Raw genomic sequence first — 121,441 nt, forward strand, 5'->3', positions numbered from 1 at the left:
TTAGCGATCCTAACAAACCAGCAAAAGATATATAATTTTTGACTAACCTTCATATACTTCATCAGATGTCAGTCCTGTAACATCATATTACACAATGCATATAGGATTTGTTCGAAAATGTGCATATTTAACGGCACAAATCGTGGTTATACAATGTGATTAGTAGTCAAACTTCAAGCAATCTGTCCGGCGCCATCTTGGAGAGGCACCTAATCTAATCGATAACTAATCATAAACTTGACTAAAAAATACAGGTTGGACAGCAAATGAAAGATACATTAGTTCTTAATGCAATCGCTGTGTTAGATTTTTAAAATTAACGTTACTACGATATACAGCGTGCGCTAAAGCGAGACCGCACCGCAATTCATGGCGGAATTATTGTTTCACATTTTTCAACATAAATACGAATTAATAGCATAAAGACCTCTTACTATTTGTTGAGCTTCCATCAGAATCTTGGGCAAGGTGTCCTTTGTCCAGAACAATCGTATTTTGGTTGAAAGATGTCCTCTTCAACCGTGTAATTAGCAGCTAACGTTAGCCATATGCCGGAGAGGTGTCCAACTCGCGACGACGCATGACAAAGAAATTCCAGAAAATCGCAATAAACTGCTATAAACTGCTATAAGTCGGTTTAAATTAACTACCCTATGAAGTTTTTAAGACAAAAATCTAATTAAATCAGAGCCGGAGATATAGAGCTGCTAAAACGAAAGCTTTTCAGGACGCCATGCTGCTGTCCCTCCTGCGTCAGGCCCCCCGTTGAAAAGGTCGGACCTTCCGTTCCAAAAGCTTTTATAGTGCCCCAGATGGTGCAATCCACTCCATTCAAATTCTCACCGCTTACTGACATCTAGGGGAAGGCGTATGCAGTGCATGTAGCCTCATAGCTTACATGGGAATTTATAAACTGACCCTGGAACAGAGACCTCGATTTCAGAAATCTCACTTCTTGACAGGAAGTGTGCAGCAGAATGAGTTCTGTTTCACTCAGAGAAATAATTCAAACGGTTTTAGAAACTAGAGAGTGTTTTCTATCCAATAGTAATAATAATATGCATATTGTACGAGCAAGAATTGAGTACGAGGCAGTTTAATTTGGGAACACATTTTTTACAAAGTGCCAACAGCACCCCCTATAAGGTATGGGCATGGTGGCATCTTGCCCGGGGCGCACGGGATGTCGGCACAATTTTTTTTTGTCGAATGATGACATTTGCGCGATCGGTTTTCTATCGCTCATTTGCACGTCACGTCAATGATATCATGTCACCGTGTGGGACTGTGGGTCAATTAACCTTGTCGGAGTGGGCTCCCTGATTCTAGTTAGTGAGCTTGGCATGCTACTGTCTGGGAAGGTCTCCCACTCAGAAGTACGAGATGGGGAGGGGGGCGGGGGTAGGTTGACCTGAGGTCTCCCCACTGGAAGCCCGAGGTAGGGGGAGCCATCAGCCATCAGGTGCCCAGTTTAGGAAAAAGAGGAAAGAAGAAGAGGAGAAACGTGTAAAAGATAAAGGTATGCAGCTATGTCATCTCTTTATGAGTATAATAATATGCATGTAATGAAATAGGCTAGTATAACACTTATGTTTTTTAGCCTATGTTGCTTGCTTTGCTATTACACATAGGGTGACAATATTCTGTTTTCTGTCCAACTAACTTACATAACATTGGATATCATTTCACACAGTTTCATCATGTGTGTAGCCTGCAGCAAAACGATTACAACCTAACTAGCACATTATTGATTTGGTTAACTTTCATTGAGGTGACATCATAAAGGTTTTCTGTGATTGTATTAACTAGGTCCTGAGCTCAGTAAGGAGAATTTCCAATGCTGTAGGCTAACTTAAAATATGTCTATATTATGCAGATATTTTGTGATATATTGAGTCTTTTGGGGTCTTATGCCTAGAATTAGCCAAGGAGGTTGTATGGTTCATTTTTTTTATTTTTTTTTATTTCACCTTTATTTAACCAGGTAGGCTAGTTGAGAACAAGTTCTCATTTGCAACTGCGACCTGGCCAAGATAAAGCATAGCAGTGTGAACAGACAACACAGAGTTACACATGGAGTAAACAATAAACAAGTCAATAACATGGTAGAAAAAAAAGAGAATCTATATACAATGTGTGCAAAAGGCATGAGGTAGGCAATAAATCGAATAATTACAATTTAGCAGATTAACACTGGAGTGATAAATCATCAGATGATCATGTGCAAGAAGAGATACTGGTGTGCAAAAGAGCAGAAAAGTAAATAAATAAAAGCAGTATGGGGGGTGAGGTAGGTAAATTGGGTGGGTAGTTTACAGATGGACTATGTACAGCTGCAGCGATCGGTTAGCTGCTCGGATAGCAGATTTTTAAAGTTGTTGAGGGAGATAAAAGTCTCCAACTTCAGAGATTTTTGCAATTCGTTCCAGTCGCAGGCAGCAGAGAACTGGAAGGAAAGGCGTCCAAATGAGGTTTTGGCTTTAGGGATGATCAGTGAGATACACCTGCTGGAGCGCGTGCTGCGGGTGGGTGTAGCCATCGTGACCAGTGAACTGAGATAAGGCGGCACTTTACCTAGCATAGCCTTGTAGATGACCTGGAGCCAGTGGGTCTGACGACGAACATGTAGCGAGGGCCAGCCGACTAGGGCATACAGGTCGCAGTGGTGGGTCGTATAAGGTGCTTTAGTAACAAAACGAATGGCACTGTGATAAACTGCATCCAGTTTGCTGAGTAGAGTATTGGAAGCTATTTTGTAGATGACATCGCCGAAGTCGAGGATCGGTAGGATAGTCAGTTTTACTAGGGTAAGTTTGGCGGCGTGAGTGAAGGAGGCTTTGTTGCGGAATAGAAAGCCGATTCTTGATATGATTTTGGATTGGAGATGTTTGATATGAGTCTGAAAGGAGAGTTTGCAGTCTAGCCAGACACCTAGGTACTTATAGATGTCCACATATTCTAGGTCGGAACCGTCCAGGGTGGTGATGCTAGTCGGGCGTGCGGGTGCAGGCAGCGAACGGTTGAAAAGCATGCATTTGGTTTTACTAGCGTTTAAGAGCAGTTGGAGGCCACGGAAGGAGTGTTGTATGGCATTGAAGCTCGTTTGGAGGTTAGATAGCACAGTGTCCAAGGAAGGGCCGGAAGTATATAGAATGGTGTCGTCTGCGTAGAGGTGGATCAGGGAATCGCCCGCAGCAAGAGCAACATCATTGATGTATACAGAGAAAAGAGTCGGCCCGAGAATTGAACCCTGTGGTACCCCCATAGAGACTGCCAGAGGACCGGACAACATGCCCTCCGATTTGACACACTGAACTCTGTCTGCAAAGTAGTTGGTGAACCAGGCAAGGCAGTCATTAGAAAAACCGAGGCTACTGAGTCTGCCGATAAGAATATGGTGATTGACAGAGTCGAAAGCCTTGGCCAGGTCGATGAAGACGGCTGCACAGTAATGTCTTTTATCGATGGCGGTTATGATATCGTTTAGTACCTTGAGCGTGGCTGAGGTGCACCCGTGACCGGCTCGGAAACCGGATTGCACAGCGGAGAAGGTACGGTGGGATTCGAGATGGTCAGTGATCTGTTTGTTGACTTGGCTTTCGAAGACCTTAGATAGGCAGGGCAGGATGGATATAGGTCTGTAACAGTTTGGGTCCAGGGTGTCTCCCCCTTTGAAGAGGGGGATGACCGCGGCAGCTTTCCAATCCTTGGGGATCTCAGATGATACGAAGGAGAGGTTGAACAGGCTGGTAATAGGGGGTGCGACAATGGCGGCGGACAGTTTCAGAAATAGGGGGTCCAGATTGTCAAGCCCAGCTGATTTGTATGGGTCCAGGTTTTCCAGCTCTTTCAGAACATCTGCTATCTGGATATGGGTAAAGGAGAAGCTGGGGAGGCTTGGGCGAGTAGCAGCGGGGGGGGGGCGGGGCTGTTGGCCAAGGTTGGAGTCGCCAGGAGGAAGGCATGGCCAGCCATTGAGAAATGTTTGTTGAAGTTTTCGATTATCACGGACTTATCAGTGGTGACCGTGTTACCTAGCCTCAGTGCAGTGGGCAGCTGGGAGGAGGTGCTCTTGTTTTCCATGGACTTTACAGTATCCCAGAACTTTTTGGAGTTAGAGCTACAGGATGCAAATCTTTGCTTTCCTGACTGACTGCGTGTATTGGTTCCTGACTTCCCTGAACAGTTGCATATCGCGGGGGCTCTTCGATGCTATTGCAGTTCGCCACAGGATGTTTTTGTGCTGGTCGAGGGCAGTCAGGTCTGGAGTGAACCAAGGGCTATATCTGTTCTTGGTTCTGCATTTTTTGAACGGAGCATGCTTGTCTAATATGGTGAGGAAGTAACTTTTAAAGAATGACCAGGCATCCTCAACTGACGGGATGAGGTCAATATCCTTCCAGGGTACCCGGGCCAGGTCGATTAGAAAGGCCTGCTCGCAGAAGTGTTTTAGGGAGCGTTTGACAGTGATGAGGGGTGGTCGTTTGACCGCGGACCCGTGGCGGATACAGGCAATGAGGCAGTGATCGCTGAGATCTTGATTGAAGACAGCAGAGGTGTATTTGGAGGGCAGGTTGGTCAGGATAATGTCTAATAGGGTGCCCATGTTTACGGATTTAGGGTTGTACCTGGTGGGTTCCTTGATGATTTGTGTGAGATTGAGGGCATCAAGCTTGGATTGTAGGACTGCCGGGGTGTTAAGCATATCCCAGTTTAGGTCACCTAACAGAACAAACTCTGAAGCTAGATGGGGAGCGATCAATTCACAGATGGTGTCCAGGGCACAGCTGGGAGCTGAGGGGGGTCGGTAGCAGGCGGCAACAGTGAGAGACTTATTTCTGGAGAGATTAATTTTTAAAATTAGAAGTTCGAACTGTTTGGGCATAGACCTGGAAAGTATGACAGAACTTTGCAGGCTATCTCTGCAGTAGATTGCAACTCCTCCCCCTTTGGCAGTTCTATCTTGACGGAAAGTGTTATAGTTGGGTATGGAAATCCCAGAATTTTTGGTGGCCTTCCTAAGCCAGGATTCGGACACGGCAAGGACATCAGGGTTGGCAGAGTGTGCTAAAGCGGTGAGTAAGGCAAACTTAGGGAGGAGGCTTCTGATGTTGACATGCATGAGGCCAAGGCTTTTTCGATCACAGAAGTCAACAAATGAGGGTGACTGGGGACATGCAGGGCCTGGGTTTACCTCCACATCACCCGAGGAACAGAGGAGTAGTAGGATGAGGGTGCGGCTAAAGGCTATCAAAACTGGTCGCCTAGAGCGTTGGGGACAAAGAATAAAAGGAGCAGATTTATGGGCGTGGTAGAATAGATTCTGGGCATAATGTGCAGACAGGGGTATGGTGGGGCACGGGTACAGCGGAGGCAAGCCCAGGCACTGGGTGATGATAAGAGAGGTTGTATCTCTGGACATGCTGGTCTCAATGGGTGAGGTCACCGCATGTGTGGGGGGTGGGACAAAGGAGGTATCAGAGTTACGGAGAGTGGAACTACGGGGTCCATTGCAAACCAAAACAATGATAATGATAACTAGCCTGAACAACAGTATGCAAGGCATATTGATATTTGAGAGAGACATACAATAAGGCATAAAGTGATTGCAGGTCTTGATTGGGAGAGCTAGCTAAAACAACAGGTAAGATAACAGCAGCAATAACAGGGTGCTAGTCTAACACAGCAACAACAGGTAAAAATGGCGACGACTAGGCAGAGAGGGTCGGATTAACTACACACAGATCCTGAGTTAAAGCACAGAGCCGACAGATAAAACACAAATAAACAGAATGGAGTACCGTGAATTAATGGACAGTCAAGCAGGCATCAGCTATGTAGCCAAGTGATCATAGTGTCCAGGGGGCAGCCGTAGATGGAGCAGGGAGGCCTCCACTAAGCTAGCACGCGGCGTTTAAAGTTAGTAGCCCGGGGGGTGGTCTGCTCAGACGGAGGGGGTCTGCTCAGACGGAGGCCGGTTGAGGGCACAGCGGGTGGGGTATTCGTCTGCAGACCAGACGTGGTCGTGTCGACAGAGAATCCAAGCCGGATGGCGATGGCGAAAGAGAGGTTGTGAATTGTAGAATTGTGTTTGCTAACTGGTGCTAGCTTCGTGGCAGTGGCGCTAGCTGCGCTAGCTGCAAGCTAGCTGTGAGGATCAGAAGTAGTGGCTCAGGGATTACGGCAGGAATCCGGCGTTGTTGTCGAGAGACAGTCCGATGCTGGTAAATTGGTGAGTAATATCCAGGCTAATAACAGGGCTGGTGTCTGTGCAGAAGGTAAAAGCTGCTAGCAGCGGCAAAAAATGGCTAAATTAGCTTGTAGCTGATTAGCTGGTTAGCTACTGGGGGTTCTTGAAAGTGTTCCAAAGTTAAAAAATAATAGCGATTCCGTATCACATTGGGTGAGGTAGGTTACCGGAAGGTATAATCGAATTAAAAATCGAAAAGAGATAGAAAAAAAATGTTAAAATATATACAAGAAATACGAAAAAATACGAACGTACACGAGAGGACTAAAGAAACACGTCTAAAGAAACACGTCTACACTTCTGAAATATTTTGGAGCACCCTCTGGCACTGGCCAGGATGAGGAGCCATCTACCTCCTCAGCCACACAGGCCTCTTCAGAAATGATCTCAGAGCCTCAGGATGAGGAGGAATCCACCTCCTCAGCCACACAGGTGTCTTCACAAATGTTGTCTGAGCCTGAGGATGAAGACCCATTTGCTTAAACTTCTCTCCAGCAGGATTCTTCAGGTGTGTGTGTGTACACGCACATGTGTTTGTGTGCATCCCTGCATAACATAAACAAAATAAATAATTTCTCTTTTGAAAAGTTTTAAGTTTCCATATTGTAGGTAACAATGATGATTTTATTATTACTGGGTATGTATGTGGGATGTTCCACCCCTATACATGCTGTGAATAACGTGTGTAAACTAATGCCCATGTGCTCTCCATTAGAAATGCCTGTAGCAGCATCCCCACCAAATCCTGCTGCTGAGGTTGAACCATTGTCTACAGACCCTGCTGACTGGCCTTCAGTTCTGACTGACAGAATTCGGACACAACTAGTTTGCAGAGGACCAAGTGTGGTACCACCTGACTTTGTTTTCCCAAGGAATGAGAGTGATGGAAGAAGTTGCCACCACCAGTATTTCAGGAAGACCTTGGTGAGTGGTGAAAAAATCCCTAAGAAGTTGGTTGGTGTATTCTGAAAGAAACAACAGCCTCTTCTGCTTCTGCAGCAAACTCTTTTCTAAGAAGAAAATTAATTTAGAAAACTCAGGACTGACAGATTGGAAACATGCAAGTTCTTTGCTGACTTCACACGACAGCAGCCCAGAACACCAAAACTGCATGAAAACATGGAAAGAACTGGCAATAAGGATCTAAAAGGGGGAAATAATTGATAAGCATGAGATGGCACTTATGGAGGCTGAGAGGATAAGATGGAGAGAGGTGTTGACACGTCTGACTGCTATTGTGCAGTCTCTGGCAATTAGAAATCTGGCAATAAGGGGACATACTGAAACACAGTACTCTCCATCAAATTGACATTTCCTCAGAGGTTGAACTGATGTTACAATTGGATCCAGTCATGAAAGAGCACCTGGGAGAGAAGTCTGTCAACCTTCCAAAGTCTCTCAAATGAGGAGCTGACAGAACAATGTGAGGCCCTTAGTATGACACTGCACTATAAAGAACACTCAGACTTGGATGGCAGAGAGCTTGCACAGGTACTGAAGAACTTGCCTGACTTGCTATCGAAGACCATGACCCTGCCTGAGCTGCTGATATTTATACACGAAAGCTGAAGCAGAGGATCTTTTCAAAGCTGAAGCTCATCAAATCCTATCTGAGGTCCACCATGTCACAGGAACGCCTTAGTGGCCTTGCTGTCATCAGTATTAACCATGCAATTGCTGGGCAGATTTCTTATGATGATGTAATTGATGACTTTGCGTCAATGAAGACAAGAAAGGTCAGGGTTCAGATGGCAGTTGTGCAATTTAGTTTGTGTGTTTCATGTTAGAAGTTGCAGTAGTGCAATAATCAGGTTATCTTCTTTATAAGTGTGCTATTCTATTTGTGTAACATAGATTTGTGCAATTTAGATTTATTTGTGTGTTTTTTGTTAGCAATAGGGTAATAGTGTAATAATTTGATTCTCTTTCTTATTTGTATTTATATACTACAATTTGTTTCTATTTGTCTTTGTTACTTTTTTTGATATTTATGAGTTATTTTTGTATATAATTTTATATTTATATAGTTTAAAATATTATGATTATTTATTTGTGTTGTTCCAAATGTCTGAATAAAATTTACAGTTAGTGCAGAATGGTGTTTTTTGGGGAGGGCGGAGGGGGAGGGGGGGGGGGGGTTCGTCCAGGGAGCCATACAAGCTAGAACCGCCACTGCCTGGAGGGGTATAAAAAAAGGGGGATGAATACAAAAATGAAAGACTTCTTTATTCTCCAAAGGCCACCACTGTGCTAATTTCAACCAAAAACTGTGATCTTTACATAACAAAGGCTTCAGTAGAGCCTCATGACGAATGACACATTCTTCCTGTAAAAGTAGGCTGACATGTTTAGTCAAAGCAACATTAGAGGGAGGTAGAAGTGAGAAATGGGCATAGATTTTTTTAAACTGATATTACTTAATATTTATATTTATATACATAATATTTCATATTAAATGTTGTGTCATGTATTTGGACACACTGGTTCACACTGCTTTAATGCTTCACTATATGGCGTTCTGTAGCTTTGTGTAGCAGAACGACTAGCCTGTGTGCTAGTACCAAGTCTACCAACAGACTTACTGCCCTTCACATCAGTGTGCAAATGATGAGCCCAATTTCTTTACTTTGCTCATTTTTGCTGCCTTGTAAAATACACTTTTCAGATAGCTTATAAAGGATGATGCTTGTTCCCAAGCTAAAAAGGGCCATGCTCCATGATAAGTGAATCATTAGTTATTTGACCAGGTATTGATTGTGAAAGAGAAGAACGTTTGAGAAGATGCCTCTGCTGCAATATCACACTGGGCCACGCATCACTGAGTCTACAGCAATGGTAATAAATGGACACAAACACTCTGTCCCTCATGTACACACACACACACACACACACACACACACACACACACACACACACACACACACACACACACACACACACACACACACACACACACACACACACACACACACACACACACACACACACACACACACACACACACACACAGACAGACAGACAGTCACTAATGGGCCTGTATTGAGCAGAAACCTGGTAATGATCATTCTAATCAATGGTGCCAGCGCACATCTTTCAATCAAATGCAATGTGCTACGCAGTGGCGATTTTAGCATGTAAATCTTGGTGGGGCAAACTCAACAACAACAAAAAATCGATGCATGCCAGCAAGCCACTATACAACACAACACTAAACAATACATTAATTGGACTATAACGGTGACAAACAGTGCCCTAAAACTGTTAGGGCCTACATAAAGCTGTCCCAACAGCAGAGTCCCAACAGCAGTCCCAAGGCCTTACCACTGCTACACCTGGCTATCAGTGGAGCCTTGTCTAGCAGTGAAACAGTTCATTCAGGCTTTACTAGCTTTAAAAAACAAAAACATAGCTGATATGGCTGACTTGCTTCAACAAATGTGGTTTCTACTGACAATTGAGATGTACAAACTATGGTATAAGGGGACGGCGAGCAGATAAGAGGCAATCCGTAATTTTGATTAAGACATTAATGAGCCCCTTAAAAAAAAGACTTTAATGAGCGAGCTCGGTTGGACGTAGTCAATATAACAATTTATTCAGCACTTCTGAGCTGTACAGCGACAAAATTCAGAACACCAAGTCAGAACCGTAGGATAAATACAGGGGGCATATAAGCAGACAATGAAAACTCTTACAATATTCAATGATGACATTTCTCTAAAACAGGCTATAGGCTACATGTGCACCACCAAGTCAGAACAGTCGGCTAAATTAAGAGGTGAAAATAGACCAAATTATTAGGGTGAGGCACATGGGCTGCTAACATCGTAGACAACATACACTTAGTATTACTTTTTTAGCTAGAGTATACATATCTCCCTGGCATATTACATCATTTATGTAAGAGATTGGTATTTTGCCAACATCTATTTAGGCATATTAAAACACTTCCGTCTTTTCCGATTACGAGTATGATCCGATCCTACTATGAACTGTCAATTACGGATACGATTACGAATACGAGTATGGTCAGGTCGGCACAGCCCTACTTGTGTGGTGTGTGTGTCTTTCTGTGTGTGTGTGTGTGTAACTGAGTTAAACCTCTGTGGACAGTCCAGTGGAAGATAAACACACAGAGAGAGATCATCTCTAATCCTGGATTGAAGCAGGATCCTTTAGCTCAATTAAACTTCTCTACACACACACACACACACACATGCAGGATCCTCACATTCACATACACCACACAGACAAAATTACTAAAATATCTTTGTCATCTATATATTTGTGTCTGTGTTTTATTTCACGTGATGCTACACAATGTTAAGTCTGTTTCCAGTCTGTGTTTTATTCTTTAATATTCTTTAATTCCACTGCAAACACTGCTGGATGGACAAAAAAAAAAATTCCACTCAGGAACAATGACAGCAAGTTACACACTCAAAATGTCAACACAAATACACAAACACGTGCACGCACGCACGCACACTGTGTGTTTAAGTAAGAGCAACAGTTAAAGTGTTGTCTCCACTGGGGCCTGAAATTTACTTTCCTTCCTGCTGCACACCCAGAGAAACAATGAGCCAGATTTAATCTGGGGTCTTTATGTGTGTGCGTGTGTGTGTGTGCATCCCAAGATTATTATAGTAAACTGAAACTAAAATGAAAACTAATCATGAAAAAAAAAGTTCAGTAAACTGACATGAAATAATTAACAAACCTGTTTGAAAAACTAAAACTATACTGAAACTATTATCTTTCACTCCAAAACAAATAAAAATAAAAACCATCATGAAATATCTTCCGTTTTAGTTATTTTCTACACTTTAGACAAAAATCTATTGGTGTTTTCCATTGGGTTCTCAAGACTTTGGGGGGTTTACAAGCTACTTAATCTGGGCCCGGTTTCCCAAAAGCATTTTAAGGCTAAATTCAATGTTAGAACCATAGGATCCTGGCAGGTAAATGAGGCCAAACGATGTTTCAAATAGGCCTAGCTTTGTGTGTCACTATCACTAGCTAATAGAGAAAGAAGCTAGGTAGCTAACTTGATTCTAACTTGATGTATTACTAAAGTAAAAAAGCATTGGATTGGTGTAAACATTGAGCGACAGAGAGTTTCGTTTCCCCATATTTTTACACCAGTCTCTGCGATATTCCTTTTAAATCCAGGTCACATGCAGATTGACTTCATAATTTTAACAATCTAACCATCACTTTATGTATTACTATCCTCCATGTGCAGGAAGTGACATCCCAAAAAACAAACACAAACTATAAACCCAAGTGGCTCTTAGCCTCCCACACATGCTTTCTATCCTGAACACAGAAACAAAAAAAGTGTTACATATGGTAATAGTTAAATCATATATACAAAGATTTGTATCAATATTTGAAGAAAAACTAGCAAATCAGGTCTGAAAAATGCGTATTTGTCTAAACTTCATCATCCCCCCCCCCCCTCCCTCCCTCCCTCCCTCCCTCCCATTTCTCATTACTAAATGAACCACAGTGAGTAAGGCTGGTCCATTAGTCCTGGCTGGCTGTATGTGAAATCCCTCCCATCAAAATTATAGAAATGTAATCCTCGAGCAGCTCACCCACACAGATGTCATCCAGCCAGCCAGCCAGGCTAAGAGAGCTTTAGTAAACTTTACTAGGGTCAAATCAAACCAAATGAAATTTTGTTGGTCACGTACACATATTTTGCAGACGTTATCACAGGTACAACAAAATGCTTATGTTTCCAGCTCCAACAGTTCAGTATTACTGAACAATACAAAACAATGCACACAAATCCCAAAAAATTTAAAGAAATACATCAAGAAATATTAGCACTGGAATATAAATCTATATGTATATGATGGTGTGTATAGACCGTATGGACAGTATATGAATATAAAAGTTGTGTACAGCAGTAATTGAGATGAGCCTTGACGAAAATACAGTATATTCATATGAAGTGGGTAAAACAGGGTGTAAACATTATTAAAGTGATCAGTGTTCATGCATGCAATTCACTCGGAAAATAGTCAGGCCCCTTGACTTTTTCCACATTTTGCTTTGTTACAACCTTATTCTAAAATTGATTAAATAGTGTATTTCCGTTATCAATCTACACACAATACCCCATAATGACAAAGCAAAAACTGGTTTTTATATAAAAAAAATAAAAATGGAAATATCACATTTACATAAGTATTCAGCCCCATTACTCAGTACTTTGTTGAAGCGCCTTTGGCAGCGATTACAGCCTAGTGTCTTCTTATGTATGAAGCTACAAGCTTGGCACACCTGGATGTAATAAATGTAAATGTGGCACACCTGGATGTAATAAATGTATCACTAGTCACTTTAAACAATGCCACTTGATATAATGTTTACATACCCTACATTATCCATCTCATATGTATATACTGTACTCTATACCATCTACTGCAACTTGCCTATGACGCACGGCCATCGCTCATCCATATATTTATATGTCCATACTCTTATTCTTCCCTTTAGATTTGTGTATTAGGTAGTTGTTGTGAAATTGTTAGATTACTTGTTAGATATTACTGCACTGTCTGAACTAGAAGCACAAGCATTTCACTACACTAGCATTAACATCTGCTAACCATGTGTAGGTGACCAATGAAAAAATATATACACTGCTCAAAAAAATAAAGGGAACACTTAAACAACACAATGTAACTCCAAGTCAATCACACTTCTGTGAAATCAAACTGTCCACTTAGGAAGCAACACTGATTGACAATACATTTCACATGCTGTTGTGCAAATGGAATAGACAACAGGTGGAAATTATAGGCAATTATCAAGACACCCCCAATAAAGGAGTGGTTCTGCAGGTGGTGACCACAGACCACTTCTCAGTTCCTATGCTTCCTGGCTGATGTTTTGGTCACTTTTGAATGCTGGCGGTGATTTCACTCTAGTGGTAGCATGAGACGGAGTCAACAACCCACACAAGTGGCTCAGGTAGTGCAGCTCATCCAGGATGGCACATCAATGCGAGCTGTGGCAAGAAGGTTTGCTGTGTCTGTCAGCGTAGTGTCCAGAGCATGGAGGCGCTACCAGGAGACAGGCCAGTACATCAGGAGACGTGGAGGAGGCCGTAGGAGGGCAACAACCCAGCAGCAGGACCGTTACCTCTACCTTTGTGGAAGGAGGAGCAGGAGGAGCACTGCCAGAGCCCTGCAAAATGACCTCCAGCAGGCCACAAATGTGCATGTGTCTGCTCAAACGGTCAGAAACAGACTCCATGAGGGGGGTATGAGGGCCCGACGTCCACAGGTGGGGGTTGTGCTTACAGCCCAACACCGTGCAGGACGTTTGGCATTTGCCAGAGAACACCAAGATTGGCAAATTCGCCACTGGCGCCCTGTGCTCTTCACAGATGAAAGCAGGTTCACACTGAGCACATGTGACAGACGTGACAGAGTCTGGAGACGCCGTGGAGAACGTTCTGCTGCCTGCAACATCCTCCAGCATGACCGGTTTGGCGGTGGGTCAGCCATGGTGTGGGGTGGCATTTCTTTGGGGGCCGCACAGCCATCCATGTGCTCGCCAGAGGTAGCCTGACTGCCATTAGGTAGGTACCGAGATGAGATCCTCAGACCCCTTGTGAGACCATATGCTGGTGCGGTTGGCCCTGGGTTCCTCCTAATGCAAGACAATGCTAGACCTCATGTGGCTGGAGTGTGTCAGCAGTTCCTGCAAGAGGAAGGCATTGATGCTATGGACTGGCCCGACCGTTCCCCAGACCCGAATCCAATTGAGCACATCTGGGACATCATGTCTCGCTCCATCCACCAACGCCACGTTGCACCACAGACTGTCCAGGAGTTGGCGGATGCTTTAGTCCAGGTCTGGGAGGAGATCCCTCAGGAGACCATCCGCCACCTCATCAAGAGCATGCCCAGGCATTGTAGGGAGGTCATACAGGCACGTGGAGGCCACACACACTACTGAGCCTCATTTTGACTTGTTTAAAGGACATTACATCAAAGTTGGATCAGCCTGTAGTGTGGTTTTCCACTATAATTTTGAGTGTGACTCCAAATCCAGACCTCCATGGGTTGATAAATTTGATTCCCATTGATAATTTTTGTGTGATTTTGTTGTTAGCACATTCAACTATGTAAAGAAAAAAGTATTTAATAAGAATATTTCATTCATTCAGATCTACTGTTCTGCCTGCGGCTATGGAACCCTGACCTGTCCCAGACCTGCTGTTTTCAACTCTCTAGAGACCGCAGGAGCGGTAGAGATACTCTTAATGATCGGCTATGAAAAGCCAACTGACATTTACTCCTGAGGTGCTGACTTCCTACACCCTCGATAACTTCTGTGATTATTATTATTTGACCATGCTGGTCATTTATGAACATTTGAACATCTTGGCCATGTTCTGTTATAATCTCCACCCGGCACAGCCAGAAGAGGACTGGCCACCCCTCATAGCCTGGTTCCTCTCTAGGTTTCTTCCTAGGTTTTGGCCTTTCTAGGAAGTTTTTCCTAGCCACCGTGCTTCTATAGCTGCATTGCTTGCTGTTTGGGGTTTTAGGCTGGGTTTCTGTACAGCACTTCGAGATATTAGCTGATGTACGAAGGGCTATATAAATAAAATAAAATTGTGTCTACCAGTCCCTGCCGCTAAAAAACATCCCCACAACATGATGCTGCCACCACCCTGCGTCACCGCCAGGTTTCTTCCAGACTTGACGTGTGGCATTCAGGCCAAAGAGTTCAATCTTGGTTTCATCAGACCAGTTAATCTTGTTCTTCATGGTCTGAGAGTCCTTTAGGTGCCTTTTGGCAAACTCCAAGCGGGCTGTCATGTGCCTTTTATTGAGGAGTGCCTTCTGTCTGGCAACTCTACCATAAAGGCCTGATTGGTGGAGTGTTGCAGAGATGGTTGTCCTTCTAGAAGGTTCTCCCATCTCCACAGAGGTACGCTTTGTCAGAGTTACCATCGGGTACTTGGTCACCTCCCTGACCAAGGCCCTTCTCCCCCGATTGCTCTACGAAGAGTCTTGGTGGTTCCAAACTTCTTCCATTTAAGAATGACAGAGGCCACTGTATTCTTGGAGACCTTCAATGCTGCAGACATTTTTTGGTACCCTTCCCCAGATCTGTGTCTCGACACAATCCTGTCTCGGAGCTCTACAGACAATTCCTTTGACCTCATAGCTTAGTTTTTGCTCTGACATGCACTGTCAACTGTGGGACCTTATATAGACGGGTGTGTGCCCTTCCAAATCATGTCCAATCAATTTAATTTACCACAGGTGGACTCCAATCAAGTTGTAGAAACATCTCAAGGATGACCAATGGAAACAGGATGCACCTGAGCTTAATTTCGAGTCTCATAGCAAAGGGTCTGAATACTTATGTAAATAAGGTGTTTATGTTTTTTTGTTTTTTTAAAATACATTTATAAACATTCCTAAAAACTTGTTTCACTTTGTCATTGTGGGATAGTGTGTGTAGATTGATGAGGATTTTTTTCTCTCTATCCATTTTGGACTAAGGCTGTAACATAACAAAATGTGGAATAAGTCAAGGAGTCTGAATACTTTACAAATGTGCTGTACATAGGGCAGCAGTCTCTAAGTTACAGGGTAGAGTACCAGGTGGTAGCCGGCTAGTTCAGGGTAGGGTACTGGGAGGAGGCCGGCTAGTGGTGACTATTTAACAGTCTGTTGGTCTGGAGATACAAGCTGCTTTTCAGGCTCTCGGTCCCAGCTTTGATGCACCTACAGTATACTGTCTCCACCTTCTAGATGGTAGCAGGGTGAACAAGCCGTGGCTCGGGTGGCTGAGGTCATTGATGATCTTCTTGGCCTTCCTGACACAGGGTGAATACAATACTGAAAGAAGAGAAACTATATAAGCGACTGTTCTACAGGCAGTGAGGGCGTCATACCATACTGAATACAAAAAATATACATACTATGTTCTAGGGACTGACAACCTGTCATTGGGATTTGGGAGTAGGGTGGATATGGTACTATAACTATAGGCAGACTATGGACAAGTGATTTGAAACATATACTGAACAAAAATATAAACACAACATATAAAGTGTTGGTCCCAGGTTTCAGGAGCTGAAATTGAAGATCCCATACATTTTTCATACGCACAAAAAGCTTATTTCTCTCAAATTTTGTGCACAAATTTGTTTACATCCCTGAGCATTTCTTCTTTGCCAAGATAATCCATCCACCTGACAGGTGCGGCATATCAAGAAGCTGATTAAACAGCATGATCTTTACTCAGGTGCACATTGTGCTGGGGACTCCTCTAATAAACCACAGCAAGATTGTTGACCTGGTGTCTCAATAGTATTCTGAAGTGGCTTCTCTCCATTTTTCTCCCCCATCTGGTTTTTGACTACTCTCTAGAATAGCCAAGCCACATATGAACTCTAGTGGAGAAATTGTAGAACTGCAGCCAAGTGTGATTCTAATGGAAATTCAATAGATGGCGCAATTATCAAACAAATATATTGAGTAGACAAAGTTTATGGGGCTGGACTGTGACTGCACCCACCTACACACACAGCCAGTGTAACAGGCTGTAGGGTCAGAGGTGGCAGGCATCAAAGATAGACTCAGTAGGTGCGCTGGAGGCCGGGTTATTGACTCACAGTCAATATTTGAAGTGCAAAGGTCTCTGATTCACCCCTCTCTCTGTCTCTAACACCCTGTCTGCATCCAAAATGGCACCCTATTCAGTGCACCACTTTTGACCAAGGCCCATAGGGCTATGGTCAAAAGTAGTGCACTATACTGTATAGGAAATAGTATAGGGAAAATTAGATAGGGAATAGGGAATTCTGGGAAGATCTCAACTGTAATATCTGAAACCAATCATCAATATCTCAACATAGACCATTATGTCCCCATATTAAAACACGTAACATTTTAGAGAACTTGAGATACATTTCTCCATATTCAATGAATGACCATTGTGGGGAGAAAACTTCCATATTATTACTATTTATGATCCAGCTAGCTATCACAGTCTCACGTCAGAATTAGATGTTCATCCATATTTCTCAAACGTCAAATTTCAAAGTTGTTCCAAACATCACATGTCGAGGTGTTTAAGGTTACGTTTAGCCAGTAACTCAGAAATCTTAAGGTTAGGTATTAACTCCGAATGGTTAAGGTTTAAGGTTTGGGATAGGCTTAAAACAAAAATCTCAAAAACATTTTTATGTCGCTGGATTCAAACAGGCAACCTTTGGCACCACAGGCAGATGCCCTCCACCATCGCCGTCTACAACGCCCTAGCAGAAATGTCACTTATTTGAAATTAAGAGTGCTCCTGGTTGCCCCTAGTGGCCGGTTTCTATGTCATCTCCCGAAGTCCTCAGACATGGATGGACATTGAATACTGACTTGTATCACGGGTGAACTGGCTGTATGACATAGAAGTCTACACACTACACAGCCATATCTCAGTGCAACTGATCAGCATAACAAACGCCATTCTCTTGACACAGTGTTGCCTCTAGCCAAATCTCTGTTGAAACTATGTGGTAGGACTAGACTACAATCAAATGCCCATCTAGATTGATGTGTTGTTATCTCAAAAGAAGATGACAGTAAAAAGTGTGAGTGGGTGTGATGTCATGACACTTAAGTCGACAGGTGTGGATGTGTAAAGTGACGTGTCGCTAAGAGACCTAGCCATGGGTGTGACCTAATAGTCTAAATCAGGGGTGTCAATTATTTTTGCCCTGGGGGCCGATTTCGGTCTTCAACGAGGTCTGGAAGATCGCACTGAAAATTGGTTATATTTCCTCGCAGTCAAAATTGACAAAAAGTAGTCCTCTATCGTTTTGGGAATTTTTTATGCTCTCTGACTGTCTAGCTTAAATTCCGGTGATTATCAGCAAGCTGGACACAGTTAAGAAACGATATGAATGTAGGTCCATTATCACTTCTACACAGTTCCGAGTTCCCCTTTATTTTTACTCAAACGTGGGCCAGATTGGACTCCCTCACGCCCCAATCTAGTCTGTGCATTCACCTAGCCTGTGTTTTCAGATCAGTAAAAAAATGAAGAATAAACAAGGAGAGGAGAGACGAGGAGAGCAAGCCACTTTAGACTTGCGATGCAGCCAAGTATTTCCAGTTTCTCTAGGTTCAAGAGTGATTAGTTGTCTGGCTGAGAGACTGTGACCTGTTTGTCTAGAGAATTTGTGTCACTCAGACTGGTGGTAAGCCTCCAACTGTATAATTTGACAGACAGATACGTGTTGTAACATTTTCAGTTTTTAGGACATCACCATCAGTGTTCTAATCCGGGGAGTTTTTGTTCTTAAAAAAAAAATCTGGAAAAGTTCCGGAATGGTCTAATTTTCCCAAAAATTAAGATAAAGGCTTGATTGACAGGAATGTGTGTGCATGTGTGTGACAACTGAAGCGTGTATGTGTGTGTGTGTGACAGTGCATGCATGAGTGCGTGCCTGCATAAGCTTGTGTGCGCATACGTACTTGTGTGCGTACGTGTGTGTATGCGTGCATACATGCCTGCGTGTGTGTGTGGGTGACAGCTGATCTAACAACAGAAGCACGTGGCTGTCTAGGAGTTAAACCGGTCATGGAGGGAACAGGGAGGCGTCTCTTGGCATGGCGTGCTACAGCCACAGTGACTGTTTGTTTTGGAAGAGTCCATCGTCACACACTAGTCTTTGTCCAACCCACACAAGAACAGTCACACCATAATTTCCAAGCCACTTCTAAACAAGTAACAACATTATAACAAATGTCACTTTTTATAAAGGAACTATAATCAATACTACAATGACATGCCCTATAGCTACACAGACCCCCTATGATTCCCTTCACACTATAAGGGCACAAGGCAAGACCCAGATGCAGACACGGGAGGTAGATGGTTTGAGTCTCTGATATTTGTTATAATTCAAGAGGTAGGCAAGAGAATGGTCGTGGACAGGCAAAAGATCAAAACCAGGTCAGAGTCCAGGAGGTACAGAGTGACAGGCAGGCTCGAGGTCAGGGCAGGCAGGCGGGTTCAGAGTCCAGACATGCAAGCGTCACAAGAAAGTCTATATACAGTGTGTGCAAAAGGCATGAGGAGGTAGGCAATAAATAGGCCATAGGAGCGAATAATTATAATTTAGCAGATTAACACTGGAGTGATAAATGAGCAGATGATGATGTGCAAGTAGAGATACTGGTGTGCAAAAGAGCAGAAAAGTAAATAAAATAAAAACAGTATGGGGATGAGGTAGGTAGATTGGGTGGGCTATTTACAGATGGACTATGTACAGCTGCAGCGATCGGTTAGCTGCTCAGATAGTTGATGTTTAAAGTTGGTGAGGGAAATAAAAGTCTCCAACTTCAGCGATTTTTGCAATTCGTTCCAGTCACTGGCAGCAGAGAACTGGAAGGAAAGGCGGTCAAATGAGTTGTTGGCTTTGGGGATGATCAGTGAGATATACCTGCTGGAACGTGTGCTACGGGTGGGTGTTGTTATCGTGACCAGTGAACTGAGATAAGGCGGAGCTTTACCTAGCATAGACTTATAGATGACCTGGAGCCAGTGGGTCTGGCGACGAATATGTAGCGAGGGCCAGCCGACTAGAGCATACAGGTCGCAGTGGTGGGTGGTATAAGGTGATTTGGTAACAAAACGGATAGCACTGTGATAGACTGCATCCAGTTTGCTGAGTAGAGTGTTGGAAGCTATTTTGTAGATGACATCGATTACATAATGAGAAAAACAGGTGACACCTGGAGATGGGTGTAGACAATCACATAAGACAGGTGAAACAGATCAGGGCGTGACACACACACACAGAAAACATTAGATACAAAATGTAGATACAGAAAGTCTTGTTCCTCATTGACTTGTGTGTCACAGACAGGTTGTTGCCTGGGCTATATCTATGAAGGGGGGTGCAGCCATGGGTGGGCCTGGGAGGGCATAGCTCCACCAACTTGGAAGCCAGGCACACCCCCCGGGGAGCCAGGCCCAGCAAATCAGAAGAGTTTTTCCCCACAAAAGGGCTCTATTACAGACAGAAATACTCCAGGTAGATGAATTATCTTGGCAAATGACAAATGCTCACCAATAGGGATGTGAACAAATTTGTGCACAAAAGTTGAGAGAAATAAGCTTTTTGTGCATATGGAACATTTCTGGGATTTCTTATTTCAGCTCATGAAACATGGAACCAACACTTTACATGTATATTTTTGTTCAGTATAGGATCCCCACTGGTCACAGGTGCAGCTCGTCACCTGTGGTCAGGAATAGAGGGAGGAGAGGGAACAAAGAGAGAACAAATGATAACATTAGAGGGTGAAATTATGAAAGTAGGAATATTATTCAAAATTCATGAAATATGGATTATAATACTGATGAGTAGAATAAAGGATAAACATGAACATTCATACATACATACACTTTCTCATACTCAGCCCCCCCTTCTAGATAGAGATGGCAGGCACCCGGTGAAGGCTTCCCTTTGTGCACATTGTGCATACATATATTTCTGTGATAGCTCTGTATGCTACTTGCAGATGAAATGTTCTGCTTGTTTCAGCAATGTTGTGCTTTCGTAGAGCAGAATCTGTTAAGTTTGTCCCCTGCTGTTGGAATTATCATCACGTTAATGTGAAATTAGTCACGGATACCTGAGGTGCACTGCATGAGTGTCAGTGTGTGTGTGTGTATGAGAGAGAGCGAGAGAGAGATGGTGAATGCTTGGTATTGTAGTCAGGTTAAACGTCGATGGTTCATTCACACACAGACCCAGCTAGTACATTTTATTATTGACACTGACCCATCATATACAGGTAACTTCCCATATAAAGGAAATACCAACATAAAGTGGAGTGGTAACAGGTGCGCTATCTCGCTTTATTAGCTGGCTGCTCTGCCATATATGACAATGACTTCAAACGAAATCCCAAGAACACTGGGAAATGGCAGCACTCCAAAATGTTTTCAAAAAAATACAAAGAAACGCATAGTGGTATTCAAAACATTAGTCAACAAACAGTTTTTACAAAGGAAACACCAACAGAAAGTGGAGTGTGTAACAGGTGCCCAACCTCACTTTATTGCTGCCATACAGTGCCTTCAGAAAGTATTCACACCCCTTGACTTTTTTCTCATTTTGTTGTGTTACAGCCTGAATTTAAAATTGATTATATTGAGATTTTGTGTCACTGATCTACACACAATACCCCATAATGTCAAAGAGAAAGTATGTTTTTATAAGAGTTTTCAAATTGATAAAAAATGTAAAGCTGAATTGTCTTGAGCCAATAAGTAGTCAACCCTTTTGTTATGGCAAGCCTAAATAAGTTCAGGAGTAAAATTGTCACATTATAAGTCGCAATGACTCACTATGTGTGCAATAATAGTGTTTAACATTCTTTTTTTTATTTTGGGGGTTGAAATACGTGGAAACAATGTTGATTGAACCAGTATTTGCCCAGTCAGTTTGTAGAATAGGCTATTGTTTTGGGATTTTTGATTTTGTTTGAACAATGACTGAAGTCATGTTACAATGCACTGCCCTGCCATGCTGTTCTTTTGGGGCTTCTGAGCTAGAAGTGACGGTCTGGGCATGTCCTGAGCCTGGAGGTGGGCGCGCTGGAGGATTGGACTAGAATATCCTCTGAAGCCTGTGTGTCAGCTCTTTGAGTGTAGAGCAGTTGCGACTCAGGCGTAGAAACTGGCCAGTCAGGATATCTGTTTTGAGATGTCACGGATGATTACTATTGAAGTGGAGGACAGTATTCTCTTGGTTTCCGATAGATGGTAGTGTGGATTTTGATCATCCTTGAATATTTTGAGATCTAGGAAGTTGATGCTGTTGGGGTCACATTCAACAGTGAATTTGAGGAAAGTCCTTGTGTTGTTCAGATAAAAAAGTAATCAAGATTCTCTTTAGATAAACACCAAAATACAATTATGTCGTCAATTTAGCGCTTCCAAAACGTAATATGAGTAAAGGGTTATTGTCTTCATTGTGAACAAGAGTAATGAGTAGTACATCTGAATCAATTTGACAGTCATTTAAGCAGTTGAGTAGATATTGTGTCTTAAAAAGGATGGCAACTTAAAAAACATATTTTTCTGAAAATAATCTATGAATTTCGAAAGGGGGTCTGTGACTGATTCTATGCCGTTGATAATACGTCTGGGTGGAGGGTGAGCAGGGTTCTTATGCACTTTCAGAATAGCATAAAGGACTGGGGTGACTGGATAGGTGACTTTTAGGGATTTGTGCTCACACTTGGTGATCCAGTTTTGGTCAAATGCATGTTGTAACAAGCTATCAATTTCTGATTTTATAGAGGCAATAGGGTTCAACATAAAGTGTCTTAATAAGGCGTTGGGCCACCACTACCCACCAGAACAGCTTCAATGTGCTTTGGCATAGATTCTAAATGTGTCTGGAACTCTATTGGAGGGATGCGAAATCATTATTCCATTATTTGGTGTTTTGTTGATGGTGGTGGAAAACACTGTCTCGGGCGCCGCTCCAGAATTTTCCATAAGTGTTTAATTGGGTTGAGATCTGGTGACTGAGACACACATGCTAGCGCACACGCACGCACGCACACACACACACCCTTTAAACCTTTGCGACCCCTCTTTCAAAGTCACTAGCCATGGTAGCCAAAATAAGGGGCAACTGGGCATTTTGCATGATGGGATGTTAATTGTTTAATTAACTCAGGAACCACACCAGTGTGGAAGCACCTGCTTTCAACATACTTTGTATTCCTCATTCACTCAAGTGTTTCCTTTATTTTGGCAGTTACCTGTCCATCTCTAATGGTAACTCTTTGCAGATTGGAAATAACACACGTCTGTGCTGTGCTTGCTTACGACAATATGACTCACACACAGCCTTAGAACCTGATTAACAAGCAGTGTTTGGGTTTTCAATGGAATGATGTGGCAGTACTGGAAGACAATGATAGATCCAGTGTATGTAAGTGTCAGAATAATGAGAATGTATTATGATTATGAAACCAGAGTGTGTGTCCTCGCCTAGGTTGAGATGAGTCACAATGTCATCCTGGCTTTGTTTTTTGACCCTGTCTTTGTGGCAGAGCCATCAGGCTAAACTACCTGAAGATGCCGGAACGTCTGTGCATAAATTATTTGTTTATTCGTTTGTGTGCATGTGTAGGGTAGGCTACTTTCTAAATGTAATCCATTATAGTTACTACTTACCTGTACAGCATTTGTATCAGTAACATCACTTTTGGATTACCCAAACTCAGTAATGTAATCTGATTACTTTCCATTACTTTTGGATAATTTTCCCTTAAAGAGGCATTAGAAGAAGACAAACATGACCCATCAAAAGCATTTGGTGTGTCATCATAGTGGTCTCTGACTTGTGGCCAGACTTGCCCAGGAGGAACAAATTTAAAGCTGCACTATGTAACTTTTTGGGGCGACCTGACCAAATTCACATAGAAAAGTGAGTTATAGACCTGTCATTTTGGTAGATCTGTTCGGTGCACTATTACTATGCTTCCCAATCTAAAGTTTAGTTTTTGTGTCTTTTACTTTTAGTTTTCTACACCAGCTTCAAACAGTTGAAAATATAATATTTTTGGCTATGGAAAAGATATTTCACAGCGGTTTAGATGGTACAATGATTCACTACAATATACTTGCTTATTTTGTCATATAAAAACTGAAATTTGCGATTTCTGCAAAGTGCACCTTTAAACTTCCGCCTTTTTTCAAAGCCAAATTGAATGTCTTTGAGAACAGAAAGGTGTCTGTATTTTTTCACAAAAATCATTTCTGGATTTAAAAGCAATCCAAGAAGTAATCTAGTTTTCCAAAAGTATCTGTAATCTGATTACAATATTTTAGATGTAATCAGTTACTCCCCAACCCTGTGTGTGTGCATCTCTTTGTATGTGTGTGTGACAGGTGAAGCGTGTGTGCGTGTGTGTGTATTGTTTAACCAGCTCTCTCAAGAGACGGCTATGCAACCGCCCAAGGCCCTAGCCTTAGGAGAAGCATAGAGAACAGGGAAAAATGAGGGATGTGAAGGATAAAAGAGATGGAATATTATACTAATTATTCTGAATCACTTTTATGACTTTTCACCTGTTCAACCCCTCTCTCTCTGATCTTCTCTGACTCTAGGAAAGGGACTTAAAATAGTCTCTCAATCCATTCCTTAGTGATTCCTAGGTGGTGAATTTTTTTGTTATAGACTAGCACTTATACACCTGGTTCAACAAAAAAAAATCTTACCAATAATTTAATTAGCTGAATCAGTTGTGGAGGGTCGGATTAAACCTTTCAAATATTTCAGACTAGGACTCAATATAACTGATGTCTAATCACTCTGAACTACTTTCTGTTATCAGTCTTAGTGAATAAATGTGTCGTATCCAAGTTCACAAGAAGAATGATATTTCCCCACTTCTCTGAAACATGGATTGTGCTTCTGGTAAGAATCTTATCAAACGTGCAGGTAGAATCTTATCCTTGAAACCTGGAGGTGAAGAAACCCTGTTTAGAAGGTAACTAAGAATCTCTCCCTCACAATCTCTCCCTGACTGTCCTGTGAGAACTCCATGACAAATTAAAGACTGGTATTGGATCTTGATCAGTAGGCACGAAACATAAGAAAACAGTCCAAAATGGTACTATCTGAACTTGTTCGGCTCACCCTGATGTTGCGAAATATTTTTCTACAGTGTGCCCTAATGAACACGGCCCTCATGTGTCAGAGTTTTGGGCAACATCAGGGTGAGCCGAGTGTCGGTACAGCTTCTCTCTGACTAAGGAGGAATATACGGTGAGCCACCGGATAGGGTGTGCTTTACTACATAACAGTGGAACACTGAGGTTTTCAAGATGGGTTCAAGGTCCAAGGCATGTAACTTAATGGTTATGTGTGACTGTGCGTGCATGCCTGCATCTATGTGCATGTATGTGTGTGTGCATTATCTCAACAAGAGTTCATACGGTCATACTGCCCTTGTTCGATCCAGGTCTTCTCCATACCTTTCAGTGACTCCCTCTACCAGTGTGATCCCGCAACAAGCAGAACAAGTCGATCCTGTTGGTCTTAGAAAAACAAAACGTTAATTATTACATCAGAATTGGTATGGTTCTGTTGCTGCTTGTGGTACTATAATTAACCAGTAGACTACCTGACAGTATCATAATGTAAATCCTCTTAGGAGACATATCGGTCTCTGGGTGACAGGCACACATGGTTGCACGTCTATGGGTGACCGATTTATCTGTCCTGTGGTTTTGACACATGTACAGTACATTCTATGACCTATTTCCACAACTGAGTTATTGTCTTACAGGTGCTGTACAGCTGACTTCAAATTAACTATCCCCTTTAAACTCCACCAGAGTGGAACATTGGTACAGTACTTTTGGAACCCCACTGATCTGGGGAATCTATTCTAGATGTACAAATGTAGTCCGTTTCAATCGCTGTGCTTTCTCTTAGCCGCTGCCTTTGGCAATGTCTCTAGAACACCGAATAGGCCGACAGAAAGACACTATTCACTGAGTTCCTAAATGTCCTCTAAACAAGACTAATGAGACACACGGTTATGCTTTCAACCGTGATGTTTATGCTTCCCAGAACACAAACAGAACCACCTTGAGACAGCAGCCCTGCTAGCTGAGTATGTGTATGTATAACACAATGTAGCCAGAGATTTGTGGGAGACGAGGCTGGATGCTAACCAAGTCATTTATTAGGAAATGGGCCTAGATGACTGCCTCTTCATTACCACTCTGTAAACATCTGTCAGTGTTGGTCCACCCCAGGCAGACAACACTCCAGAGACCTGTGCCTCACTCTAATACTTTACTCATGATGTACCCCTCCCTCACACTGAGTGTTTGGCAATGTTAACTGGCTGGCTTGTTGAGCCAAGCTGATGTAAATCCTCAGGCCATGTTTCAATACCTCCCTTCCTATCTCCCTCCCTTCCTTCCTTCCTCACTCCTTCAATGCTTCACTACCTCGAAGTTCACTGATTCACTCTGAACTGCAATACAGGTCTAAAGAGAGATGAATATGGGCTGACCAGAGCACCGTGTCAGTTATATACACACAAGCAATGATAAACAACAGAAGAGGTTGAAACATATTGTTTATTAGAATTTCAGCTCATCAAAATGAAATGTAAACGAACCAGAAGTCAGTGAGCTGCTACTCAATGTGTTAGTGAAGCAGGAGGACTTGTTGTGTCTGCACTGGACATATTACTCATGTGACAGAAAAATATGGAGAGGGAGGGAGAAAAATAAGGAGAGAGAGACAGACAGAGAAAGGGGTAGAGATACTGCATAAAGCAAGAGAGTGTGTGAGACAAAGCGAGAGAGATAGAAAGACAGACAGAAACCATTGGTAGATATAGTATATGGAGCGAGAGAGAGAAAGACAGACAGAAACCATTGGTAGATATAGTATATGGAGCGAGAGAGAGAAAGACAGACAGAAACCATTGGTAGATATAGTATATGGAGCGAGAGAGAGAAATACAGAATGCTGTGGATGGTGCTTAACAACCTGTGAGAAACTATCTAAACAAACCCACATGAATGGGCAAGACTGAGAACAGTCTCATCATCGGTCACATTTTATTATTTTGGAATTTAAGCCTTATAGCTATGGTGGTATATTCTGTTCATCATGCTGTTGGCTAACCTACCATGCTTCTACAACAGGTTTCCCCAAACCCTGGCCCTGGAGAGCATCTGGATGTGCAGGGTTTTGCTTCAATCCATCACGAACATACCTACTAAACAAAATCAATTCATCATAGTTTTCAGGCTGACTCTGGACCATAATAAGTTGCATCAGCTGTGTTGGCGCTGGGCTGGAACAAAAGCCTGCACCACTCATAGATCTCCAGGACCAGAGTTGGAGACCCCTGTTCAACAGTGTTATTAGACTACTTGTGCAACACTAATGGACTGAGACCCACATCAGAGCCTCTTACGAATGGCTTTAAAACAACAACGGCAATAGAAGAGCAACTTGGTACAAAATCACAATATAAATGCTTTTTTTCCCTTCTAAATGTTTTTCTTCAAAGAACATAGTGGCACTAATAGTGCAGTCCTTTTAAAATCTGACAACAGTTTATGATGGTCCCCCATCCTATTAGTAAGCATCCATGTTGTGATGGTTTGTCATCTTTACAGAGAGGGCTATAGAGAGGGCAGAGTAGTTTGAGGTGAAGACCAGGACCATTAAATGCCACTTTCCCCAGTTTGCTCCTGTATCTTGTGGTGAACAGCACAGGTTAGGTTGCAGAGAGTAGTTGTACTGTACCATGACCTATATTACTTACTGAGGTATCCATGTCAACTCCAGTTCTCAGGTTAAGATGGGATAGAGCAGTGAACTGGTTGTAGAAGGGAGGATTTGACTTTTTCCTCACTCACTCTGGATTATAATTGCTGTCTTCCAATTGCACTGGAGCTGTTTTTGATTCCAAACGGTGACGTTATCCTGACATTTTGAAGCTACACTATTCCCAGTTGGCAAGATCTTCATGTCCCGGTACCAGACATCACACCATATTTGAGAATTGCTGGAGCAAGATCTATTTGAAACAGACAGGCCCCAAACTAGATAGCATCTCTCAGGTCTGTGGAAGAAAGAGACACATCTGTGAGTCAGAAACAGAGATCTACATTCTGGGTTCATTTACTGGTGTTGTTTTGATGCGTCACCACCCACAGGGCACAAACTGGTTGAATCAACGTTGTTTCAACGTAATTTGTCAACATATTATTATGTGAAATCTACGTGGAAAATACATTGGATGTGATAAAAGTATTTAACTGTTGTTTTGAGGGTGAAATTTCAACCACAGGATTATATAATAATAGTAACAAAATTTCAACATATACAAACCTTGTATAAAATATGTTGAATTTGTACCGTCAAACCAACATCAAAACTACAGGCTGGGCAGCACATCCAACTGGAGAATGGGTCTATCTACAGCTACCCTTTGGTCTCCCATCAAGGGCGGTGCACAATTGGCCCAGCGTCGTCCGGGCTAGGGTTTGGCCGGGGTAGGCCGTCATTGTAAAGAAGAATTTGTTCTTAACTGACTTGCCTAGTTAAATAAAGGTAAAAATAATATATTACCGTTCAAAAGTTTGGGGTCACTTAGAAATGTCCTTGTTTTTGAAAGAAAATGATTTTTTTTGTCCAATAAAATAACATCAAATTGATCAGAAATTCAGTGGAGACATTGTTAATGTTGTAAATGACTATTGTAGCTGATGTGAATCCAACATAGTATTTGTTAACAAGTTAATAGCCTATTTATTGTATTTCAAAAGTGAACTGTGTTTGGTTGTCAACGCAAAAAAATATCAACAGGAGATCTATCTTCTGCTTGGATAGTTCCATCTGTGCGCCAGTGACAAATTATTAATTGATATGTTGGATTCACGTCTCCATCTCAACCAAAAATCTATGTTAAAGAATAGGACAAAATCAAACCATTTTTTAAGTTTAATTTGATTCCTTCAATTTAGATTTTTGTTTTTTGTATGGTATACATTTTAAAGTGAAAAATCTGCGTCTCAGTGTAAATCCGTTACCATTGAATTGCCCTAACACATCCATGGCCACAGGTTACTGTAACTAAACATCTCTTCCTATGTAATTCTATAAAGTGTGCATGTTCAAAACAGCATGCATAGGTCATCGCAAGTCTGTGGAGATCTTCACAATTGCTATAATAATCTGTGCAGAATCACAAACAGCATTGATCACTTGCACTATGTACTTTTAATGTAATCTCAACCTGCAATGCAGGTTATTTGACCTTAACCTGTTGTATAAAACAAAAGATCTGACATTGTTATTCCCATTTGAACTTTGCTGTGCTCTTAAACGGTTGAAAGCGCAGTGATAGACATTTGGGTGACAAATCTAATTGTTTTTCCATTGGAATTTGGTTGTGCTTTTAGATGGTTGAAAGCATAGTGATAACACATTGGAAATTCAACTAACTTTTGGCTGTCTTATTGAATGGGTGAATATACAATAGGTTGTAATCTCATTGATCAACGTAAACCAAATATTACCCAATTATCCACGTTAAAATGACGTGGTGTCCCCAGTGGGCAGTAGCCACGGGAAACCAAAATAACTTGCACAAAAAAAGGATGAAAAAGGTAAAAAAAAAATTGATGAAAGCTAGCACAGTGCTATAGATAGCATCACAGCTGTCCCTGTGTGTATGAAGCGGGCCGTAACTCTTCAAACGTATCCTCACGTCATTTGTAGATCCCAAATCTTCATTTAAAATAACCCCGTTGGGAGTATAGTTTACCTACCTAACTAAATAACTGTCACTTTGTCTCATCACTCCTGGGTATATTTAGAGACTAGCTGAATAGGGCTTAATGACGGCTTCTCTAATGGCTTGTGTTGCTTTTTCTTTCTTTCCTCTTTCATCTCCTCCATCAATGCCACGGTCATGTGACGTTTGGTCTCCAACCAGCTATAGCCTTTTAGAATTTACTGCAGCATTCAATTCACTGCTTCTCCAGCCCACATCACTGACTCACTGCCACCTGTCCTGGCTTGTTAGATTCAATCATACGTGGTGTGTGTGTGTGTGCGCGCATGTGAGTGAGTGAGAGCAAGAGAGAGAGTGCGTGTGTCTGCATGTGTGTGCTACTTTCCGTTTTCAGGGTCTAGAGGTATAAGAAGATAATTGAGAACTGAGCGTGCATCTGAAATAAATCTATTCAGGAATTCTCTGGTGGAACTCTCTCTCCCCTCTTTCTCTCTTCAATCTCTCTACAGAGAGGTCAGGCGCTCTTGCCAGGTTCACCTGCTCCAATTAACTAGTGCGTCTCACAGAGGAGAGACAGAACTCTGGAGATCAGCGGTGACATGGAGAAAATAGATGAGAAGAAGAGAAAGCAAAGGAGAAAGGACAAGATGAGGGAGGAAAAAAAGATAAAGAAAAATGTGTGAGAGAAAGTGAGAAAGGAGATGGTGAAAAAGGGAAAAGACGGCAAGTGGAGAAAGAGAGAGTGAGAAATGGAGAGCATCCGATTCAGAGAATGGTGAACAGTTTCATCTCATGTCCTCTCCGCATCCTTCACCTGGAGCCGCGAGATTTTTTTACTCTGCTTCACTAAAATCGACCCTCTCTACTCTACCCTCTGTATCCTAACAACCAACACTAAAAGAAAAGAGGAGAACTGACTAGAGCAGAGCTCCCCTGGATGTCACTATCTGGCCACCATATCTGTTTTGCTGTAACACAGGCTGCAAATATAACTAATCCTAGTTTGTTCTTACCTTAGTTTCCTCCCTTTTAGTAGGCCTATACTGCTCTTCCATTTAACACCAGTGCTTTTATGGGAGATTGCAATTTGTCTGAGTAACTGTATATAATTGTTTAAATGCCAGTGTTGCCCAACCCTGGTCCTCGTGTACCCCCAACAGTACACATTGTTGTTGTAGCCCTGGACAAACACACCTCATTCAGCTCATTGAGGGCTTGGTGATTAGTTGACAAGTTGAATCAGGTGTGCTTGTCCAGGGTTACAATAAAAATGATTACTGTTAGGGGTTCTCGAGGACCAGGGTTGGGAAACACTGGTTTAAGCAGCTAGCTGGCAGAGTGCCTGTCTTGCTCTATCTATCTATCTATCTATCTATCTATCTATCTATCTATCTGTCTGTCTGTCTGTCTGTCTATCTGTCTATCTGTCTGTCTGTCTGTCTGTCTGTCTGTCTGTCTGTCTGTCTGTCTGTCTGTCTGTCTGTCTGTCTGTCTGTCTGTCTGTCTGTCTGTCTGTCTGTCTGTCTGTCTGTCTGTCTGTCTGTCTCTGTGTGTGTGTCTCTCTATGTGTCTCTCTGTGTGTGTGTGTGTCTCTCTCTGTGTGTCTCTCTCTGTGTGTGTCTCTCTCTCTGTGTGTCTCTCTCTCTGTGTGTCTCTCTCTCTGTGTGTCTGTCTGTACAACCAACAAAATACCAGAAAGCAAAACTCAGTCTGCTTACCTCAGGTGTGTAGCCTATAAGTTGTTATGGCCATGAACCGGAAGTGATGTCTGATCCTCTGTGGCTGAGCTGTGATGTCATGGTAGAGTTCAGAACTGGGAATTTTGCCAACCCCAGTTCAGACACATTAGTTGGAGTTGGTTAGGAGAAAGAGAGTCAGTAGTGTAGCGGTGCTGCTAATCCATTAGCTCCAACTCAGTTGATGGTGTGGTCTCTTGACAGGGTGTGATGTTGAATCTCCCATAGTCCTGATGTGCTTGTAGTGTCCATTGATTTGAGTACATAATAACCAAGGAATGTCTGAAGCAAATGGCATTGAAAGTACATAAAAACGGTTAATACTGTCATATTTCCTATCACAAATATAATGTTCAAAGGGTATTTTCATTGGATACTCTCTCTGTCTTGGGTTAAACGTTGCTATATGTTAATAATAATACTTGAATGTGGTTATTACAGTTTGTGTTACCATTGTAATCAATAAAGATAATTTACAACGAGAAATTCTAAGAATAAAAACAAATACACTTTTCCCCTCAATGTTCTAATATGAAACCTGCTAAAAAGGTGTAGAGCACACCATCGTTAAAACACATCTTGTCCCTCCTTCGGACATCTGCCTCCATTTTAAAACACAAGCCAATTCAAGGCCATTGTCACAATTCACAACAACTTCATATTCCCATGAGCCTCTTCCTCCTTTTCCTCCTTGTTACCATGGTCTGTGTTGAGACTTCACAGCCACTTGTGTCCTGCCCAGCGAGGAACCTTATTCTGGGGCTGAGATCTGAGGCCTGCTCCCTGAATCACCCCCCCCCAGGGCTAGTCTTTTATTGATCCAGACTGAGCCGTATTGACGTGAGCTGGGTTAGCTCCAGCCTGCTAAGTTTTGCAGAGTTGAGGTAGGTTCTCTCTGTCTCTCCTAGGCAGGCTTATCTTATGCGAGTCCTCACTGTAACCCATGGCTTTGGGTGTCAAACAGGAGAAAGCGATACAAGAATAGCTCCTAGGAAGGTTGAATATTGTGCAGAAATCTCCTCTTTTGAAACATAGTTGTTATTCCAACACACATGCAAGCGACCATTTTCAGTGGTGCCAAAACTTTTAAAAAAAAGGCCCATTGCAGCCGTTTTTATATCCAATCATTTCTAGGTAACAATTAAGTACCTTACCTTAAAATGGACAAAAACTGCTTTTTAGCAAATAACCATTTTTCAAGCAAGACTTTTCTTAGGACTGTCTAGGAGTGGTCTGTGTGGGGAGGGGAAAACCTAAAACTAGCTGTTAATGGCAGAGAGGTTAGAAACTCTCTTTGTTATTGGTCTATTAACTAATTTACTGCCTGGTGATGTCACCAGGCAAGCCGAAACTCCCGCCAATGCAAACAGGTTGATTAGACGACTGTATTTCCAACTAGCAAATATCAGGAAATAACACTGATTTAAAAAAAAAAGTCACACTTTTACAGTGTTAGTTTCATCAACTGTTGTACAATATTATACAAAAGACAGGAAAAAGCATTTTGACTGCACTGGGCCTTTAAGTAGGACAAATGGCAGGCTATCTCCCTCTCTCATAATTCAGTTCAGGCTAGCTGTTATATAGACTTGCCTAGAGCCCATTTACTCTGTGAGCAGCATGGATCATCCACAAATGATCTCTACACCCCTCGGTTTGGGGCCAGTTTCTCAAGTTCCTCCCGATGAGTATTACTGTTCTTGATGTGGAGAAGGAGATAAAGTCAGAGCCTTACAACAGGCCCTTCAGCATGTAATGACCGAGTCATAGGTTCAATTGTCGCTGGGGCCACCAATACAAAATGTATGTACTCACTGATGTAAGTCGCTTTGGATCTGCTAAATGGCCTATATTAATGTCCCAGTTCAGTCCTCCCACCACAGGGGGAGCTAACTCCCAGACACAGATTCCCTCTACTACACAGAGCTCTCGTCCGGTTTGGGCAGCAGCTGTGTGTGTTTCCTCTTCTCTAGGATCCTGTTGAGTTCCTCAGTGAAGGAGTAGCAGAGAGGAGAGCTGCTGTCTGCGTCACTCTGTCTTAACAACACGTAGCTGTTACCGTGCATCCTCCGCAAGACGCTGGGTAACGTCGCCGATAGGCCGTTGGGGCTGGGGAAGTCTTGCAAGTCACACTCTGATTGGTTGAGGGCGGTGTGGGGGGTCTGAGGAGGCGGGGGGAGAGGAGGGGCAGGGGGTGGGGGGTCCTTGTTGGGGGACGACTGGCCCTCCCCAGGGACGATCTGGAGGAAGCCCCCTTCATGCGCGTCACCGTCCCCCGGTTGTTTGGAGACACCATTACCATTACAGATCCCGTTCCCATTACAGTGGCTGGAGATGGTCTTGAGCTCGAGGTGGGCGGAGCTACTGTGGCGTTTCTGATGCTGCTTCCTGTGTTTTTTCTTCCTGTCCGTGTGATTGGCAGAGGCGGCGGCGGCAGCGCGGAGAGAGTACTTCCCCCTGTGGCCGCCCCGAAGACAGAAGCCCACGTAGAGGAGAACGACGGTGAGAACCAGACACAGACCCCCCAGGATGGTGATCATGGACAGGTACATAGCCTCCATGCTCCTGGGGGAGAGCAGCTCCGAGGTGGGGGGGAGATGGGCCGGGGGAGGGGGTAGCAGGGGTCTCTCTGAGGAGGGGGGTGCGCTGGGTGGAGGGGGGTCAAGGGTGGATGAGTCAGAGTCCCAGGGGGTGTAGTAGGAGTAGTCTTCCTTGGTGGGGTCCATGAGCGGGGGAGGGGGTTGGGGCATGTCTAAACGAACTGTCACAGAGTACGTAACCACGGCGATCCGGATGCCGTTCTCGAGGGCGTGGCAGGTGTACTCGCCGCTCTGCTCAGGTCGGGACTCAATGACCAGGAGGCCATCGTTTCCCACTCTGAAGCCGGAGTCCAGGCCGTAGCCCTGCAGATCTGACCCGCCCAGAGTCCACACTGGGATTGCCAGGTTGGAGCCGAGTTCACACTGGAGCAGCACGTCATCTCCCACCATCACAGACCGGCTCCGGTGCTGGACCAGCTCTGAATGAATGGCAACACACATACAACATGAGTATCCTCTTGCAATAAGACTGATATACTGTTATGGATTTCAGAATAGACACTAAAAGGCCCAAGACATTGTACTATGTGTTTGGGAGTTATATGCAACTTCTATACAACTTATCAGACTGCATATATGACTCTAAAATCACTGGTGCATAAGGAATTCAATATGTTACTTTCTCCCATTTAAAATAATTGCATTGTAATCAGAAAAGCTTGAGGATCTCAAATCCTGAATTGCATAGTATTTTCTAACTTAGTATGTAAAGTACATCAATGTATAAGTCAGATTCTCTTCTGAAAGTTCTCTCCAGACCTATCAGAAATATGATTAGATATGCTATGGAAATGAGGGTGCTGCAGAGACAGTATGCATAACCAACTTTCAAATATTAACACAACTCTTATCATTTCTGTAAATCCCTCAACTTTCCAGATAAAATACATCTGCATGACAATACAACTAAGTATGATCAGATAAGGCCTGTCTGTGTGTGTCTGCGTACCGTCTGCTGTGTCGCTGTCACATCCTCTGTTTCCATACAGGACGTCCTGACTCAGGTTAGACCTGACAAGAGAGGAGAGGAGGAGAGAGGAGAGACTGTTAGCCGGTCATCAAGTGCGCACACACAACTAGTCATGTCACGTTCACCAGCACAGTCAACAACAAACATTACGCCCAGTTCAGCATTACGCAACAGTTGTGAATGCATTGCAGAGATTGCAACACAGACAGAGATATATAGAAGATAAGATAAGTCAAATCAAACACACAGACAGACACAAGGGCACCAGCTAGAATGGTATTACTCAACCCCATCACCTGACAGTGACGTGATGACACACACACACACCTGTCAGTCTGTGCTGTGATGTCCACACAGTCCTGTCCATCCCAGCCACAGTAAGGGTCCCGGGAGAAGACACAGTCGTAACAGGAGGTGTACCTGCTACAGGTGGAGAGAGGCAGCTGGACCACACCAGAGGGAGAACCTACATACACACTCATCTAGAGGGGAGAGAGAGAGGGAGCCTCTCTGTGTTATTGAAAATGGGCTAGAGCAAAAGCCTACGGCAGTGCATCTGGGTTAGCGGTCCTTCACTTAGAATAACAATAAACAAAACATACAAAACATAATACTAGCCGTGTGAGTGAAAATGTGCATCTGTGTGTGTGTGTGTGTGTACGTGTCTGCACGTCCGTTTGTGAGTGTGTACCTGTGTGTGTGAGATGACTAGGCTATCCACAGGCTGTGGTTGGTCAAACAGCTGAAGCTCCTCTATGATGTGTAGATGACCCTTGACCTCCACAGCTCTGTGCAGCCAGCCATCGTCTGAAACAGGAGACAGAGACAGGGTCACAACACACACACACATACAATGGGATGTACTGTACATGTGGTTTGAAGTCTGTTCCATTCCTTTACTGGGATGATTGGGGATCGCAATAATTGACTGCCTAGTGACACACAAACAAATCACATGTACGCAAACACACAGCATAACACAAGCACACCCCTTACCCCCATAACCCTCCCCCTCCCTACACCCCCACCAACCTGTGCCCATGAACAATACATGGTAGTTCTGCCCGTCCAGCCCCTCCACCCTGTGAGCCGCCAGCTGGGTGTAGTCTGTGGTCCTCCTAAACAACAGGGGACGCTGCTCTGTAGACATGACTTGCTGGGACATCAGAGGGTGTCTCCTCACAAAGTTCAACACGTCGTCTGGCAGGGAGGTGGAGGAGTTGATACCTCTGGATCTCAACTGGTCTGTTATACACTGTAGACGAGGGAAGAGGGGATGAGAAGGATGGAGAGAGAGGAGGATGAGAGGAAGGAGTTGACACTTCTAGATCTCAACTGGTCGGTTATACACTGGAGCGAGGGATTAAGAAAAAATGAATTCAGAAGAGAGAGAGATAGAGGAGAGAAAGAGGTAGAGTTGATGCCTCTGGCTCTCAAATTGCCTGTTATACACGGGAAAAGAAATGGATGGATGAATAAATTAATTGGGGATAGACTGTAGATGGATAAAGAGAGATGAGTGGAAGATATAGCCCTCCCTTACAGTATAGCCTTGTGAGTTGAGACTTTATAGTATACAAGGCAAGACCTCTGAGTCTACAGTCCAGTAGGCCAATAGCACAGGCGGTTGGTGGCACCTTAATTGGAGAGGACGGGCTCATAGTAATGACTGTAATGGAATGAATGGAATGGAAATCGAACTCATCAAACACATGTGTTATATACCATTCCATTTACTCCATTCCAGCCATTATAATGAGCCGTCCTCCCTCTTAGTGGCCTATAGGCCACTATGAGTTGAAAAGTCAGTGTGTGCATCTGTGAAAGCTGCTTATCTCTCTCCACCTGACTAAGGGAACAGCTTCTCTGACTTTGTCCTCTGTAAGATGTCATTTCCAACTCTGCTAAGAGGCTTTGACACTGCCACTACAGTTAAGACCCAGAACCGTTACTTCCTCTACCCCATTTCACAGCTAGACCCGGAGAGAGGAAATGAAGCTTTTCAGCATTGAAACGACACTACTGTAGATCACGACCCGTCTCATTAATGATGTCATGCCTTTGGAACCCATAATACGTCATCATCATAACGGTCGCCGAGTCTCGGCCCAGCAATAATCACCATAGAAAATGGCTTTCAACGACATAAGCTCCTTCCATTTGATCCTCATCCAAGAAGCTGCCACTCAGCTCTATGATCACTTTTTCCATCTTTCCTCTCTCTCCTTCCCAGTCCCTCCTCCTCTTAGTCTGTTTATCACTCTGTTTTTATAAACCCCTCTCTTCCCCCCACTCCTCAATCTTTCTCCCTCCCCAACCCTTTACCGTCTCAATCTCTCCCTCTCCCCAGTTCTTCATGTGAGTATTTAGACTCAGTATATTGGATGTTGGGATGCTGGGGAAAGAGGAGATAGATTAGGGGAAACTTTAGATCGGCAACTCAGAAGACCTGACTGGCCTGTTATATAGAAGTCTGCTTGGAGAGCGAAAGACGAGGCGTGTGACACTCACTGATCCAGGTCGTGGTTCAGGGACCTTGCCAGTGTACTCGCTCCATTTTGCTCCAGAGTCCTGGTTCTCTATGTAGGGCCCATCAAACACCCGCTGGAGCTCAGACAGAGAAAACTGGCACACTGCCGACGCCTTCACGTTCTTCCTATAGTACACACACACACACACACACACACACACACACACACACACACACACACACACACACACACACACACACACACACACACACACACACACACACACACACACACACACACACACACACACACAGTTTTAAGGTTGCTGATCAACAGTTACACTGCCCTAAACAGTTTGTGATATCCCACATAAAGAAATGGGACTATTCCATCTATTCCACTGGTTTCATTAGGCTGGACAAGATAAATGAAGTCACTAAATTAAGAATTCCTAAAATATTGGAGAGAAAACTAATACTATTTGGACCAGGTTTGGTGAAGAGGTACAAGTGACTGTTCCAATCCAGGAGAGCTCAAAGCTAGGTTCCTAATACAAACAGTGCTGTCTCCAAGGACACGGTCTGTAAACACTACAGCACTCAGAGAGGACACGTCACAAACTGATACAGTATAAACATCTCTCTCTCCCAATGGATATGTTCATTGACCTGGGTCACACACCCACCCACCCACCCACGCACGCATGCACCCACCCACCCACACACACACGCATCCACCCACCCACACACACGCCCGCCCACCAGCAGTAAACCTTAGGTGTTACTACAGCGACAGCTAAAATAGATCAGATTGACGTAGCGGAGATGAAAAGAGAAATAGAGAAAGAGAGAGAGAGTAGGGGGCATGGTGACAAAGAGAAATGTTCAAAGCTAATCAAGAGAAGCTCTACGTCTCCTTTGACAAGTAAAAAAGGGAGTGAGGTGAACAGAGAGCGGGAGAATGAGAAGAGTGTAGGCGTGAAGGATAAGAGAAGGTATGAGTGGGAGAGAAGAGAAGGAGAGGTAAACAAAAGAAGGAATGGGGCCCTTTAAGGGAATGGAAAAAAAAGACTGGGAGAGAGCGTTGGTGACCAGAGCTGAGCTACTATATCACCTGATACTCAGACAGTCAGAGGACATTGCGGTCTCTCATACACACAGCCAACCCATCATTGACATTGCCAAGTGTAACCTGACCATAGAGGTCATAACTACAGTCTCTCTCTCATATATATCATATATATATATATATATATTTCTACTACTACTCACCACTCGAGACCAAAGACACCGTAGAACAGCGTGTCATGAGGTGTGTCCCCCGACAGCGTGTACACACTCCTCAACACGTTGAAGTGGAAGTCATATTCCGGCAGGGAACACACCAGTCTGGCCTTCAGGAATGATGTCCACCTCTTCTGGAGGGTCAAAAGACCTCCTCGGTCTCCCTACGAGAGAGGGAGGAGGGGGGGGGGGGGAGTAGGAGGGTAAAATAGGAGGATGGAGGGAGAGGGGGGAAGGGAGAGGAGAAGATGAGGGGGAGCGAGAAGAGGACAGGGGAGAAGAAGAGGATGAAAGAGAAAAAGAGGGAGCAGGAGGAGAAATAAGGTTAGCACTCAACATATGGACAACCTAAACTAAGTCCAGAGAACATGCCTTTCTTGGGCGCACGCACGCACGCACGCACGCACGCACGCACGCACGCACGCACGCACACACACACACACACACACACAGTGCTCAGAGGGCAAGCCAGAGGCAACGTAGACATCAAAACACACTCTCTCTTTCTACTAAAGTCGAGGGCAAGCGGTTTTTCAGGAGCACAATGCTCAGATGTGTTGACCAGGTGGTATCTAAGCTGATCAAATCAGATCCTTTGACACCTGTCCTCTACAAATAATATTTCACTTTGACATTTTCTTCAGTGTCTAAAAGTCCTTGCCCTGGTACAGTAAGTCAGTGCCTAATGCCCACAGCGCCACCCTACCCGCTCTTCCTTCATCTCTTTCTCCCTCCTCACCACTCTCTCCTGGCTTCATATGGTGTCTACTCCTGGCTCTTCTCACCCTCCCTCCTCACCACTCTCTCCTGGCTTCATATGGTGTCTACTCCTGGCTCTTCTCACCCTCCTCACACCCTTACACCTCTCCTCACCTTACAGACTCGTCCAACCCGTGCCACTCTAATGTGGCTGTAGTATGGTGTCTGCTCCTGGCTCTTCTCAGTAAAGAAGTAGTAGATTTTATCGTCATCTCCAGTGGTACTGCCCTCACTCTCCCTCACCAGGGCACTGCCCACAAAGTCAGCCTCTGGGGAACAAAGAAACACACACAGAGTAATGAAACATGCCAACCCTTCACTTAGAAATGAATTAAAACTGTTCATGCAAATAAAACCTATCCTTTTAAATAACAGGCAGAACAGAAGGTGCTGCTTCAGTCTTCTTTGAAGACCTGGTGACTTGAGCATGAAAATAAGCATTCGAATAGATCTTTGAGAAGGACCATAATGGCCAAAGAACCATCTAACCAGCGTGTGTTCTTTGTAAGGATCTCTTCTAGCCCCAGGGTACTCACCATCTAACCAGCGTGTGGGTGCCTCCTCTGTCCTCACTGTGGGGGAGGGGAAGTTACGTCGGACGTCCGGAGAGCCGCGGAACTCATACTGAGATGCTGTGTACATCTGCTGGTCTGGACCAATACAGGAACAGCAATGGTTATTGGTAGGTTTACATTTCAGAACAAGTATGACATCAGCATTGAGCATAAATAAAAAAAAATGAAAAATACCCCCCCCCCAAAAAAAATAATAATAATTGTTTTAAAATTTGTGTTCAAATTAAAAATGTATATATATTTTTTTTTACATCTACACCTGGCCAAAACATTGGATCTCATGTTTGGTGACAGAACACATCCCAATAAAGGATGTACAGTAGTCATGTATACAGGGTCTAAGAATGGTTGTCTTACCTACGATGAGGCCAGTGTAGCCTGTAGCAGGTCCATATGGACACTTCTCTCGGCCCTCCTCAAACTCAGATGACACTTTAAACCTCCCCTCATCCTACACATGAGAACAGGAGGTTAGGGCGGCTAGTGACACAGTGCTATAAGGGGAAAGCGGGATACCTAGTCAGCTGTACAACTGAATGCCTTCCACTGAAATGTCTTCCGCATTTAACCCAACCCCTCTGAATCAGAGGTGCGGGGGGCTGCCTTAATCGACATCCACGTATAGCATAATATGTTTCATATTGTGTAAATTACTGTGGAAGGGGGAGAGAATCGACCGACACAATACCTTGAAGGAGTTTTTCTATTTAGCTAGAATACCAAATAACCCATTGAGAAATTATTATTACATTTTTTATGCATGTTCATTCTATGACTTAGTATGTTTAGATTCCTTACTATGTATGCACAGAGAGGTCTGAAGGCGTAAGTCCCACACATGTAGAGATGAGTTGAGTTAAATCTCTGGAGAAACCTGATGTGGTTATAACACTCTGTCTGTTGAGAGAGAGAATATATTAAAAGAGAGAGGGCGAGAGAGGGAGAGAGAGACTGTATGAGACATGAGAGGGCGAGAGAGGGAGAGAAAGAAATGTTGAGATGAGTAGATTTAAACCTCCTTCGGAGAGAGAGGGAGAAAGAGAGGATGAGGAAGAGAGCTGGAGAGAGAACGAGAGGTTGTGATGAAGGCACTCTGCAAAATAATAAACATATCACAAAGAATAAGAAAGAGAGAGAGGGATAGGTTGTGCTCTAAGGAGAAGATGCACACTAGCTGGGATATGAAGAAATAAAGATACCTACCTTATTGTCTTTCCCTTTGCTCAGACACTGCTGTTTTTGCTCTGTCGAGGCTTCCCATTCAATCTGATAGGAGAAAGAGATAGAGAGCGAGAGAAAGAGGGAGAGAGACGGCGATAGAGGGAGCAAGAGACAGAGAGAGTTAGACAATAAATGATCAGTTCAGGTGAGAGAGAAAGAAGGGAGTGTTGTTCATGACAATTTGATCTGTTTAATCTGTACAAATCTATCACACACGTCTACTACTTGATCTTTGTGGAGCATCTATACTATGTTAGTGGAACGTTAACAAGGGTTCTTGGCTAACTAAGTTTACAACAGTTTTATGCCAGGGTGTCAGGTGAAACAGGGCGTTGAGTTTCTGTCCTAGTGTGGCTAGATTAAGTGACAGAAGATCATAATTTTGTGCCCTTAAGGATAACTAGACAGTGGGCTAATGTTCTTGGAGAGACAGTCACTGCGTCCTAATAATATCTCCTTCTTCCTGAAGTGTACACTCGTTCACTACATCCCAGTTCCCACAAATATGAAAAGCATTGGATTGGTGTATGCATGACCCACATTTTTTATATCAGTCATGTCTTTTAAATCATTGGAGGAAAGTGAACAAGTGCACACTTTGGGAGGAAGGAACGATAATTAGGACCTATCCAATGACTCAAGGTGGGGTTGTTTACCTTGCAATAAAGATGTTTAGTATAAAATAGTGGGAGTGGTAGGATCCTAAATCCTCTACTGTAAGTTCCCTGAAATCACACGCATGCACAATCTCGCTCTCCCTCTCTTACAGTGCGAGCTGTGCTGTCTGAGATGTCTGTGGCGTTGAGAGAGAACGCGGCCCCACGGGCCCCCACATAGAGAAGACCCCTGTCCTCCTCTAGTAGCAGTGTACTGTAGTTCACTACTGAGGTCTGGAAACGTCTGCAGCCCAACAGACCTGGGGGGAGATAGAGGACGGGAGGGATGAGAGGAGGGATGAGAGAGAGAGAGAAAGTTAAGATTTAATAATAATTTATTAAAGTGCCCTCTTACATGTACAACCCAGTGACACAGCTTGTGCTCTGCCGCTCACTGTGGGTGCATGTGCCTGTGGGTGCGTGTGCCTGTGGGTGCGCGTGTGCCTGTGGGTGCGTGTGCGCCTGCCTGTGGGTGCGTGTGCCTGTGGGTGCGTGTGTGCCTGTGGGTGCGTGTGTGCCTGTGGGTGCGTGTGCGCCTGTGGGTGCGTGTGTGCCTGTGGGTGCGTGTGCGCCTGTGGGTGCGTGTGTGCCTGTGGGTGCGTGTGTGCCTGTGGGTGCGTGTGCGCCTGCCTGTGGGTGCGTGTGCGCCTGCCTGTGGGTGTGTGTGCGCCTGCCTGTGGGTGTGTGTGAACCTGACTCAGCAGTATAGCATCTGCTCTAATTAGTTCTTCAGTTGAGAGGCTATGATATACTAATGACCAGACAGAGTCGGCATCAGGAACACAGAGATATAATAATTAGCAAATCATTCTAAAACATTTGGAAATATTTAACTTTTATCAATTAAATTACAAGACCCTCCCCTAGACTGAAATAAAAACACTAAACCCTCCCCTAGACTGAAATAAAAACACTAAACCCTCCCCTAGACTGAAATAAAAACACTAAACCCTCCCCTAGACTGAAATAAAAACACTAAACCCTCCCCTAGACTGAAATAAAAACACTAAACCCTCCCCTAGACTGAAATAAAAACACTAAACCCTCCCCTAGACTGAAATGTTTAAACCATGTCCCTCCCCAAAATTACTCCATTTAGGCCTACCCCATTCTGTAAATTAAAAACGGTCCTTAAGGCAGGTTTTGTGCACAGGTTTTAACTCCATATTAGCAGAGCAAAACAATAATATTTAAAATGCTTGTTTTTTTTTAGTTCAGGGTTCAGGGCGTGGCGGCTCGCCTGCACATGGTTTGCGTATGATTTTAAATGACTTTGCTGGAGAATAATGTTTTTTTTTTCTTCCTAAAACAAAATATATGTTGGAATCATACCACTGCAATCCCCATGTGAACCCAAGATTAGCTGTGTGATTAGTGATAACACATTCTTAGAAAATTGGGATGACTGGCAGTTGAGGGGAAAACATTGATAATAACAAAATGTGCACAAAATAGAGGATCCAAGGGTACCGTTTTCAAATGAGAGAAGTAACTGCGACAGAAGAGGATCTTTTGGAGCTCTACGTTGATCAGATGTGGTAGGAAAGGAAGAAGATCAAACACACAGGGATGGATCTCATAAAGATATGTGTTAGGTTGTGTTAACACAGCAGGCCGATTTTACACTTTTACATTTTAGTTACTTTAGTCATTACATTTGACATTTTAGTCATTTAGCAGACACTCTTATCCAGAGCGACTTACAGTTTGTGCATTCATCTTAAGATTCACAGTAAGTACACTTTTCCACTCCTTCAAGACAGTTGGAAAAGCATTCCAGGTGAAGCTGGTTGAGAGAATGCCAAGAGTGTGCAAAGCTGTCATCAAGGCAAAGGGTGGCTACTTTGAAGAATCTAAAATCCAAAATATATTTTGATTTGTTTAACACTTTTTTGGTTACTACATGATTCCATATGTGTTATTTCATAGGTTTGATGCCTTCACTATTATTCTACAACGTAGAAAAACCCTGGAATGAGTAAGTATGTCCAAACTTTTGACTGGTACTGTAAAAAAGTATGTACCTCAAACACCTTGTACCCCTGCACATTGATATGGTACTGGTACTCCCTGTAAATAGTTTAATTATTGTGTATTTTATTCTTCGTGTTATTTTAATTGTTTAGTTGGGAAGGGCTCGTAAGTAAGCATTTCACGGTAAGGTCTACACCTGTTAATTTGGCACATGTGACAAATAAAATGTGATTTGATGAGGGATCCATTTGGGATTTGTCATTGTTACCCCTACCTCCTAGGTACCTGCATAAATTTGACTATGAGGGATTCCTGTCAGATCCACATTATGACCTAAAGTGAAGAACATGACAAAATATTACATTTTCCCTATAATTTATTGAAAGTGCTTCAGCAGTAACCTATGTACCTATGTGCTTCATACAGCATCTGCATACCAAATGGCACCATTTTCCCTGTATAGTGCTCTACTTTTGACCAGGTATTCCCTATATAGTGCTCTACTTTTGACCAGGGCACATGCAGATCACTAAATGGGGAAAAGGGTGGCCCCTGCTAAAGCACCAATTTATCCAGCTGTATTTCTCGCAGGACAGGAAGTTAGCGGGCTAACCCATACTGTGTGGCTAATTAGCGTTGGAGGCTTACTCACACTGAGAATCAATCACAGAATTTAGCAGCTGTCGCTAACACTGCGAGGGGTCACAGAGGACTACGAGAACTATGTATACAATGTTCAGTTGAGGGGTAGCTAGCGGTGGTTCTAGTCCGATACTTCTGCAGGTGCTAACTACTAATCCCTCACTAGGCTCTGTGTGAGTACAATGCAGACCAATAGATTTTAAAGTCAGTGCCGTGCTCCAGGATGCAACCCCACTCAGTCCTACACGCCAAACCCACAGGCGTCCAATAGAAGTCCAAGATAAATTGTCCGGTCAACAGTCCATTGAACACATCCCAAACACTTTACCTTGGTGTGAGACTGGGACCAGGGCTCTCTGACATCTGCAAGAGGATAAATACTCATTGCACAAAGGAAACGATGAAATCGTTTACATTCAAGCTGGCCAGTGTGGCAACCAGATCGGCGCAAAGGTGATGTATAATATAAAGAGATAAAAATTCAACCTCAGTACTCAGCCCCCCCCTCTCTGTCTTGTTCTCCCTCTTTCTATCATCAATATCATTGACTTCTTCAGAGGTGTTTGGTTAGATTTGACTGTGTACTCTCTGTCTAGTTCTGGGAGGTGATTAGTGAGGAGCATGGAATCAACTGCACTGGGGAATATGTGGGCGACTCAGACCTTCAGCTGGACAAGATCAGTGTCTACTTCAACGAATTCTCGTGTGAGTCTATCTCTGTGTCTTTAATACAGGAGTCAACAGTCTATGTCAATCTCTGTAAACATCTCTTGCGTATTTACATTAGTGTATTAATCAAATGTTTAGTGCAGTAACAGTGATCAAAGTAATTCTCATTGCGTTCTCAAATGTATTAGGGAATTACATGCAGCAATGTACACATTTATCCAGTCCATTCCCCTAATCACTTGTCTCTGTGTGATTGTCTCGCCCCAGTCTCCAAGTATGTCCCCAGATCCATTCTAGTGGACCTGGAGCCAGGAACCATGGACAGTGTGCGCTGTGGACACATAGGACACCTCTTTAAACCGGACAATTTCATCATCGGTCAGTGGGGGTCTCTGCTTTGTCATGATGTCAAACCAAACCAATTTTGCTCACTGTGTACATTAATAGCTGCCTAAATCATCCATAAACCAGCTTAAGTTATCCGTATAACAAACTACCTTATCTCCCCCCATGCTCTAGGTCATAGTGGAGCTGGTAACAACTGGGCTAAGGGCCACTACACGGAGGGAGCTGAGCTAGTGGAAGCAGTGATGGACGTGGTGAGGAAGGAGGCAGATAACTGTGACTGTCTCCAGGGCTTCCAGCTTACCCACTCCCTGGGCGGGGGCACAGGCTCTGGCATGGGGACCCTACTCATCAACAAGATCCAGGAGGAGTACCCTGATCGTATGATGGCCACCTTCAGCGTGGTCCCCTCCCCTAAGGTGTCGGACACGGTGGTGGAGCCCTACAACGCCACCCTCTCTGTTCACCAGCTTCTAGAGAATACAGACGAAACTTTCTGCATCGACAATGAGGCGATCTACGACATCTGCTTCCGCAAGCTCAAGCTCCCCACACCCACCTACGGAGACCTCAACCACCTGGTGTCGGCCACCATGAGCGGGGTGACCACATGCCTTCGCTTCCCAGGCCAGCTCAACACCGACCTCCGAAAGCTGGCCGTCAACATGGTACCCTTCCCCCGCCTGCACTTCTTCATACCGGGCTTCGCCCCGCTCACTAACAGGGGGGCCCTGCAGTACCATGCCCTCACCGTGCCTGAACTCACCCAGCAGGCATTCAACGCCAAGTACATGATGGCAGCCTGCGACCCGCGTAACGGGCGCTACCTCACCGCGGCGATGGTGTTTCGGGGTCACATGTCTATGAGGGAGGTGGATGAGCAGATGCTGGCCATTCAGAACAAGAACAGCAGCTACTTTGTGGACTGGATCCCCAACAACATTAAGACAGCGGTCTGTAATATCCCACCCCCTGGACTCAATATGTCCGCCACCTTCATAGGCAACAATACAGCCATCCAGGAGCTGTTCAAGCGTCTCTCTGAGCAGTTCACCGCCATGTTCCGTCGCAAGGCCTTCCTGCACTGGTACACCGGAGAGGGAATGGACGAGATGGAGTTCACCGAGGCCGAGAGCAGCATGAATGACCTGGTGTCTGAGTACCAGCAGTACCAGGACGCCACCGCCGAGGAGGAGGTGTTTGAGGATGAAGAGGAAGAAAAATGAATAGTCTGAGATCCAGAACCAAAATGTAACTTTCTTAAACCATCAAATAATGGGCCGTACCAACACCAACAAAATCGTAATGATGGTGCAAATGCATCCAATGACATTTTTCATGATTTTGTTTTTGCTTTGTCTGAGTGTCTATAGCAGTTAGCCCAAGCAGGGTCCTAAAATGCCTTGCCGTCTCAGAAATTGATAGTGACTTCAAGTAGCACTTATTATGTATATAACCCATATTGAAGCCACATTGTAATTAACTTCTTCTCCTGAATGCATTATGTTAGGCAATATTTATATTATTAAAATTAAGATTTTGTTACTGCACAATGTTTGGAATTCTATTTCTATGGTTATGGTTGATGGGAGGCAAAGTTCACCTTTATAATAAACCATTGCATGCATCTATTGTCGCATTTGCAGAGGAACAATAAAATATAATTCCTAATGCGATCAGGAGGTCTAGGCTACAGGTATGCACTATGTTATTTTAGGCATATGTGAAGCAGCTCGCTTGCCAGCCATGGTTCCAGCAATTTGACACCCTATAGGCAATATCAAAATGTGCAAAAATAACCTTTAGAAAAAAAAGTTAAATGACCAGATTCCCACGTGGCCCATTATATTAGGCAATCGGTACATGGCTATAGGCCTATCAGCCAATAGGATAGACGTAGTATAAAGAGAGCAGAGTTGGAGAGAGAGCAGACACTTGCAGTTTCTTTAGCTACATTTAGCATATAGCCTACATTTTAGGAACGGAACAATTTGCAGGCAGAGACAAATAAATGGGTGATCAATATTTATTGAAAAAGCGCAACGCTCGCTCACAATGGTATGCGCACGGTGCGCCTTTTCAATGATGATGTGTTTTTATTGCACATGGCCTTACGTTAGTTGAGCGCCCTCCAATTCTTTCCATTAACAATATTCATTTACAGACATTGTAGTAAACTATAGCTTAATTATTAGTGATGGACATTGTATTTTTTCAAGTCAAACAGTTTTCGATAGTTTGACTATGATTGGTGTTAAAACAATTCTAATTAAATTATTAAATTAAATCATACTCTACCTTAAACACAATGTATTTAAAAATGCATTGGTTTGTTATGAAAAAGAATGCTATTAAACATTTGCATGTAAAGTATAACTTTTTAATGTATATAAACAAAGTGCATTTAAATCTAACAATTCAAAACTAATAGAATCTGAACAACATAATAGAATATTGCACCATATCAAAGAAAAATAAAACATGTGCAAAAATGCAGCATCCCACTTAAAACATTAAACTGGTCCCTCTTTTCGCTCTCTTCTTTATTGCCATGTTATAACCAGCAGCACACAGCAATGCTGACCATATTTTGCTTTTATGAGAGATTTGCATTCAGAAATGCAAGCTGCCTCACTTGAGGTTTCTTCTGTCAGTAATTATCTGTCCTGTTTTCAAGAAGAGCCTCTCAGAGGGAATGGATGTGGCCACTATGCAGTCTCCCTGTAATGACTTCAGTAAGCCGTGGGTAGACAGAGGCCTTGTTCTTCTTTGGAGGAGCTCCTCCAAATAGGATCGGACCTCCATTATGGCTTCTGTTGAGGGATTCCTTCGTGCTGCATCTCCAGTTGCTTTCTCGTCAAACAACATCCAAACAGCAGACGTTTGTGGCACTACTGCTGGTGCTTCTGCTCCATCTGATCCCTCTTCTTCCTGTTGCCCTGGTGCGTGAGCCAGCTGACTGCTGGGGCTGTCCCTCCCTGCTGCTGAGGTAATTCTTTGAAGAGCCTCATCAATCGCTCTAGCATGACTGAAGGCTAACTTCTTAAACCTGAGGTCAATTGCAGCGGTTTCTGATAGCACGTGATTATATTCCATTCTGTGGAACTTTCTGTCCAATGATGAACATAGGGTGTCCATGAACTCTGTCACACGTCATGTGGTTACATTTGCTTCTCTCTGGCGGCTAGCTGTGATTCGCCGCAGAACCTTACACAGGAGTATCCTTTTTGAGGCTGAAAAGAGAGAACAGTAACTTATTTGTTCAGGTTCATATTTTGTCTACTGATAATACATTCTCATCTACTGCTCATATACATATATAATACTGGATTAAACAATGATGTAGTAATAACTGCTTACTGTACCTCTCTCCACAGTGACCTGCTCAAAGGGTTCCAGAACTCTGCACACCTCCTCCACCACTTCCAATTCCTCTTGGGTCAGAGCATCAATAGGTGCATTGACAATGCCCAGGGTAGAGATGATGGCATCCTTTGACTCAAGAAACCACTTCAACATATAAAATGTTGAATTCCACCTTGTAGTGCAGTCTTGTTTAGGCCTCAGCTCAGGCATCCCCATCTGGCGTTGTGCAGACTTTAGTTTTTCGGCACCTACAGTGCTCCTGTGGAAGTATTCCACAGCTGCTTTCACGTTGTCCACAGTGGGCTTCATCACCTTCAGAGCATCTCTTACAATCAGGTTGATTGTGTGGGCAGGACATGGATGATGGGTCCATTTTAAAATGTTCATGGCTTTGGTTATGTTAGCTGCATTGTCGCTAACACAACAGACCACTTTTCCATCTACTTGCCATTCTCTGGCCACTCTCAACAGTTCCTCTGCCAAGGTCTCTGAGGTGTGTCTGTCGCTGAACTCAAAGCAGTCCAGAAGACAGCTAGACATCGAAAAACTTTTCAACGAAGTGACATGTAACCGACATGTAAGAAGTGGTTACCCTTGATGTCCAGCAGTCAGTGGTAAGGCAAACTGCAGTAGCTTTTTGGACTCTTTCCCACACTGAAGCCTGTGTGCTCTCGTACAGTTGTGGAATAAGTGATTTTAAAAGGGTTTTCCTGCTTGGAATTGTGTAGATTGGATTTAGACTATTGCTATAATTTCTAAAACCTCTGTCCTCCACGATCGAAAATGGCTAGAAATCAGTGGCAATCATTTTAGCCAATGCAATATATACTCTGGACCTAGTTTTGTCCCATGGAATAAATGTTGTATATCTTAATGTTTTTCCTCATAATCCTGGACTATCGGACCACCATTTTATTACGTTTGCAATCGCAACAAATAATCTGCTCAGACCCCAACCAAGGAGCATCAAAAGTCGTGCTATAAATTCTGAGACAACCCAAAGATTCCTTGATGCCCTTCCAGACTCCTTCTGCCTACCCAAGGACGTCAGAGGACAAAAATCAGTTAACCACCTAACCGAGGAACACAATTTAACCTTGCGCAATACCCTAGATGCAGTTGCACCCCTAAAAATTAAAACATTTGTCATAAGAAACTAGCTCCCTGGTATACAGAAAATACCCGAGCTCTGAAGCAAGCTTCCAGAAAATTGGAACGGAAATGGCGCCACACCAAACTGGAGGTCTTCCGACTAGCTTGGAAAGACAGTACCGTGTAGTATCGAAGAGCCCTCACTGCTGCTCGATCATCCTACTTTTCCAACTTAATTGAGGAAAATAAGAACAATCCAAAATTTATTTTTGATACCGTTGCAAAGCTAACTAAAAAGCAGCATTCCCCAAGTGAGGATTGCTTTCACTTCAGCAGTAATAAATTCATGAACTTCTTTGAGGAAAAGATCATGATCATTAAAAAGCAAATTACGGACTCCTCTTTAAATCTGCGTATTTCTCCAAAGCTCAGCTGTCCTGAGTCTGCACAACTCTGCCAGGACCTAGGATCAAGGGAGACACTCAAGTGTTTTAGTACTATATCTCTTGACACAATGATGAAAATAATCATGGCCTCTAAACCTTCAAGCTGCATACTGGATCCTATTCCAACTAAACTACTGAAAGAGCTGCTTCATGTGCTTGGCCCTCCTATGTTGAACATAATAAACGGCTCTCTATCCACCGGATGTGTACCAAACTCACTAAAAGTGGCAGTAATAAAGCCTCTCTTGAAAAAGCCAAACCTTGACCCAGAAAATATAAAAAACTATCGGCCTATATCGAATCTTCCATTCCTCTCAAAAAAATTTGAAAAAGCTGTTGCGCAGCAACTCACTGCCTTCCTGAAGACAAACAATGTATACGAAATGCTTCAGTCTGGTTTAAGACCCCATCATAGCACTGAGACTGCACTTGTGAAGGTGGTAAATTATCTTTTAATGGCGTCAGACCGAGGCTCTGCATCTGTCCTCGTGCTACTAGACCTTAGTGCTGCCTTTGATACCATCGATCACCACATTCTTTTGGAGAGACTGGAAACCCAAATTGGTCTACACGGACAAGTTCTGGCCTGGTTTAGATCTTATCTGTCGGAAAGATATCAGTTTGTCTCTGTGAATGGTTTGTCCTCTGACAAATCAACTGTACATTTCGGTGTTCCTCAAGGTTCCGTTTTAGGACCACTATTGTTTTCACTATATATTTTACCTCTTGGGGATGTCATTCGAAAACATAATGTTAACTTTCACTGCTATGCGGATGACACACAGCTGTACATTTCAATGAAACATGGTGAAGCCCCAAAATTGCCCTCGCTAGAAGCCTGTGTTTCAGACATAAGGAAGTGGATGGCTGAAAACGTTCTACTTTTAAACTCGGACAAAACAGAGATGCTTGTTCTAGGTCCCAAGAAACAAAGAGATCTTCTGTTGAATCTGACAATTAATCTTGATGGTTGTAAAGTCGTCTCTAATAAAACTGTGAAGGACCTCGGCGTTACTCTGGACCCTGATCTCTCTTTTGACGAACATATCAAGACTGTTTCAAGGACAGCTTTTTTCCATCTACGTAACATTGCAAAAATCAGAAATTTTCTGTCCAACAATTATGCAGAAAAATTAATCCATGCTTTTGTTACTTCTAGGTTAGACTACTGCAATGCTTTACTACCCGGATAAAGCACTAAATAAACTTCAGTTAGTGCTAAATACGCCTGCTAGAATCCTGACTAGAACCAAGAAATTTGATCATATTACTCCAGTGCTAGCTTCCCTACACTGGCTTCCTGTTAAGGCAAGGGCTGATTTCAAGGTTTTACTGTTAACCTATAAAGCGTTACATGGGCTTGCTCCTACCTATCTTTCCGAGTTGGTCCTGCCGTACATACCTACACGTACGCTACGGTCACAAGACGCATGCCTCCTAATTGTCCCTAGAATTTCTAAGCAAACAGCTGGAGGCAGGGCTTTCTCCTATAGATCTCCATTTTTATGGAATGGTCTGCCTACCCATGTGAGAGACGCAGACTCGGTCTCAACCTTTAAGTCTTTATCTCTTCAGTAGGTCATATGATTGAGTGTAGTCTGGCCCAGGAGTGTGAAGGTGAACGGAAAGGCTCTGGAGCAACGAAACGCCCTTTCTGTCTCTGCCTGGCCGGTTTCCCTCTCTCCACTGGGATTCTCTGCCTCTAACCCTATTACAGGGGCTGAGTCACTGGCTTACTGGTGCTCTTTCATGCCGTCCCTAGGAGGGGTGCGTCACTTGAGTGGGTTGAGTTACTGACGTGATCTTCCTGTCTGGGTTGGCGCCCCCCCTTGGTTTGTGCTGTGGTGGAGATCTTTGTGGGCTAGACTCGGCCTTGTCTCAGGATTGTAAGTTGGTGGTTGAAGTTATCCCTCTAGTGGTGCGGGGGCTGTGCTTTGGAAAAGTGGGTGGGGTTATATCCTTCCTGTTTGGCCCTGGCCCTGTATCATCGGATGGGGCCACAGTGTCTCCTGACCCCTCCTGTCTCAGCCTCCAGTATTTATGCTGCAGTAGTTTATGTGTCGGGGGGCTAAGGTCAGTTGGTTATATCTGGAGTACTTCTGTCTTATCCGGTGTCCTGTGTGAATTTAAGTATGCTCTCTCTAATTCCCTCTTTCTTTCTCTCTTTCTTTCTCTCTCTCGGAGGACCTGAGCCCTAGGACCATGCGTCAGGACTACCGGGCATGATGACTCCTTGCTGTCCCCAGTCCACCTGGCCTTGCTGCTGTTCCAGTTTCAACTGTTCTGCCTGCGGCTATGGAACCCTGACCTGTCCACCGGACGTGCTACCTGTCCCAGACCTGCTGTTTTCAACTCTCTAGAGACCGCAGGAGCGGTAGAGATACTCTTAATGATCGGCTATGAAAAGCCAACTGACATTTACTCCTGAGGTGCTGACTTGCTACACCCTCGATAACTACTGTGATTATTATTATTTGACCATGCTGGTCATTTATGAACATTTGAACATCTTGGCCATGTTCTGTTATAATCTCCACCCGGCACAGCCAGAAGAGGACTGGCCACCCCTCATAGCCTGGTTCCTCTCTAGGTTTCTTCCCAGGTTTTGGCCTTTCTAGGGAGTTTTTCCTAGCCACCGTGCTTCTACACCTGCATTGCTTGCTGTTTGGGGTTTTAGGCTGGGTTTCTGTACAGCACTTCGAGATATTAGCTGATGTACGAAGGGCTATATAAAATAAACTTGATTTGATTTGAATATCAATTTGTTCTTGTTTTGCTACAGACAGACTTTGGCATAAACTGGTCCAAAGAAGACTGCGTTGCTGTGGGTCGCGGAGTAGGTCTACTTGACTAAGTGGATACATCTCCACGTGTGGAGGTGCTGGCTCCACCACTATCACGCCCGCTAGTTTCTCGAAGCTCCACTACAGCTAGCTTCATAGTTGGGTGCACAGTTCGCATATGCCGGTATAGGTTGTGCTTAGACCCGGCTTTATATGAGATTTTGTTTTGGCAAATTCTACACTGTGCTCTAACATTGTCTACATTATTAAAATGCATCCAAACGCTACTGTGCTGCCGACTCATTTTCCAGCGGTTGTTTTCACAGCTGTCCTTTCTCTCTCTCCTCGGCTGCTAAGTGTGTGACTGAGTGAGTTGGCTCGGCCCTCCCTCATGCATCTTTGGTTTATTGGTTGACACTGCGTGTCTGATTGACAGGAACAACAGGTGAGGCTGTTAGTCTGAGCAGATAGTCAGAACGAATGCGTGTGCGCTTGAGCATTTAGGCCTATATTATTTTATTTCTTTTTTCGTTCTTTGAATTAGTTCATTCTATTCATGTAAATCTTTTGATTATTCATATCTTAATTTTTTTATAAATAGATTCGGCTCTTCTGATATGCGAGCCGGCTCCCAACGTTCACCTACAAGAGCCGTCTCTTAGAGCCGACTCGTTCGCAAACGACCCATCACTACTAATTATATTTAAGTCAATTTCCTTGGAAAGATAACTGTCACGTGATTCTCCGTCCATGCATAGGCAGCCTACTCTATTGTATTGAGACCACACACATAGGTGCACTTGATCTCGCATGCCCAACTAGGCGAGGAGATGTAGACTACAGAACATGAAGCTAATGATGAAGGTGAATAATGTGACAGATGTGCATTTAATACAATTGGTTGGCCTAGGCTACAGCATACAAAGCAGAAAGACAATTTCCAAATAAATCAGCTGGGGAAAAACATTTGTCTGTCTGGCCGACCTGCTTCCGCCCGCAGCATGAAACATGCGGCCACGCCACAATGATCTCTGTCGGGACCCGCAGGCTCTCTAGCCTACATTCGGTAATAGTAGTCCTAGTCACTGCAGCCTAATATGTTAATTTAACTCACAACTTAAAAAAGTTAATTGAACTCACAAATTTAAAAAGACCATTCTGAATAGAGGCACAATCGAGGTTCAGCCCCGGGGGTCAATTATTTTAGGAGGTCCAGGAAAATGTTTGGCTTTTCTAAATGCATTACATGGGGACATTTAGAATATTTTTTAATACCACAAAAATTAACGAAATGACACTGACAAACTTAGATAATTAAAAACAACCTTGTCTTGAGTGTAACCAATAGCTTAGGCCTACGGAAAGAGGGGAGACAAACAGATTGTACCGTATGACATCCATCTAGCCTGGTGGAGGAAATGATAGTCCTAAAAAAAAAAATCCTGAGGCGCAGACTCAGTGATAAAGACTGTGAAGGCTGGGCTTAGTCTCGGAAACCCGACCAACAGGTAACCGCAGTCCCTAGGGTCATGATTCCCACACAGACTGTCTTGTTAAATTCTAAAAGGGAAAAACAAAATGTTCCCGGGGAGGGTCCTTTTCAGACAGACAACTCTCCCAACAAATGGCCTGTAGGCAGACATGCCAGAACATTGAAATTCAAAACGAAAGTGGCTTTCAGATGTATATTTTTAGGCCACCCGTGGGAGTAAATGTCATTCCGGTTCATCTGTTACTGTTGTATTGTCATCACATGTTAAGGTTGAACACTGAGTTCCTCAAAAGCCTGTGCAAAAAAAAATAAGTTGGAATAGTTACCACTATTACTATATGTAATCAGCAATGTTAGTATAATTAATAGTATATTAGAATATGTAATATGCATACATATTTAAGGGACATGTTAATTTGCAGTGTACAAACTTAACATGATGAACAGAAATTACATTTACTCTAACGGGTGTTCAAAAATACATATACAAAGCCACGCCTCCAATAAGCCACACCTCCAACCTTCTGATAGGCTGCCACCAATTATTATTAAAAATGTAAAAATAATACCTTTACAACAGGGATTCGTTGAAGACCCTTTTCAGAGGGGTTGCTCAAGGAACCTTTTGAACTGGAAAGGTTCCCCCAGTGTGGCAATTCTTTCAGGATTAGTTTAGCCTTTTGTTCACAACGAATAACATCACATTGACAGGGGGAATCTGATCCTAGATCAACATTCCTATCCTGATTCCTGGAAAGTGAAGACTTGTGGACAAGAAATGTCTGATTTCTTCACCTCGTGAAGGTACTAGTAGCTGGTATATTGTGTAAGTTGTATTAAGAAGATTCTTATCTGCAACTGTGGCTGAGCACTCACACACTTAATTATCAACAATAAATGTACACTCTTAGAAAAAAGGTTCCAAAGGGTTCTTTGGCTGTCCCATAAAATAACCATTATTTGTACCTGGTATAATCCTTTTGCTTTTCATGTACAGTGGCATGCAAAAGTATTCACCCCCCTTGGCATTTTTCCTATTTTGTTGCCTTACAACCTGGAATTAAAATGGACTTTTGTGGGGTTTGTATCATTTGATCTACACAACATGCCTACCACTTTGAAGATGCTAAATATTTTTTATTGTGAAACAAACAACAAATAAGACAAAAAAACTGAAAACTTGAGCGTGCATAACTGTTCACCCCCCCAAAATACTTTGTGGAGCCACCTTTTGCAGCAATTACAGCTGCAAGTCTCTTGAGGTATGTCTCTATAAGCTTGGCCATCTAGCCACTGGGATTTTTGTCCATTCTTCAAGGCAAAACTGCTCCAGCTCCTTCAAGTTGGATGGGATCCGCTGGTGTATAGTAATCTTTAAATCATACCACAGATTCTCAATTGGATTGAGGTCTGGGTTTTGACTAGGCCATTCCAAGACATTTAAATGTTTCCCCTTAAACCACTCAAGTGTTGCTTTAGCAGTATGCTTAGGGTCATTGTCCTGCTGGAAGGTGAACCTCCGTCCCAGTCTGAATTCTCTGGAAGACAAACAGGTTTCCCTCAAGAATTTCCATGTATTTAGCACCATCCATCATTCCTTCAATTCTGACCAGTTTCAGTCCCTGCCGATGAAAAACATCCCCACAGCATGATGCTGCTATCACCATGCTTCACTGTAGGGATTGTGTTCTCGGGGGGATGAGAGGTGTTGGGTTTGTGCCAGACATAGCGTTTTCCTTGATGGCCAAAAAGCTCAATTTTAGTCTCATCTGACCAGAGTACCTTCCTCCTTATGTTTGGGGAGTCTCCCACATGCCTTTTGGCGAACACCAAACATGTTTGCTTATTCAATCTCCGCTGTGGAGCTTTGCAGCTCCTTCAGGGTTATCTTTGGTCTCTTAGTTGCCTCTGATTAATGCCCTCCTTGCCTGGTCCATAAGTTTTGGTGGGCGGCCCTCTCTTGGCAGGTTTGTTGTGGTGCCACATTCTTTCCATTTTTTAATACTGGATTTAATGGTGCTCCTTGGGATGTTCAAAGTTTCGGATATTTTTTTATAACCCAACCTTTGTCCCTGACCTGTTTGGAGAGCTCCTTGGTCTTCATGGTGCCGCTTGCTTGGGGTGCCCCTTGCTTAGTGGTGTTGCAGACTCTGGGGCCTTTCAGAACAGGTGTATATATACTGAGGTCATGTGACAGATCATGTGACACTTAAATAAAGTCCACCTGTGTGCAATCTAACTAATTATGTGACTTCTGAAGGTAATTGGTTGCACCAGATCTTGTTTAGGTAAATACATATGCACGCACCACTTTTCCCTATTTAATTGTTTCAAATATTTTGAAACAAGTAATTTTTTTCATTTCACTTTTTTACTATTTTGTGTATGTCCATTACATGAAATCCAAATAAAAATCTATTTAAATTACAGGTTGTAATGCAACAAAATAGGAAAAACACCAAGGGGGGTGAATACTTTTGCAAGGCACTGTAGAACCCTATGTGGAAAGGGAACCAAAAAGGGTTCTCCTTTTAGGTTCTTCATAATCACTTTTTTTCCTTTAAAACAAAGAGTGTACTGTGTAGCTCCTTATCAATAACAAGTGCCTCTCTATGGGCCGATTTCCCTGGACTAAGAAGCACTTCCAAGGTACAATCTCTCCTGTTTGTTAGTTTAGAAATAGGTCTGTGAAATAAGTCTGTGTCCGGAAAACCACCCGTATATGCAGTGGAGGCTGCTGAGGGGAGGACGGCTCATACTAATGGTTGGAACGGAGCGAATGGAATGGCATCAAACACATGGAAATTACATTTACTCTACATTACTCTGCTCCAGCCATTATCACGAGCCCTTGCTCCCCAATTAAGGTACCACCAACCTCCTGTGCTTATACATTTTATATGTATTATACTACGTTGCTGGAAAACCTTGGTAGAGCATGGGCGAAGTTTGGTCTTGTGATGCCCATGTGAATTTACTTTCTTTTTAGGCTTCAGACCAGCCTAACTGGCAAGTTTCTGTGTTTAATTTCTTATACTATGTTTTAAATCCTATCTTTCTTCATGTTTTTTTACTTCCCAGTGACTAGCATTCCGATTAATCAGACACAAAGGACGGGTTCCATATTAAATTACTTCTGGATGACAGTATTACGAGCCTATCGTATTCTCTCCCCTGGAATCGTGAGATCTTCTGTAAGCAGAATTGTGAAAGAAAATGCCATTCACACACACACACACTTTGCCTGTCATTAACAGTGGGGACAATGTGTGTTGCAGAGACAATGCCTGAGTTTAGGGGCGGACTTAGTGATTTGGAGGCCCCAGGCAGAGACCAGTCAGGGTAATCCTAGCCTTTTGCCTCACTAAGGCAGGAGAGAGTATGAAGGAAAATAAAAACACAAATTAAAACTCTTGGTAAATAGTATGGTCTATAGCGTATCATGAGGTATTCTTTTATAAATATATACAGTTGAAGTCGGAAGTTTACATACACTTAGGTTGGATTCATTAAAACAAATTTTTCAACCACTCCACAAATTTCTTGTCAACAAACTATAGTTTTGGCAAGTTGGTTAGGACATCTACTTTGTGCATGACAAGTAATTTTTCCAACAATTGTTTACAGACAGATTATTTAACTTATAATTCACTGTATCACAATTCCAGTGGGTCAGAAGTTTACATACACTAAGTTGACTGAAACAGCTTGGAAAATTCCATAAAATGATTTCATGGCTTTAGAAGCTTCTGATATGCTAATTGACATCATTTGAGTCAATTGGAGGTGTACCTGTGGATGTATTTCAAGGTCTACCTTCAAACTCAGTGCCTCTTTGCTTGACATCATGGGAAAATCAAAAGAAATCAGCCAAGACCTCAGAAAAATTGTAGACCTCCACAAGTCTGGTTCATTCTTGGGAGCAATTTCCAAATGCCTGAAGGTAACACGTTCATCTGTACAAACAATCGTATGCAAGTATAAACAACATGGGACCACGCAGCCGTCATACCGCTCAGGAAGGAGACGCGTTCTGTCTCCTAGAGATGATCGTACTTTGGTGCGAAAAGTACTAAACAAACCCAGAACAACAGCAAAGGACCTTGTGAAGCTGCAGGAGGAAACAGGTACAAAAGTATCTATATCCACAGTAAAACGAATCCTATATCGACATAACCTGAAAGGCCGCTCAGCATGGAAGAAGCCACTGCTCCAAAACCGCCATAAAAAAGCCAGGGACAAAGCTCATACTTTTTGGAGAAATTTCCTCTGGTCTGATATAACAAAAATAGAACTGTTTGGCCATAATGACCATCGTTATGTTTGGAGGAAAAAGGGGGAGGCTTGCAAGCTGAAGAACAATAGCCCAACCGTGAAGCATGGGGGGAGAAGCATCATGTAGTGGGGGTGTTTTGCTGCAAGAGGGACTGGTGCACTTCACAAAATATATGGCATCATGAGGATGGAAAATTACGTGGATATACTGAAGCAACATCTCAGGACATCAGTCAGGAAGTTAAAGCTTGGTCGCAAATGGGTCTTCCATTTGTGGACAATGACCCCAAGCATACTTCCAAAGTTGTGGCAAAATGGCTTAAGGACAACAAAGTCAAGGTATTGGAGTGGCCATCAGAAAGCCCTGACCTCAATCCCATAGAAAATGTATGGGCAGAACTGAAAAAGCATGTGCGAGCAAGGAGGCCTACAAACCTGACTCAGTTACACCAGCTCTGTCAGAAGGAATGGGCCAAAATTCACTCAACGTATTGTGGGAAGCTTGTGGAAGGCTACCGAAACTAGGAGTAGTATTTGGTAGCATTGCCTTTAAATTCTTTAACTTGGGTCAAACGTATGTAAACTTCTGACCCACTGGGAATGTGATGAAAGAAATAAAAGCTGAAATAAATAATTCTCTGTACTTTTATTCTGATATTTCACATTCTTAAAATAAAGTGGTGATCCTTATTATTATTTATTAATAATAATTATTATTATTATTCAATGTTACTTGTTCCAGGTCAACGTCAAACAAATTGTACATATGTAGATATATTTAAATTACAAAATGAAACAAGGTAACATAAATCATAACCAACAAACACCAAAACAAATAAACATACAAAAACAAAAATAATTATACATTCCCTTTCAGTTCTCTGCCCTTAATTTTTCATTGCTTTAATATTTTTTCCTCATTCATTACATTAACATTTGTTACATACAATTAATAATTTCACTGTCGCAAAATGTGTGGCTGTAGTACAAATAGCCATTGGTCCATTCTTATAGGACATATGAACCTGCCCTCCAGCTCGGTTTTGACATTTTCTCAGAACATTTTAATTAATGGGAAAATCCAAAACAGATGGCCATGAGTGCATTCTTCCTTCTTACACTTACAACTGCTATCAGAGAATTATGCTTTCATTTTATTACATATAATGGGAGTCCTATGAACCCTTTGCATAATCTTACATTGCATCTCTACCTTTCTGGTACCAGAGGTGGAAAATGCTATCAGAGATACCAGGAGGAAAGACCTTGTTATTTATAAGGGGAGTCAGAGCAGAAAAGTAATCCTTTCTCCCAAGGTGTTTGCAAATCTCTCTCCAGATCTTCAAGGTGCTGTTAAGAATCGGGTTATGTTTCACTTCTGTGCTGACTGAGTTTCTATTACCAGTCATAACACTGATTAATGAGTATGGAGATGTGAAACAGGAGTCATTACTGACCCAATTAGAGCAATGTTCATCCTGAGCCATTCTGCATTTATGCGAGCACGACATGCCCAGTTATAAAATAGCAAATTAGGTATTGCCAGGCCTCCTAAATTATACGGCAGCTGCACTACTAATTTTCAATCTTGGTATTTTTCTGTGTTGTGCCATATAAGGTGTGAGAGGTATTTATTGAGCTCATTAAAATTATTTTGTGTTATATATAATGGTATCATCTGGAGAAACAAAAGTCTGGTGAAAACCTTCATTTTAAAATCAGATTAATTCCACCCATCCATTATGATGGTGGGTCCATCCACCTATCTATGTCTTCATTAACTGCCCTAAGTACAGGTTAAAAGCTGCTGTTAGACAGGTCGGCTGCTGTTAGACAGGTCGGCTGCTGTTAGACAGGTCGGCTGCTGTTAGACAGGTTGTGAAGTTTATTCAACATTTTTATACCTAGATAAAAAAAAAAATTGTCCATTTGAATGGAAACTCATTCAAAGTGTTGTCACTCAAGCTCCCTAGGGGCATAGCTTCGGATTTATTCAAATACATTTTGTAGCCAGAAAAAGGAGCTAAACCTCTTAATTAAGTCAATAAGAATGAGAATAAAGGTTTCTGGGTTAGAAATTAATAGCAAAATATCATTGCATATAGAGATATTTTTTATATATACATTTTTAACCTTTATTTAACTAGGCGCGTCAGTTAAGAACAAATTCTTATTTACAATGACGGCCTACCCCAGCCAAACCCGGATGACACTGGGCCAATTGTGCGCCGCCCTATGGGACACCCAATCACGTCCGGTTGTGATACAGCCTGGATATAATGTTGTTTTTTTCAATCAGGTAAGACCTTCCTGGGTACGTAGAGCCTCTGACAGGGGCTCTAATACCAAGGCAAATAACAGAGGTGACAGTGGGCAACCATGGCGTGTCCCTCTACCCAGAAAGAAAAAGTGGGTGACTGCTTTCCGTTTGTTATCACAGTGGCCTGCGGGGCATTGTATATCAGCTTTATCCAGTTAACGAAATTCTCTCCCACTTCAAAGTACTTTAAATTGGTATGGCCATTCTACTCGGTCAAATGCCTTCTTGGCATCCAATGATAGAGCATTGTCTCTATGTTGTGATTGCTCAAAGGGTTGTATTATGCTGAGGAGATGTCTGACATTTGTGAATGAATGCATTTGCATTATAAAAACAGTTGGGTCCGGCTTTATTAAAGTTGGTAGAAATATTTCTAGTCTCCTATCTAGGATCTTAGATACGATCTTACCGTCCACATTAATAAGGGACACAGACCTATAGCTAGAGCAATCTTTGGCTGGTTTATTTTTCTTAAGAATGAGAAGAATTTTAGCATGGTTTAAAGTGGGAGGGAGCTTGCCCCTGGCAACGGAGTCTGTATACATTCTGAAAAGGGGTTCCGTTATGAAATATTGACAATTCTTATAAAACTCTGGTCCAAACCCATCAGGTTCTGGCGATTTCCCATTTGTAAGGGTTTTAATCGCCTCTTGTATTTCTTCTTTGGATATCTCCTTGCATAATAATTATCTGTTTCCCACATGTTATGTTGGTAGAGATAGTTTGTCCAGAAAGGATTGCATGTCAGACAGATTATTGCTGGAGTCGGAGCAGTAGAGTTACAGGTTTTAGTCCCTCATAATGTTATTTATTTCCCTAGTGGTGAATCGTTCCACCCCCGATTGATCCTTTAATGAGGGTATAGCCTCTGTTCTTTAGCAGTCTTAAGAGGAGTCAACTTGGTTAATTTCCATGTTCATATAATCTGTGTCTAGCCTGGAAAATATATGCTTCTGCTTTGTCTGTAAACAGTTGGTCTAATGCTGATCTTGCCGCTTGTAATTCTTTGAACAGCTGTTTGGAAGAAGTCCTTTTAAATTAATCTTCAAGTTGCCTTACTTTTAACTAAGTCCAAATGTAGTTCAAATGTTTTCTTTCTTTTAGCTGCAACATAGGAAATAATATTCCTTCTGATAAGTGGCTTGCCTGCTTCCCAAATTATTGAAGGAGGTAGGTTAGGGGTGTCATTATTCTCCATATAGAGATTCCATTGATTCTTTAAAAGGACAGTGAATTCAGGTGTTAAATAGCATAGGGTTTAAATGCTACCTTCTGTTAGATTGCTCCCTGTCAGGTGGGAAAATGACCATGCTGACCTGGGAATGGTCCAACAAACACATGATTTTGATATCACAAGACTGTGTTCAGTCTAAAACCAGTTGTGAAGTTAGAAAGTAGTCATTTCTAGAAAAAGATTTGTCTGGCAGAATAAAAAGAAAAGTCCTTCTCATTTGGATGCATAATCCTCCAGGCATCATGCAGACAGAAATTATTTTTGATTGACCAGTGGGTTCAATGGACAATTATATTCTCCTCCTGAATTACAAAATGGTATCGCCAGTGAAGCCGCATCATTTACAAGTTTTGCAATAAAGGTATTTAGGTAAAAATTAGGTGCATAAATTGATCCCAGTTGATTATGCTCGCTTTCCAGTGTAAAAGGGAGATTTTTGTGAATAAGAATGACAGCCCCTCTGCTTTTAGAATTATAGGATGAGTAAAACACTTTGCCTATACAGTCTCGTTTTAATTTCTAATGTTCCAAGTCAGTCAGATGTCTGTCCTGTAGGAGAGCAATCTGTACCTTTTCTCTTTTAAGCTGAGTCAATACTTTTTTTAGGCGAATGAATTCCTTTCAAAAGAATAGTAGGTATCTTTAAAATCATGGGGGTTTGCTGCTGTTACGGAATCCACAACAAGCGATGAAAGAGCAATAAAACCCGTCTGATAATATTTAACATATTTGGCCAACATTAAGATAAAGACTTAAGATAAGACTTAAGATAAAACTTATACATCCAAAATTACATAACAAAATATAAACACCTGAGAAAATTATAATCAGTATGTGATACTGAAGGAGGGTAAGCTGCGGGGGAGGTGGAGTCTTGACCGCTTCTGAAAATAAATATAACATGGTCTAGGTCATCGTCACCTATGAGCATCTTCATTGGTCCAAATAAATGTTAAGATTTTACTATTAGCTACCCTGGTACCGTCTACCTTCCAAGAGGCCTTTACCCAAATGCAAGTAGATATCAATGCAATTAAAATTGCATTCAATTGTGCATTCGGTCAGCAAAGCATTAACTGAAAGATAATTAATATTGAATTAATTATTATAACCTAATAATACTAATGATAAAGTCATAATAATAATAATAATAAGAGTGCTGGGAAGGAGAAATTAAAATGAATGATTACAAACTTCCCTTAATTAAACAAGCTCCTAGTTTAATAAGAACACAATAGACTTAAGAAAGAAGAGGGCTTCTTAATCGAATGTCAGAACAAATCCCATTCTGCTTCCTATTATAGACAGCAAAGTCAAACAGAACAACCTCTCAATATTTGAATCCCAGTCAGAGCCAGGGCGAGTCTATAGAGGCTCATTAATCTATCAACCTTAATTATTCGGGCAATATTATGATTGTCGTCCGACCGCTCAAGTAATTTTATCCCTCTGAGCTCTCAGCTCCAACGTAAAAAACATAGTCCTAATAAATTGAACCATCCATGGGGAGTAAAAAAAACAAAAGAGCGGGGTCTTTGGAACCTTTATCCTGAGAGCGGACAGACACCCAATAAATATAAAAATCCAAAACAGAATAGACCCGTACAATCGGCTACTGTTGACCATAGGTGCGCTCGACCCCACGGTCGGCTGAGGCCCCTGCCCCCTGGGTCCAAAGGGATTCTCCAAGGATGAGAAAGACCCCGCCTGGCCGGCCGCCCCGATGGGCATAGAGACGGGCGCACCCACAAACCCCACTTCAACATAAAAGTAGCATCATACGTTGAACCTATGAAAAGTTAAATATAATTTTCATCCACACAAAACATTAACAGTACCAGTCAAAGGTTTGGACACACCTACTTATTCACTCATTTTCTTTATATTAAAAATGTTCTACAATATAGAATAATAATGAAGACATCAAAACTATGAAATAACACATATGGAATCATGTAGTAACCAAAGAAATGTTAAACAAATAAAAATATATTTAATATTTTAGATTCTTCAAAGTAGCCACCATTTGCCTTAATGACAACTTTGCACACTCTTGGCATTCTCTCAACCAGCTTCACCTGGAATGCTTTTCCAACGGTCTTGAAGTTCCCACATATGCTGAGCACTTGTTGGCTGCTTTTCTTTCACTCTGCGGTCTAACTCATTAACAAGGCACACCTGTTAATTGAAATGCATTCCAAGTGACTACGTCATGAAGCTGGTTGAGAGAATGCCAAGAGTGTGCAAAGCTAGCACAGACTGGAATATGATCTGGGATTCATCCAATTGCATTGAGGAGTATACCACCGGTCAATGGCTTCATCAATAAGTGCATCGATGATGTTGTCCCCACAGTGACCGTACGTACATATCCCAACCAGAAGCCATGTATTACAGGCAACATCCGCATCGAGCTAAAGGCTAGAGCTGCCGCTTTCAAGGAGCGGGACACTAATCCGGACTCTTATACTCTTATAAGAAATCCCGCTACACCCTCAGACGAACCATCAAACAAGCAAAGAGTCAATACAGGATTAAGATTGAATCCTACTACACCAGCTCTGACACTCGTCAGATGTGGCAGGGCTTGAAATCTATTACAGATGAAAAAGGGAAACCCAGACGCGAGCTGTCCTGTGACGCAAGCTACCAGACAAGCTATTTGCCTTTTACACTCGCTTCGAGGCAAGCAACACTGAAGCATGCACGAGGGCACCAGCTGTTCTGGATGACTGTGTGATAACGCTCTCGGTAGCCGATGTGAGCAAGACGTTTAAACAGGTCAACATTCACAAATCCGTGGGGCCAGACGGATTACCAGGACGTGTTCTCAAAGCATGCGTGGACCAACTGGCAAGTGTCTTCACTGACATTTTCAACCTGTCCCTGACCGAGTCTGTAATACCTACATGTTTCAAGCAGACCACCATAGTCCGTGTGCCCAAGGAAGCGAAGGTAACCTGCCTAAATGATTACCGCCCCGTAGCACTCATGTCGGTAGCCATGAAGTGCTTTCAAAGGCTGGTCATGGCTCACAACAACAGCATCCCGGATACCCTAGACCCACTCCAATTCGCATACCGCCCCAAAAGATCCACAGGTGACACAATCTCAAACTCACTACACACTGCCGTTTCCCACCTGGACAAAAGGAACACCTATGTAAGAATGCTATTCATTGACTACAGCTCAGCGTTCAACACCATAGTGCCCACGAAGCTCACCACTAAGCTAAGGACCCTGGGACTAAACACCTTCCTCTGCAACTGGATCCTGGACTTCCTGACGGGCCACCCCCAGAGGGTAAGGGTAGGCAACAACCCATCTGCCCCACTGATCCTCAACACTGGGGCCCCTCAGGGATGTGTACTTAGTCCCCTCCTGTACTCCCTGTTCACCCACGACTGCGTGGCCTAACACGACTCCAACACCATCATTAAGTTTACTGACGACACAACAGTGGTAGGCCTGATCACCAACAACGATGAGACAGCCTATAGGAAGGAGGTCAGCACTGGCAGTGTGGTGCCAGGTCAACAACCTCTCCCTCAATGTGAGTAAGACAAAGGAGCTGATCGTGGACTACAGGAAAAGGCGGGCCGAACAGGCCCCTATTGACATCGATGGGGCTGAAGTGGAGCGGGTCGAGAGTTTCAAGTTCCTTGGTGTCCACTTCACCGACGAACTATCATGGTCCAAACACACCAAGACAGTCGTGAAGAGGGCACTACAAAATCTTTTCCCCCCTCAGGAGACTGAAAAGATTTGGCAGATCTTCAAAAAGTTCTACAGCTGCACAATTGAGAGCATCCTGAACCGGTTGCATTACCGCCTGGTATGACAACTGCTCAGCATCTGACTGTAAGGCGCTACAGAGGGTAATGCATACGGCCCAGTACATCACTGGGGCCAAGATTCCTGCCATCCAGAACCTATATAATAGGCGGTGTCAGAGGAAAGCTCATGAAATTGTCAGAGAGTCATAGACTGTTTTCTCTGCTACCGCAAAGCAAGCGACCAAAAGGCTCCTTAACTGCTTCTACCCCCAAGCCATAAGACTGCTGAACAATTAATAAAATGGCCACCGGACTATTTACATTGACACCCCCCCCCCCCCCATTTGTTTTGTACATTGCTGCTACTACCTGTTTATTATCTATGCATAGTCACCTCACCCCAACCTACATGTACAAATTACCTCGTTATTTTTTACTTTAGTTAATTTGGTCAATATTTTCTAAACTCTTCCTGAACTGCGCTGTTGGTTAAGGGCTTGTAAGTAAGCATTTCACGGTAAGGTCTACACTTGTTGTATTCGGCGCATGTGACAAATAAAGTTTGATTTGATTAAAGAGGTGGTTGGATGTTTTAAACAGCCTTTCTGAATCTCATACTTCCCATTCCTACTTTAAAGAATCTCAAATATAAAATATATTTTGATTTGTTTAACACTTTTTTGTTTACTACATGATTCCATTAGTGTTACTTCACAGTTTTGAAGTCTCTACAATGTATAAAATAGTAAAAATAAATAAACACCCTTGAATGAGTAGGTGTGTCCAAACTTTTGACTGGTACTGTATATGCAGTTTGCCTATATTGTCCCATTTGAATGACATGAAGCATGTGACCAGAATGCAATAGTCACCGTTAGGCTATTTCGCCAATAAATCATATCCAGTTGAAGTGCGTAGTCGTACAGCATACTTCACGACATTACATCATTAGTCATGACTGTCATTTCCTTCAGTGAGTGCTTTATATCCATTTGATTGTAGTGTGTCCGCTCCCTAACATGCATGCCTGCCCCTGCGTCACTGACCGATTCAGAAATAAAAAGGTGTGGGCTATTTGTTCCCAAGCATCCCCCGGCATGTAGGCCTACTTTAGAGGCAGGTTGATTTAAACCAAATGAGAAGAGTAAATATTCTATAGCATTGTCTATTAGACTACCTGGTGATGGTTCATAGACCAAATGTAATTTGAGTCAATAGGAGGTGGTAGGCTATTCACATATTATGCCAGAGTACATCTTCTGGTGATTCAAATGTCATAAGCTGCCACTTTTGTGTCAGGCTTAAGGTTGCTGGGAATATCAAGGAGAACCGAATCCTCTTGCTTATCAGCTCCTCACAGATTCCGTTGAAGCCCCGGCGTTTTGCCCGTACACTGGCACAGAGGCCTTGTTGGAAAGAAATCCCAACGCCCTCGTATTAGAGTGGATTCTTTGTCTTTGCCACTGACAGGATTGTCTCTTTATCGGTGTAGTTGTGAAGTTTAATGTAGACAGACCTCGGTTAGTCTCCTCTCGCCTGCCCGGGACCATGGTGCCCTCAGTCAATTTTCATGAGTCCCTTTTTCGTCTCCAAGCCAAGCAGAGTTGGTAGCCATGTGCCAAAGAATTGGACTGACCCCTTCGGTTCCTTCTCTCAGATTTGAAATGTTAATATTGCCTCTGCGACTTCTGTTCTTAAAAGTAGACAACGTTTCAGTCAGTGTTGTAACGCTTACAGTCAGTGTTGTAACGCTTACAGTCAGTGTTGTAAGGCTTACAGTCAGTGTTGTAAGGCTTACAGTCAGTGTTGTAAGGCTTACAGTCAGTGTTGTAAGGCTTACAGTCAGTGTTGTAAGGCTTACAGTCAGTGTTGTAAGGCTTACAGTCAGTGTTGTAACGCTTACAGTCAGTGTTGTAAGGCTTACAGTCAGTGTTGTAAGGCTTACAGTCAGTGTTGTAACGCTTACAGTCAGTGTTGTAACGCTTACAGTCAGTGTTGTAAGGCTTACAGTCAGTGTTGTAACGCTTACAGTCAGTGTTGTAAGGCTTACAGTCAGTGTTGTAAGGCTTACAGTCAGTGTTGTAACGCTTACAGTCAGTGTTGTAACGCTTACAGTCAGTGTTGTAAGGCTTACAGTCAGTGTTGTAACGCTTACAGTCAGTGTTGTAACGCTTACAGTCAGTGTTGTAACAGTTACAGTCAGTGTTGTAAGGCTTACAGTCAGTGTTGTAACGCTTACAGTCAGTGTTGTAAGGCTTACAGTCAGTGTTGTAAGGCTTACAGTCAGTGTTGTAACGCTTACAGTCAGTGTTGTAAGGCTTACAGTCAGTGTTGTAAGGCTTACAGTCAGTGTTGTAACAGTTACAGTCAGTGTTGTAACGCTTACAGTCAGTGTTGTAACAGTTACAGTCAGTGTTGTAACAGTTACAGTCAGTGTTGTAACAGTTACAGTCAGTGTTGTAACAGTTACAGTCAGTGTTGTAACAGTTACAGTCAGTGTTGTAACAGTTACAGTCAGTGTTGTAACAGTTACAGTCAGTGTTGTAACAGTTACAGTCAGTGTTGTAACAGTTACAGTCAGTGTTGTAACAGTTACAGTCAGTGTTGTAAGGCTTACAGTCAGTGTTGTAAGGCTTACAGTCAGTGTTGTAACAGTTACAGTCAGTGTTGTAACAGTTACAGTCAGTGTTGTAACAGTTACAGTCAGTGTTGTAACAGTTACAGTCAGTGTTGTAACAGTTACAGTCAGTGTTGTAACAGTTACAGTCAGTGTTGTAACAGTTACAGTCAGTGTTGTAACAGTTACAGTCAGTGTTGTAACAGTTACAGTCAGTGTTGTAACAGTTAGTCAGTGTTGTAAGGCTTACAGTCAGTGTTGTAACAGTTACAGTCAGTGTTGTAACAGTTACAGTCAGTGTTGTAACAGTTACAGTCAGTGTTGTAACAGTTACAGTCAGTGTTGTAAGGCTTACAGTCAGTGTTGTAACAGTTACAGTCAGTGTTGTAACAGTTACAGTCAGTGTTGTAACAGTTACAGTCAGTGTTGTAAGGCTTACAGTCAGTGTTGTAACAGTTAGTGTTGTAACAGTTAGCAAGGTGGTGGCGTCCTCAGCAGTGGAAATACGCTTCTCTGCTTCCTCGATTCTCTTCACATTAACATCCAACTTAGTTTCAATTGTAACAAGGGTAGCGGAAAAAAACTTTAATTTCTCGTCAATTATATTGATCAACTTTTCTGTAATCACTTTGACAAGTTCCATGTTTGGTGAAGTTACAGTCAGCTCTGCTATACTGTTTGCGTTGGCTTTGTCCGCCCGCGACCCTAAAAGTTGTCTGTTTTTCTCCGCTCTGGTTAGTGCTTTTGGTCGATTCATGAATAATAATCTAGATTCCAATCTCTCGCTAAAACTTGGGTTACATACAAAATAAAGACAAAGTATTTTCATGTTGACCAGCCTTCAGCACGTCGGTCGTGAATCCCATGTACTCTAACTCAGGCAAGCAGAACCTTGAGACTTCCTTAATATTAAAGATTGCGCACCAATTGTTGTTAACAAAGAGACCCCCCGACCTTACCAGACTCTCATTCTGTCCTGCCAACATGTATATTATCCATGTCCTTGTTCAGCCACGACTCTGAGAAGCATAGTATATTACAGTTCTGAATGTCCCATTGATAGGATAGTCTCGAACGGAGTTTGTCTAGTTTATTCTCAAGTGATTGCACATTCGCCAATATAACAGAGAATAGAGGCGATTTATTCACTCGCCACCATATCTCATCAGGGTGCCCGCGCGCCGGCCTCTATAGCGCCATCTCCTTCTTCGAGTGTCGGGGATTTGGGCCTTGTCCGGAAAAATCTATATGTATTTTGCCTCCGACTCATTGAAGTAGAAGTGTCCCTGTCCAAATCAAGTTTAGTGATATCTGTTCTCATGTCCAGAAGCTCTTTTCGGTCATAAGATGGCAGAAACATTATGTACAAAAAAAAGCTAAAAAAAGCTAAAAATAAATACACAAAATAGCACAATTGTTCATGAGCCCATAAAAACGGCCTCTTTCTAATACAGAAAGATCAAATCCATCGTCATTATCCCAGAATACATTAGGCTCTAAAATCTAATACATCCTGAGACTGAGAGGAGGAGACGAGATAAGTCTAAGTTATAGTCACAGTTGTTCTCTTATAAACCCACAAAGGTGTGATAGAGTACACCTCTCCTAGTTTGGTCAGATGAGTGATGCTGTAGCTCTCTTTCTCTCTCCCCAGATTAATGAGAGAGAGGGCGAGAGAGAAAGAGAAGGGATGTGGGGGGTTCCAAAACAATATAGTTTCCTTCTATGCGTCTGAGGTGGGTGTGTGTGCTTACCTCTGGTAGTTATGGTGATTCTGGGGGTGACGTCCAGGTCTATGGGGGGTCTGAATGGGTATCCCACCGTCACACACACACCGTAGCTCAGGAGCAGGAGCAGTGCGGGCAGGGTAGCACACACACACACTGCCATCTCCTCACACACACCCAGCCAGGGGGAGAGAGCTGCCCTCCTACTATTCCTCAGAGAGGAGGAAACACAACACACTCACTCGGAAAACAAACACTCATACACATGCATTCACATAAACACACACTAGCGAGCTGCCATTCTCCTACTATTCAGAGTAAAGAACTCACACACTCACACCAGCTCAAGCAAAGAAACACGATCGCTCCCACACACACCGCTGGAAGGCAGTCTTCTCTCCTCTCGGCAGACACACACACATATATACTCTCTAGCACACACACGCCAACAGACACTGGAAGTCTCTCTCGCTTTGTGCTGAAGCATGAACCAGCTGGCTCATCTCCTTGCTGCAGGTTCCATCTATTGAGAAAACACACAACAACAGGATAACTGTTAGACTTATCCAATATCATCTACACATACAGTACCAGTCAAACGTTTGGACACACCTACTCATTCGAGCGTTTTTCTTTATTTGTACTATTTTCTACATTGTTGAAAAATAGTGAAGACATCACAACTATGAAATAACACTTATGGAATCATGTAACAAAAAAAAGTGTTAAATAAATCAAAACATATTTTATATTTGAGATTCTTCAAAGTAGCCACCCTTTGCCATGTTGACAGTTTTGCACACTCTTGGCATTCTCTCAACCAGCCTCACCTGGAATGCTTTTCTAACAGTCTTGAAAGAGTTCCCACATATGCTGAGCACTTGTTGGCTGCTTTTCCTTCACTCTGCGGTCCAACTCATCCCAAACCATCTCAATTGGGTTGAGGTCGGGTGAATGTGGAGGCCAGGTCATCTGATGCAGTATTCCATCACTCTCCTTCTTGGTCAAATAGCCCTTTAACAGCCTGGAGGTGTGTTGGGTCATTGTCCTGTTGAAAACCAAATAGTCCCACTAAGCGCAAACCAGACGGGATGGCGTATCGCTGAAGAATGATGTGGTAGCCATGCTGGTTAAGTGTGCCTTGAATTCTAAATAAATCACAGACAGTGTCACCAGCAAAGCAGCCCCGCACCATCACACCTCCTCCTCCATGCTTCACCGTGGGAACCACACATGCCGAGATCATCCGTTCACCTACTCTGCGTCTCACAAAGACACGGCAGTTGGAACCAAAAAGCTCATCAGACCAAAGGACAGATTTCCACCGGTCTAATGTCCACTACTCGTGTATCTTGGCCAAAGCAAGTCTCTTCTTCTATTGGTGTCTTTTAGTAGTGGTTTCTTTGCAGCAATTCCACCACGAAGGCCTGATTCACACAGTATCATCTGAACAGTTGATGTTGAGATGTGTCTATTACTTGAACTCTATGAAGCATTTATTTTGGCTGCAAACTGAGGTGCAGCTAACTCTAATCACTTATCCTCTGCAGCAGAGTCAACTTTGGGTTATCCTTTCCTGTGGTAGTCCTCACGAGAGCCAGTTTCATCATAGCGCTTGATGGTTTTTGCGACTGCACTTGAAGTTTTCAAAGTTCCTGAAATGTTCCAGATTGACTGACCTTCATATCTTAAAGTAATAATAGACTGCCGTTTCTCTTTGCTTATTTGAGCTGTTCTTGCCATAATATGGACTTGGTCTTTTACCAAATAGGGCTATCTTCTGTATACCACCCCTACCTTGTCACAACACAACTGATCAGCTCAAATGCATTAAGGAAAAAAATTCCACAAACTAACATTTAATAAGGCACACCTGTTAATTGAAATGCATTCCAGGTGACTACCTTGAAGCTGGTTGAGAAAATGTCAAGTGTGCAAAGCTGTCATCAAGGCAAACGGGGACTACTTTGAAGAATCTCAAATATAAAATATAGTTTGTTGTTTAACACTTTTTTGGTTACTACATGATTCCATATGTGTTATTTAATAGTATTGATATCTTCACTATTATTCTACAATGCAGAAAATAGTAAAAATAAAGAAAAACCATTGCATGAGTAGGTGTATGAAAACTTTTGACTGGTACTGTAAGTCTGATCTATGTTAGATATATTTTATAACGCCAAAGGACAGAATATCAGTAACACACATTTAAATATTCAGCAATCATTATCATAACCACAGCAATCATTACTATTACAACTGTATCAATTGCTTGTGTATTCGTCAACCCATCACTGTGTAATATGTATAATAAACCAAGTAAACACTTACAGATAAGATAGCGATGGAATGCAATCGAAATCCAGAAGCATGAAATTAGTGTGAGCGTTAAAGCACTAAAATCCACAGAGAAAAGGAGAGAATATAACATTCACATTGGTTGAAGAGATGGAGGAATGACAGCAATCTACAAGTGTTTCTACAGGCTGCAGAGGAATGAGAGAGGGACAGAGGGACAGAGGGAGAAACGTTTATGTTGTGTGGAGAGAAAGAACGTAGAGAGTCAGAGAGAGAGAGGACAGAAAGAGAGTAATAGAATGATCCTGCTGCCCACTATAGTAGAAGGGGAGATAGCTTACAGACTGATAGAATAAGAGAAGAGAGGACAGATAGAAAAGTAGTTTGATAGGTGTAGCATAACATCGAGCAAGTCTCTAGCTTCGCCTTTAGCTCTCTTCAGTTCTATGGCTTTAGGTCATAAGGAATTACATGCTGTAAAAACACTCGTAGACCTCCTGTGGAGCAAGGCTCACCCCGTTTCATCTGATTTAGCAGGGTGCTTATCTTTCCCTATTTCTGTCTCTCTTGCTGTCTCTGGGCGATTCCATGCCAGTGTAGGCTGAAAATATTTTTGGTATCTCAGATCGTCCTGGCAATTCTCAAAGAAACGTCATTGGGTGGAAGGATTTTTGACATGCTATTTACAGTTGTTGTTTTTTATCAGAAAAAAATCATGATGATAGTGGCCCTTTTTAGACCTATACATGCCTCCTGTAAGAGCCTATGAGCCAAGAACCGTACATGATACAGACCAAGGCCCAGCTTCCCAAAAGCATCTTAAGGCTAAGTTAATCATGATAATCATTGAGCTCAATAGTTCTAATGATGAACCTAGCCTTAAGACACTTTTGTGAAACTGGGCCCAGGGCTCTAAAGTGCGACAAAACATTTTGTTGTGCGACATGGCATTTTATTTTGGGAGCACTGTGCGACTATGAAAAGAACCTCCCAGATAATAATTGTTGTAATGATAAGGCTTCTCTGTACTGTTGTTTCCAAGTTCCCTAGAGCAACAAGCTAGTGAAGACTCGTTAGCGTCACGGTTGCATCATTACTACAGCGATAACGGCTTGCTTCCAGACCAACCAGATCAAAAGATCTGACACATATTACGGCACAATTATTTTTCTTCCTATAACGGATTGCCGGGATGGCATTTTACACTCATAAACCATGATGTGGGCCTTCTAAAACTACTTCCGTGTCGACGTTGTTAACCATTTGTTTATTCTTTGTTTAGTCATGTTACCTCATTGGATAGCTAACAACCTGGTAACTTCACCAGTGTATTTGGGGGGGAGAGAAAAAAAGGAAAAGGGATAGCTTCTTCAGGAGATCAATGGTCATAGCAATGAATGAATGACAGGTCTCTTGCATGTTGTCATGACCTTTTTAAAGAAACAGTGTAGAATTTTTTATGTAATGCATTTCAATAGGATTTTAATTTTTTTTATTAGACACCTGTAGACACCTAATATTCCACAAAGGACTTTGTAATTTTAATGGCAGGTATTTGTAGCAACATTTGTACTTTACAGTTTTACATTTTATATTCTAGGGCACAACATGTGCTTCAAAAGTAGCTAAAATTCATGTTGGACCAATATAGGCGAGTGCTCCTAAATTTCATGTGGTGTTCCAAACTTTTTAAAGTTGTGAGCACCAGTGCTACCAATCTTTTATTTATAGCCCTGATACAGACAACATCTTGGAGTCATTATACTCAATTTAGTGTGCTGTACATTAAAAAATATATATCTCAAAAGTACCCTTTTGATTTAGCATGTTTTTAGATATATTGTTTGGAACAATATACTCTTCAAATACGTACAATTTCCAGAGTGGGCTCTCTGGTACTTTTAATAATATGAGCCATTTTATACATAGAAATTGACATTATAGGTCATTAACGCATCCCAGTCCTCCTTTAGGATTGCACATTCAGTAAATCACCAGCAGAGGGAGTTCCCTTTGAATCTATTTTCCCATTCACTGTGTTGGTGGTGCTCATAAAATGTATGATACCTTCGAAATTAGCAGAGAGCTCACTGGGAATGTGATGTGTATTTGTGTATTTCAGAATCTAGACATACTCCTTATGTTAGAACACAATGTAAGGGGTGTAACGACACCATTTTAAGACGACCTTCTTTAGCTAAGATTCTTGAATCCTTGGTTAATGTACAACTTTGTTCCTTTTTATCTGAATATTGTATTTTTAAAATACCCAATCAGGGTTTAGGCCTGGGCAAAGTAGTACCACAGCAACCACGCAAGTTGTTAGTGATCTTGACAATGCCTTGGATGCCAAAAGAGCTGTGCTGCCTTGTTTATTAACCTGTCAAAGGCGTTCGACACTGTTGATCATTCTGTTTTGCTGAAGATGTTATCAAAAATAGGCCTGGGATATACAGTCTTTTTATGGTTTCAGAATTATCTTAGCGACAGAACTCAGGCCATCTTGACAAAAGATGTTCCTCAGGGTTTGATTTTGGGTCCATTATTGTTCACCTTGTATATTAATGACATAGGAAACACTGTTAATACTTGTAACATTCATCTCTATGCAGATGACACAGTGTTGTATTCCTGTGCAAGTTGACCCTGAGGACCTGCATATTTGCGATACAAATGGAGCCCAAATTAAGCTAGTTTCTCAATATAAGTACCTGGGTGTCAACAAAACAAAGGAGATGATCGTGGACTTCAGGAAACAGCAGAGGGAGCACCGCCCTATCCACATCGAAATAACAGTAGTGGATAGCGCCTCTACAAACTCAGGAGGCTGAAGAAATATGGCTTGTCACCTAAAACCCTGACACACTTTTACAGATGCACAACCGAGAACATCCTGTCGGGCTGTATCACCGCCTGGTACGGCAACTGCACCACCCTCAACCGCAAGGCTCTCCAGAGGGTGGTGCGGTCTGCACAACGCATCACCGGGGGCAAACTACCTGCCCTCCCAGACACATACAGCACCCAATTATCAAGGACAACAACCACCCGAGCCACTGCCTGTTCACCCCACTACCATCCAGAAGGCAAGGTCAGTACAGGTGCATCAAAGCTGGGACAGAGAGACTGAAAAACAGCATGGCCATCAGACTGCTAAACAGCAATCACTAACTCAGAGAGGCTGCTGCGTACAGAGACTCATATCACTGGCCATGTGTATGTGACCAATAAAATGTGATTTGATAGATTGATGACAAGTTGTCCTTAATAACGCATATATAAAATCTGACTAAGAAGCTAAGATTGTTTTTTTTATATCGAAATAAATCATAACCCAGTATTGAAAATAGGAGAAAGATTGTTCAAACAAAGCTTCTCCCTGTATTGGATTTTGGTGATATTGTTTACATGCACGCGGCAACCTCTGTTTTGAAACCCTTCAACGCAGTCTACCATTCAGCAATATGTTTTATCACAGGGGACAATTTTAGGACTCATCATTGTAGTCTGTATAAAAATGTGGGATGGACCTCTCTGTCTGTAAGAGAGCTGCATTCTCTCTTTTATTTAATTACAAAGCAATCTTACAGAAACTGCCTCCGTATGTAACTTCATTAATTAAGTTCCCAGACCCATTCTCAGGAATGGATAACACTAGAGATCCCGTCTGTCTCCACATATGTGGGAAAATCTGCAGTTTGTTTTTTGCCCCTAATTTGTGGAACAATCTGCAGAGTTCACTACAATTACATGTGCTGGTGCCATGCAGGAAGTTAACGTTATTGATTATATTGTTTTATTCACATGTATGTTTTATTATTCTGTTTTTATTGTAAATGTGACTCCCTGTTTAAATAAAGATAAAACAAATTAAGATGTCTGTATCAGGTATAGGTCTAAAAATGGCCTAAAATGTCCACTTTCATCATTATTTACCCAAAAAATGGTTTGTAATACAAATGTAAAAAGCATATCATAACATCCTTCCTTCCAATGAAGTTTCAATGTGAGAATTGCCAGAACAATCTGATATACCAAAACTATTTATACACTGGAGTGGAATCGCCCTTCTCCATCACACACATACACTACTATATACTCTCTCACAATAATAATAATACAATTTGGTGGTTGCTTATATTTGTCCTATTTCACACATACAAGTGTGTATTAATACGCATGGGTGTATATGAAATATGTTTTTGGCATATCCCAACGCTCCCTGAGACACCCTCGGAGAGTGGGGTCATGGCCAGGGTCTGCCATTATCAACGGCGACCCTGGAGCAATTAGGATGAAGTGCTTTGCTCAAGGGCACAGACTTTTCACAAACAGGTGCATGAATGCACACGCAAACACACTACTATAAACACCCTCAGTCCTTGCCTTCCTAATGTTGTCTCTCTTTGGTGTAAACATTCACACTCTCTCATTCCATTAAACAAACTCACCGGAACTCTCGCTCTTACCGCCATGTACTCTGTCTCACTCACACGTCCAAGAGTAACCTGCAGAATCTCACTCTAGACATCTGTACTGTATCTGAAAACATCACAACACTCCACAATGCTGTTGCCGTAGCTAGCTACCTCTCTACCTCTGGATCAGGTAAGCAGTAGACCGCAGGTGTAGAACATAGAAATAGAGCAACATAGGGGGGCACACAGAATAGAAATAGAACATACTAGAAGAGATACATATTTCCACTGATTGAAGGCTATAATATTATGCTATAGTTCTCAAATAGTGCAAAACAATGTGCATAAAATGCCACAGGGAGAGTCTGATTGTTATCATTTCCCTAAAGTTTCCAATCAGTCAGCTTGTCAGAGATGAGGAGCTCTTATCTTAACAGACGGAAGGCTGAGTCAATCACAAAGTGCTGCTGGGCAATTCCACATTAACAGAATGACGCTGAGACTCCGATTTTTCACTTCAAATGAAAGCCAAACTAAAACCATTGATTGCAAAGTTAAACAAACCAGTGATGGGGTCAATTCGAATTGAAGGCACTCAATTCAGGAAGTGATTTTAATTTAAAAACAGTGTAAGAGCAGTTTGAAAAGACAGCCTGAAATTCGGTGGGATGGAGTTTTGGCCTGCCTAGTGACATCACCAGGCTGTAAATTAGTTAATAGACCAATAAGAAAGAGAGCTCCAAACCTCTTTCAATAACAGCTAGTTTTAAGTTTCTCCCTCCCCACTCAGATCACTCCCAGACAGTCCTTGCTTGAGAAATTGCTCTTTGCTAAGAAGCTATTTGTTTATTTTTGACAGTTTTAATTAAAAACAAATCACAGTAAGGTACTTCATTGTTACCCAGAAATAATTTGATATTTAAACAAAAACGGCTGTATTGGACTTTTAAATATCTAATCCGAACTAAGATTCAAAGATATCTGCAGAAAGAACGTCAACTATGTCAACCATGTCAACTATGACATGACACCTTAAGTTTGAAAAAATGCATTTTGGTTATTGAACTACAGTAAGTAAGGTGGATTAACACCCTGTAACAGAGTGATGGTAACAGAATGACATCATGGGTCCCTGACCTGTACTATACAGAAATGCATAATTATGAACGTCATTCTCTTCATGGTGATGTATCCTGAATAGGTACACAAAGGTAGAAAAATGTAATATCCTCCATAGTATGTTTGGGTATTATTCTACACAGTGGCTATTATTCTAATGAGCTCCGGTTTTATTAATGAGGTCTATGTTTCACAAGGTTGGACATCACAGTACAACACAGCACAGTTCAGTACAGTGTAGTTCAGTACAGTATAGTGCTGTACAGTTCAGTAAAGTACTAAACTCTAAAGTACTGTATTGTACTGACCTATACTCTACTTTACTTGTTTACTGTACCGTGGATCCATGTTGCCTCTGCGAATAACATTGACGTATACACAGACACGGTAACTGAGTTCATCAGGAAGCGTATGGGGGATGCTGTTCCCACTGTGACTATTAAAACCTACCCAAATCAAAAACCGTAGATAGATGGAAGCATTCGTGCAGAACTCAAAGCGCAAATCCCCGCATTTAACCATGGCAAGGTGACTGAGAATATGGTCTAATACCAACAGTGTAGTTATTCCCTCCATAAGGCAATCAAACAGGCAAAACGTCAGTACAGAGACAAAGTGGAGTCGCAATTCAACGGCTCTGACACAAAACGTTTGTGGCAGGGTCTACAGACAATCACGTATTACAAAGGGAAAACCAGCCACATCGCGGACACCAACATCTTGCTCCTGGACAAGCTAAACCCCTTCTTTGCCCACTTTGAGGATAACACAGTGCCACTGACTCGGCCTGCTCCCAAGAACTGTGGGCTCTCGTTCTCCGTGGCAGATTTGAGTAAGACATTTAAATGTGTTAACCCTCGCAAGGCTGCCGGCCCAGACGGAAGAATGATGTTCATTAACTATAGCTCAGCCTTCAACACCATAGTACCCTCCAAGCTCATCCTTAAGCTTGGGGCCCTGGGTATGAACCCCGCCCTGTGCAACTGGGTCCTGGACTTCCTGACGGGTCGCCCCCAGGTGGTGAAGGTAGGAAAAAACACCTCCACTCTACTGATCCACAACACACGGTCCCCACAATGGTTTGTGCTCAGCCCCCTTCTGTACTAGATGTTGACCCATGACTGCGTGGCCACGCACGCCTCCAACTCAATCATCAAGTTTGCAAACAACACAACAGTAGTAGGCCTGATTACCAACAATGACGAGACAGCCTACAGTGAGGAGGTGAGGGACTGGGCAGGGTGGTGTCAGGTTAATAACCTCTCCCTCAACGTCAACAAATTGAAGGACCTGATCGTGGACTTCCGGATACAGCAGAGGGAGCACGCCCCCACCCACATCGACGGGGCCGCAGTAGAGAAGGTGAAAGCTTCAAGTTCCTCGCCGTACACATCATTGACAATCTGAAATGGTCCACCCACACAGACAGTGGAGGTGAAGAAGGACCAACAGTGCCTCTTCAACCTAAGGAGGCTGAAGAAATTTGTATTGGCCCCTTAGACCCTCACAAACTTTTACAAATGCACAATTGAGAGCATCCTGTCGGGCTGTATCACCGCCTAGTAGCGCAACTGCACCGCCCACAACTGCATGGCTCTCCAGAGTGTTGTGCAGTCTGCCCAACGCATCACCGGGGGCACACTGCCTGCCCTCCAGGACACCTACACCACCCAATGTCACAGGGAGGCCAAAAAGATCATCAACCACCCGAGCCACGGCCTGTTCACCCCGCTGTCATCCAGAAGGTGAGGTCAGTACAGGTGCATCAAAGATGGGACCGAGAGACCGAGAAACAGCTTCCATCTCAAGGCCATTAGACTGTTAGATAGCCATCACTAGCCGGCAACCACCCGGTTATTCAACCCTGCACCTTAGAGGATGCTGCCCTATGTACATAGACATGGAATCAGTGGTCACTTTAATAATGAACACTAGTCACTTTAATAATGTTTACTCATATAATTTGTATTATACTGTATTCTACTGTATTTTAGTCAATGCCACTCCGACATTGCCCAATCTAATATTAAAATATGTCTTAATTCCATTATTTTCATTTTAGATTTGTGTGTATTGTTAGATATTACTGCACTGTTGGAGCTAGGAACACAAGCATTTCGCTACACCAGCAATAACATCTGCTAAATATGTATATGTGACCAATAAAATTTGATTTGTACTGTCCAAACTTCTAAGACCTCTTCTCCATCTGTTTGACCATAAATCAAAGCCTTTACTTATTCCAAATTTTTAGGATGGAAATTTGTTAGAAATGTATATGTCTTAATTTCTCTCAAATATAGACTCAGCTTTCATTTAACACCAAATTTGATGTGCTCCTATGAACTTCACATGTTAGTGCTCATGGGGCTTTTTACATGGAAATGCCATCCTGCATTCAGATGGCCTGTCAAAAAAAAACTCTTAAAGATGTGACAGAGGAGAAAACGTCTTTATCAGTTCCTCACTGTCTGGAGGGAGCCAGGATTATCAGACGGACGGACAGACAGGGCAGTGTAAAGAAGTCTCCATAAAGCACACGTCTTAGTTCTGACTCCTCATGGACTATAGGTTTACTGACAGTCAAGTGTATGAAAAAGCTTTATTGAGTACACACGCGTGCGCAGACACAAACTTGCATGCTGCACACACACAGCAGGATGTGTGGATAATGATGAGCTACTGACCTGTAAACTGCTTCATGAGAAAAACACATCAATTGATCAATCTCAATGATGCAACCACAGGCAAAATCGGGGAAGGTGAGAAATCTACACTTCTCTACAGACGATAATCCCATCAACCCTTTGCCCTGTTTGCCAGTCTGCCAGCTCAAAAATACATGTGAAAGGGTGCTGGCTCTTACCCTCGCGTTAATCCAGTGGTTGTCAGAGTGGGTCCCCAGTCCTTATCCATAGGGTATTAGCGATTAGCTTACGGGACTCATCATTTACAGTAGGTTCCGACTATGACCCACTGTGAGATTCCTTAGAACTCATCCACTAAACGGAGTTTAGGGTATTAGGCAATTACTGTGTGTCAATGAGCTCTGTCTAATGAGGATATGGCGGATTGGATAACTAAGGCATCTCCATCCGAGATGCCCTCGTTCACATCTCAATATAAAGCCTTTTATTATGAATGTATGAACTCTTTATGAAGGACCAACGATGGATAGATAACTTATAATGACAAATATATCCAGCCCCCTTTCACATCTTGGTATAAAGCCATATTATACAGACAGTCTTTGTGTGTGTGTGTGTGTGTGTGTGTGTGTGTGTGTGTGTGTGTGTGTGTGTGTGTGTGTGTCAGGCTGCCAGCCTTCCTGATTAGTTCTACATCTCTTATCTATAATCCTTTTTCATTTATGATCCTTCCTTCACTGAAAGTTAAAATAAAATCCTTGTGTCTGCGCTCGTGTACACATGTGTAGAGACAGACAATTAGTGGAAAAGATGACAGTCGATGCCATTGAATTTACATAGAGCCAGAAAGACAGTGTTTTTGTTAAAATAAAAATATACGGGAACAATTTAATGAATGTGAACTGTTTTTCTGTCACACAATACACTCCCCCAGCTGGAACATGCAAATCTATAACACCATTGACTAATAATAGTTTCCCTTTATTCAATGGAATAAAGAGTAGGAACACATCTGTGTATGACACTGATGGTCTCTACAGTATAACATAAAGAAGAGGGTAACACAAAAGAGGGAGTATGAATTATCAATTAAAGTTATTGAAATGCAGCTAACAGAAGAGAGAGAAAAAAGACAAGACACTGACTCGGTACTGGTACTCCTTGTTTTTATTGTGTTAACATCTCTTTTTTATTTAGAAAATATTTGTCTTACTTTTTAACTCTGCGTTGTTTGGAACGTGCTCGTGTAAGTAAGCATTTCACTGTAAAGTCTACACCTCTGGTATTCGGAGTGGAGGTCGACCGATTATGATTTTTCAACGCCGATACGATACCGATTATTGGAGGACCAAAAAAAGCCGATTTTCTATTTTATTTGTAATAATGACAATTACAACAATACTGAATGAACACTTATTTTAACTTAATATAATACATAAATAAAATCAATTTAGCCTCAAATAAATAATGAAACATGTTCAATTTGGTTTAAATAATGCAAAAACAAAGTGTTGGAGAAGAAAGTAAAAGTGCAATATGTGCCATGTAAGAAAGCTAACGTTTAAGTTCCTTGCTCAGAACATGAGAACATATGAAAGCTGGTGGTTCCTTTTAACAATAGTCTTCAATATTCCCAGGTAAGAAGTTTTAGGTTGTAGTTATTATAGGAATTATAGGACTATTTCTCTCTATACCATTTGTATTTCATTAACCTTTGACTATTGGATGTTCTTATAGGCACGTTAGTATTGCCAGTGTAACAGTATAGCTTCCGTCCCTCTCCTCGCTCCTACCTGGGCTCGAACCAGGAACACAACGACAACAGCCACCCTTGAAGCAGCGTTACCCATGCAGAGCCAGGGGAATAACTACTCCAAGTCTCAGAGCGAGTGACGTTTGAAACGTTATTAGCGCGCACCCCGCTACCTAGCTAGCCATTTCACATCGGTTACACCAGCCTAATCTCGGGAGTTGATAGGCTTGAAGCACAGCGAAGAACTTCTGGCAAAACACAGGAAAGTGCTGTTTGAATGAATGCTTACGAGCCTGCTGCTGCCTACCACCGCTCAGTCAGACTGCTCTTTCAAATCACAGACTTAGTTATAACATAATAACACACATAAATACGAGCCTTAGGTCATTAATATGGGCAAATCCGGAAACTATAATCTCGAAAACAAGACGTTTATTCTTTCAGTGAAATACGGAACCATTCCGTATTTTATCTAACGGGTGGCATCCATAAGTCTAAATATTCCTATTACATTGCACAACCTTCAATGTTATGTCATAATTACGTAAAATTCTGGCAAATTAGGCGGCCCAAACTGTTGCACTCTGCGTGCAATGAACGCAAGAGAAGTGACACAATTTCACCTGGTTAATATTGCCTGCTAACCTGGATTTCTTTTAGCTAAATATGCAGGTTTAAAAATATATACTTCTGTGTATTGATTTTAAGAAAGGCATTGATGTTTATGGTTAGGTACACATTGGAGCAACAACGATACGCACCGCATCGATTATATGCAACGCAGGACACGTTAGATAAACTAGTAATATCATCAGCCATGTGTAGTTAACTAGTGATTATGATTGATTGATTGTTTTTTATAAGATAAGTTTAATGCTAGCTAGCAACTTACCTTGGCTTCTACTGCATTCGCGTAACAGGCAGGCTCCTCGTGGAGTGCAATGTAATCAGGTGGTTAGAGCGTTGGACTAGTTTACTGTAAGGTTGCAAGATTGAATCCCCCGAGCTGACAAGGTAAAAATCTGTCGTTCTGCCCCTGAACGAGGCAGTTAACCCACCGTTCCTAGGCCGTCATTGAAAATAAGAATGTGTTCTTAACTGACTTGCCTAGTTAAAAAAATATTAAATAAAGGTGTAAAAAATATATATATATAAATAAATAAAACAATCGGCCAAATCGGGGTTATGAAAACTTGAAATCGGACCTAATTAATCGGCCATTCCGATTAATCGGTCGACCTCTAATTCAGAGTATTAGATGCATTAGATTTGATTTGATTTATTCCTCCTCTAGAATAAAGAATAACTTTAAGACCACTTACGCACTTGTAACGGATGTGAAATGGCTAGCTAGTTAGCGGGTACGCGCTAATAGCATTTCAATCGGTTACGTCACTTGCTCTGAGACCTGAAGTAGGGTTTCCCCTTGCTCTGCAAGGGCCGTGGCCTTTGTGGAGCGATGGGTAACGATGCTTCGTGGGTGACCGTTGTTGATGTGTGCAGAGGGTCCCTGGTTCGCGCCCGTGTTGGGGCGAGGGGACGGTTTAAAGTTATACTGTTACATTGATGCTGTTGACCCGGATCACTGGTTGCTGCGGAAAAGGAGGAGGTTGAAAGGGGGGTGAGTGTAACGGATGTGAAATGGCTAGCTAGTTAGCGGGTACGCGCTAATAGCATTTCAATCGGTTACGTCACTTGCTCTGAGACCTGAAGTAGGGTTTCCCCTTGCTCTGCAAGGGCCGCGGCCTTTGTGGAGCGATGGGTAACGACGCTTCGTGGGTGTCAGTTGTTGATGTGTGCAGAGAGTCCCTGGTTCGCGCCCGTGTTGGGGCGAGGGGACGGTTTAAAGTTATACTGTTACACACTGCTTATAATGAATAAATTATTTGTTAAACACTTATGGAGTCATTACCCAACATTATTATCTTCACATTCTCCAATCAAATTGGAAATTGTAGCATTGATTGCACTTGATGTCATTGATACCTTCAGTATGGAAGAGCGTAGTAATGATCTGATCATTACCAATCTCATCACTGCATTTTTAGATGATACAGTGGACCTTGTTCCAATTCTAAAATGTACAATTTCCTCCTCCCTTCCTTGAGGTAGGCCTAATCCTTGATCTTCTATGACTGTAATGCTGGAAACGCATTTGAAGTGGTACCTTGAGGACACCTATCCAATAATCCAGTATCCAGGGCCTATCCAGTAATGTTAGACCTGGGGCCTATGTATCAAGTGTCTCAGAATAGGAGTCCTGAGCTGGGACCAGGTCCTCCCTGTCCATTTAATCTGAATCAATGTGATCTACCTGTGGTCCCTGGTGCTCTGATGTGATTGTCATGCTAGGTTACCTGGTATCCCATGCTAACAATGCTGACTGATTATGACTCACAAATCATTGTAATCCATACACACCAATGAACGAAACACTAATCTGTTATCTGGTCTCGTGGGTGGGCATATGAAGCGAACGTCTAGCAACCCAACATTTGCAAGTTTGAATCTCATCACGGCCAACTTTAGCATTTTAGCAACTTTTCAAAGACTTAATACATTTTAGCTACTTTGCAACTATGTAGCATGTTAGCTAACTCTTCCCCAAACCTTAACCCTTTTAGGTATAACTCAAACGTCTAGCAACCCAAAGGTTGTGAGTTTGAATCTCACCACGGCCAACTTCAGAATTTTAGCAACTTTTCAACTACTTACTACTTTTAGCTACTTTGCAACTACTTAGCTAACCCTTCCCCTAACCCTTTAACCTAACTCCTAAATTTAACCCTAACTCCTAGCCTAGCTAACGTTAACCAGCTAGATCACGTTAGCCACCCAGCTAGAATTCGTAACATATCATACGTTTTTCAAATTCGTAACATATTGTACATTTTGAAAATTCATAACATATAACATGAATTGTAATTCGTAACATATCTTACAAAATGGTTGATGGATAATCCCCAAATTAATACATATCATATGAAACGTAACATATACTAAATGGAGTATCTCGGATTTAAGTACAGAATAATACGAAATGCTCTGAGACCAGGTTGACATAGGCGACTAGTCTATTTGCCTCTCAGAATGGGCATTTAAACTCCACTATATATGTCTTGGTAATAGAATAACAGGTAGAAACTAAATTGATTATGATCAACTGTCTTGAGTGGATAGCCTTTCACCGGTTATTTAGACAGAAGTCCCAAACGCGCTTTTCTGTGACAACAGGGTAGGAAATTCCTCTAACAGAGCTCCTATAAAAAGCGATTAGCCTATACTAAATCAACTAGCATGTAATCGATTTGAGTTTGTTTGCTGCAAGTAGCCTATATTTCTACATAGGCATAGCCTATCAATGAAAAACAAATTATTTTCTGTCAGCGTCTATGCAGTTAGGTATAGCCTATATAGCCTACTACTTTTTATTGAACACCAGTATCGTCATTTGTCCATTGTCTCGATCTTTTTCCGCATCTGCCGTAAACTCATGCTGTAGGCTACTGTAAAGCAGCAGGTAGCCTATCCAAAACGCAGATAAATTAATCATACAGTCACAAAGAGCCGCAGTACACGGAGATAAAGTCATTCTGTTTTACCTGAAATTATGGGGGGATTCCTTGAAGAGACGGGATATGGTGTTCGGTGTAAAAAAAATCCAAATGCGGTGTGTTTGTAATCTACAGTGGACTTTCACCCACAGCAAACTGTGGCAGCCTGACAAACAAGAGGTGTAGAACCTTCGTCACAGGTGACCACGCCTCTTCGTGAATGTTAAGGAATAAACTAAAACTCTTTCAGTATGACAAAACGTAAGTTTGACAGAATGCTAGAAAATAGCAGCAAATTAATTCTATAAGGTTCCCTAAATGTTAGCATTCTATAAGGTTCCCTAAATGTTAGCATCAATAATCATTCAGAAAGGTGTCTGTGTAAATTAAATACAAAAAACAGCAGTGTGTCCTTCCTTAGCTTAGCTGTACACCTACTATGCACTTACAGTGCCTTCAGAAAGTATTCATACCCTTTGATTTATTCCACATTTTGTTGTGTTACAGCCTGAAATCAAAATTGATTAATAAACATTTTTCTCATCCATCTACACACAATACCCCATAATGAAAAAGTGAAAACATGTTTTTATAAATTTTGGCACATTTACTGAAATGAAATAAATGTAAATATCTAATTTACATAGGTATTCACACCGTGAGTCAATACATGTTAGAATAACCTTTGGCAGCGATTACAGCTGTGAGTCTTTCTGGGTAATAACACGACTCAGGATAAGACCCAGATGCAGACACAGGAGGCAAACAGTTAGAATCTCAGATGTTTATTTCAAAAGAGGGGGCAGGCAAACGGCAGATCTAGGGCAGGCAGAGGTCGGTAATACAAGACAGCTTCAATAAGGGACAGAACGGCAGGCACACTCAGGATCAGGGCAGGCAGAGGTTGGTAATCCAAGACAGCGTGAAACAGGGACAGAGGTCTGTGAGAAAGAGGTTTGATCCTAGACACATGAAAAGTGAGATGTATACGGAGGGGGCAGGGCAACAGAAGACGAACAGCAGAAGGGCTAAGAATCTTAGAGATGGGGAAAGGGCCTATAAAACGAAAGTGTACGGGACTCCGGCCCGAGATGATAGCGGGGAGCAGGGGTCTGGTGGCGGTCTGTCTGTCGCCGATACCTGGAGGTGGTCTTGAGAAGAGCGTACTGGGCTCTCTTCTAGGTACGGCGAAAGTGGCGGATGAACATCTGGGCCCAGGGTATGCTGACCTCTGCCTCAGGGAAGGGCAGGGGCTGATATCCCATGGAACACTCAAAAGGCGAGAGACCAGTGGCCAAGCAGGGAAGTGTGTTGCGGGCGTATTCCACCCACACGAGTTGCTGGCTCCAGGTGGTGGGGTTGGTGGAGATAAGGCAAGGAAGAGCTGTCTCCAGGTACTGATTGGCTCGCTCCGACTGGCCATTGGACTGGGGTTGAAAATTGGAGGACAGGCTGGCCGACGACTCAATGAGGGTGCAGAACGCCACCAGAACCGGGACGAGAACTGAGGACCGCAATCGGAGACCATGTCCACAGGCATTCCATGGATCCGAAAAACATGCTGCACCATGAGCTGGGCCATCTCCTTGGCGGAGGGTAACTTTGGAAGGGGAATAAAATGGGAGGCTTTGGAAAACCTATCCACCACCGTAAAGGATAGTGGTGTTGCCATCTGATGGAGGGAGACCAGTGACGAAGTCCAGGGATATATGGGACCAAGGGCGGTGAGGAACAGGGAGTGGTTAAAGGAGGCCAGCCGGAGCTTGCCGCAGCGCAGGCGGCAACATACGCAGAGACGTCAGGAACCATGGCGGGCCACCAAAAACGTTGTAGTACAAAGGCCAGAGTCCGACGGGAGCCAGGATGGCAGGCAAGTCTGGAGGAATGAGCCCAGTCCGGGACAAACATCTGGTTAGCCGGGGCCCTCCTGCACCTGTGCTTCTCAGTTCATCGCGCAGACAGGAATAAATATAAATCCGGGAAGAAGAAGGGTGGGGGTGTATGTTTCATGATTAACTACTTAAATCAAATTTTAGACCTTGCATTGGAATGCTTACTTATGAGCCCCTAACCCACAATGCAGTTTTAAAAAATACAGATAAGAACAATAAATAAATGTAACAAGTAATTAAAGAGCAGCAGTAAAATAACAATAGCGAGACTATATAAAGGGGGGTACCAGTACAGAGTCAATGTGCGGGGGCATCGGTTAGTTGAGGTAATATGTACATGTAGGTAGAGTTATTAAAATGACTATGCATGGACAATAATAAAAGAGAGTAGCAGCAGTGTAAAAGGGAGGGCAATGCAAATAGTATGGGTAGCCATTTGATTAGGTGTTCAGGAGTCTTATGGCTTGGGGGTAGAAGCTGTTTAGAAACCTCTTGGACCTAGACTTGGCGCTCCGGTACTGCTTACCGTATAGTAGCAGAGAGAACAGTCTATGACTAGGGTGGCTGGTGTCTTTGACAATTTTTAGGGCCTTCCTCTGACACTGCCTGGTATAGAGGTCCTGGATGGTAAGAAGCTTGGCCCAAATGATGTACTGGGCGGTTCGCACTACCCTCTGTAGTGCCTTGCGGTCGGAGGCCGAGCAAGCGCCATACCAGGCAGTGATGCAACCAGTCAGAATGCTCTCGATGATGCAGCTGTAGAATCTTTTGAGGATCTGAGGACCCATGCCAAATCTTTTCAGTCTCCTGAGGGGGAATAGGTTTTGTCGTACCCTCTTCACGACTGTCTTGATGTGCTTGGACCATGTTAGTTTGTTGGGGAAGTGGACACCAAGGAACTTTAAGCTCTCAACCTGCTCCACTGCAACCCTGTCGATGAAAATGGGGGCGTGCTCGGTCCTCTTCTTCCTGCAGGTCACAATCATCTCTTTGTCTTGGTAACGTTGAGGGAGAGGTTGTTGTCTTGGCACCACACTACCACGTCTCTGACCTCCTCCCTATAGGCTGTCTCATCGTTGTCGGTGATCAGGCCTACCACTGTTGAGTCGTCAGCAAATTAATGATGGTGTTGGAGTCGTGCCTGGCCGTGCAGTCATGGGTGAACAGGGAATACAGGAGCGGACTGAGCACGCACCCCTGAGGGGCCCCTGTGTTGAGGATCAGCCTGGTTGATGTGTTGTTACCTACCCTTACCACCTGGGGGCGGCCCATCAGGAAGTCCAGGATCCAGTTGTAGAGGGAGGTGTTTAATCCCAGGGTCCTTTGCTTATTGATGAGCTTTGAGGGCACTCTGGTGTTGAACGCTGAGCTGTAGGCAATGAATAGCATTCTAATATAGGTGTTTTTTTTGACCAGGTGGGAAAGGGCAGTGTGGAGTGCAATAGAGATTGCATCATCTGTGGATCTGTTGGGGCGGTATGCAAATTGGAGTGGGTCTTTGGTTTCTGGGATAATGGTGTTGATGTGAGCCATGACCAGCCTTTGAAAGCACTTCATGGCTACAGACGTGAGTGCTACTGGTCGGTAGTCATTTAGGCAGGTTACCTTAGAGTTCTTGGGCACAGGCACTATGGTGGTCTGCTTGAAACATGTTGGTATTACAAACTCAGACAGGGAGTGGTTGAAAATGTCAGTGAAGACACTTGCCAGTTGGTCAGCGCATTCTCGCAGTACACGTCCTGGTAATCCGTCTGGCCCTGCGGCCTTGTGAATGTTGACCTGTTTAAAGGTCTTGCTCACATTGGCTGCGGAGAGTGATCACATAGTCTTCTGGAACAGCTGGTGCTCTCATGCATGTTTCAGTGTTATTTGCCTCGAAGTGAGCATAGAAATAGTTTAGCTCGTCTTGTGTCACTGGGCAGCTCTCAGCTGTGCTTCCCTTTGTAGTCTGTAATGGTTTGCAAGCCCTGCCACATCCGACGAGCGTCAGAGCCGGTGTAGTACGATTCAATCTTAGTCCTGTATTGACGCTTTGCCTGTTTGATGATTTGTTGGAGGGCATAGCGGGATTTCTTATAAGCTTCCGGGTCAGAGTCCCGCTCCTTGAAAGTGGCAGCTCTAGCCTTTAGCTCAGTGCGGATGTTGCCTGTAATCCATGGCTTCTGGTTGGGGTGTGTACATACGGTCACTGTGGGGACAACGTCATCGAGGCACTTATTGATGAAGCACGTACAGTCACTGTGGGGATGACTTCGGCACTTATTGATGAAGCCAATGACTGATGTGTACTCCTCAATGCAATTGGAGGAATCCCGGAACATATTTCAGTCTGTGCTAGCAATCACAGTACTCATGGTGTGATTGTGATAACATACGGGAACTCAAGTCCTTGTGTTCACCCGGCCTAGAATACCTCACAATCAAATGGCGACCATATTACCTCCCAAGAGAATACTCTTCGGTTATAGTCACAGCCGTGTATATTACTACAACGGCCCTCAAAGTACTTCACTGGACTTTATGCAAACTGGAAACCACATATCCTGAGGCCGCATTTAATGTAGCTAGGGGTTTTAACAAAGTACATTTGAGGAAAACGCAACTGAAGTTCTATCAACATATTGACTGCAGGACTCGCGCTGCTAAAACACTCGACCACTGCTACAACAACTTCCTGGATGCCTACAAGCTCCTCCCCTGCCCTCCCTTCGGGCAAATTTACATTTACATTTAAGTCATTTAGCTGACGCTCTTATCCAGAGCGACTTACAATTTGGAAAGTTCATACATATTCATCCTGGTCCCCCCGTGGGGAATGAACCCACAACCCTGGCGTTGCAAGCGCCATGCTCTACCAACTGAGCCACACGGGACCAAATCTGATCACGACTCCATTTTGCTCCTCCCTTCCTATAGGCAGAAACTCAAACAGGAAGTACCCGTGCTAAGGACTATTCTACGCTGGTCTGACCAATCGAAATCCATGCTTCAAGATTGTTTTGATCACGCGGGCTGGGATATGTTCCGGGTTGTATCTGAAAATAACATTGATGAGAATACTGATACAGTGACTAAGTTTATCAGGAAGTGTATAGGAGATGTTGTACCCACTGTGACTATTAAAACCTACCCTAACCAGAAACTGTGGATAGATGGCAGCATTCTGGCAAAACTGAAAGCGCGAACCACCGCATTTAACCATGGCAAGGTGACTGGGAATTTAGCAGAATACAAACAGTGTAGTTATTCCCTCCGTAAGGCAATCAAACAGGCAAAACATCAGTATAGAGACAAAGTGGAGTCGCAATTCAACGGCTCTGACACAAGTCGTATGTGGCAGGGTCTGACGCAGACACCGACGTCTTGCTTCTGGACAAGCTAAACACCTTCTTTGCCCGCTTTGAGGATAACACAGTGCCACGCGACCCGCTCCCAAGACATAAGTAAGACATTTAAGCGTGTTGACCCTCGCAAGGCTGCCGGCCGAGACTGCATCCCTAGCCGCGTCCTCAGAGCATGCGCAGACCAGCTGGCGGGAGTGTTTACGGACATATTCAATCTCTCCCTATCCCAGTCTGCTGTCCCCACATGCTTCAAGATAGCCACCATGGTTCTTGTACCCAAGAAAGCAAAAGTAACTGAGCTAAATGACTATCGCCCCGTAGCATTCACTTCTGTCATCATGAAATGCTTTGTGAGGCTAGTTAAGGATCATATCACCTCTACCTTACCTAACACCCTAGACCCACTTCAATTTGCTTACTGCCCCAATAGATCCACAGACGATGCAGTCGCCATTACACTGCACACTGCCCTATCCAATCTGGACAAGAGGAATACCTATGTAAGAAAGCTGTTCATTGACTATAGCTCAGCATTAAAACACCATAGTACCCTCCAAGCTCGACACCCTGGGTCTGAACCCCCGCCCTGTGCAATTGGGTCCTGGACTTCCTGACGGGCCGCCCCCAGGTGGTGAAGGTAGGAAACAACACCTCCATTTCACTGATCCTCAACACTGGGGCCCCACAAGGGTGCGTACTCAGCCCCCTGCTGTATTCCCTGTTCACCCATGACTTCATGGCCACGCACGCTTCCAACTCAATCATCAAGTTTGCAGACAGTAGTAGGATTGATTACTAAAATTAACGATACAGCTTACAGGGAGGAGGTGAGGGCTCTGGGAGTGTTGTGCCAGGAAAATAACCTCTCATTCAACGTCAACGAAACAAAAGAGATGATCGTGGACTTCAGGAAACAGTAGAGGGAGCAACCCCCTATCCACAGCAACACGACTGCAGTGGAGAAGGTGGACAGCTTAAAGTTCCTCTGCGTACACATCACTGACAAACTGAAATGGTCCACCCACACAGACAGTGTGGTGAAGAAGGCACAACAGCGCCTCTTCATCCTACGGAAGCTGAAGAAATATGGCTTGGCGCCTAAAACCCTCAAAGACCTTTACAGATGCACAATTGAGAGCATCCTGTCGGGCTGTATCACCACCTGGTATGGCCACTGCACCGCCCGCAACCGCATGGCTCTCCAGAGGGTGGTGCGGTCTGCCCAACGCATCACTGGGGGCAAACTACCTGCCCTCCAGGACACATACAGCACCCGATGTCACAGGAAGGCCAAAAAGATCATCAAGGACAACAACCACCCGAGCCACTGCCTGTTCACCCCGATATCATCCAGAAGGTGAGGTCAGTACAGGTGCATCAAAGCTGGGACTGAGAGACTGAGAAATATCTTCTATCTCAAGCCATCAGACTGTTAAACAGCCATCACTAGCACATTAGAGGCTGCTGCCTTTATACATAGACTTGAAATCATTGGAGATACCTGAGGAGATTCGATGAGGAGAAATTGCATGGACTCACTGTGGTTACCTGACACTCGCAGGGCGATAGGAACCGTATTGTTGGTGACTCTGCCAATAGAGCTCCCATCCAGTGCTCTGACCTCCAAGGGAATGGAGTGGAGTTGAGTGGGGATTCCCAGCTCTGACACCAGGGTAGTGTCCATAAAACTCTCGTCAGCCAAAGAGTCAATGAGTACCCGGAGAGATTTTGACTGGTCACCCCACAGCAGGATGGCATGGAGAGGGGTACGAGTACTGGGAGATTAGAAATTCTCTGTATGGCCCACCAGCGTACTACTGATGAGCCTGGTTTTTTAATTGACAGGTAGAAATGAAATGACCGGTAGAATCACATTACAGACAGGTCTTGGCGTTCAGTCTGCGTAAATGTTCGGCAGGAGACAATCTAGCTCTGCCAAGTTACATAGGCTCCGGAGGAGGTGAGTCAGCAGACCTCGGTGATTCCCGAGGGATCTCGGGTAACCTCGGATTCTCTTGGTAATGGAGACGCTAGGGACTTCCGGGATTCCTCGGAGGCAAGCTGGGATCCTTGGACAAGCAAGTGTGACTGGAATCAGACCTCCTCTCGCTCCTACGTTCTCGTAGCCGCCCATCGATCTGTATGGTCAAGGCGATGAGAGAGTCAAGTTCCATGGGCAGCTCCCAGGCTGTGAGCTCATCTTTAACCTCCTCCAATAATCCATGAAGGAACGTCTTGAACAGGGATTCCGGGTTCCAGGCACTCTCGGCGGCCAACGTGTGGAAATCGACTGCATGGTGTACCACACTACGGGAGTCTTGACGTAGTAAGAGTAGCTTCCGAGCAGCCTCTCTACCGGACAACAGAGAATCTAACACCTTTTTTTAACTTCCACCATGAACTCTTCCAGACTGAAGCACATGGTGGATTGTTGCTCCCACACCGCCGTAGCCCAGGCGAGAGCCCTCCCGGCCATCAGCTATCTTCAAGCGGTCAGAGGGAAAAGAAGAGGGCTGCAACTCGAAGATGAGGGAGCACAGGAAGAGAAACGGCCGACAGGTTCCCGAATCTCCGGCGTAGCACTCCAGAGGAGGTAGGCAGGGTTCTTGGGAAGCCGGGATGAGCTGAGGGGACACGCTGCTGACACCGGGGTTACTGAGAGGGTGGGAGGTTACTGTGGTGGCTGGCTGCCTAATAGACAATCCGCAGAATTGCTCCAGCAATGTATTGAAAGTGCGGTCATGGAGTTCCGCCAAGGTCTGGAAAACTTCCATAAGATTTTGAAGTAACTCCTCGTGTCTTCCAATGGTGGCTCCTTGAGAGGAGACGGCATTGCGAAACTGGTCTGAGTCTGCTGGGTCAGTCAGTCCCAGTTTGTACTAACACGACTCAGGATAAGAGCCAGATGCAGACAGTTCGAATCTCAGATGTTTATTACAAAACAGGGGACAGGCAAACAGCAGGTCCAGGGCAGGCAGAGGTCGGTTATCCAAGACAGAGTCAATAAGGGACTGAACGGCAGGCAGGCTCAGGGCCAGGGCAGGCAGAGGTTGGTAATCCACGACAACGTCAAACAAAGACAGAACAGCAGGCAGGCTCAGGGTCAGGGCAGGCAGAATGGTCAGAACCGGGAGGACTAGAAAACAGAAACTAGAGATACTGGAAAACTGCAAGACAAGATGAACTGGCAACAGAGCAACAGAAAACGCAGGTATAGGTACATAGGGGATAATGGGGGAGACACCTGCTGGGGAGTGGAGACAAGCACAAGACAGGTGAAACAGATCAGGGTGTGACAGGTAAGTTTCTAAGAGCTTTGCACACCTGGATTGTACAATATTTGCATATAATTAATTGTTTTATTCTTCAAGCTATGTCAGGTTGCTTGTTGATCATTGCTAGACAGCCTGTTTTTAAATCAAAACTGTAACTACACCACTCAGGAACATTCAATGTCATCTTGATAAGCAACTCCAGTGTATATTTGGCCTTGTGTTTCAGGTTATTGTCCTGCTGAAAGGTACATTTGTATCCCAGTGTTTGTTGTAAAGCAGACTGAACCAGGTTTTCCTCTAGGATTTTGCCTGTGCTTAGCTCTATTCCGTTTATTTTTATCCTGAAAAACATCCTAGTCCTTGCAGATGACAAGTATACCCATAACATGATGCAGCCACCACTATGTTTGAAAATATGAAGAGTGGTACTCAGTGATGTATTGTGTTGGATTTGCCCCAAACATAACATTTTGTATTCAGGACATTAAGTTAATTTCTTTGCCACATTTTCTGCAGTTTAACTTATTGCATGTTTTTTAATATTTGTATTCTGTACAGGCTTCCTTCTTTTCACTCTGTCATTTAGGTTAGTATTGTGGAGTAACTACAATGTTCTTGATCCATCCTCAGTTTTCTCCTATCACAGCCATTAAACTCTGTTTTAGCTGTTTTAAAGTCACAATTGGCCTCATGGTGAAATCCCTGAGCAGTTTCCTTCCTCTCCGGCAACTGAGTTAGGAAGGACGCCTGTATCTTTGTAGTGACTGGGTGTATTGATACACCATCCAAAGTGTAATTAATAACTTTAGTAAGCTCAAAGGGATATTTAATGTCTGCTTTTTTTATACATCTACCAATAGGTGCCCTTCTTTGTAAGGCATTTGAAAACCTCATTAGTCTTTGTGGTTGAATGTGTGTTTGAAATTCACTGCCCGAATGAGGGACCTTAAAGATAGTTGTATGTTTAGGGTACAGAGATGAGGTAGTCATTCAAAAATCATGTTAAACACTATTACTCCACACAGAGTGAGTCCATGCAACTTATATAATAGAGTCCATGCAACTTATATAATCTGTTTAACACATTTTTACTCCTGAACTTATTTTGGCTTGCAATAACAAAGGGGTTGAATACTGAATGACTCAAGACATTTCAGCTTTTCATTTTTAATTAATTAGTAAAAACAATTAAAAACATAGTTCTACTTTGACATTATGGTGTATTGTGTGTAGACCAGTGACACAAAATCGTTATTTAATAAATGTTAAATTCAGGCTGTAAGACAACAAAATGTGGAAAAAGTCAAGGGGTGTGAATACTTTCTGAATGCACTGTTTGTGCATCAATTCAAAACACAACTGGAACTTTACTGACACCTGCTGGGTGAAGACAGACATTATTGGCATTGAGTCGGCCAAACAAAGCCTATTCGTACAGTTATATAGATCATTACAGAAACAGAGGGCCAGAGCTGAAAGGGGTGTGTAGAGGAGTTCAACGGATGCCCTTGGCTAACTTTAAATGAAAATAATGGTCTTCCGTATAAAGCTTCAGTGAAGATAGGCCTAATCAGAATAAGATGGCAGTCAGAACATATGAATGCATTTGCTGCAGGGCCGGACTACCGCATTTGGGGACCCTGGACACCGACCTCCAGGGGGCTCCCCCCTTTAAGATAACAGATTGGGTGGGAGAGAATTTAGCTGTTTTTAAGCAAATTTCCTGCAATTCTACACATTTTGACTGACCAGTTGAAAGCTATGATCCCATATTGATGTCACCTGTTACATCCACTTCAATCTGTGTGTAGATGTAGGGGAGGAGAGACAGGTTAAAGAAAGATTATTAAGCCTTAAGACGATTGAGACATGGATTGTGTATGTGTGCTATTCAGAGAGTGAATGGGCAGGACAAAAGATTTAAGTGCCTTTGAACAGGGTATGGTAGTAAGACGTGCAAGACTGCTGGGTTTTTCATGCTCAACAGTTTCCCGTGTGTATCAAGAATGGTCCACCACCCAAAACACATCCAGCCAACTTGACACAACTGTGGGAATCATTAAGAGTAAACATCAGTCAGCATCCCTGTGGTACGCTTTCGACACCCTGTAGTCCATGCCCTGACGAATTGAGGCTGTTCTGAGGGCAAAAGGGGGTGCAACTCAATATTAGGGGGGTGTTCCAAATGTTTTGTACACTAAGTGTATATCAAATATTACCCAACTACAAGATGAAGTGCAAATACTTTTTAGTCTAAATTTCAGGGCTAGGTTTTATTTAAATGTTACCACTCACCAGTATTGCATTGTTTATTAATCAGACACACCTGCAAATTTCTTCCTCTTCAAGAGTTGTGACCTAAAATAGGCATTGCAAACTTGGGTTTTTGCACCTCCACTTTTTTTACAGCAAGTTTAACTTCTTTTTGAGCTAGTCTGTATGAAAAAAAAGATTAAAAAAAAAAGATTTATAATTGGTCAAATTGCGTGCCATATTATTGCATTGCATTTTGGAACCCCACTCCCCCGTTGCCTCAAGATGAATGGTTTTGAACACGCTTCACCTTGACTTTCCCCCCTATCTTAGATATCTACTGCAGCCCTCATCCTCCACATACAACACCCGTTCTGCCAGTCACATTCTTTTAAAGGTCCCCAAAGCACACACATCCCTGGGTCGCTCGTCTTTTCAGTTCGCTTTTTTTATTTCACCTTTATTTAACCAGGTAGGCTAGTTGAGAACAAGTTCTCATTTGCAACTGCGACCTGGCCAAGATAAAGCATAGCAATTCGACACATACAACAACACAGAGTTACACATGGAAAAAACGAAAAATACAGTCAATAATACAGTAGAACAAAAGAAAATAAATAGTCTATATACAGTGAGTGCAAATGAGGTAAGTTAAGACAATAAATAGGCCAAGGTGGCGAAGTAATTACAATATAGCAATTAAACACTGGAATGGTATATGTGCAGAAGATGCATTTGCAAGTAGAGATACTGGGGTAAGATAAATAAATAAATACAGTATGGGGATGAGGTAGATAGATGGGCTGTTTACAGATGGGCTATGTACAGGTGCAGTGATCTGTGAGCTGCTCTGACAGCTGGTGCTTAAAGCTAGTGAGGCAGATATGAGTCTCCAGCTTCAGAGATCTTTGCAGTTCGTTCTAGTCATTGGCAGCAGAGAACTGTAAGGAAAGACGACCAAAGGAGGAATTGGCTTTGGGGGTGACCAGTGATATATACCTGCTGGAGCGCGTGCTATGAGTGGGTGCTGCTATGGTGACCAGTGAGCTGAGATAAGGCGGACTTTACCTAGCAGAGACTTGTAGATAACCTGTAGCCAGTAGGTTTGGCCACGAGTATGAAGCGAGGGCCAACCAACGAGAGCGTACAGGTCGCAATGGTGGGTAGTGTATGGGGCTTTGGTGACAAAACGGATGGCACTGTGATAGACTGCATCCAGTTTGTTGAGTATAGTGTTGGAGTCCCGGAGGGAGAGTTGTATGGCATTGAAGCTCGTTTGGAGGTTTGTTAACACAGTGTCTAAAGAAGGGCCAGATGAATACAGAATGGTGTTGTCTGCGTAGAGGTGAATCAAGGAATCACCAGCAGCAAGAGCGACATCATTAATATATACAGAGTAAAGAGTCGGCCCCAGATTTTAACCCTGTGGTACCCCCATATAGACTGCCAGAGGTCCGGACAACAGGCCCTCCGATTTGACACACTGAACTCTATCTGAGAAGTAGTTGGTGAACCAGGCGAGGCAGTCATTTGAGAAACCAAGGCTGTTGAGTCTGCCGATAAGAATACGGTGATTGATAGAGTCGAAAGCCTTGGCCAGGTTGATGAAGACAGCTGCACAGTACTGTCTTTTATCGATGGCGGTTATGATATTGTTTAGTACCTTGAGCGTGGCTGAGGTGCACCCATGACCAGCTTGGAAACTGGATTGCACAGCGGAGAAGGTACGGTGCGATTCGAAATGGTCAGTGATCTGTTTGTTAACTTGGTTTCGAAGACTTTAGAAAGGCGGGGCAGGATGAATATAGGTCTGTAACAGTTTGGGTCCCCCTTTGAAGAGGGGGATGACCGCTCAGCTTTCCCAAAAAATATATTAATTAATTCATTTCATTTCCGGTCACAATTTACAGACTTGTTTACCTGCTGCTGTGCGTATTGTTGCTAACCTTACTTTGCTACCTGACAACTTTACGTTTTTTACTTTTTAATTACCGTTTATATTTTTAGTTGTTCCCTCGCTCTACTTTTTTTCATTCAACTTTTTCACTCCGGACACTTTATCTGGACGTGGTTCGTCAGGACCTCCACCAGCCGAAGCTAAGTAGTAACATTAACATGATGCTTTCTAATTGCAGTCGCTGTACTCATAATATACAGGAGAACGATCGCCTTGCGGCAAGGATAGCTGTGCTGCAAGCCCAGCTTCAGACGCAATCGTTAGGCAAGGGTAATTTCAGTGTAGGAAAGGATGAAACAGCGTCTGTGCCACCAGTAAGTACAGATGGTAGTATAAATCCCCTCGCACAGTCCCCGCAGCTGGACAACTTTCTCATGGCTTCTGGAGGGAAATGCTGTAGGAATGCTCAACCGGTTTCGCTCATTCAGCAGACAGAAACTTTCAACCGGTCCTCCCCATTAAGCAGCGAGTCGGAGTCAGAGGCTGAGCCTTCTCTGGTCTCTACTCCTCCCGTTACGGGGTCTGAGACGCCGAAGCCTCCCACCATTAGCTCTGACAAATTGAAAACCCTAGTCATTGGCGACTCCATTACCCGCAGTACTAGACTTAAAACGAATCATCCAGCAATCATACACTGTTTACCAGGGGACAGGGCTAACGACGTTAAGGCTAATCTGAAGATGGTGCTGGCTAAAGCTAAAACTGGCGAGTGTAGAGAGTATAGGGATATTGTTATCCACGTCGGCACCAACGATGTTAGGATGAAACAGTCAGAGGTCACCAAGCGCAACATAGCTTCAGCGTGTAAATTAGCTAGAAAGATGTCGGCATTGAGTAATTGTCTCTGGCCCCCTCCCAGTTAGGGGGAGTGAAGAGCTCAACAGCAGAGTCTCACAACTCAATCGCTGGTTGAAAACTGTTTTCTGCCCCTCCCAAAAGATAGAATTTGTAGATAATTGGCCCTCTTTCTGGGACTCACTCACAAACAGGACCAACCCTGGCCTGTTGAGGAGTGACGGACTCCATCCTAGCTGGAGGGGTACTCTCATCTTATCCACGAACATAGACAGGGCTCTAACTCCCCTAGCTCCAAAACGAGATAGGGTGCAGGCCAGGCAGCAGGCTGTTAGCCAGCCTGCCAGCTTAGTGGAGTCTGCCACTAGCACAGTCAGTGTAGTCAGCTCAGCTATCCCCACTGAGAACATTTACATTTAAGTAATTTAGCAGACGCTCTTATCCAGAGCGACTTACAAATTGGTGCATTCACCTTATGATATCCAGTGGAACAACCACTTTACAATAGTGCATCTAACTCTTTTAAGGGGGAGGGGGGGGGGGGTTAGGAGGATTACTTTATCCTATCCTAGGTATTCCTTAAAGAGGTGGGGTTTCAGGTGTCTCCGGAAGGTGGTGATTGACTCCGCTGACCTGGCGTCGTGAGGGAGTTTGTTCCACCATTGGGGTGCCAGAGCAGCGAACAGTTTTGACTGGGCTGAGCGGGAACTGTACTTCCTCAGAGGTAGGGAGGCGAGCAGGCCAGAGGTGGATGAACGCAGTGCCCTTGTCTGGGTGTAGGGCCTGATCAGAGCCTGAAGGTACGGAGGTGCCGTTCCCCTCACAGCTCCGTAGGCAAGCACCATGGTCTTGTAGCGGATGCGAGCTTCAACTGGAAGCCAGTGGAGAGAGCGGAGGAGCGGGGTGACGTGAGAGAACTTGGGAAGGTTGAACACCAGACGGGCTGCGGCGTTCTGGATGAGTTGTAGGGGTTTAATGGCACAGGCAGGGAGCCCAGCCAACAGCGAGTTGCAGTAATCCAGACGGGAGATGACAAGTGCCTGGATTAGGACCTGCGCCGCTTCCTGTGTGAGGCAGGGTCGTACTCTGCGAATGTTGTAGAGCATGAACCTACAGGAACGGGTCACCGCCTTGATGTGAGTTGAGAACGACAGGGTGTTGTCCAGGATCACGCCAAGGTTCTTAGCGCTCTGGGAGGAGGACACAATGGAGTTGTCAACCGTGATGGCGAGATCATGGAACGGGCAGTCCTTCCCCGGGAGGAAGAGCAGCTCCGTCTTGCCGAGGTTCAGCTTGAGGTGGTGATCCGTCATCCACACTGATATGTCTGCCAGACATGCAGAGATGCGATTCGCCACCTGGTTATCAGAGGGGGGAAAGGAGAAGATTAATTGTGTGTCGTCTGCATAGCAATGATAGGAGAGGCCATGTGAGGATATGACAGAGCCAAGTGACTTGGTGTATAGCGAGAATAGGAGAGGGCCTAGAACAGAGCCCTGGGGGACACCAGTGGTGAGAGCACGTGGTGCGGAGACAGATTCTCGCCACGCCACCTGGTAGGAGCGACCTGTCAGGTAGGACGCAATCCAAGCGTGGGCCGCGCCGGAGATGCCCAGCTCGGAGAGGGTGGAGAGGAGGATCTGATGGTTCACAGTATCAAAGGCAGCCGATAGGTCTAGAAGGATGAGAGCAGAGGAGAGAGAGTTAGCTTTAGCAGTGCGGAGCGCCTCCGTGACACAGAGAAGAGCAGTCTCAGTTGAATGACTAGTCTTGAAACCTGACTGATTTGGATCAAGAAGGTCATTCTGAGAGAGATAGCAGGAGAGCTGGCCAAGGACGGCACGTTCAAGAGTTTTGGAGAGAAAAGAAAGAAGGGATACTGGTCTGTAGTTGTTGACATCGGAGGGATCGAGTGTAGGTTTTTTCAGAAGGGGTGCAACTCTCGCTCTCTTGAAGACGGAAGGGACGTAGCCAGCGGTCAAGGATGAGTTGATGAGCGAGGTGAGGTAAGGGAGAAGGTCTCCGGAAATGGTCTGGAGAAGAGAGGAGGGGATAGGGTCAAGCGGGCAGGTTGTTGGGCGGCCGGCCGTCACAAGACGCGAGATTTCATCTGGAGAGAGAGGGGAGAAAGAGGTCAAAGCACAGGGTAGGGCAGTGTGAGCAGAACCAGCGGTGTCGTTTGACTTAGCAAACGAGGATCGGATGTCGTCGACCTTCTTTTCAAAGTGGTTGACGAAGTCATCCGCAGAGAGGGAGGAGGGGGGAGGAGGGGGAGGAGGATTCAGGAGGGAGGAGAAGGTGGCAAAGAGCTTCCTAGGGTTAGAGGCAGATGCTTGGAATTTAGAGTGGTAGAAAGTGGCTTTAGCAGCAGAGACAGAAGAGGAGAATGTAGAGAGGAGGGAGTGAAAGGATGCCAGGTCCGCAGGGAGGCGAGTTTTCCTCCATTTCCGCTCGGCTGCCCGGAGCCCTGTTCTGTGAGCTCGCAGTGAGTCGTCGAGCCACGGAGCAGGGGGGGAGGACCGAGCCGGCCTGGAGGATAGGGGACATAGAGAGTCAAAGGATGCAGAAAGGGAGGAGAGGAGGGTTGAGGAGGCAGAATCAGGAGATAGGTTGGAGAAGGTTTGAGCAGAGGGAAGAGATGATAGGATGGAAGAGGAGAGAGTAGCGGGGGAGAGAGAGCGAAGGTTGGGACGGCGCGATACCATCCGAGTAGGGGCAGTGTGGGAAGTGTTAGATGAGAGCGAGAGGGAAAAGGATACAAGGTAGTGGTCGGAGACTTGGAGGGGAGTTGCAGTGAGATTAGTGGAAGAACAGCATCTAGTAAAGATGAGGTCAAGCGTATTGCCTGCCTTGTGAGTAGGGGGGGAAGGTGAGAGGGTGAGGTCAAAAGAGGAGAGGAGTGGAAAGAAGGAGGCAGAGAGGAATGAGTCAGAGGTAGACGTGGGGAGGTTAAAGTCACCCAGAACTGTGAGAGGTGAGCCATCCTCAGGAAAGGAGCTTATCAGGGCGTCAAGCTCATTGATGAACTCTCCAAGGGAACCTGGAGGGCGATAAATGATAAGGATGTTAAGCTTGAAAGGGCTGGTAACTGTGACAGCATGGAATTCAAAGGAGGCGATAGACAGATGGGTCAGGGGAGAAAGAGAGAATGTCCACTTGGGAGAGATGAGGATCCCAGTGCCACCGCCCCGCTGACCAGAAGCTCTCGGGGTGTGCGAGAACACGTGGGCAGACGAGGCGAGAGCAGTAGGAGTAGCAGTGTTGTCAGTGGTAATCCATGTTTCCGTCAGTGCCAAGAAGTCGAGGGACTGGAGGGACGCATAGGCTGAGATGAACTCTGCCTTGTTGGCCGCAGATCGGCCTCACCTCCTGGTTACACTAGTGACCGTATCCCCCACGCACATGTCTGTGCCTCGACCTAGGTTGGGCAAAACTAAACATGGCGGTGTTCGCCTTAGCAATCTCACTGGAATAAAGACCTCCTGCCATTATTGAAAGAGATTGTGATACCTCACATCTCAAAATAGGGCTACTTAATGTTAAATCCCTCACTTCCAAGGCAGTTATAGTCAATGAACTAATCACTTATCATAATCTGTGATTGGCCTGACTGAAACATGGCTTAAGCCTGATGAATTTACTGTGTTAAATGAGGCCTCACCTCCTGGTTACACTAGTGACCGTATCCCCCACGCATCCTGCAAAGCGGAGGTGTTGCTTACATTTATGATAGCAAATTTCAATTTACCAACAAAAAAACTATGTTTTTGTCTTTTGAGCTTCTAGTCATGAAATCTATGCAGCCTACTCAATCACCTTTTATAGCTACTGTTTACAGGCCTCCTGGGCCATATACAGCGTTCCTCACTGAGTTCCCTGAATTCCTATTGGACCTTGCAGTCATGGCAGATAATATTTTTTTAAATGGTGACATTATTATTCACATGGAAAAGTCCACAGACCCACTCCAAAAGGCTTTCGGAGCCATCATCGACTCAGTGGGTTTTGTCCAACATGTCTCCGGACCTACTCACTGCCACAGTCATACTCTGGACCTAGTTTTGTCCCATGTGTTACGTCCGTCGTTAAATGAAGACCAAGGTGCAGCGTGGTAGGCGTACATTTCCTTTAATTTAAATGTTACACCAAAAACAATAAACAACTCAACGAACGTAAAGCTAGGAGTGCAAACACATGCAACAAAAAAAGACAAGATCCCACAACAGAAGGTGGGAAAAAGGTCTGCCTAAGTATGGTTCCCAATCAGAGACAACGATAGACAGCTGCCTCTAATTGGGAACCACACTCGGCCAAAAACAAAGAAATAGAAAACATAGAATACCCACCCAAATCACATCCTGACCTAACCAAATAGAGAAATAAAACAGCTCTCTAAGGTCAGGGCGTGACACCGTGGAATAAATGTTGTGGATCTTAATGTTTTTCCTCATAATACTGGACTATCGGACCACCATTTCATTACGTTTGCAATCGCAACAAATAATCTGCTCAGACCCCAACCAAGGATCATCAAAAGTAAATTCTCAGACAACCCAAAGATTCCTAGATGCCCTTCCAGACTCCCTCCGCCTACCCAAGGACGTCAGAGTACAAAAATCAGTTAACCACCTAACTGAGGAACTCAATTTAACCTTGCACAATACCCTAGATGCAGTCGCACCCCTAAAAACAAAAAACATTTGTCATAAGAAACTAGCTCCCTGGTATACAGAAAATACCTGAGCTCTGAAGCAAGCTTCCAGAAAATTGGAACGGAAATGGTGCCACACCAAACTGGAAGTGTCACGACTTCCAACGTCACCGGTCTTCTAGCCATCGCCGATCCACCTTTCATTTTTCCATTTGTTTTGTCTTGTTTTCCCACACACCTGGTTTACATTCCCTCATTATTTGACGTGTATTTAACCCTCTGTTCCCCCCATGTCTGTGTGTGGAATTGTTTGTTGTTTCGTGTATGCCTAAGTAGTGACTGGTTTGTGCTGGGTTATGTCAACCCGTATTGTGTTTAGTGTTCTTAGTGCCGTGTGTTTTGTTCGCCGAAACAAAATGCTCCGTTTGCTACACAAATTCTGCTCTCCTGCGCCTGACTCCCTTACAGCCAGTTACGCATACCTAACAGAATTCCACACCCGAGTATGGAGTCAGCAGGAGCAGGTACCTATGGTAGCGGAGTCGAGGAGCGCGTCCAGGAGCACACGGCGTTGATTCACCATCTCGGCGCCGCCATGGACTGCGTCGTCCAGACGATGGACCGCTGGGAGAGACAGAGGGTCCCTCCAGCGCCCCCACCAGGACAACGGGGGTCTCCACTACCCACACCCGGTTCCAGTGGGATTCGTCTCGCACTTCCCAGGGAGTACGATGGTACGCTGCCAGGGTTTCCTGCTGCAGCTGGATTTATATCTGGCGACCGTCCACCCGGCTCCCTCAGGCCGTGAGAAGGTGTCCGCCCTCGTCTCGTGCCTCTCGGGGAAAGCCCTGGAGTGGGCCAACGCTGTGGGGAGAAGGAGATGGGGCGCTGGATCACTTCGAGGATTTCACCCGCAGCTTCCGGGCAGTCTTCGACCACCCGCCCGAGGGTAGAGCGGTGGGTGAACATCTATTCCACCTGAGGCAGGGGACGAGGAGCACGCAGGAGTTCGAAATGGACATTCGGACCCTGGCCGCGGGAATGGACGACAGGGCCCTGATTGACCACTATCGCTGCAATTTGCGCGAGGACGTCCGTCGGGAGTTGGCCTGCAGGGACACCACCCTCACCTTTGACCAGCTGGTGGACCTGTCCATTCGGCTGGATAACCTGCTGGCCACCCGCGGACATCCAGAGCGGGGTCGGTCGGATCCATCCCCCAGCACCACCGCTCCGATTCCCATGGAGCTGGGAGGTGCTGCGCTCAGAGAGACCGGAGGAAGTTCCGTCTTGTGCACCATCTGTGGCCGCAGAGGTCACAATGCCGGTCGGTGCCAGGTTGGTTCCTCTGGGGGTCGAGGCAGCAGGCAGGGCACTCTGGCGTCACCCCAGGTGAGCCGGCACCATTCTCACCCAGAGCCCTTTGTGCACACATGTTTTTTATTTTGTTACTTTTCCTAAGTTTTCCCCGCATTCCCATGCATTCCCAGCATAAGGCGCTCGTCAATTCAGGCTGGGAATTTTATAGACAGAGCATTCGCTCATAGTTTAGGGATCCCCATTGTTCCAGTGGCTGTGCCCTTCCCAGTTCACGCCTTAGACAGTCGACCATTGGGGTCAGGGTTGATTAGGGAGGCCATCGCTCCCCTGGGCGTGGTGACGCAGGGGGGTCACAAGGAGAGAATCAGTCGCTTTCTCATTGACTCTCCTGCGTTTCCCGTGGTGCTAGGCCTACCCTGGTTAGCCTGTCGTGACCCCACTGTTTCATGGCAACGGAGGGCTCTCACGGGGTGGTCGCGGGAGTGCTCGGGGAGGTGTTTAGGGGTTTCCGTTGGTGCTACTACGGTGGAAAGTCCAGACCAGGTCTCCACCGTGCGCATTCCCCCCGAATATGCCGATTTGGCTCTCGCCTGACTCAATTACCACCCCATCGACGGGGGGATTGTGCAATAAATCTCCTGGTAGACGCCGCTCTTCCCAGGAGTCACGTGTATCCCCTGTCACAGGCGGAGACAGCGGCTATGGAAACATATGTCTCCGAATCCCTGCGTCAGGGGTACATTCGGTCCTCCACTTCACCCGCCTCCTCAAGTTTCTTTTTGTGAAGAAGAAGGAGGGCGGTCTGTGCCCGTCTATTGACTATTGAGGTCTAAACCAGATCACTGTGAGGTACAGTTACCTGCTACCTCTCATAGCCACAGCGATTGAGTTAATGCACGTGGCGCGCTACTTCACCAAACTAGATATCAGGAACGCTTACAACCTGGTGCGTATCTGGGAGGGAGACGAGTGGAAGACGCCGTTCAGTACGACCTCAGGGAATTATGAGTACCTCGTCATGCCGTACGGGTTGATGAATGCTCCATCAGTCTTCCAAGCTTTTGCAGACGAGATTTTCAGGGACCTGCACGGGCAGGGTGTAGTGGTGTATATTGATGACATTCTGATATACTCCGCTACACACGCCGAGCATGTGTCTCTGGTGCGCAGGGTGCTTGGTCGACTGTTGGAGCATGACCTGTTCGTCATGTCAGATCTAAAACCATGCCATGAGGTCAAAGGAATTGTACGTAGAGCTCCGAGACAGGATTCTGTCAAAGCACAGATCTGTGGAAGGGTACCAACAAATGTCTGCAGCACTGAAGGTCCCGAAGAACACAGGTGCCTCCATTCTTAAATGGGAAGGGCCTTGGTCACGGTGGTGACCAAGAATCCGATGGTAACTCTGACAGAGCTCCAGAGTTCCTCTGTGGAGATGGGAGAACCTTTCAGAAGGACAAACATTTCTGCAGCACTCCACCAATCAGGCCTTTATGGTAGAGTGGCCAGATGGATCCCACTCCTCAGTAACAGGCACATGAAGGCCCACTTGGAGTTTGCCAAAAGGCACTTAAAGGACTCTCAGACCATGAGAAACAAGATTGGTCTAATGAAACTAAGATTGAACTCTTTGGCTTGAATGCCAAACGTCACGTCTGGAGGAAACCTGGCACAATCCCTATGGTGAAGCATGGTGGTGGCTACATCATGCTGTGGGGATGTTTTTCAGCGGCAGGGAATGGTGGGTCCCCCAGGTCAGGGGGCTGAGGGCCTGGAAAGGGCCTGACAGGGCAGCGGATTTGGAACCTACTACTAAGACTGAAGACTGCAAGCCAGGTATGGCGGGAGGCTGGATACCTAGCTGAGCAGGGAACTTATAGCTAAGCACTAGGACAGGCGGCTGGGTGCCTAGTGGGACAGGAGACCCAGGGCCTAGAACTAGGGCAGGAGGTTTGGCGTGTAGCCCTGAAGGAGTTGACTGCTTGCCGACTGAGGCTGGGGGCTGTGGATAAACTGAGGCCAGAGGCTGCTGACTTAGTTGGGCAGTGAACTTATAGCTTGACGGAGCAGTGAACTGAGGGCCGACTAGAGTTGGAGACAGCGAAACTAGAAGGTTGGAAGCCTAGTGCTGATAACTTTGGACCTGACAGAGAAAGTGACTCTGGACCTGCCAGGGAAACTGACTCTGGACCTACCAGGGAGGAAGGGAACTGTATTAGACCTCTGTTTTAGCTGCAGGCTGTGGCTCCAACCTGGGGGGCTTGGGCTCTGGGCAAGGAACAGGGAGGGGCTCTTGAGGGATAACAGGTGACGTCTTTGTGGCTAAAAGTTCCAGGGTAGCAGACAGTCGAACCTTGGGCATCCGCCTCAACTAGCAGGGGCTCCTCAAAGGGAGTAGAGGACTACTCTGAAACGGCAGACAGAACAGTTCCCATGGCAGCGACTGACTGTGGCTCCACGACTGGAGAGGGAGTCTCCTTGAGGTGTCTCTGACTTGAGGTGCGCGGGGTGGAGCCGTGGAGTACGTCCAAGTGCCCTGATTGGTTGGAAATGAGATAGGTTACAGATCTGAAGGCCAGTCAGGTTCAGAGGGTCTGCCTTTTTTTTTTTACAGCTGCTCTGAGCGACCAGTTGAAAAATGGGGAGGGGTTGGGTTGTGGGTTCAAAATGCACCACTGCTCTTGAAAATACACCACTCATTGCTTCAAGCTACAACCCGCCACACCCATCAAACAGAGGTTCCTCAAAGTTTGTTTAAGAACGCTGAATGATGCTTTTGGGAAACGTGTCATTCAGTACAACCCGTTATGCAACATAGCAAACGTTCAATCGAACTGAACAAACTCCAGAACTGACTTTCTCATAGTTGTTCTACAAAAAAATGACCAAGCATGGTTACTTTCTGAACTGATAGTTAGACCAACAGTTTACAGTAATACAGAAATTATTGGTATTTCAGTTGCGGTTGGGAAATACTGACCAATTATCAGGAAAGTTTGGGATGTATTTTCCCTTAAAAATTCACCAGAAACAACTATTTCACAGTTATTTCTTTTTTTTTAAATGCCCCTGGACCCCCTAGACAGGTGCTGACCCTGAAACCCATTGACCCAGACCCACCCAATATGACAAAGTTACACCCTTGAGTATAGCTGAGATGATGAGATTATTATGTACAACAGTGTGACATTATTTTTATTTGTCAAACGGCAGCCAATCATCGATCATCATGTCACCAACATAAGACTCTCAATATTTATTGAAAAGAGCATCAATCTCATCACCGTGTACTTTCACCATCCTGTGAAGTTAACCAACTTATTTAATATGTAATAAACTGCATGCTTTCCATGATGTCATTACATTTTTTATCCAACATGTACTTCACTCACATAAAAAGGTTGGATGGAAACCTGGTTAATGTCAAGCCATTTTAAGGATGCTGAAATTATATTTTGGACGATCGTGTGCATGCTTATAGGAGACTTTTGAAGTAGTCTAATCAGACTAAAGCATTGTGACTGGTTGTGTTTATGCCACGTATAAAAGGCAATACATGTTGAATTAAACATTCAAATCACATGGCTTTTGCGCCATTATTCAAATGACATTTTCACTGCAGCTTAGAGTAGAATTTTGTACTCACTTGAAAACAATAATGCAATTATTCATTGCATTGTGGTGTTGTAGGCTTGTCTAGGTAGGATAATTGTATTGTCCCTAAACAAGATCAATAGGGAGCTTTTTAAGCTGGATGTCTTCACTGTTCTTTCATGCGCAATGATGCACCTGACCTCTCCGCTGCCTATCAGCTATTCCTATTTGTTCTTGTGGCTTCATATAGAAAATTGATGCAGCTTAGAATAATTGTATGTGAGGTATGATTGTTAGTTAGCCTATTGCAGATCTGGACAAACGATCCACTACCACTATTGCCACCCCCCCCCCACCACACACAAACACACAGTAAATTTCAGAATGTCCCTTACATTTCAGACATATCTGCTTCCACAAATTATATGACTGGTGTTCTCGTTTCATTTCCTTCCTTACTTACTCTTCGTTCCTGAGAACAAACCCTACAATCTACTTTCACAGCTGATCCTGGATGGAACCATTTTGGATGTGAGGGGAATTATTTATCAAAACGTTACACATGATCGCGTTTAGAGGAAAAATAGACTAGCATAAGGAAATCTTGAACATGACTATGTTATTTTGATAACAGTAATGCAATACATGTTAACAACATACGTGTGTATTCATTAGAAATAACGAAACATGTTTCCTTGTTTCCCTATGGCTAGACCATTCCAAAGCCAGCTGTTCATAACTAAGACCAAATAATATTTAGCGACGATAGCTGTCTAGAGGACCACATCTATTTGAATTCGATTAATTTCTGCGGACTTGTGGAGAAGTAAATCGGTCTACAGAGATATATGTAACTTTGTACTTCTGACAGATGGAACAGTTGACTGTAAGTAGCCTAGCATACTACAGCAAAGGTAGACATGAATGAGCAATGTCCCTGTAGCCTACTGTTAGGGTGGTTTTATTTTTGTTGCGGCTCTTATTCCACTCAATGCGACTGATGCACTCTTCCTGTGTTCTAAACAGTGGCATCCTATGTTATACATGTGTAGGACTCGTAAAAATGGAATAGCGTTAATATGCTGCAACATATTTAGTGGTCAAACGTTTAACCTATTTTCTGTCAGAATCGCGGGACTGCGCGTTGACAGATGACGGGTGCGCGCTTCAACATAGGAAAATGTGACACACCGTCCATGCAGGAGGTAAGGCAGCTGTTCGTTTAAAATACTGCATTTTCGTATCTTGAGTGATAGGGACAGTGTCAGGGTGATATTTTTTGCCAAATTTTGTTTTAAAGGGCTTGAAGGACATACAGCTAGATGTGGGCCTGTGTATGAGAATAACAGTCAGCTTATTGTGAAAATATTCATCCGACAGCTGTCAAGTACAGAGGTTGCTATTCTCTTATTTCTTGGAAATAACTAGGCACCCCTCTCTTTCTTCCTCTTTTTTTCACCACTTTAGAGTTCAATGGAACATTCTAGAATGCACTGAACAATTCCTTAGAGATATTTATTTATCTCTCTCATGTGGAAAGGCTGCTGCTCCAGAGACTGTGTGTGTGTGAGAGACACAGTGAAATGACTGATTATTACTATTTTAGGGATCTGGGGCACAGGAGGTTGGCTGTGGATATTAGAGAGTCTTTCCTCTGCTCGCTCTGTGCTCATACAATGGAAACAGCAACCCAATTTTTTTCCTGATAGTTGTTTTAACAGTCCCGATAGTTGTTCAGAAAGTACGTGAACAATCATAATATACATACATGATAATAAGTAGTGGTTCTTGATTGAATGACTCCCAAACTGTATGTAGCAGATCATCCCTTCTTTTCTCTACCAGCTATAAATACATTTTATGGAAGCTATATGGTCTTGGTAAGGCATATGTCTTACTGCAGTGATAATTCTGCTGCTCTATAACATTTGTTATTATGAGATGATGTGAACTCTGACCTCTTGCGGTTTGTGTATTGATGATGAGGAAGCTAACCGTTCTAAACTGCTAACCCTTCCTTCTGCCTCTGACCAGGTCCAAGCACCACCATGCCTCAGGTACACAGCTTTGTTATACGTTGTTGTATTCTACATTATACTTCATAATATAAAGATACCCATAGAAATAGAATGTATTTCTATGGATACTCCATGTCGAGTTGCTAGGTTACTGACATAATGGGGGCTATTGTACAATATGAGAACTGATAGTCATCTGTCTTTCCCCCTCTCTTTATCTTTCTCTCTCTGGCCTCCTGCCCTTCTCTCTTTGTCTTTCCCCCACCCCCTCTCCAGCCAGGTAGCAGTGGGATGGAGCCTTTCTTCGGTGAGGCGTATGGGACCCATGGGTTATCTGTAACTTCAGAGACATTCACCATCTCTCCTACAGGGGGCAGCATAGAGTCAGATCAGGTAGGTGCAGGGGAAACATTTTATTTTGGCCACAGAGTCCTCTTGTTGTGTGACCCACATCTGAATCAGTCCCAAAATTACAGCAACCTTTGGAAGTGAATACCAGATACTTATAAACAATTGCAAGTGTCTTCAATTACATTTAACCTCTTCCTGACCAAGTCTGTAATACCCACATGTTTCAAGCAGACCACCATAGTCCCCGTGCCCAAGAACACCAAGGTAACCTGTCTAAATGACTGTCGCCCATTGCACTCACGTCTGTAGCCATGAAATGCTTTGAAAGGCTGGTCATGGCTCACATCAACACCATCGACCCAGACACCCTGGACACACTCCAATTCACACACCGCCCCAACAGATCCACAGATGACGCAATGTCTATTGCACTCCACACTGCCCTTTCCCACCTGGATGAAAGGAATAGCTATGTGAGAATACTGTTCATTGACTACAGCTCAGTGTTCAACACCATAGTGCCCCCCAAGCTCATCATTAAACTAAGGACCCTAGGATTAAACAACTGCCTCTGCAGTTGGGTACTTCACTTTCTGAAGGGCCGCCCCCAGGTGGTGAGGGTAGGCAACAACACATCCGCCAAGCTTACCCTCAACAAGGTGGCCTCTCAGGGGTGCGTGCTTAGCCCCATCCTATACTCCCTGTTCACCCACGACTGCGTGACCGCACACGACTCCAACACCATCATCAAGTTTGCTGGCGATACGACAGTGGTAGGCCTGATCACCGGTGACGATGAAACAGCCTATAGGGAGGAGGTCAGAGACCTGTCAGCGTGGTGCCAGGATAACAACCTCTTCCTCAAGGTCAGCAAGACAAAGGAGCTGATTGTGGACTACAGGAAACGGAGGCCCGAGAACGCCCCCATTCACATCGCTGTAGTGGAGACGGTCAAGAGCTTCAAGTTCCTCTGTGTCCACATCACTAAGGACCTATCATGGTCCAAACACACCAACACAGTTTTGAAGAGGGCATTACAACACCTCTTCCCCCTCAGGAGGTTGGAAAGATTTGTCATGGGCCCTCAGATCCTCAAAGTTCTACAGCTGCACCATTGAGAGCATCTTGACTAGCATATGACAAATAAAAGCGTGTAGCGCGTAAATATCGTCTGTCCTCGGTTGCAACACTCACTACCGAGTTCCAAACTGCCTCTGGAAGCAACATCAGCAAAATAACTGTTCGTCGGAAGCTTCATGAAATTGATTTTTATTTGGCCGAGCAGCCGCACACAAGCCTTAGATCACCATGTGCAATGCCAAGTGTCGGCTGTAGTGGTGTAAAGCCCGCCGCCGTTGGATTCTGGAGCAGTGGAAACATGTTCTCTGGACTGATTAAATAATGGTCTGGGTCTGTTTTTCATGGTTCGGACTAGGCTCCTTAGTTCCAGTAAAAGGAAATCTTAATGCTACAGCATACAATGACATTATAGACGATTTTGTGCTTCCAACTTTGTGGCAACATTTTGGGGAAGGCCCTCTCCTATTTCAGCATGACAATGCCCGTGCAAAAAGCAAGGTCCATACAGAAATGGTTTGTCGAGATCGGTGTGGAAGAACTTGACCGGCCTGCACAGAGCCCTGAACTCAACCCCATCGAACACCTTTGGGATGAATTGGAACACCGACCTGGAGCCAGGACTAATCGCACAACATCAGTGCCTGACTTCACTAATGCTCTTGTGGCTGAATAGAAGCAAGTCCCCATAGCAATGTTCTAACATCTAGTGGAAAACCTTCCCAGAAGGGTGGAGGTTGTTATAGCAGGAAAAGGGGATCAACTCCATGTTAACGCCCATGATTTTGGAATGAGATGTTCGACGAGCAGGTGTCCACATACTTTTGGTCATATAGTGTGTGTTTTGTCTCTGTGCTGTAGTGTGTGGTGGTGATGTTGGGGCCCCCAGCCCTGTCCCTTTGTCGAGGCCAGCAGCGTGGATGTGAGCTACTCAGTGATCTCTTAGAAGACTCGACCACTGATGACACACACACCTCCGAGCGTCGCTGGGACGTCTCGGCCCTGGATGACATTACACGCTATACCAAAGGCAGCCCCGAGAGGACGCCACCGAGCTGCGAGCGCTCTTCCGTCTTACCTGAGGTAGGGGTTACTTATAACCGCAGATTACCCAGATTAACATCATCACTGACCTTAACCATTAGATCCCTGGAAGTCACTCCTTAGGAACTCTGTATTTGGGGAATGTAAATCTAAGTCACCCTGGTTTAATTGAGCCACCGATTGTGGCTCTAGCGGTTGTCTGCCGAATGTTAAGCGTGCTGTGTTTTAGGGACCACCTGGTGTAGATGTCTGAGTGCCACATTTTTTTACGCGATTCTACATGTAAAATCGGTGCGCTCTCGGTTCGAAAATTACGTTCAGAGATGCTAAGTACTCCCGGTCAGCAAACGCTATTGTTGTGTCTGAGCCCTTAGAGCTAACCTCTACCTACTCTGTTTTGCTCTCAACAGGGAAGCAGAGAAGAACCATGGTTGTCCCAGAGACCAGGGGGCAGGCAGCTGAGGAACCCTACAGACCTCACACCCTGTGTGGGGTTAATGACTGGACACCTCCCCTTGGCTGGGAGAGATCCAGGGCCCTGGAACCAAGAGGCTGGAGGGCGGGAAAGTGAAGCTAGGAAAGGGCTGCATCAGGTGGTTCAGGAGGAGAGGGTATCACTTCCTGTGGATCTGGAGGGCCACAGTGAAGAACATAACTACTCTCTACAGAGTGAGCTAGACACTGAGTCTAGTCAAGGAACAGACTGTGATATTGGAGAGGAGGAGAAAGAGGAAGAAGATGAGAAAGAGGAGGGGAGAGAAGCCATGGAGGAAGTGAAGGAAAAGGAGGAGATTCAGCACCACGTGAGACCAAAGAAACGCTGGTGTTACTGGGAATGTAGCCTCTACAGTGAGGCAGACCTGGGGAGAGATGGAGAGAGAGATAGCAGGAGAGCCAAAGGGAGAGATGAGGGAAAGGATGAAGAGAAAGATGGAGGGGACATCATCTGGGGCCCTAGCACCCTACCCAGCACCATGTGCCTGATAGAGGGGACCTCCACCAATGGTGAGACCCCAAGGCCCACAAATGTACAATGGAATGAAAGATGTAAAACATTTTCCATTAAATTGAGAACATATATGTCCATTTCAACAACCACAGTGTTGGAGACCCAACACTCTGGCAGGGTTAATTTATCAACACTCATTCGGTGGGTCACATATACACACTAGGAAATTCAGATGTAAAATGTACTGTCAGTTGCGTATTGAGTGGTTGGTGAAGCATACAATTACATTTAGTAATTTAGCAGATGCTCTTATCCAGAGTGACTTACAGACAAAAACCCTGTGTGTTCCCTAGGTAAGCAAGGCCAGAGGAAAGCCCGTCGTACAGACGCCAGTGACCTAACCCCTAGCCCTGTGAAGCTACAGAGCCTGGGGGAGCAGCTCCACACACTCAGCTCTGCTCTGGAGGGCATGACTCCTGTCAGTGACCTGCCTGTTACTGCCAGGGCACCAACACGAAAGGAGAGGAACAAACTGGCCTCCAGGTACACATACACACTGGGACACATGCACACGCACACACACGCAGGCACACTGACTTACCTGTCTAACTATAGAGACCTAATTTTCTGGTGGCTTTTCCACACAGCACTTTCAGACGTCCATTTGATTTGCACAGCAGGGTGTGTCTAGCTACAGTAAGTGCTAGTGAGGGCGAGTGTAGTGGAGCATAAGTCCTGGCGATAGGTTTGTAAACTGTCCTCTCTCTCTTTCTCTTTCTCTCTCTGAAGAGCGTGTCGACTGAAAAAGAAAGCCCAGCATGAGGCCAACAAAATCAAACTGTGGGGGCTGAACCAAGAGTATGGTGAGTCATTTCTGCCTATCATAATCAGCAACCCACCTAAAGCTGTTGTTATGGGGTCTAGTGGTGACCCAGGGTGTAAAGACAAAATGTGTTTCTAGCCAGGACACTGTTTCAAGTAGTTGAAACGTTGCTAATTAACCATTGGATTGCTAGACGTTCGCGTTAAGTAACCATACCAAACGTAACATATCATACTAATTTGAGTGTCCCGGATTTACATTTACTGTGTTACGTCTGGTCTATAAGACCAGGCTGCCATTTTTTAGCTCCTTCAGTCAATCTTTCATGTCTCTGATGGTGTAATTCCTTCAGATGGCCTGCTGGGGGCAGTGCTGCAGATAAAGGAGCTGATCCGCCAGAGAGTGGAGAGCAGAGAGGAAGACACAGAGCGAGGCGCTCTGAGAGAGAGACTGGAGGACATTCTGAAGGAATCAGCTGGTGAGTATGTAGATTGTTTGGACTTTCATGGGACCCTGTTAGTGTGAGTGTATGTTAATTGTGTGGATGTTTATGTGCTTCCGTGTGTGTGCGTGTTTGTGTGTGTGTGCAGGGCCACGTGTAGCAGGTCAAGGCAAAGTGTTTGTGGAGAGGATCTTGAAGAACCATGCCGGGGGACAGAGCACCAGAGAGACTCAGGGAGAAGGAGGGTCATCGAACCCTAGCCTCTAACCTCTTCTCCCCACCAGAGTCACTACCCTGCCTGCTTCTCGCTTCACTTCGCACTTTCTGACATGGAGAGAAGGTAGGACAGATAGACGGACACACACACAAACTCTTAGGTAGATAGGATCTGGGTGAACTGTCTTGTTAGGCTTGCACTGTGTCTTGGTCTCTAGCTGCTACAGTATAGTTGATGAGTGTCTCAGAACGGTAACATATGGTGTGTGTGTTTGTGTATAAGGGAGTGTGCATGATTCCAGTGTATTTATTGAATTATGTACTGTAGTATACCCCATTGTGCCTAAAGGAAGACACTGTGTGCTGCTAGCTAGTTGTAGTTATACACTCTGTATTGTCGGAGAAGAGGAAGAGGAGTGACAGTGAATATGGTGCTTATAACAGTGGACATGATGAGTAAGCTGTTTAGCTTGACATCCATTTAGAATTCTACTGTAAACCAAAAGGGCATGGATAAACAGACAGACGAGGGACGACTTTGGCATCATGTGAATGTTGCACAATGGTTCTCAAAGATGCTGCTTGCATGGTCGTTTTATATGTCTCTGCTATCCTTTAAGGTAAATGCTATTTTTTGTCTATCTCTACAGATCCTCTTTAAAACTGATATCATAATGTACTGTACTGCTCTACAGATGAACCTGTGTAGAAAGGATAATAATAACCTTGAACCAGGAATGAGCAACTCCGGTCCTCAGGAAGGCAATGTGTTTACTGGTTTGTTTTTTCCTGCAAATCAGTGACTGACTTCTTCCTGGGAAACCTGGGCCCATGTTCACAAAGAGTCTCAGAGTAGGAGTTGATTTAAAGGCTATCTTTTTCCTTTTAGATCATAATGAATAGGATTCCATGGACAGGGGGGACCTGATCCTAAATCTGCTCTCCTACTCTGAGACACTTTTTGAACATGGACCCGGGCGTGTGTTCTCTCAGCAATGAGCGATATTAATTGATCAATTAAGTGCCACAGGAAGATAAGACGACCAGCGGACACTGCTGCACCCCTGAGTACCAGAGTTGTCCATCCCTGTCCTAAACCCACAGTACTGTAACTGTTAGATTCATAGATTTGGATCTCTCTATCTAGGTCTATGGTACTTTGTGTAGCCTGTGCCTTTGAATGCTCTTTGAGAGTAAATACTAACATGCACACCACCACATCTCTCTTTGCCTCTCTTTGTGCTACTAATATTTCTATACAATATTGAAAACACAACTTCATCAGTGGTAAAATAAATAAATTATAACCTCCCCTACAAACCTGAACGTTTACTATTCTATCTTTTGAATAGTAAAATGGAAATGAGTACATCTTTTCTGCTGTGATTTCTGAGAGGTAAAGTATAGTGTACCCATTGGATGTGTAGTCTCTATAATCCCCGGGCCCATTTTCATAAAGCGTAATCTTAATTAATAAGATTAGGACAGGGAGGACCTGATCCTAGACCAGCACTCCTACTCTGAGATACTTTATGGATATGGACCTAGAGCTTTCCTGAACTCATAGTCCTGTCATTGCACTTAATGTACTTGAACGTAGGAGCACAGTGAGAAATACAAGGTCCTGCTATAGCTTTACTAACACTGCAGTAGTCATGAACTGCCCTGCCACAGATCTTGGCAATAATCCTCAATTGGATGGACGCTTGATCATATCCTCAATTAATCTCAAACAATAATTCCAAATAATAATGGATCATTTTATAACTGCCCACAAAAGTATTATGTCTTAACATGCATGCATAAACACACATGAAAAGAAGTGACATATATGTTAACATGTCACAGCACAGGAACCATATAAAGGATCATAACAAAATATTGAGAATTTTGCACATTTATTGATTTTCAAAGAAGTACTGTATATTGTGATCAAGGGAAAATATTGATCAGGAATGGATTTGTCTGGGAAAATGACCATGTATGGAGTCATAGGCCCTAACAGACCCGAGGCAGTCGTTTCAGAAAGCTGTGTATTGTCCAGTTATCTGCTAGGATAGTTAATCCCAGTCTTATTCAAGCTTTAGCCTATTCATCTGAGCTTGCAGTAGTTCGTATGTAATAAGCCATTTTGTTATATGTTATAACCCCTTTATGAACCATTTATTAGCTCTGACTGTGCATGAAAAAGAAACAAACTAAAGATAGCGCTGTACAAATAGAACACATTATTGTTTTGTTCAGTCTGTGTAAATGCATATTTTACTATGTTGAAGCTGCTGCTACAGTATGTCAATAAAAATCTATATTCTTAAAATACCAAGTGTTGTTTTATGAGTTGATTATATTTTGTTTGCGCATTTCATACTATTTATACTGAATTGGAAAAAACAATGGGCTATGACCATATTCAACTGGGACAACAATGTAAAATATATCTGGAGTCGGGTCTGTATGCTGTATCATGTGAACTGTAAATGAGATATTATTTTGCACGCTCAGCAAAACCACACACACACACACACACACACACACACACACACACACATAAAGGTACAACGGGTTCTCGTAGACATCGACCAGGTCATCAATGAAGATGGAGAAAACAAGTGGACCGAGAATTTAAAGTCTGTCTGCAGGAATGCTGGAAATAAGGAATCTCTAGAATTTCCAGTTTGCAGGAAAAGTACCTTATTATAGGAATGACCTCTCCCCAACACGGCTCTGAATAACCAGCGTGAGGCCTTCTTACAGGAGAGGAGTCTGAGAGCTTCAGCACGGTCCAAGGTGCTCTGCAGTCTGCACGGCGAGAAACTTAAGCTCTTCTGTCTGGAGGACAAACAGCCCATCTGTTGGGTGTGTCAAGGGTAAAAGAAACATCTCATGACTGTATGTCTGTAGATGAGGCTGCGCAGGGGCAGCGGGTAAGATAGGCATTGAGAAAAACAACTGGGAATATCTCTCACTCTGTTTTGAACCAATACATTATAAACAAACACTTGGGGGATGTTTCCCAGACACAGAATAATCCTAATCCTGGACTAAAAAGCATTTTCAATGGACATTCCCCATAGAGAACAATACTAATGGCATCTTTTTGTAGGCACTAACAGAGGCTAACTCCGCCATGGCTCATTGGGCAAAGCCTATGGTGGAATTAATGTTGGAGTGGTTTTGGATGAAAGATAAAAATAGGGTCTGTGGTAAACACAGGTTTACAAGATTTTATACGTTTTGTTCTATGAGATAATCTTCATTAGCTAATGTCACTTTTTGTGCATTTTTTGCCGTACATCCCAAAATTCCATTCTTGTCGCAAGTAACTTCCCCCATAGCAAAGCCCAACGAACCAGAGGTAGAAAATACTAATGCATTTCCGTTTTATAGGACTACAAGCTGGCGAACTCTATTGAGCTTGTTTCTTAGTCCAGGACTAGCCTTAATCAGTGTCTGGGAAACGGCACCTTGAAGTACATTTGTTGTCTGAATGAGTCTGGTAGGTTTAAAATTAGATTTTGCTACATTAATTTCCGTTACTTGTTTTGAAATGGGAAATATAATTATTGACATAATAGCTATGTTGTGTCGCAAAAGCAATAGGATTTTACCTGCTACACTGGAAGCAAAATTTTTGGCCAGTGCAAGGTTTTATTTAAATGAATAGGAGTCTCTGCATAATGTATAGCATAGCAAGCCAGTGAGTGTGCACCTGGGTGCTTCTGACACTGAGATTTGCAGAAAGGAGTTCAAACAATACTCTCCTGTAAAGTGGAGAGATTGTCTCCTCAGTGACGTTCTGTCTCATTTCAGGAGGATACCCAGACTGCCCTGTAGCTCTTACAGGAGAAGCTGAAGGTCTTCAATGAAGTTAAACAAACCTGTGATCAAACAGAAGAGCATATTATTAAGGTACAGTGTCTTCGGAAAGTATTCAGACCCCTTGCCTTTTTCCACATTTTGTTACGTTACTGCTTTATTCTAAAGTTGATTAAATAAAAAATAAAAAATGTCCTCAGCAATCTACACACAATACCCCATAATGACAAAGTGAAAACAGGTTTTTAGACGTTTTTGAGACTCGAAATTGAGCCCAGGTGCATCATGTTTCCATTGATCATCCTTGAGATGTTTCTACAACTTGACTGAAGTCCACCTGTGGTAAATTCAATTGATTGGACATGATTTGGAAAGGCACACATCTGTCTATATAAGGTCCCACAGTTGACAGTGCATGTCAGAGCAAAACAAAGCCATGAAGTCGAAGGAATTGTCCGCAGAGCTCCGAGACAGGATTGTGTCGAGGCACAGATCTGGGGAAGGGTACAAAAATATTTCTGCAGCATTGAAGGTCCCCAATAACAAAGTGGCCTCCATCATTCTTAAATGGAAGAACCACCAAGACTCTTCCTAGAGCTGGCCGCCCGGCCAAACTGAGCAATCGCGGGAGAAGGGCCTTGGTCAGGGAGGTGACCAAGAACCCTATCGTCACTCTGACAGAGCTCTACAGTTCCTCTGTGGAGATGGGAGAAGCTTCCAGAAGGACAACCATCTCTGCAGCACTTCACCAATCAGGCCTTTATGGTAGAGTGGCCAGACGGAAGCTACTCCTCAGTAAATGCACATGACAGCCCACTTGGAGTTTGCCAAAAGGCACCTAAAGACTCTTAGACCATGAGAAACAAGATTCTCTGGTCTGATGAAACCAAGATTGAACTCTTTGGCTTGAATGAAGTGTCACGTCTGGAGGAAACCTGGCACTATCCCTACGGTGAAGCATGGTGGTGGCAGCATCATGTTGTGGGGATCTTTTTCAGTGGCAGGGCCTGCGAGACCAGTCAGGATCGAGGCAAAGATGTACGGAGCAAAGTACAGAGAGATCCTCGATGAAATCCTGCTCCTCAGCCTGGGACGAAGGTTCACCTTCCAACAGGACAACGACCCTAAGCACATAGCAAAGACAACGCATGAGTGGCTACGGGACAAGTCTCTGAATGTCCTTTTGTGGCCCAGC

General features: G+C 43.9%; 3 protein-coding genes across 8 annotated transcripts; 2 read left to right on the forward strand and 1 right to left on the reverse strand.

Moving 5' to 3' along the window:
• Positions 1-26,407: 26,407 nt before the first annotated feature.
• LOC139571073 (semaphorin-4G-like) lies at positions 26,408-86,616 on the reverse strand. Of its 2 annotated transcripts, none has more exons than XM_071393595.1 (16): positions 86,478-86,616; positions 70,664-71,159; positions 41,990-42,138; positions 41,205-41,267; positions 40,800-40,898; positions 40,359-40,452; positions 39,963-40,076; positions 39,541-39,695; positions 38,656-38,831; positions 37,425-37,569; positions 35,946-36,168; positions 35,605-35,720; positions 35,241-35,395; positions 34,893-34,954; positions 31,326-34,362; positions 26,408-27,930 (listed from the first exon to the last, which is right to left on the reverse strand). In XM_071393595.1, the coding sequence occupies exons 2-15, from the start codon at positions 70,797-70,799 to the stop codon at positions 33,260-33,262; spliced, it is 2,790 nt and encodes a 929-aa protein (XP_071249696.1). In that variant the 5' UTR covers positions 70,800-71,159; positions 86,478-86,616; the 3' UTR covers positions 26,408-27,930; positions 31,326-33,259. The 2 variants fall into 2 exon arrangements, with proteins under 2 accessions (XP_071249696.1, XP_071249697.1); XM_071393596.1 differs by lacking the exon at positions 86,478-86,616 and adding an exon at positions 81,341-81,690.
• LOC139571074 (tubulin beta chain-like) lies at positions 45,466-46,734 on the forward strand. The gene is made up of 2 exons (XM_071393597.1): positions 45,466-45,541; positions 45,683-46,734. Exons 1-2 carry the CDS (start codon positions 45,481-45,483, stop codon positions 46,732-46,734), a joined length of 1,113 nt encoding a protein of 370 aa, XP_071249698.1. The 5' UTR covers positions 45,466-45,480.
• Positions 86,617-110,231: 23,615 nt separating the features above from the next.
• On the forward strand, positions 110,232-118,753 carry LOC139571075 (CREB3 regulatory factor-like). Of its 5 annotated transcripts, XR_011674234.1 has the most exons (11): positions 110,232-110,396; positions 110,638-110,715; positions 111,545-111,567; positions 111,805-111,921; positions 113,818-114,039; positions 114,411-115,005; positions 115,303-115,492; positions 115,739-115,812; positions 116,125-116,250; positions 116,363-116,554; positions 117,320-118,753. XR_011674234.1 is itself a non-coding variant. In XM_071393598.1 (10 exons), the coding sequence occupies exons 3-10, from the start codon at positions 111,559-111,561 to the stop codon at positions 116,479-116,481; spliced, it is 1,452 nt and encodes a 483-aa protein (XP_071249699.1). In that variant the 5' UTR covers positions 110,232-110,396; positions 110,638-110,715; positions 111,545-111,558; the 3' UTR covers positions 116,482-118,753. The 5 variants fall into 5 exon arrangements, 4 of the variants coding, with proteins under 4 accessions (XP_071249699.1, XP_071249701.1, XP_071249700.1 ...); XM_071393598.1 differs by having other exon boundaries at positions 116,363-118,753; XM_071393600.1 differs by having other exon boundaries at positions 111,809-111,921; positions 116,363-118,753.
• Positions 118,754-121,441: the final 2,688 nt, after the last annotated feature.

Source organism: Salvelinus alpinus, chromosome 3 (genome assembly GCF_045679555.1).
Source record: "Salvelinus alpinus chromosome 3, SLU_Salpinus.1, whole genome shotgun sequence".
Classification (NCBI taxonomy): Eukaryota; Metazoa; Chordata; class Actinopteri; order Salmoniformes; family Salmonidae; genus Salvelinus; species Salvelinus alpinus.

Coding starts and splice junctions, on each gene's coding strand:
- LOC139571074 (XM_071393597.1), top strand. CDS start 45,481: ATGGACAGTGTGCGCTGTGGACACATAGGACACCTCTTTAAACCGGAC. Junction 45,542..45,682: donor ACCGGACAATTTCATCATCG/GTCAGTGGGGGT, acceptor CCCATGCTCTAG/GTCATAGTGGAGCTGGTAAC.
- LOC139571073 (XM_071393595.1), bottom strand. CDS start 70,799: ATGGCAGTGTGTGTGTGTGCTACCCTGCCCGCACTGCTCCTGCTCCTG. Junction 42,139..70,663: donor AATCACCATAACTACCAGAG/GTAAGCACACAC, acceptor ATCTCCCCCCAG/GTCTGTTGGGCTGCAGACGT. Junction 34,955..35,240: donor ATCACAGCACAGACTGACAG/GTGTGTGTGTGT, acceptor CTCTCTTGTCAG/GTCTAACCTGAGTCAGGACG.
- LOC139571075 (XM_071393599.1), top strand. Junction 115,006..115,302: donor AGAGGGGACCTCCACCAATG/GTGAGACCCCAA, acceptor TGTGTTCCCTAG/GTAAGCAAGGCCAGAGGAAA. Junction 116,251..116,362: donor CATTCTGAAGGAATCAGCTG/GTGAGTATGTAG, acceptor GTGTGTGTGCAG/GGCCACGTGTAGCAGGTCAA.